The 140343-nt window shown below is 51.2% G+C and overlaps 4 protein-coding genes and 4 long non-coding RNA genes across 14 annotated transcripts; 5 read left to right on the forward strand and 3 right to left on the reverse strand.

Moving 5' to 3' along the window:
* Nucleotides 1-6280: 6280 nt before the first annotated feature.
* On the forward strand, nt 6281-7647 carry LOC309845507. The gene is made up of 2 exons (XR_014301315.1): nt 6281-7347; nt 7418-7647. It is a non-coding gene; the product is annotated as an uncharacterized lncRNA (long non-coding RNA).
* Nucleotides 7648-10562: 2915 nt separating this feature from the next.
* LOC309845494 (uncharacterized protein) lies at nt 10563-11830 on the reverse strand (the record flags this gene model as incomplete). The annotated part of the gene is made up of 2 exons (XM_082693565.1): nt 10563-10831; nt 11098-11830. 2 exons carry the CDS (start codon nt 11828-11830, stop codon nt 10644-10646), a joined length of 921 nt encoding a protein of 306 aa, XP_082549691.1. The 3' UTR covers nt 10563-10643.
* ZNF746 (zinc finger protein 746) lies at nt 11726-31252 on the forward strand. 4 transcript variants are annotated; one of them, XM_082693529.1, is made up of 7 exons: nt 11726-11852; nt 14771-15070; nt 15158-15284; nt 16302-16415; nt 28273-28464; nt 28959-29084; nt 30154-31252. In XM_082693529.1, exons 1-7 carry the CDS (start codon nt 11829-11831, stop codon nt 31227-31229), a joined length of 1959 nt encoding a protein of 652 aa, XP_082549655.1. In that variant the 5' UTR covers nt 11726-11828; the 3' UTR covers nt 31230-31252. The 4 variants fall into 4 exon arrangements, with proteins under 4 accessions (XP_082549655.1, XP_082549656.1, XP_082549657.1 ...); XM_082693530.1 differs by having other exon boundaries at nt 30157-31252; XM_082693531.1 differs by having other exon boundaries at nt 15203-15284.
* Nucleotides 31253-31714: 462 nt separating this feature from the next.
* Nucleotides 31715-73090, forward strand: ZNF777 (zinc finger protein 777; the record flags this gene model as incomplete). Its single annotated transcript, XM_082691649.1, has 9 exons — nt 31715-31983; nt 32463-32529; nt 44381-44570; nt 44627-45357; nt 49271-50122; nt 51059-51185; nt 53286-53399; nt 68095-68346; nt 71669-73090. 9 exons carry the CDS (start codon nt 31715-31717, stop codon nt 72823-72825), a joined length of 3759 nt encoding a protein of 1252 aa, XP_082547775.1. The 3' UTR covers nt 72826-73090.
* On the forward strand, nt 53424-58951 carry LOC309845508. The gene is made up of 2 exons (XR_014301316.1): nt 53424-54591; nt 56403-58951. It is a non-coding gene; the product is annotated as an uncharacterized lncRNA (long non-coding RNA).
* Nucleotides 73091-98093: 25003 nt separating the features above from the next.
* Nucleotides 98094-108752, forward strand: LOC309845504. The gene is made up of 4 exons (XR_014301311.1): nt 98094-98352; nt 103558-103697; nt 107654-107751; nt 108538-108752. It is a non-coding gene; the product is annotated as an uncharacterized lncRNA (long non-coding RNA).
* Nucleotides 108753-120968: 12216 nt separating this feature from the next.
* Nucleotides 120969-137921, reverse strand: ZNF783 (zinc finger protein 783). 4 transcript variants are annotated; one of them, XM_082693557.1, is made up of 7 exons: nt 137734-137921; nt 134980-135378; nt 134766-134892; nt 134478-134606; nt 127169-127297; nt 126006-126098; nt 120969-124129 (listed from the first exon to the last, which is right to left on the reverse strand). In XM_082693557.1, exons 1-7 carry the CDS (start codon nt 137755-137757, stop codon nt 123291-123293), a joined length of 1740 nt encoding a protein of 579 aa, XP_082549683.1. In that variant the 5' UTR covers nt 137758-137921; the 3' UTR covers nt 120969-123290. The 4 variants fall into 4 exon arrangements, with proteins under 4 accessions (XP_082549683.1, XP_082549682.1, XP_082549685.1 ...); XM_082693556.1 differs by having other exon boundaries at nt 127112-127297; nt 137734-137887; XM_082693559.1 differs by lacking the exon at nt 126006-126098 and having other exon boundaries at nt 137734-137887.
* Nucleotides 136496-137547, reverse strand: LOC309845506. Its single transcript, XR_014301314.1, has 2 exons — nt 137156-137547; nt 136496-136678 (listed from the first exon to the last, which is right to left on the reverse strand). It is a non-coding gene; the product is annotated as an uncharacterized lncRNA (long non-coding RNA).
* Nucleotides 137922-140343: the final 2422 nt, after the last annotated feature.

The following is a 140343-nucleotide window of genomic DNA, read 5'->3' on the forward strand; positions in this document are numbered from 1 at the left end:
AACCGTTCTGTTTCAGTAGTTAATGACATACAACTTTCCTGGATGGTTGTATCTACCAATTTATTGGCCATTTGGACAGTGTCTTTTGTGAAATGCCTGCTCCACTCCCATTTTTCTGTAGGGTTGTCTGTCTTTATTCTCACTGATTCTCACTGATTCGTAGGCATTACTTTTATATTTGGGTACAAGTCCTTTGTTAATTATATGCATCGCAAATATCTTCTCTTTGACCTTCAGCTTTCTTAAAGCTGTCTTTTGATGAACTGAATTCTTAACTGCGATGGTCTGATTTATCAGTAGCCCCCTTGATGTTTCATGCTTTCTGCATTCTCATGAGTAAATCATTACATTTTCATCGGATCACAAAGATATGCTTTTCAGGTTTCTTCCAGAAACATATTATTTTATTTATTTATTTATTTATTTACATGCAGAGCTACGGTCTACCGCGAATTGATTTTCATGTACGGGATGAGAGTGTAGACCTTCTTCTACATGGTTTATCCAACTAACCCAACAGCGCACGTCAGAAAAGCCAGTCTTTCCCTCAGTACTCTGTGCACCAAGTTTGTCATAAATCAGGTCCCCACATATTTTCTGGACTTTCTCTTTTGCCCCATAGATCCACATAATTTCTCGCCCATCATTACCACGCCATCTGATTACCGTATATGCCAACTCTAGTGGTACAGTTCACCCAGCTCTGTTCTTCACGAGTGCATTACTCTTCCTGGCCTTCTGCACGCCCATAAAAATTTTGGAATCAGTGTGTCAATATCCTCAAAAAAATTATGTGATTTTGGTTGAGATTATTCAAATCTATAAAGATGGGTGGGGAACTGTTTTTGTTGCTTTTCTCAGCCTTTCATTCTACTAACTTAGTATATCCCGCTACTTTTTAGGTCTTTAGTTTTTCTCAGTGGTGGTTTACAGGTTTCTGTAGAGATTATACATCTTTATTTTTATTCCTCAGTAGTTGGTTTTTTGTATGATATTGGAATAGCACTGTTCGTGGTTTTTCTACCTTTTAAATTTCTGTCATATGGAAATAGAATTGATTTTTGTCTTGTCATCTTGTATCCAGTGATCTGGAAAATTCACTTAATTCCAGTGGCTCTTCTATATATTCTTTTTTTAAGATTTTATTTATTTATTTGTCAGAGAGAGAGAAAAAGCTAGCACAAGGAGAGGGAGCAGCAGGCGCAGGGAGAAGCAGGGTCCCCGCTGAGCAAGGAGCCCAACGCGGGGCTTGATCCCTAAGATCATGACCCAAGCCGAAGGCAGACGTGTAACCCACTGAGCCACCCAGGCGTCCTCATCTGTATATTCTTGTGGATTTTCCGCACACACAATACTATCAACTGTAATTAATGGCAATCTTATTTTTTCCTTTCTTATTATCTGTGCTTTTTCTTTTTTTCTTTCTCCTTACTGTACTAGCCAGGACCTTGGAAACATAGTTGAATAAAAGTGGTGACCGTGGAGGTCCTTTCCTCTTTCCCAGTCTCAAAGGAAAACCTTGCAGTATCTCACTAAATGTGATGCTTACTATGAAAATCTTCTAACCCCCTTTATCAGGTTAATAACATTACCTTCCACGGAGGGCTGAGTAAAGGCCCCCAAAGATCACAAGTCCTAATCCTCGAAACCTATAAATGTTATGTTATATGGGGAAAAAAATGTCTTGGCAGAGGTGATTAAGTTAAGGTCTTGGAATGGGAGATTATGCTAGATAATCTGAGTGGCCCTGAATGCGATCACAAGTGTACTATAGGAGGGAGGCAGAAGAAGACAAAATAGGAGAAGGAAATATGACCTGGAGGCCAAGACTGGAGGGAGGCAGCCACCAGACGCCAGAAGGGGCGAGGGATGGATTCTTTCTCTGGGGCCTGGGGATACCTTCAGGTCAGCACAGTGAAACTGATTTTGGACTTGCAGCCTACAGAAGTATAAAATAATAAATGTGGGTTGTTTTAAGTCCCCAAGTCTGAGGCTCTTTGTTACAGCAGCCGTAAGAAACTACACTGCCCATGAGTAGTATGCTAAGTGTTTCTACATCATGAAGAGACGTTGAGTTTTTCAAATGCTGTTTCTGCGTCTATGAAAATGATTGTGTGATTCTCCTCCCTTATTCTCTTAACGTGATGCATTCTATTGATCAATGGTAAATCAACCTTGATTTGTTCCTGGACTAAATCTGATTGGTCACGATGTTTTATTCATTTAGATATTCTCAGCTGCATCTGGGTCATAAGAAAGATTGGCTTCTACTAGTCCATTCTGACCTTGTTGGGTTTAAATGTCAGCATTACATCGGCCTCATAAAATATGTTAGGGAGTGTTCCCCATTTTTCTAACTCTCTGGAAGACCGTATATGTGTTTGCTATTAGTTCTTCCTTGTATTTGGAAGAATTCTCCAGTGAAGCCATCTGAGCTTCAAGTTTTCCTTCTGGGAACATTTCTAGTTCAGGAGTCTATTTAATAGATATGAAAATATTCAAGTTTCTATTTCTTCTTGGTCAGTTTTAATAAATTGTGTTTTTCAGGGAATTCAACAATTCTTTGAAAATTCCATCTAATGTTTCAGAGGTCTTGGCATCGAGTTGTTCGTAATATTCCTCTTATACCACTTTGGTGTCTCCAGGACCTAAAGTATTCGCTCCTTTGTCATCCCCTCCCCCGCTTTTTTTAAGCAGGCTCCACGCCCGATGTGCAGCTTGAGCCCGCCCCTGAGGTCTACCGACTGAGCCTGCCAGGTAGCCCTCACTTGTCAGCCTTCATATTATCCATATGTACCTTCTCTCTTTTTCTCTTGATCACTCTTGCTAATGGCTTATCAATTTTGTTGGCTTATTCAATGACCAACTTTGGCTTTGCCAGGAACACTTGTTTTCTGTTCTTATCTTTATGATTTCATTCTTTCTGCATTTGGGGGGGTTAATTTGCTGTTCTTTTTTTAATTTCTTGAAATGGTCATTTAGATTACTGATTTCTCAGCCTTTCTTCTATTTCTTTCTTTTTTGTAAAGATTTTTATTTACTTATTTTACAGAGAGAGATCACAAGTAGGCAGAGAGGCAGGCAGAGAGAGGGGGGGAAGCAGGCTTGCCGCCGAGCTGAGAGCCCGATGTGCGGCTCGATCCCGGGACCCTGGGATCATGACCCAAGCAGAAGGCAGAGGCCCAACCTACTGAGCCACCCAGGTGCCCTCTTTTTCTTTTTTATTAAAGATTTTTTTTTTTTTTTGACAGGCAGAGAGGCAGGCAGAGAGAGAGGGAGAAGTAGGCTCCCCGCTGAGCAGAGAACCCGACGTGGGGCTCTATCCCAGGAACCCTGAGATCATGACCTGAGCTGAAGGCAGAGGCTTTAACCCACTGAGCCACCCAGGCGCCGCCTTTCTTCTTTTTCTAATATGTGCATTTAAGGATTTAAATTTCTATCTAAATGTGATTTGAGATGGAAAATGCAAACTTTGTATACATTCTATTTAATTATCATTCATTTCGAAGTATTTTCCAATTTCCATGAATTATTGAGAAGTGTGTTGTTTAATTTTCTGCCCCCTCGTGCTTCAGACATTCTGATTCCTGTCTGGAATGTTCTTTCCCCAGCCTCATCTGCTTTGCAAACTCCTGCTGGCCCTTCACTGTTGGGCTCAGGCAGTGGCTTCGAGAAGCCTTCTCTGCCCACCCCAACCCTCCAGGCAAGACGTAGCCCCCTTTCCCTCTCCCGGGTTTGTTTCCGGATTTATCCTCTTCTCATTGTCCGTGTCCACATCCGTCCCGCACCAAACAAGGCACTCCTTTTAGGTAGTGATGCACCTGTCATCATTGTGCTGAACCCCAAGTGGTTTTTGTTGAACAAATAAACTTGTGTGCTGGTTTTCCTTGGACAGTTTTTGAGTTTTTTAAAAAAAGACTTTATGTATTTACTTGTTAGAGAGAGGAGGGGAGCAGCTGGCAGAGGGAGAGGAAGAAGCAGGCTCGCCGTGGACCAGGGAGCTTGATGCGGAGCTCGATCCCAGGACCCCGGGATCATGACCTGAGCCAAAGGCAGAGACTTCACTGACTGAGCCACCTGGGTGTCCCCCTTGGACAGTTATATTTTCAGATATACTCTTTTACCACAGGAACCTATTCAATTGTTCCCAGATTTTCTAGAGCTGAGGTCCAAATTATACCTCCCAGACTATCTCTTAGCGCCAATAAGTGACATAAAAATCCTCTGTGATACTAAAACCCTGGGGGTTTTGTTTAGAAAATATGGTCACCTTGATTATATACTCCTCCTGCCCAGTACCGGGCTGAGAATCTGCTAGTAACTCAGTATGGACTTGTTGACTCGTTTCTACTGAGTGGCTTTTGTCCCTAGCCAAGCTAGAAATAACTCGGTGTCCCTATAAAATACTCCTAATTTGAGGTGACTAGTCTTTGAAGTGACAGGTTCCCCCCACCCCCAAAAACCATAAGGCAGTATTGTATTCATTACGAGGTCACCCAGAATGAATGACTCAAGGGTTAGCCTTATAAAACTTCAAAATCTCTCGTAAAAATGAGTCAGAATCTAGTAATAAGCTTGATTCTATTGTAATTAATAATGTCTTTCCCGGGGTGGGCCATGTTCTGCACAGTAAGTGTTCTTTAATGTACATGGTGAGAAATCTAATTCTCCTATTTTCAAAAGCTGTGGGGAACTATTCAATAACTTCAGTTACTGACTGTTTAAAATAAACTTAAAAACAAACTCTGATGCTTGTTTCATATAAGTCTGGATTTTTCCACATGTGGAGTTTGCTTAAAGGAAGGCCCACCTACCTTCTTTTGCTATGCTCCTCATTTTTACCAGCTCCGAGTGACCTCACTTCTGCCCCAGAGAACCCAGATCCAGAGCCTTTCCCTCTATTGAGGAAGCCTGGAATGCTCTAGGATTCAAGCCTTCATTCCTAAGGCTGAGAGCTCTGTCCCCGTGGAAGGTGCAGGGGCCCTGGGATGAGGGGTCACTCTCTCGGCTGTCATCAGTCACTGGCACCCGCAGTGTAGACAAGTTCTGACATCAGTGTATTAGAATAACTGAGGCTACAAAAGGTTCTAGAAAGTATGAAGGGCAATCACGGATGTCAGAGCCCTGAAACTTCCTCTACACATTTGCTACATACCCACCTTAACCCAGCTTGCTCGCACGCTCTCTCTCTCTTTTTAAGATCTTATTTAGTTATAAGAGAGAAAGCACAAGCATGGGGAGCAGCCTGCAGGTGGAGAAGCAGGCTCCCCACTGAGCAGGGACCCCAATGTGGGACTCGATCCCGGGATTGTTAAGCAGACGCCTAACCAACTGAGCCTCCCAGGTGTCCCTTACCCCAGCTCTCTTAAGCCACCTCAGGGGCTGACCTCCAGGTTGGCTGAGAATGGAAACCAGGGACGGCTGGGTGGCTCAGTCGGTTAGGCATCCAGCTCAGGTCCTGATCTCATGGCTCCTGAGACCGAGCCCCGTGTCGGGCTCTACACGCAGCAGGAGTCTGCTTGGACATTCTCTCCTCTGCCCCTGCTCTCTCTCCCTCGCTCACTCTCTCTCAAATATATAAGCAAATCTAAAGAAAAAAAGAACGGAAACTCAGCAGCACTTGAGACCCCAGAGCTAGCTCTCTCCGAAGCATGGCCCTCCCCACCACCACTACTGGGGGCCCCAAGTGAGGAGGGGGTGGGAACAAGAGAAAGGCCTTGAAGCTTTGAATCATCATATTTTTTTTTCCAGTAGTCACAACGCAGAGTACTAACCACTATACGATCACGGCTTTTTTCCAGTAGTCAATAAGTCCAAACAATCTTTTAAAATTCAAACAAGCATCGGGGTGTTATAAAGGAACTCCAAGGTTGTCACGGATTGTCCTGGTGTTAGGAGAGGCCCTGGCACGGCCCCTCGGAGGAAGTCCAGAGGCAACTGTGAATCCTCCAGCACTTTGCTGCTCGGACCTACAGGGCAGCATTTTCTGTACGAGCCCAGGAGTCCCTTCTTTTCCCTGCAGGGGTGAGAAGTCACCCTTGAGCAGACACCACCTGCAACCGAGGACACCTGCGCTCGTGCCTGGCCAACCTCCACCAGGTCCTGGTATCAGTCAGGATGGGCGAGGTTAAGCTGCGGTAGCTATCCACCCCCAAACTGTGGGACTTATTACAGCAAAGGGGCTTTGTTTGTTTGTTTGTTTGTTTGTTTATGTTCCTGTTGCTGGGTTGGCTGAGGGTCCTATCCAGTGTCTCCTCCCTCCAGGATGCAAGCTGAGAGAACAGCTCCCTTCTCAAATATTGCTGAGCACCATCATGGAGGGAAAGAAATCTCTGGAAGGCTCCAACTTACCAGGAAGTGCTCAGTGCAGAAACGACAACTCATTGTCCAGACCCAACCAGAAGAGGCCAGGAAACACAATCCAGCCATGTCCCTTGGGGGAGCCAGCCAGAAATATCTGGGGACCAGCAGTAAGGACTACCACAACCTTTCGGAAAGGTCTAACCCTGAACCTGGGGGCTGTGTGCTTAGTCCCAAGAGAGCAGCTGGAAAAATGGAGGTCCCTGCACACGGCTGTACCTGTCCCAGCATAGGCAGTACAGCAGGGGCTCCTGATTCAGCAGCCCCTACATCTGGGCAGTCTGAACCACAAGCTTCAGGTCTCTCCAGTCCCCTGGGATGACGGAGGATCTCGTGCTCCCCTGTTCCCCACCCCCTCCTGCTAGATGAGCTGCAGACGATCCATGACCACCCACCTTGGATTTTTCTAGAAGGGGAGAGTTGACAGGAGCAGCCATGGGAATGGACCAGCAGTGGGTGATGCGTTCATGAGACCCTCACTCATCACACCACAGAAAAAAATCAAGATTAATACATGGGATTGCAACGTGCTCTGTTAACCTACCCTAGCAAGCACGGCAGAGGAGACAAAAAGAAAAAACAGCCCATGCTGTCAGGAGCCTATAATCTGAGGCAAGTCAGGACACAGTGACCTTGTGTTATCATTTTTTGTGAAGTCCCAAATGAATGGTACCAATATGAAGCTGTGAGCTTGACCAAGGCAGAGTTCACGGCAGATTTGATGGAAATGGAAAGGCTTTGTAGGAGACTTGGGGGCATGAGCTGGTCTAGGACAGACTGGGGGCACTCCGTGTGGATAAAAGGGAGAGGAAAGAATATGAGGAAAGGCACAGGCATGGAAATCCTCACGCCGGCTTCAACGCATGTACAGACAGACCGCACCATCAAGTTGGAAATGGAGGGAGAAGGACAGAAGGTCTTGTGTATGAATCTAAGGGGCAGAGAGGTAAAATAAATAAGTAAGTAAAAAAGTTTTTAAAAAATGGAGTGCCAAAAAAAAAAAAAAAAAAAGATTCTGAACAGCAAAAAAAAAAAAAATAATAAAAAAAAAATGGAGTGCCTGCTTGGCTCAGTCGGCTGAGTGGCTGACTCTTGGTTTGGGCTCAGGTCCAGATCTCAGGGTCATGAGATCAAGCCCTGTGTCAGGCTCCATGGCCATGGCTGGTGCCGAGTCTGAGATTCTCAGACTCTCCCTCTCCCTCTGCCCTTCCCCCACCCCCGACTCATGCTTGCTCATGCTCTCTCTCCGTCTCTCTCAAATAAATTAATTAATTAAATAAAACTTAATCGAACGGGGGGAGAGGTTATCTTTACTCTTTCTTTAAACAGAGGCTGGAAAGAGCCAGCAAGGGAGGCTTCGCAAGGGATTCTTGTCTTAGGTGGCAGGTTGGGCTCATTCTTCCCCGCGGCAGGGCATCAGAGCCCCAGCCCGGCCCCTGCACCCACCCCCTGCTAGAAGCCTGTTAAAAATAGATTTTCTTTCTTAAAAAAGATTCCCCCACAACACTCAGGACCTATCCCCCTGGGGATTTTGCTTCTGTACATCTGGGAGGGACCCAGAAATCCGTCCCCTTCAGCAGCTTTCCCACACACAGAGCTGGTCTGAGAATCCACTAGGATGGGCAGTTTCTACCCAGAAATGGCACATTTCAAAAGTGGAATTTTAAAGTCACATTCCTGAAAACTAGCTCCTGTTCGCACTCACTGTTTCTACTGCAAGCATGCCCCCCCCCGTTCACACACACACACACACACACACACGCACATGCACAAGCACAGCCGCTCAACACTGGCTGCAATCCTTGCTCACAGCGTCTCCACTTAATTACTGCGTATCATTTACAGCTCGTTCTCTCTCTCTCTCTCTCTCTCTCTCGATTGTTCCTTCCTTCCTGTTCCGGCTCCCGCTGCATTTAGCCAGACGTTCTCTCCCTTCAGGACTCTGCAGGATCCTCCCCGCTAATCTCATCCCCCTCAACCCTCCCGGCACCGTCACGGCCGCAGGTCAGTGTCCCCGTCCGCCTCACAGATGGCTCATTCATGCTCAGCCCCAACTGAATCCAGCTCCTTGGCCTGAACCAAGTTTGTAGAAGCTTATCACAATATGGCCCAGCCTCTTCTCCCTTGTGGTTTCAAGTCCTAGCCAACCGGGACCATGACCGTGTTCCTTCTAAACATGCTTTGTACCTTCCGGCCCCCATTTTTTTTCTCTGCGGCTCCCCCAGCTAACATTTCTACTACCGGCCTCGGGTCCGAAATGCTCTCGGCTTATGAAAGTTCTGCCCATCCTTCAAGATCCAGTTCGAATTTTCATCTACTTTAAAAGGTCTGCCCTGTTTGGAAAACACAGAGGAAACTATACACACATAACACACACACGTGCACACCCACACTTTCTTCCTTGTTGTGTCCTAGGCAGTTTGCCAGCCTTGGAAAGTACAAAGCTGAATGGGTCCAACCACCGGCCGGTTCAGATGGGTGTGGCTTTAACTCTGCTGGGAAGGGGCACCCTTTGTTGGAGGTGGGAACCCACACGATCAGCTCCTCCGTCCTAGGAAGAATTCATTCCCGAGGCACGGGCTGTGCCCCGCCGCACGCTACTCACACCCCCTCGTTGAGGCGGTGACACATTGCATCAGGGAAGCCCAGGACCCTAAGGGGCCCTATCACCGTGCAGGTAACACCTCTGCTTCCTCGAAAAGGAGGAAACCCCCTTCTCCAAAGTAATCCAGGAACCAACGTGTGGTATCGTGACTATGAACAAGCTATCATGCAGGGTCCAGCATGAAGCCCACGGTGGGAACGGACACAGCGGTCTTCACTTGGGTCAAAGCAAATTGGTGGTGGTAGGAAGGCCAGGCCCAGGAAAGTCACAGAAGAGCCCCGTCCAATCTTTCACTGTACATATGCGAGGCCGGCGGTCTTGCCTGGAGATCTGCGCCAGCCAATGGCAGAACTTTCATTATTTCTCTTGACTCCCACTTCCTCCCGCAATAACCCCAGGGCACACGTCCCAACTTAGACAGGCTTGGGTATGTTCCCATGGCTGTTTTTGTTTCATGTAGTTTTTCAATCAAGGACCTTACCGTGAAGCTAATAAATCTTAAGATTCAGATCACCTGCCTGGCACCAGCTCTGCATCTACTTTTACATTTGCAATTTTGTGAAGTTTTTTTCTTAATAATATTCTCTAAATCGTATAAGATATAACCATTTCAAGCCCATAAAACGTGGGTCCACCCTGGCAGAGGAAATGTGTGATTTGGGAGGGGAAGGAATCCTGTGGAAACAAAGCTTTAAGAAGAAACACAAATAGGAAAAGGACCATGGGCAGTTCAGGAACACTCTCCCACAGGGAGTGCGTCTGGGATAGCCTTTCAGGGACTTATTCCAAAAGGCAAAAGGGAGCCATGCGCTCCAATGTGGCAATCCCCTATCCTTCGCCCACCCCATCCCTACATTTGAGGGGCAACCTTCAAGAGCTAGGGGCATCTGAAAACAGCCGGGCTTAGTTAGCATCAGTAAGAAAAAGAAAATCAGGCTCGGGGAGCAGAATCTGGAGTGACTCTCCCCCTAACCCTGGGGAGATTCTACCTTTTCACATAGAGAAAAATGCGTCGTGGGTGATTCCCATTGCATAGCTTCCGGCCAGGCTCATGGAGACAAAGCAAAGAGCATGAGAAGACCCCCACCTGCTAGACCCCAAAGCTAGACCCCAGTCGAGAGGTCTGGACCATGTGGGGCACAGGTTGCTTTTTAGGAAAGAGTCCCTCTTAGAGGAAACTCAGCAAGTTTGAAATGCGTCTTTGTGACCACATGGGGGCCCCATTCAAAGGCTCCTTCCATCCCGCTAGCCTGGGTTTGCCTCTTAAGGAGTTTTTCCAATTATTTATTTAATTTTTGCCTCCTTTTTGTTTAAAAAATTCTATTCTTATTGCTACAAAATAAAAACGGGAATTGGAAAAAAAATGCTAGAAGACGTATAAACAACAGCCCGTGGTCTCACTGTGCAAGAAAAAGCAAGCTAACTTGTGTTGCTCTGTAGGCTTCCAGACGCGCTGGTGTTTTTTCTTTTACACAAAACTGAGATCATTCTGGACAGACTTCTCTTAAAATACCACGAACGCCTTCCCACAGCAAGTTCTTCACCAAAACAATTATAAATATGGTATTGTGTTCATTCCACTTAGAAATATTTGTTATAAATAAGAAACACATTACGGAAAGTTCGAAGTGGCAGTCCACTGGGATTTACCGAACTACTTTCCTGTCGTTGGAAGAATTTATTGTCTTTCACACCAAAACAGACGTTGAGTTACAGCTGTCCCAATAAACAAATAAATACATGAAAAGCCCAAATTGCCTGGCAAAGACCTAAAGCCTCGGAGACGACGTGGCGGATGCCCTGTGGGGGAAGGCAAGGGTCTTCTGGGGCTGTCGCCGCGGTCACCCGGCCCGGCGAGGCTGGTCCCTGGAGCCGGGAGTTTCCTTTTAGTAAGCGAGTCCCTCGGGGGTGCGTAGGCTCCGGAGCGGGAGGCGGGCAGGAGGCGGCAGGTCGGCGTGGGGTCCAGGCGGTGCATCCGCGCACGCTGGGCCGGAGGCCAATGGGTCGGTGGGTCGGGGCGGAGGGGTCAGGGGGGTGGGGGGATCTGTAGGCGTGTGGGTCTGGGGCGGGGGGCAGGGGCCAGTGGGTGGGGCAGCGTTGCGGGGGGGCGGGGGGTCCGGGGGTCCAGAAACCCGTGGGCCGAACAGCATAGGTGGTGGTTCGGGGGTCGGGAGGCTGGTGGGCGGCTGGCCTGTGGGTCGGTGGACCTGTGGATCCAAGTGGGTCGGCGGGTAGGGAGGCCGGTGGACCTGTGGGTGAGTCAGGGTGTCGGAGGGGTCGGCGGGCTCGTGGACTGGTGGAGTCGGGGAGTCGGGGAGTCAGGGAGTCGGGGGGTCGGGGTGGAGTCAGAGGTCGGGAGGTCGGGAGTTCGGCGCTCGGGGGTCGGGAGGTCGGGGCGGAGGGAGTCTGTGGGTCCGGGGTCGGGCGGTCGCGGATTGGGGAGGCCGGTGGGTGGCCGGGCCGGGAGATCCACGGATCCGCGGGCCGGTGGACCGGCGGGTGGGTGGGTCGGCTGGCCGCGGGGCGGGGCGGGGCGGGGCGGGGCGGGCGCCGCGCCTGCCGTTCGCCTCTCCCGGCTGCAGGTGGGGCTGTGCGGCCGCGCTGCCTCCAGGAAGCCTCACGGGCCTGCGCCGGCTCCCAGGATGCAGTGTGGACCGGCCGGGCGCTGACGGCGGCGGCGCGTCTGCGGGCGGAGCGGCGCGGGCCGGCCAGCGAGGAGCGCGGCGACGCGGGCGGGGAAGGCAGGGCCGGGCGGGCGCCGCCTGCGGAGAGGCCGGGGGTCGGCCTGCGTGGAGCCGCGCGGCGGCGGCGGCGGCAGCGGCGGCGACGACTTCCTCCGGGCCGGGCCGGACAGCGCACGGCCATGGCCGAGGCGGCCGCGGCTCCGGTAAGGGCGGCCCGCGCGCACGGACGCGCGGACTCGGGACCCGGGCCCAGCACTCGGCGCCGCAGGCCCTGGGGAGGGGCTCCGTGGGCCGGGCCGGGCCGCCGGGCCTGGGCTCCGGCGGGCGGAGCGCGGGGTCCGCCGGGGCCTACGGCGCCCACCGGCCGGGCCCCCCATTCGCGGCCGAGCCGGAGCAGGGCGGACCCGGCCGACCCCGCAGCGGAGGCCGCCCCACGCCGAGTTCCTGCAGCCCTCCGCGGCTTCCTGCCCCCGCCCCATCCGCTGGCCCCTTCCTCTCCGCGCCTCCCACCCCGCGTCTCCTTTCTCTGCCCACCGCTCTGCCTCAGCGGTCCCTACCCCCCAGCTCCCCCAAGCGGCCTGGTGGCACCTGGGAGGTGTCCCAAGCGGCTTCGATTCCGCACACGCCGAGTGCCCGGCCCGATCGAGGATCGAGGTCGGGGCGGAAGACAGCTGCTCCTTCTCGTAGAAGCGGGCAGGCACCAGCCCTGTTAGGCATTATTTTGTCCTCACAACAAACCTGTGGGGTAGGTGCTCGTTCCGTCATACAAAGGAAAAACCCGAGGCCTGGAGAAGTTAACTTGCCTAGGATCGCCCAGCTAGAAAGTGTGTGAAAAGGCACAGCTGGTCTGTATTCAGGGACACATTGTGTGTTGGGGGAAGCAGACAGGTACACTGGTGAGCATGGTGCAAACAGTGAGTGAGTGGTTCTGGCACTGAGGCAGAAAGGTGCTGCGGGAGGGCAGGGGAAGGAGAGGGAGGCGCTGCCACCCCTTCGCGGCCTGTGCTGCTGTGATTTGAGCTGGGCTTTTAAGGAAGGCTAGGATTTCATCAGGCCGAGTGGACCGGTGCAGCTTTCCAGGTAGGGAGGACAGCTTGCGCTCAGAGAGAAGGCAGTGCCCAGCGGGTTCAAGGACCGGAATCCAGTCCCTGCTCCTTGGAAGATGGTTTTGGTGAGGAGGCAGTGGGAGAGAAGGCTGCAGGGAGACTTGGAAGGGCTTTTAATGCCTGGACTTCATACTGGGGGGGCGGGGGCGGTCCTGGATGGATTTTGAGTTCTCCTACCATGGGCTCCTCACAAGCATAGGGTTTCTGCTTCCCTGGCGGGAGTCCGAGGGCAGCCCCATATTACCCACCCACCATTTAGTATGGAGCTGGGCCTGCGCAGAAACGGTCACCACCTCGCACTAAATAGTGCAGAGGCCCTAGGCCTCCCTGCGCCTGTTGAAATGGTAGGCACACTGTGTGTGCCTGACGTCTTATAAAGGGGTTTATGGAGGTGTCTTTCCTGCAGCACAAAGGTTGCCGTCCTGTGGCAGGCAAGGGCACTCGGAGGCTGAATAGGATTTCAGTAGCTGGGGAGCTGGGTGACTTCTGGATCAGGCTCTTGGAGGCTGGAGTCAGGTGGCAGGGACTGATCAGAAAGGACAAGTGGGCAAGGGAAGAGTAGCGGCTGCCATGGAGGGTGGCCCAGGGAGCCAGTCCAGCGCCAGTCCCTGCAGCCTGGGGGCAGAAACACCTGCCTCCTGAGAGTGAGTCCCACCCACCACAGCCCTCTGCCCACCAGCTCCTCCCCAGCGAAACCCCTTCCTTCCTCAGGTCAGAGGTCACCTCGTGCGGTCTCGCTCCAAACAACCACGGAAGCTCTAACTGGGCTCGACAGCGTTTTGGACCACTGCTCACACTCTCCGCTTACTCTTTTCCACCCATGCTGTAGTTCTCCGAGCCTTTCTCCAGATGAGCCCACACTGCTCCCTACTAGTCACTTCTTCGTTTTACTATTGTTTGGGAATAGTTTCCAGAATGTTCTAAGGAGACAGGCGTCCTCAGGCACAGCCAGAAGAAAGTGCAGATATCTGGACCTCCTCTCTGACCCAGAGGGCCCACTGTCACATGTGGGTGGGTCGGCCGGTTTGGCCCCTCCTCAAGGGAAAATGTGCCCTTTCCTCGCCGTCTCCCAACTGCCACCTCGCAGGTCACTCAGGCTACGTGTGAAGTTTCCAGCAACAAGGAAGTCATACGCATTAAAGTCTGACCTTATGGCATATGTTTTACCTTCCTCACCCAGCCTGTAAGGTGTGTCCCTTTTCCCCGAGGAGCTACAGATGTCAGACTAGTTTTCCCCTTGGGAGTGGTGAGCACATCGAGAGAAACAGAGTCTCAGAGGGCCCAGCGGACCCGTGTTGATTTTGTCCCCTTGACTCATGCCTGCCACGTGGGTCAAAAAGTCTAACTCTTGGCTGGCGGAGATTTGCAGTAACGGTGATTGTTAGTTTAAGGAAAAGTAACAGGAGGGGGCAAAATCAGATGGCACTGGGGGAGGAAGGATTAGCTGTTTGATTTTTATGTTTATTAAAAAGAGACGCTTTTAAGAGATGCTTCAAAACAAAACAAAAAACAGTTGAGCAATGCTCATGTTTGTGCCGGTTCAGTGAACCAGCTGTTTTGTTTTGTTTTTTGGTTTTTGCGAGGTCATCGTCCGTACACGGTCCTGCGCCATTATGATGGGAGGTGCAGGCTGGGCGCTGGTGAATCTGCAGTTTACTATTTATCCCCTGAAACGCCCCAGCAGTGCAAAGGCGCTGTTTATTTAGCAGAAGTGCACGGAGCACCTTCCACGGGCCACGCACTCTGCTGCAAAAGCTGGGTTCAGGGAGTCAGCTCGGGGAGATGCGAGAGGTCCCCAGTCCGGGCGAGCTCAGCCTCCCTGGCAAGAAGGCACCTGCCCAGATGATGGCCGAATCTGAGTTACCCTGAGAAGCCCATCCTACGCTGAGATCGGGCTTGTGGCCCAGGGCATTCCCACTTTTAATCCGAGCTCTGTGCCCCCCCCAGCCGCCCAGCTCCCCAGCACCCAGGGGAGAGGGGCTGAATGAGGGTGCACTTCTCTTTGTTTCTGAAAGATTTCTCCATGGACGATGGCAGCCACAATTCAGGCCATGGAGAGGAAGATCGAATCGCAGGCTGCCCGCTTGCTTTCGCTAGAAGGTCGGACGGGGATGGCCGAGAAGAAGCTGGCGGACTGCGAGAAGACAGCCGTGGAGTTCGGGAACCAGCTGGAGGGCAAGTGGGCCGTGCTGGGGACCCTGCTGCAGGAGTACGGGCTGCTGCAGAGGCGGCTGGAGAACATGGAGAACCTGCTGAGGAACCGAAATTTCTGGATCCTGCGCCTGCCCCCCGGCAGCAAGGGGGAGGCCCCCAAGGTATCCCTCGGGCCCCTGGGGTGGGACAGCCCGAGGGACCGTGCCTGGAAGTGAGTGGGTGAGCATGCGTGACCCTTGTGGTTCCAGGTGCCCGTGACCTTTGATGACGTGGCCGTGTATTTCTCTGAGCAGGAGTGGGGCAAGCTGGACGAGTGGCAGAAGGAGCTCTACAAGCACGTGATGCGGGGCAACTACGAGACGCTGGTGTCCCTGGGTAAGGCATGACACTCATTCTCCTGTTACATGTGACTTTGGGAGTCCCCAGACCTACCTCTCCATGCTGGTGGTTTTCGTCGCAACAATGTGTAAATCACTAGAAAACTCTGACCATGCAAGGAGTTTTCTTCTCCTCCTACTAAAGATGAGCACCAGGTGACCGAGTTGAAAACTCCCTCTACCTGGTGACATTCGTGGGTGGCCACACAGAGAGGGGTGGTGGCGTTTCTCTAACCAGGCATGGAGCATGGACATCTCCGTCCTGCCACGACAGAGTCTAAAGCCTCGGGCTGCTCTCAGGTCCAGGATGGGGCTGCTCTCCTCATCAGTGGGCCTGCTCTGAAGCCTGGGGCTGCTCTCGGGCCCACATTCCTTTAGCCTTCTTTACAGGAGTATGTGGCCTTTCTGGTGAGTTAGTGGTTAGCGGAGAGACCATGCTTCCCGTGCCAGCGCTCTCTTCATGCCTCAAGGCTCTGCTCCCTCAGACCACTGGGGCCGTTGTCACGGTCTGTGTGCAGTGGCCCCAGGAGGTTGTTCCTCCCTGAGCTGCTTTCCTCTTGGGATGGTTTCTGTGTGACCCCAGATCTGGAGGCAGTAAGGCCTGCTCAGTGATGGTGGGAACAGGGGCAGGCGTGATGGTAGATTTCAGTTTAAAGAAACATACCACTTCTTAACGGGAGACCCTACCAGAGTGTCTTCACCTGGGCACGGACTTTGGGGCCAGATGATTGGTTGTCGTGGGGCTATTCTGTGCCGTGTGGGATGTTCCCCAACATCCTGGCCTAGACGCACCAATGCCAGGAGCACCTCACCCCCAACCCCCAGTCATGACCATCAAAAATGTCTCCAGACTGTGGAATGTCTCCCAGGAGACAAAATTGCCCATGGTTGAGAACCAGTGCTCTGTACTTATCTAGAAGTTTCGATTCTGGGCCACCCGTGGATTCCCAGGCTGCCTGTCACCAGCTCTGAATGGAACCACATGGCGAAAGCTAACCTTTATGTCCTTCCTCAGACTACGCCATCTCCAAGCCTGAGGTCCTCTCCCAGACTGAGCCGGGGAAGGAGCCGTGCAGCTGGCGTCGCCCTGGCCCCAAGGTTCCAGATGTTCCTGTGGACCCAAGTCCAGGTGAGGGGCTGAGAGAAGGCCAGGGAGACCAGGCAGGCCGCTGGAAACAGGAAAGTAGGGGGTCAGGGAGGGCATGACTCTTCAGGAAGAACTGAGGAGAAACCTCAGACTTGAAAGTTTTAAATCTAAGTTTTTTAATAGTTGAGTTATGACCTGTAACCTGTGCTCCTAACACTCTAGGAATACTTCCCAGCATGGAAGCAAGTGACAAACTTAGTCTTTTAGCAAAGAGCTAGAGCCAGTACACACAGTCAGGGAAGGAGGGGGCAGGACAATCACAGGGAAGGTAGGAGTGGGTCGGAGACAAAATGTAATTCCTTCCAGTTCTATGAAGAGCCAGCATCGCCCCTGACCAGGAGCCAGTCCCATTGGCTGGCCACATGTTTCAACACGATTAGGGCGACAGACTCATTTAAGGTGAATCTGGATACCTTGTACTACTGCTTCGGATTTTTCTGGAGCTAGCCAGCACCTCTGAAATCCAAGGGAGGGACAGAAGGATGCGTGAGAGAAGCCAGGAGGAGACCCCACCCCACGCCCACCCCTGCAGGCCCGAGCCTGCTTTCCGCACAAAACCGCGGTGTCTGTCCCACCTGCCTTGGGTTTTCTCCTGGCGTCCGAACACCTGTGTTGCTAAAGAGCCTCGCTGTGTTTCATTTGTGATTAATGACACGCGTCTCCCGGGTTCGCAGGGGACCGCAAGTCAGGGTCCCGCTGCCGAGCAGCGCATGCGCAGAGCTGGCCAGGCCGTCCACGCTCCGGAGCGCGCTTATCAAGGGCGCTCGCCTCCACGGACGTCCTTTGAGACTTTGCTAGGTGCCAGGGACAGAGCTGGAAGTGGAGGACGGAAGGATACTCAGCAGAGCGCTGCAGAGTCTGAATGGAGAAGAGGGCACTGACGCCGAGCCCGGCCTCCAGGCCTGGGAGGGAGGTCCACGGTGGGCTGGTTCACTTGACCCACACCATCTCCGGGAAGGCCTCTCCGGTTCGCACGCTGCCATCGAGAGGGTGGAGAGGGGCCCAGAAATACGGTGGCTACTGGCGAGACCCCCACACACCCTCCCCTCCGACACAGACTCCACTTTCTGCCTCAAGCCCCACAGCAAGAGCCGGTTACCCCTGCCCTAACCTCTGTGGGAGAAGTCGGACCCCAGCTCACTCCTCAACCCCACCCCCCCCCACACCCCCAGCTCGTGCATCCCCCCAGCAGACCTCCTCTCTGCTTCTTTTCGGTTCCTAAATTCTCCCTCCGTGCTTTGGGAAGCTCAGTCCCCAGCAAGACCTCAAATGTGCAGGCTCTTCCTGGAGCGTCCCCACCCATCCTTGTCCACAAGTCCTGGTTCTTTCCAGGGCCTGGCATCGGCTGCAGAGCACCCCTTTCCCATGTCCCTCTAGCCCCGGCCTTGGCAGCAGTGTCCCTGCTCCTCCATATGGCTTCCTGCTGGTCTCCCCTTCTCCCTGGAAACCCCCACCTTTCATTTAGATGCTTCTTGTCTTCCTGCCGCCTCCTGCAGACCGCATCCCTGCTCTTAACACTGTGGCTGGCAAGGGCACAGAAGGTGCTCTGTGCACTGGGAACACCCCAGCCTCCACTCCCTCTCCACGCCCCCACCCAGGTCATTCCCCTTTTGCTGAGAGTGATACACCCTCACCTCCCCTCACTTTGAGTTCAGCCGCCCAGTGCCCTGACCCCAGTATCCAGCAGGACCATAATGCTGGTGAAGTCCATCTCCCTGTCCTGCACCTGCTCCCACGCAGCTGCACATGGCTGAAGAGCCCTCCCCCACAGCTCGCTTTTTTTTTACCTGCAGTCCCAGGGTGTCTCCTTGGTCCAGTCAGCTGCGCAGAGGTTGGCAAACTGTGGCCCATGAGCTGAGAAAGGTTTTCATGTTGAACAAATACTGTTTAATTGGGAAAAAAAAAAGAAAGAAAGAAAGAAAGAAACGATATTCACAGCCCCCCTACCCCACCAGCTTGTCGGTTGCACCCGCGCACTATTCTGCGTGTTTGCCACCACGGTCAGACCTCCTGCCGAAGGCGCCCTCCACTGGGCACTAGATCCGGTCCAGGCCACCTTAGCAAGGACCCACACCCCCCATCCTTCCCATCATCTGCCCCTGCCATCGCTTGCTCGATTTGAACACCGACCCCTTGTGACGGCACAGCCCTGTAGCAGCCGCCCCTCTTCTGCCCTCCTGTGTCCCGCGCCCCAGGAGTGCTCTCCTTCAGTGCCTGCTTTCTCCCCTTCCTCTTCCACTCCAGAGGTCCTTCCATCAGCACCTCTGTCGGGCCACAGGGGCCCATCTAGCATTAAAGGTCTGGTCTTAAGCATTGGCGACATCATTTGCCACCGTTGATGGCTCTCTTCCCAGATTCGTTGCTTTGACAGGATGCCTCCCCCTCCTGGTGTCCTCCTGGCTTACTTAACACCTTCCCTTTGCTACTTCCCAATGCTCTTTCTGGTCTCTAAGCGTCGGGGTGCCCTCCATTCTCTCTGTGTGGTAGGCTCTGCATGCCAACAGCTTCTGCAGTGTGTCCCCCGCTGGGCTTCTCCCTGAAATCACACCTGGCTGCCTGGTCTGTCCCCAACCCAGGTGGGATAGACGTCTTATGCCAAGCACTCGACCAGCGGAGCTCCTCCTCCCCTCGTCCCCCACCCCCAGGTCTCCCCTGCTGTAGTAGACCACTGCCCACCCTCCAGCTGCAGGCGAGACCCAGGGGTCAGCCTCGACCCTTTCTCACACATACAGCCATTGGAGATCTAGTAGCGAGCACTCCGGAATGCTGTCCCACCCCGTCTCCTCTACCCTGCCACCTGAGCCCATCGTTTCCTGTGGTCACCTCCCGACCACCCTCCCCTCTCCTGCTCTAATCACTCAGAGAAAGCCCTACGCCCTTTCCTTCAAGACCCCTTCCTGGCTTCCCACTGACTCAGAGACTCTGTCTCATGCTTCCGTTTGTGTCTCGCTCCTCCTGTTCCAGCCGTACTGTCCTCCCTGCTGCTTCCCCCAGTGCTCCAGGCTGCTCTAGTCCCCGAGCCTTTGCACCTGCAGTGCCCTCTGCCAGTAACGCTCTTCAGGTACCCCGCCGACCCCGGCTCCATCCATTACCTCCTTCAGAGCTCTTATTTAACATTTAAACCATCACCTTATTTAAAATTGTGTCCCCCTGTTCCCACCCAGAATTTCCAGTCTCCTTTCCCTGCTTTGGTTGGTTCCACAGCAGAGAGCATCATCTATTGTGTGTATTTCTAGATTGTGACATATATTTCACATTTACAGAATCAATAGGGATACAGACAGTATGTATATTTCAGAGAGAAGAGATGATAGATTTCACATTTGCAGATGACTGTATGGCCAGCAGGCTCTCCCCAGGAGGGTGTAAATTTCAAGAGGACAAGCACTTTTATGTCTTTTGTTCATGTGATCATTCCAGGCACCTCGAACTGCCTAGCGCTGAGTAGAAATTCAACAGATACTTGTCAAATGTATGTAGTTACGTAATTTAAAATATTTTTGTGTAAAAATATGTGTGGTGAATTCCTTGTTAGATTTCCTAATCTCACTCCTCCCCAGGGTAACTCGTAGTCCTGAAGTGGATGTTTACCTTCTCCATCAGCCTTTTAAAACTTTCATTTAAAACTGTTAGGTCCACCTGTAGCCATAAGCAATATAATACGGTTTTGTGTGTTTTGAGAAATGGTATCAGTGTCAGTATATTGACCACTCGGTACCATGGATTTCAGATCTGTCTCTGTTGATGCAGATGGATCAAGTTCATTCATTTTAACAGATGCTTAGTATCCCCAAAGCAACTATGTTCCAGCTTGTTCTCCACTGGTCTGTTGATATGCACTTCAGCTGTTTCTGGTTTTTCACTCTCACCAGTGGTGCCGCAGTGGGCAGTCACCCCTGTCTGTCTGTGTCCGTGTGCTGCGGCCTCTCCAGGGAACAGGCCGGGGGACCCCCTGCACCGCCAGGCATGCTTGTCTGCACCTCCGCCATTGCCATGGTTACGCAGCCGGTGCTGCTCCCGTCAGCAGCCGGGAGTGCCCGTTGTCTCACATCCTTGCCCTCCTTCAGCAGTAGCTCCTGGCCGATCTGATGGAGGTTGGAACGGCATCGTGCATCGTGTTTTAATTCGCCTTTCCCTGACTCTCAGTGAAGCGAAGCACCCTTTTCACACGGATCTGGTTTCTTCAATGAATTGTCTTTTTCTGTTTTTCTACTGTTGCTTTTCACTCTCTTACTGATTCAGACTTCTGTCTGTAGGTTCTGGATCCAAACACTTTGTCTGTTATTTGCGTCACAAATATCTTCTCTCAGCCTGTGGCAGGTCTTTTAACTTTGTCATGCCTGTCTAGAAGTTGTCATTTTGGGTACAATCAAACTTACCAGTGTTTTCCTTTTTGATCTGCTTTTTCTATCTTAGGACAGCCTTCCCTACTGCACTGCGGGTCAGAAGGACATTCTTCTCCATTTTCTTTTTTTTTTTTAAAGATTATTTATTTATTTATTTATTTGACAGACAGAGATCACAAATAGGCAGAGAGAGAGAGAGAGGAGGAAGCAGGCTCCCCACTGAGCAGAGAGCCCGATGTGGGGCTCGATCCCAGAACCCTGGGATCATGACCTGAGCTGAAGGCAGAGGCTTTAACCCACTGAGCCACCTAGGCGCCCCTTCTTCTCCATTTTCTTACGAAACTTTTAAAGTTTTGCTTTGCACATTGAAGTCTTTAGTCTATCAAAAATTAGTGTTTGTGGGGTTCCTGGGTGGCTCAGTAGTCAGGCATCTGCCTTCGGCTCAGGTCATGATCTCAGGGTCCTGGGATCGAGCCTCGCATCGGGCTCCCTGCTCAGCGGGAAGCCTGCTTCTCCCTCTCCCACTCCCTCTGCTTGTGTTCCCTCTCGTACTGTGTCTCTCTCTGTCAAATAAATAAATAATGTTTTTAAAAAAATTAATACTTGTGTAGGTTATGAGGGAGAATTTAAATTTTTTTCCCCACAAGGACATCTGATTTCCCAACAAAATCTGCTGAATATTCTGTCTTTTCGCCAGTGATTTATAATAACGCCAGTTTGGTCATGAACCAGGTTCCCGTGCATGCACTTGGTTTCTGGGCTCTTTATTTGTTTTTTGGTTTTTTTTTTTTTTTTTTTTTTTGGTCTTTGTCTCTGTGCCAACACTCCCTGTTTTAGCTTCATAAGAAGCTCTCTTATCTAGAAGCCTAAGCCTTCCCTACTTGCCCTTCGAAACTTTCCTTGACTATTCTTAGACCTCTGTTCTCAATGAGTCTCAGAATCATGATGTCAAGTTCTCGGAAAATCCTGCTGGAATTTTGATGGGAACTGCATTGACTTTGTCATTTCATTTCTGGAGAACTCGCTTCCTCACAACGTGAGCATATGAGCCCCTCTCCCCATGGGCAGACTCACTGAGTGAAGGCTGAGTGGCCTGAAGCAACTGCACGGTTTTCTCCAATCGTGGTTTCTATTGTGGATGGCATTTTCACATTCACTGTATCTTAAATAGTTATTACAAGTCTATAGCTCTGCTGTTAACTTCCTTTAGTAAAAGACTCCTTTTGCTCAACCTCCTTATTATTTCTAGTAATGGACCTGTCACTTGACATTCTCATGGATTTTGTTCTGTAGACAGTTTTACCTTCCTCAAATAACACCAAACTTATCTCTTCTTTTAAAATTGTTATAACTTTATTCTTCTTCTTTGGCAATTTGTCCAGGATATTGTCACTTGGTCCCAGCGTCCTTCTCTGTGAGGTGCTTCAAAGGTCTGGGCGGTAAGGATGGTTTTTGCCATAGACTTTTTTAGATTTTATTTATTTATTTGACAGAGAGACAGAGATCACAAGTAGGCGGGGTGTGGGGGTGGTGGGAGCAGGCTCCCCGCTAAGCAGAGAGCCCAATGCGGGGCTCGATCCCAGGATCCTGAGATCATCACCAGAGCCAAAGACAGAGGCTTAACCCACTGAACGACCCAGGTGTCCCCTGCCATAGACTTTTAATGATATTCTTATTAACTGGGGCGCCTGGGTGGCTCAGTGGGTTAAGCTGCTGCCTTCGGCTCAGGTCATGATCCCAGGGTCCTGGGATCGAGTCCCGCATCGGGCTCTCTGCTCAGCAGGGAGCCTGCTTCCTCTTCTCTCTCTGCCTGCCTCTCTGCCTGCTTGTGATCTCTCTCTGTCAAATAAATAAATAAAATCTTAAAAAAAAAAAAAAGTTTATAGACATGGGACACCTAGGTGGCTCAGTCAGTAAAGTGTCTGCCATTGGCTCAGGTTATGATCCCAGGTCCTGGGCTAGAGGTCCGCATAGCAGGGAGCCTGCTTCTCCCTCTGCCTGCTGCTCCCCCTACTTATACTCCCTCTCTCTGACAAATAAACAAAAATCTTTAAAAAAAAAAAAATCTACGTACAGAACAAAATCCATGTAATCCTTAAAGAATAAGAGTCAACACCCACATTCTCAAAACCCCAGCATCAGAAATCGATTACATCCAGAACCTTCCATGGCCCCGTGGTCTGTCTCTGAGCCGGTTCCCCCCCTTCCCTTTTCCAGACAACCAGAAAATTCAGAAGGAGGTGTGATCAGTCCCTTGCTTTTCTTTACATTTTGATTCCTTACGTGTGTATGTAGATATTCCTAAATAACACTGCTTCTCTCACGGGCCCTTGTTTCTGGGAGTCGCTCTGTGTTGACACAGCACAGCTGCCCTCATTCCTTGTCACCGCTCTCCTGTTTTCTGCTTTACGATGGCGACACGGGGCATGCATCCTTCTGTCGGTGGGCGTCCGTGCTGTTTCTAACGTGTTTCCTTTTAGGAACGATGCTGTTGTGAAAATTGTGAAGCATGTGTAGAAGTTTCTCTAGGTGTAGGCTCGGGAGTGGAACTGCCGGCTCGTAGGAAAGACGCGTGTTCAGCTTCTCCAGGTCACGTCTGAGCGCTCTGTAAGGCGGCCTGCCCGCCGGCACCTGCCCACGGGGCGCCCGGCCGCCCACCGGCCCTCATCCTCGCCAGCCCTGGAAACGCCTCCCATCCTCATTTCTGCCCATCTGGTGGGAGCACACCATTTTAAAATTCCTATTTTAAAATGTGCATTTTCCCAATTAATGAGATTGAACGTTATATCCTCTGTGTATAGGCCACTTGTCTCTCTTCTCTGGAATAACCTGTGTATCCCTTTTGTCTGTTTTTCTTTTGTTTTCCCTCTACTTATTGACTAGTTGGAGCTCCTTTCTTGTTCTGAATATTAATCTCTTTCTCAGGTGTGTGTATTGCCAGTATCTTCCCCCTTTATGGTATATTTAAAAAAAAAAGGCTTTTGATTTTAATATACTTGGATTTTACCTTTATGGTTTGTCATTTTCATGTCGTAAACAATTAAGAAATTTCCCCTAGGGGTGCCTGAGTGGCTCAGTGGGTTAAAGCCTCTGCCTTTGGCTCAGGTCAGGATCCCAGGGTCTTGGGATCGAGCCCCGCATCGGGCTCTCTGCTCAGCAGGGAGTCTGCTTCCCCCTCTCTCTCTCTGCCTGCCTCTCTGCCTACTTGTGATCTCTGTCTGTCAAATAAATAAATAAAATCCTAAAAAAAAAAAAGAAAGAAACTTTCCCTACCTCAAGGCAGTAATCCACTATCTCACATTCAGCTCTCAAAGGTCTGCCTTTCACATTCAAGCTCTTAGTGGCAGGGGCAGCCGGGACCCTGGTTCTTTCTCAGTAGCACTTCGGGTCTTCTTTTCCTTTGCTCTTCGGGGTCACCTTCCTTATGACCCTGTAACAAGTTCTGTGAGACTTCCAGATGGCACAGTGCTCAGGCTTGCATTCACTCTACTAATCACATTGGAGAGAAAGGACCCCTTTGCTGTATTGAGGCACGTTTTGGGGGGAATGTCCTAAGCCCCCTCCATTTAGTATATCTGTCTCATGTGCCTCCATGAATTTGTAGAACTTTCTCCAAAGAAGATCTTGTACAGCTTTTTGTTGTTAGATGTATTCCTAGGTTCCTTGTATCATTTTTAGTTTTTATTTTTTTAGATTTTTTTTTTTTTGTATTTTTAACAAATTGCTATTGTCAGTGGTATTGTCTTTTTGTTTTGTTTTTGTTTTTGGTTCGGTTTGGTTTGGTTTGTTTTCAGAGAGAGTTTGAGAGCTGGGAGGGAAGGAGCAAAGGGAGAGAGAGAATCTTAAGTAGGCTCTGTGCCCAGCACAGAGCCTGACACAGGGCTTGATCTCATCTGACTGTCAAGAATTGGAAGCTTAACCGACTGAGGCACCCAGGCACCCCAGTGGTGCCTTTTTTTTAACATGGTTTTTGTTTGTTGCTGATGTCTGCAGGGAGCTGCGAGGCAGGGAATCCTTTTTCCCCCGGCCTTGTTCTCATCCACAATGGGCTCAGTTCTGTGACACGCCGCCCCCCGCCCTTGGGCATCTGTCCAGGAGGCCCACCAGGAACGTAGCTCATCATTAGAGAGTGCGGGAGCAGAGGTGGACAAGCACAAACATACATATTTTTAAGTTTTAGTACCAATGAGGAGTTTGGGATATTTGTTCTTGATTTCTGACTTAATATTATAGTTAGAAAATAAGTGCATAAAGTATAAATCTTTTAAAATTTACCAAAGTTCATTTTATGCTCTCGAACGTTCATTTTTCCTGACTTCTGTGTGGCTTGAAAAACGTGTGTGTTCCTTGTCTTTAGATTCTGCTACGTCTGTGTGATCAGGTTCACTAATAGTGTCACTCGAATTTCCTATAACCCAGAGTCAGCTAATTTATCAGTTACAGAAACAGGTGTGCTGAAACCAGCCGCTGAGAAGTTGGGAGCTGTTTATTTCTCCTGGAGTTTTGCTTTATTATTTTGAAGCCAAATTATTAGATAAAACGTTTAGAATTCTTTTCTCTTTCTGGTCAGTGTAATATTGCACAGTGACCCTTTTTGTATTTCTGTGATACTTCTCTTTTCAAAATCAATTTCCTCTGATACGGTTTAACTACATCTTTTTTATTTTTATTTATTTTTTAAGATTTTATTTATTTATTTGACAGATCAAAATGGGCAGAGAGGCAGGCAGAGAGAGAGGAAGGGAAGCAGGCTCCCTGCTGAGCAGAGATCCGGATGCGGGGCTCAATCCCAGGACCCTGGGATCATGACCTGAGCTGAAGGCAGAAGCTTTAATCCACTGAGCCACCCAGATGCCCCTGACTACATCTTTTTTAAAGAGGTCTTTATTCTGGCTTTTATTTTTTTTACTCTGCTCTTGCAAACTTCTGTTTTAGGTGCGTCTTTTGCAAACAGCATGCAGCTAGTTTTCTTGCCAGTTTTTAGTGTGGTCATCTTTACCTTTTAAATGTCCAGAACGGTGGCCACTAGCCACATGTGGCTTTTGGTCACTTAAAAAGTGCTGCAAAGGGGCACCTGCCTTCCGCTCAGGTCATGATCCTGGAGTCCCGGGATCGAGTCCCACACTGGGCTCCCTGCTTGGTGGGGAGTCTGCTTCTCCCTCTGACCCTCCCTGCTCTCATGCTCTTTCTCTCTCATTCTCTCTCTAATAAATAAAATCTTTGAGGCGCCTGGCTGGCTCAGTGGGTTAAAGCCACTGCCTTTGGCTCAGGTCATGATCCCAGGGTCCTGGGATCGAGCCTCGCACTGGGTTCTCTGCTCAGCAGGGAGCCTGCTTCCTCCTCACTCTCTGCCTGCCTCTCTGCTTACTTGTAATCTCTGCCTGTCAAATAAATAAAATCTTGCGCGCCTGGGTGGTTCAGTGGGTTGAGGCCTCTGCCTTCGGCTCAGGTCATGATCCCAGGGTCCTGGGATCGAGCCCCACATCAGGCCCTCTGTTCTATGGGAAGTCTGCTTCCTCGCTCTCTGCCTTGCCTCTCTGCCTACTTGTGATCTCTCTCTGTCAAATAAATAAATAAAATCTTTAAAAAAAAATAAATAAAATCTTAAAAAAAAAAAAAAAGCTACTGTAAAAGGGGTGCCTGGGTGGCTCAGTGGGGGAAGTGTCCGCTCAGCAGGGACTCTGCTTCTCCCTGCACCCCCATTTCCTGTTCTCTCTCTCCCAGATAAATAGATAAAACCTTTTTTTCAAGTGCTGTAAAGACAAAATATACAAATGGTGAACATTTTGGACATATCGGGTTAAGTAAAATATATTATTTAACATTAATTTTACCTGTTTTTATTTATTTATTTTAACATAACTACTAGAAAACCTAGAATGAGCGGTGTGGCCTGCACAGTTTCTCCAATGGACAGTGCCGGTCCAGCCTCCTTACACTGATTGGGAAATTTTGCAGCTTCTCTCTCTGAATATCGCCTCACCCGCCTTCTCCCTACTTGTGTATTTGGAATGTTTTCATACTACCCTTCGTAACAGCGCACGTGTCTTCGTATATTCGGCTCTGTCCATCATTTCTTATGTGTCTTCTAATTAGCTCACCATCCTTGGCTTGGTTGTTTTCTTTCTCGTTTCCCCTATAGATTGGATTTTTAAATTCCAGTGATTTTATTTTACAATTCCAAAGCTCGAGTTTCTTTTTTCAAACTCTGATTGGTCAGTTTGGGTAGTCTCTTATCTATCAGACTCTTCCCCCCTTTTTATTTTTCTAAATATATTAAACTTTATAGTCTGTGTGTGATAATTCCAGTATCCCACGTCTCTGCGGGCCAGGTCCTGTGGCGTAGGACCTCTCCAACCCCCAGAGGTGGCCGCTTTTCTTGTTGAGCTGGTGATCTGTAGTTGTGAGCCCTGCAGCGCCTGCAAGCGGTGGAAAATGCTTTCCTCCTAAGACACTCTGTCTGCCTCTGCTGGTCCTTGGGGCCACCACGGCCTCGGCCTGGAGGCTTTCAGCCACTCTGTGGTGTGACCCGGTGGGACAGCCTTGGGCACAGACTTTGGTGCATCAGCTCCCAGGCTGGGAGGCTTCCGCATGTCCTTTTTCCTGTAGTTCTTGGGAGTCAGTTCGGCCATGACATGTCATTTGGCTCCTCTTCTGGTTGTAAATTTAGTTTTTTTCATGGGGACCTGAGTTGCGGGGGTGTCCCTGGAGGGTAGGTTTGCATTTGCCTGCGCTGGGGGGTGGCCTCCCGGGTTGCTGGGGCGGTCAGCCAGTGTTGCTGTGCATTTTCTGGCGTCGGTTCTCTGCACCATGTGGGGGATATGGATTCAGTGTGGACACGGGGAAGTTCGCTTTCTCAGGGCGGCTGGCCCACCCATGGCCCTAGACAGGTGGCAGCTTCCTGGTAGCGCCCTCGGGTGGCTGGAGTTTTTCTAGTCCTCAGCTCACTAGGACCGGGGCTCCTGGGCTCAGGCAGGCAACTCAGCAGGGCTCCGAGCCTTGCTTGGGCATCAAAGCTCAGCCCCTAAGGCCCGCGTCCTGTTTCAGCAATTCGCTGGGTCGCTTGGCTTCTGTTTGAACTCTGGATTGACTTTGCATTTGCTCTTTGATTCTTATATCTGGGATCTTTCTTTTCTGCTCACTTATATACAGGTGGGGGGAGGTGAAGGGAGTATATTTGGGGTGACTACGTAGCATTTCTGTGTTAAAAGCGAGGGCAGGAGTTGCCAAGAGCAGCCCAGTCTTCTGCGTGGATGGTCCAGAGGTCCAGCCATGAGAATGCTTTCCCGCCCTACCCTGTGCTCAGTACCACATGACCTCAAGCTTCGCCCAGAAGGCCCTAGGTCCCTGCTGTTCTGGCCTTCCATTCCGACTGGGTTCTCTTGCTGCTTGACCCCTGTAAGCCCCTGTGTCCACATCTGTGGCTGGATGTGTGTCCACCCCATGCCCGAGGGGCCCTGATGCTGTATGTTCACACCCTTTCCCTTTTTTAGGCTCGGGGCCCCCAGTTCCTGCCCCTGACCTCTTAATGCAGATCAAGCAGGAGGGCGAGCTCCAGCTCCAGGAGCAGCAGGCGCTGGGGGTAGAGGCGTGGGCAGCCGGACAGCCGGATATCGGGGAGGAGCCATGGGGCCTCAGCCAGCTGGACTCGGGAGCAGGAGACGTCTCGACAGATGCTGCCTCTGGTGAGTGGCCGCACCCAGAGCAGACACCAGGAACGAGATGCCACAACAAAGGGCAGGGTGTGGGGAAGGAGCTTCTGGAAGCACTGCGGGCTCTCGCACATCTGGCCTGACTCACGGGGAAGTTTTCCCACCTGGAGGCAGAGGGCTGTACCAGATGATGTTCTGCAGGCCCCACCGTGGCTTTGATGATGCCCCTATCTTGGTATCTCTCGGCCTGACCTTCTCCAGCCGCACTCCTGCTCTTGCCTCCACCCGTGGGCTTTCACATCACCAGATGCCTCACATTCGAGAGGCGTGTATGAAATAAATAACATCTGAGCTTCCTGGGGCCTCAGAGAAGGGGCAAAAGAGAACTGGGTGCGGGAGAGGGCAGGGCCGTTATGCTTCCGCAGCAAAGGCCCCGCTGGGATCCGAGGGTCCAGCCTGCCCTTCCTTTCACAGGGGTTCCCCCTTCCTTCCCCTAACCCACAGGCTCTGATCTCTCTTCATTGCAGGCGTCCACTCCAACTTTTCAACCACTATCCCACCCACTTCCTGGCAGGCGGACCTCCCTCCCCACCATCCCTCTTCGGCATGCTCAGACGGGACACTGAAGCTCAACACCGCGGCCTCCACAGAAGGTACGGGGCCGAGAGAGGACGGGAAAGGGTCGCGTCTTCCTGGGAGGCTGCCTGGGGCCCTCACTGTTACTGGTGAACTGCCCTGACCTTTTGGCCAACAGGCTGTTAGGTGTCTGTGATGTTGGGACTCTGTCAGTCTGTCCTTGATCACCTTCTAAATTCTTAAGCTTGGACAGCCTTTCTTGAGAATGTTTCCAGCTGTCCCTTTTTCATGTGGTCTTAACCAGTCAGCCCTGGGAAGCTGATCCCTTAAGAGGACGTACCTTCTGCTCAGGCTCAGCAATCCTGGCTCCTCGCCGGCATCGCAAAACCAAAAGCAAACCAGAACCGCTTCTTAGGTACCAGCACGGCGACAGACAGGTGTCTGAAGGCCAGAATCGGGAGGAACAACAGCCAAATTTGTGTATTGGCTTTCTATTTACTTCTGTTTTGACAGCCGGTTGTCTGTTACTTAAACATTTCCATCATATTTTAGCCCCACCCCCAGAATGTGCTAGAAGCCTAGGTGCATGATCTAAAACTTCAGGATGTGAGATTCAAGTACATTTATATAAACTCAAACACATTGGTACTATTTCACTGACACCTTTTCCATGAGCAAGCTGGCCACGTTCACTGAATGCTTGCTGCCTTCCAAATAGCATGCTGAGTGTTTTCAGACAGGTCACCCGGTTTAATGCTCAGACAGACCTGTGAAATGGGTTCCTCACAGGTCGGAGAGCTGCCTGAAGCCCGCAGCTGCGGGGAGGGCACAGTACAATTGCACATCCCCCTGAGCCCACCACGGGGCTTCTGTGTCTTGGTTACTTGGCCACCTGTGGGCAGCCCCAGGAGAAAAGCATGATGAGCCTTAATAGCCAGAGAGAACCTGGGTGTGGTGAGCTGCTGTGCTTCTGGCTTTGCCTGTGCAGGTCCTTTCCCACCGACTGGGGCAGCCCCAGGCCCACCCGGAGGGGCTCAGAGGAGTAGGGCTTGAGTAGCTGCGGACTGGCCCCGTGAGAGTGCCGGGGCTTCCTTCTCTAAGCAGGTGTGGGGACAGAACGAGACGGGGTCTTTCTCTCTTTCTCAGCAGATGTAAAAATTGTGATCAAGACAGAAGTCCAGGAGGAGGAGGTGGTGGCCACACCCGTGCACCCCACTGACCTAGAGGCTCACGGGACCCTGTTCGGACCAGGCCAAGCCACGAGGTTTTTCCCTAGCCCCGTCCAGGAAGGAGCCTGGGAAAGCCAGGGCAGCTCCTTCCCCAGCCAGGACCCCGGGCTGGGCCTGAGAGAGCCCGCCCGGCCCGAGCGAGACATGGGCGAGCTCAGCCCCGCGGTGGCCCAGGAAGAGGCGCCCCCCGGGGACTGGCTCTTTGGGGGGGTCCGGTGGGGCTGGAATTTCCGGTGCAAACCGCCCGTGGGCCTGAACCCGAGGACTGGGCCCGAGGGGGTGCCCTACAGCTCCCCCGACAACGGGGAGGCCGTGCTGGACCCCGGCCAGGCCCCGAGGCCCTTCGGAGAGCCGTGTAAATACCCCGGCCGGACCAAAGGCTTCGGCCACAAGCCGGGCCTGAAGAAGCACCCGGCGGCGCCCCCTGGCGGGCGGCCCTTCACGTGCGCCACGTGCGGGAAGAGCTTCCAGCTGCAGGTCAGCCTGAGCGCGCACCAGCGCGGCTGCGGGCTGCCCGAGGGGGCGCCGGGGGCGGCGGCGGCGGCGGCAGCGGCGGGCGGCGGGGCGCGGGACGGCAGCGCGCTGCGGTGCGGGGAGTGCGGCCGCTGCTTCACGCGGCCCGCGCACCTCATCCGCCACCGCATGCTGCACACCGGCGAGCGGCCCTTCCCCTGCACCGAGTGCGAGAAGCGCTTCACCGAGCGCTCCAAGCTCATCGACCACTACCGGACGCACACGGGCGTGCGGCCCTTCACCTGCACCGTGTGCGGCAAGAGCTTCATCCGCAAGGACCACCTGCGCAAGCACCAGCGCAACCACGCGGCGGGGGCCAAGGCCCCGGCGCGCGGCCCGCCGCTCCCGCCGCTCCCGGCCGGGCCCCCGGACCCCTTCAAGAGCCCGGCTTCTAAAGGACCCTTGGCCTCCACAGACCTTGTGACCGACTGGACTTGTGGCCTGAGCGTCCTGGGACCCAGCGACGGCGCGGACCTGTGAGGCACATCCCCCCACACACACACAGGCCGGCGGGGGCGCCCGGGCCCCCCCTTCTCGCCCCCCCCCGCAGGCCGCGAGTGTCTCGGACGCCCCTGTTGCAGACTGCGGGGTGGTGGGGAAGGCTGAGGTGGGAACGGGGTCTGGGGGAAGCAGATTTCCACGTTGCTGAACTGATCACTGGAAAAAGAAAACGATCCGGCCTCCACCTCTAAACAAAGTAGAATTCTCTGATTGTGAAACTGAGCAGCATAGAATTTTAAGTAATTTAATTATGAAAACTTTTTTTTTTTTTTTAAATTCTTGACGAAAAAAGCTGGAAAATAGTCGTAGCACCAGTTTAGAGTGTACTTTTGGTTTCCGGAGCGCGTGTTTGTGTGGCCTGTGTCCTTACCAAGTCTGACAGTGAGTGTGCCCTGAGTTGGCCGACTGGGGACACAGGTGAGGAGGGTCCTTCCCTCGCACCACTGACTCCTAGGGATGGGCTGATGGTTGCACAGAGCTCAGTGGAGGTGAGACATCTCTGGCCCCCGCCAAGCTGTACTCCAGGCCGCTGGGGCTGCAACTCGTCCCATCAGCACCTGCTCTGCAGTGTGGAGACCTGCTCCCCACCTGCTGTCAGCTGGGAGAAGGACTTGCCCAGCAGCAGCCAGTCCTATTTCCCAGCTCTCCTCAATCTGAAAAGGCCCCCCAAAGTGCTGGCCTATTACGGGCCATCTGCCACCCCTATCGAAAGCGATCTGGGTGGTGTGACCCTGTTAGGTGACTCAGAGCCTTCTAACAGAGAGTCACTTGAAAACCTAGTGTGAGGGCTGCAGAGACGAGGCAGCTGAGGCCGGCAAGTGGAAGCCTTGGCCGTCACCGTCACCTACCAGTAGAGCCAGTAACAAAGCTGGCCTGCCCGCCCCTGAGCGGGGCTGCTTTCCACTCCAGAGAAATGCTTCTCTTTCCTTTTCTCTCTGTGTAGTGTTTCATTGTCAAAATGCTTTCACTTCGCATCTCATTTGATGACTGTGACCTTGTGAAGCACGCAGGACAAGTGTTCTTTCCTGTTAGAGACGAGGAAGTAAATTCCTCGAGGGGGACACACCCCGCCCGGCTCAGTCAAGTGCGCGGCGCCGTGCCCATGGGCAAGGAGGACTATGGACTAGACGCGGCTCATCTTCCCGGAGCATCAGTCTGGGGGAGGGAAGGGTTTCGTCTTTGCCCTCTTAAGATTTGTGCCACATCTGCCAGATCAGAGTCGGCGGGCGTCAAGACGTCGCTGAGCGCTGGCCTCTTTGGTGAGTGTGCTCGGTGGCAGGTCCGAGAGGCTGGGCAAGGGCCAAGGGCTTGCTCACTCCCCATCTGACATCTTCGAGGTCGAACTAGAAACAGCCCAGGTTTCTTGATTCTACCACAGTGCCGTCCCCACCACACAAGTATCCATTCCCGTTTTGTTGGAGCAGCCGCCGGTTCCCTCGCCCCAAATGGGTGACTTGTCTCCCCTGAGGAGCGAGAAACCATGGCTTCCGTTCCGTCAGCTCCCTCGTGCGTACTTTTATTAGGCAATAGACTAGTTAAGAAAATTGTTTCTATGTACTGTATATTTTGTACCTGTTTACACTTCTAATATTGATATAACTGATATTTTGAAAAAACAAATGAAGAGGAAACATCCTGTTAAAATAAAACCTAACCAGCACCAAGGCGCTTTGGTTGGTTGCATTTTTAGACCCATGTCTTCAGCTCTGATGCCTCCAGACCCTTCTCGCGGGTGAGCTGGGTGGCCAGCTCTCTCACACCCCGCCCCTGCACAGGTCACCTCAGGTCATGGAGGCCACCGTCCCTGAGAGCTAGGAGTGGAAGAATCCGGAGAAGTTTGACTCTGTGGAGGGGAAAACCGTGGCACAGCCGGTCACTGTGCTTCAGAATATAATAATGTCGGTGTAATTTGGCTTTATATAATTCGGTACAATGTACATGAAGAAAATAGGTCTGGGAGAGAAAAGCAGTATGTCAGAGAACACCAGATGCTGGATGTTCTCTCCTTGAGTCTTGTCTTGGCTGGCCAGGAGCAAAGAAAGGACCAGCGATGCCTGGGGTCATTGTATTCCTGGTCCGGGACTGAAGTCGGCCGGTGGCATCTGAGCCGGGCTCACACCCACGTTCCCATCAACCAGAGTTAATGATTGTTCATGTTTTCTCTCTTGTGGTCAGTCGTTGTCACATTTTGATCTTTGTCTTTTTAAGAAAATGAAAATGTAAAATAAAATCTGCGTAAAATTGCCCCAAGGGCATGGGAGTAGGACATGGAAAGAGAGTGGAAGTGGGTCTTACCCACGCCCATTGTGGTGATGGCATCCCTCCTGGGACCCACAGCCCCGATGTCGCCCACACGCTTCTTGTCGCCCCCCCCCGCCCCCCCGCAGGACATGTCTCCAGTCCTGGGAAAAGAACAAGGAACACTTCTGGTGCCTGCCCCGCTCACCAAGCCTCCAGCCCACCACCATGCTCGGCTGTTCACACACGCCCTCCCGCCACACGCCCGGGTGCTGCGGGAATCCCATGCCTCACGCCAAAGCCCTCAGCCATGTAGTGTTCCACTCAGTAGACAACTCCCAAGGCCCTGGCTCGGGCGCACTCTCAAAACAGGGAATTTGGGGAGGACAGGGTTTCGTGGGGGCAGAGGGTTGAGTTCAGTATCAATACCCCGAAGGGACACTCGGTGAACAGTTAAGGAGACCAGGTCAGCACCTTGGGCTGGGGGCCCCCCCGCTTAGGCCAGAGCACTGCGGTCTCTTCTGGTCTTAGTGTCCTCTTGCTGCTAGGGAAAAGGACCACAAACTTTGTGGCTTAAGTCAGGAGAGATCCGTTTCATACTTCTGGAGGTCAGAAGTCCAAACTGAGCCTCAGGGGGCTAAAATCAAGGTGTCAACAGGGCTGCGTTCCTCCTGGGTCCAGTGAAGAATCCACGGCCTCGCCTTCTCCCACTTGTAGAGGCCACGCTTGGTTCGTGGCCCTCGTCTCCTGAGGCAGTCACTCCAAGCTCTGCTTCTATCATCACATCGTTTTCTGACCTGGACTCACCTGCCTCACTCTCAGCATCTTGCAATGGACTCTGGGCCCACCAGGATAATCCAGAATAATCACTTCATTTAGAGATCCTAAATTAATCACACCTGCAAAGTCCCTTTTGCCATGTGAGGCACTATCATTTTTTTTTATTATTTTATTTCAGACAGAGAATGAGAGAGAGAGAGAGAAAGCACAGGCAGGGGTGGAGGGTCAGAGGGAGAAGCAGACTCCCCACCGAGCGGAGAGCTGGACGCGGGGCTCAATCCAGGACCCTAGGATCATGACCTGAGACATAGATGCTTAACCGACTGAGCCACCCAGACACCCCATGTAAGGCACCATACTCACAGGTTCTAGGGATCAGGATGTGGACTCTTTGGGGGGTCGTGTTCCGCTTACTACACATTCCAAATCCCAGGGCAATCCCCAACTCCTGTCCAAGGTCAGGCCATGTCCTCCGTGAAATGTCCTACGTTCTGGCATCAAAGTAATGTGCGTGAGTGAGAATGCTTGACGGTGGTCATGCCCTGCCCCTCCCTCATCTCAGCCGCCCTCGGCTGCCCATGGAAACGCACCCACCTGCGGCCGCCTCCTCCCGACAGCTTTCTTTGCTTTCATCTTTCTGTGACTTCATTCTTGTCCAAAGGTGGTCCCCATCCCTTTCGACTTTCCATTGTTCCGTAGCAGTCCTGTATCTTTGTCCTGTTCCCAGGTGGCCTTAAGACAAGAGGGGTCAACCGTGCCGGAACCATTGCAACAGCATCAGGACCAGTGAGGACTGGCCCCTTTAACTTTCACTCTGTTTTGTCTCCATTCCCGGGCAGACACCCCTCCCTCTCGGGGTTCCTGTCACCTTCTCTCTCTCCTCTCTGGCGTTCGTCAGTCTTTATTCCACATCACTGAAGGCTTGCCAGAATCCTCCTGGACCTCGCGGGTGGAACACGCAGCCCATCCTGCCCCCACTCCGTCCCTCATACAGAACCGGGGTGACCTTTCTAACTGGGAAATCCGAGCACTCTCACTCCCTGGCTTAAAGCCCTTCAAGGACCCCTATGACCTACTGCTTAAAATCCCAATTTTAGGCCTGCATAGCCGACCCCTCGTGAGGGCAGCTTCTCCATATATTCATCTTCTGCCTAAACTGAACTACCTCTTCCCTGAGCACTGTGCTGTTCCATGTCTCTGCACATGCTGTTCCCACTTCATGGCGTTGACCCCCGCCCCATTGGCTCCACAGTGCACCTGGTACACTCCTTACACCTCAGAAGATGGCTCAGCATCACCAGCTGTCGCCGGTCTCTGCAGGCGGCAGTGATGCCTCCCGTTTCTCATAGACCCGGTTTGCACTCCTTCAGTCTTCACATTAGACTCTCCCCTACTTTGTATATAATGTTTTCCTGGAAATGTGTATAAAGGTGTATGTATAAAGACGAGGCAGAACACTTACACAAATCCTAAGGCAGACTTTTTATTCCCTGACAGCTAGAAACAAAGTTCCTGATTTGATGTGATTGTCAAGCTCCTTTTAACCCCAAGTCTTGTGCAAATTATACATGATTACTTAAACACATTAGAAGCGCCGCTTAGGCATTAAACATATACACTTAAATAATCTGTCTTTAAAAATAGGGCAAAAAAGAATAAATGCAAATATTGTGGGTTGTAGAACCTGATAGAAACATCTGCAAATTCCAGATGGGATATAATAAACATAATTTTAAATACAGAGCTCAGAAAGGAATAAAGGGAAATCCTAGTGCACCAGAAATGAAGACAAAACTACATCCAGGTCGTAAGCAGGTGAACAGTGGCTGCGTCTAACAGGATGGGGTGAAGAGAAGGGTATAGAGGCCTTGGGACCGTGAAGATCAGAGTCTGAGCTGACACTTCATCCAGAGAACGTCCTCTAAAGACCTCGACTTCAGAAAATACATGGTTCAGAAAAAATACACCCAACTCCAAAACACGATGTGCTGGGTGGTCCTCAGGAAGCAGATGCTGAAACATAGTTTCAGACAACAGGACACTGGGCTCGCTTCAGTCACACACATACTGAAGTGCCCGACGTTTACTGCACAATGACGCTATAAATGGTAAAGGCAGAAGGAAGCAGGATTTCGCAGAAAAAGTCTCAGACCAGGACACAGACCTAACATCCATGGAAGGGAAGAGGAGTACAAGCAGGTTTGGGCAGCAGGAACAGAACACACTGTGGTTCTGACAGAGTTTGAGCCAACCAAAGGATTCTAGAGCAAATAATTCCTGTTAGGGGAGTCCTGTGTTGAGCAGAAACACCCAGACCCTTGCACTCTACCTGCTCCCACACTGGTTGGCGCTGCCCAAGGACAGCATGGACTTAGCTTGAAAGCCAAGGCATTTCTGGAAGGCATTAATGACCTGAGCTGTGGTCTAACTGCATTCCTTGTAGCTGGATGGTAAATTCTGAAAGATCTGTGTGGCAGAACACCATGGCCGTCACAAATGACAAAAAGCTTATGCCTCGGGCTGGGCTCTGGGTGATGGCAGTGGGCAGGGTAGCATCATCATTAAGAATCTAAAACCACAGCTTGTACACCATGGAGGCTGGGATCCAAATTTACATTACCCACAGGGCTGGCCAATTGACATAATACCTGGATAAGGGCCAATGAGAGTGCTTGTGGTTTCTGGCTGAGGAAATGCCAAAACAGGAGGAACTATCCCACAGTCCAGACCACAAGTCTGGCTCACTATAAGCTCACAATCACAAATTACAAAACCCACAAGGACACAGTCCACCATTAGTGAGACAACAAACACCGGGATCAAAATTTAAGAACCCGAATTCATGTACAGATTATTCAAGATTGAATGTAACATGGATAGTTTTATAATGCCCCCAAAACTAACAGAGAGCAGAAAGTAGAAGAAGCAGCATGGGAAAAACCTGGTAAATAGAAACAAATCAAACCTTAAGAAAAAGCAAGATAACATTTGAAAAAACAAAAAAATTTCTGGAAATAAAAGTCACCGAAACTTTTAAAACTCAGCGGACTGGTTAAACAGTTGACCAAGACACAGCCAAAAAGAATTAGTGAAATGAGCTACAGATGAGAAAAATACCCAGAAAATCATGAATGGAGATATATGACATGTTTAAAAGCATAGACAAAAACACCTTCCATACACTTATCTAAACAGATTTTCTCATCTAGAAAGAAGTAATTAAGAAATTAGGAGGAAATACATTTTTAAAAGAATGGCTGGCAATCTCCAAGACTTGGAAGACATAAATCCTCAAATTCAAGAGGCCCAAAAGGCAAAGCCACACATTAAAAAATCGTGGTGAAGGGCGCCTGGGTGACTCAGTGGGTTAAAGCATCCACCTTCTGCTCTGATCGTGATCCCAGGGTCCTGGGATCAAGCCCCGCATCAAGCTCTCTGCTTAGTGGGGAGCCTGCTTCCCCCCATCTCCTTGCCTGCCTCTCTGCCTACTTGTGATCTCTGTCTGTCAAATAAATAAATAAAATATTTAAAAAATAAAAAAATTAAAATAAATTAAAAATAAAAAAATCATGGTGAAACTAGAACCACCAAAAACAAAAGGAAAATCCTAAAAGCTGCCAGAGAAAAAGACAGATTGACATGAAAGGAAAAAGAGTCAACAAAGACTGTAGAATCTTCTAGGACAATAACAGAGGTCAGAAGACAATGAGCTAACACTTGCAAAGTGGCGAGGGGAAAACCGTCAACCTAGATTTTGTACCCTGCTCAATTATCGCACACAACCAACGCCAAATAAAGACGTTTGTTAGAAGGTAAAAACTGAGAAGGAAGCAGTCATAGATAACGATAAACGGCTGAGGACTGTCTTTGGGAAGAAGAAACTTAAACCCAGTACAGAGGAGGAACAATCATAAGGAGAATCATGAGAGGGGAAACATAGTAAATATGGGTGTATATTAACATACATGGACTTCATAAAACAATAATAAAGATAAATTTGGGAGATATAAAACAAAGTATCTACAACACCAGACCGCGTGCAAGACAGAGCAGGCGGCCAGTGAAAGCATCCTGTGGTCCTTGTGATTTCCAGAGAAGGGCAATCATACATATTTGTGAGTCAATCAGACCTACTTAAATGTTCCTAATAGTCCCTGAAAGAATAGGAGTAGAGTGGCTCCTAGCAGGGGGAGGGACGGTGAATTAGGAAAAACTTGATTCATCTAACAGACAGGGGAAAGGAGCAACGTTACGGTAAAGATCACAAAATAAGGTGACAGAAAAAACCCAAATAGGTCTCTCTATTCACTATGAATAGAAAAATAAGTTCATCAGTCGAAACACACATTATCAGATTGTAAAGCTGAACAAAGATCCATCTCTATGCGTTGCAGCTGTAGTGAGAAATATTCGTTGGGGCATAGATCTTCTATTCTCCAACGACTGCCCCATGATTGCACTATGTCAGCCCTCCTCTCGGTGGCTGTTTGGTACCATGATGACATGTTGTCAAAAGTCCAACATGTTTCATAACTTGCCCTCACCAGAAAAGTCTCATTCCAGCCTCAGTCTGAACCCTGTTTGAACGTCAGTGGCAATCTCAGGCAGAACGCGTGTCCCCTCCACCCATCGGGCTCCATCTGTCTGGGGCCCCAGCAGCTTGGGGTGCAGAGAGCACGAGGTCTAGTCCTCAAATCCTTCCTCCTTTCTCTCTCCGGTCTTCCCACACTTCACCTGGATTCCAACTTGGGTCTTCACAAAGCCTCACTTTTGGCCAATGCATGGAGAGTTCCAGAAGGACATGAGGGAGGACATGCTCGTGTGTGTTGCCATAGAAACTTCAGTTTGGTTCCGCCTGGGACTGTGGGGCTCAGCTGGTCCAGTGGTGTCCAGGAGGGGGGATGGGGTAGTACTCAGCTTTACCCCCAGTTCCTCTGACATGGAGAAGCATTTCTAGAGGGATATCAAGAAATGTCTGCCCCTGACTCTTCCCAGAAATGGCCCCCCATGATATGGTCTGTGGCATGTGGGCATCCCAAGGGTCCCCCGCCCCCCACCTGCTGTGCTTCCTCTACAAGAGGGCAAGGAAGTGGCTTGGGTCGTACATTGCTCCACTGGGGTTCCAGGGGAACTGGAGCAGGGTGGGACTAGCCCCTCCTTTTCCCTGTGATGTCTTTAAGCCTTCAACAATCTCTACATTAAAAGCCATCTGTGGGGTGCCTGGGTGTCTCAGTTGGTAAAGCGTCTACCTTCGGCTCAGGTCATGATCCTAGGGTCCTGGGATCGAGTCCCACATCGAGCTCTCTGCTCTGTGGAGAGCCTGCTTCTCCCTTTGCCTGCCTCTCCCCCTGTTTGTGTGCACTTGTTCTCTCTCTCTCTCTGTGTCAAATAAAATCTTAAAAAAAATAAAACTTTTAAAAAGCCGTCTGCCGGGCACCTGGGTGGCTCAGTCGGTTAAAGCCTCTGCCTTCGGCTCAGGTCGTGATCCCAGGGTCCTGGGATTGAGTCCCGCATGGGGCTCTCTGCTCAGCGGGGGGCCTGCTTTCTCCTCTCTCTCTGCCTGCCTCTCTGCCTACTTGTGATCTCTGTCAAATAAATAAATAAAATCTTTTAAAATAAAAAGCCATCTGCGTCCATGTGCCAGTGTGCTCGCAGACTTCAGGGACTTTGGGGGACACAGAGCAAGGGCTCCTCTTCTTCCCTATGAAGGAAGAGGGAGCCTAGAAAGAGCAATGAGCGAAGTCCTGGGCTCCACAGAGGACACTGACTGCTCAGGAAGGGGAGGATGGCCAACACGGCCTTCTCTCTAGTCCTCTGTGTGTGTGCACGTGCATGGAGAGGGCATATCAGCTCCAAGGGGTGCTTCCTGGTAAAGCTCCGCAGGAGAGTGACTGTCCCAGCTCCTTCGGGCCACAAGAAAGTGAACTGTGGGGGCCTTCGCCTCGATCCCCAGACGAGGACAAAATGGCACTTGCCATAGAAACTTCATGTCTTGTCACATGCTGTTTTCAAGAGACAAGAGTAAGACTTGAAAGTACAACACGGTGCAAAGTAAAGAGTTGGGGGAGAAAAGCTCTTGTAGCAAACACTCATCTAAAGGAAACAGACTAGTAAATACCTTTAGACAAAGCAGACTTTAACGCAAGAGGCATTACTAGGATAAAAAGGATCACTGTATTATTAAAAAAAAAAAAAAAAGCTCTAATGTACCTAACAGCATGGACTCAGGACATATAAAGCAAAAAATGACAGAATTATGATGAAAATTCTGGAAAAAAATCACAATGGGACATTTCTATATACCTCTATTTGATAAAACAAACAAAAATTAGTAAGAATCTAGACTATTTGAAAAACCTATCTAATTTTATCCAAACAATTAGAGATTCTATGTACAAGTATATATGAAATGTTTACAAAAACTGGCTGCAAAGCAAATCACAACACATTCCAAATAACCAATTCTATTCAGACCCGTTCTCATAATCACAGCGTAATAAATTAGAAATAATAAAATACACAAAGTGTTTGTGAAAGAGAAGAATGATTTAAGGGGAAAAAACCACCTTTTGCTCCCATTCGGTTTTTTATTTTTATTTTTATCTTTTTAAAGATTTTATTTATTTATCAGAGAGAGAGAGGGAGAGAGAGCGAGCACAGGCAGACAGAATGGCAGGCAGAGCAGAGGGAGAAGCAGGCTCCCCGCCGAGCAAGGAGCCCGATGTGGGACTCCATCCCAGGACACCGGGATCATGACCCGAGCCGAAGGCAGCTGCTTAACCAACTGAGCCACCCAGGCGTCCCTCCCATTCGGTTTTTTAAAAAGGTTTTATTTTTAAGTAATCTCTACACTGAACATGGGTTCGAGCTCACAACCCCAAGGTCAAGAGTCGCATGCTCTGGAACTCCTGGGTGACCCAGTCAGTTAAGTGGCGCACTCTTGGTTTCGGCTCACGATTCCCCGGCTGTGAGATCCAGCCCTGCATAGGACTCCACGCTGAGCACGGAGTCTGCTTCAGATCTTCTCTCCGCCCCCTCAACTGTGTGTGTGCAAGTGCCTGCTCTCTCTCTCTCTCTCTCTCTCTCTCTCAAATAAATAAATAAATCTTTTTAAAAAATTGCATGCTCTACAAACATGTAAGCAAGAGAGCTGCAAGCTTTCATCTTATCACTGCTTTCCATGTTTGGTTTTCGGGAGAGCCTGGGTGGCTCAGAGGGTTAAGCACCTGCCTTTGGCTCATGTCATGATCCTGGGATCGAGCCCCGCATCGAACCCCACACTGGGCTCTCTGCTTATCGGGGAGCCTGCTTCTCCCTCTCTCTGGGCCATTCTCCCCCCCCCCATTTGTGCTCTCTGGCTCTCTGTCAAATAAGTAAATAAAATCTTAAAAAAAAAAAATACATGTCTGGTTTTTGGAACAATTCCTACTGTAAAAAGTTTATAGCAAAAAAGTTCAGCTGATTACAGGATATTTATTTAATATCATCAAATATACAACTAGTAATCTTGAGGGGGGAATACTCTGAGAGGATATGCAGTTATAAAAGTAACTTCGTGTTAAACATGTCAAAAGGAAGGCATATTTTTATTTTTCCACTTTTCACATATGCTAGAAGACAAAGAAAAATAAATTCAAGCAGTTAATTAACTCTTGGGTGATTGAAGTCTTTCATTTTATTTTGGTAACAAGAAATCCAAAATTAGTACTGAACGTCTCATCTTACATTTGTCTGAAAAAAAATGATCATACGTTCATTCATCTAGGTGTTTCTCCGTGGGACAGGAGCTGATTAGTTGATTTCCGGGCCCCATCAAAATTCTAGCTGGCTTAGTTGCAGAAATGGACAAGCTGACCCTAAAATTCAAAGGGAAGTTCAAGGCATCCCAAATGATCCAAAACAATTTTGAAAAACAAGAACAAAGTTAGAGGACTCCCTTCCTGCTGGTAACATTTGGAAACATAAAATGTATGCTACCAATAACACAAGGATGGTGGGTAACCTGCTTTAAGATTAACGCACAGATTAACGCAGCATGGTGAGGGGGTAAAACTCACGGGAGGTAGGCTGTTAAAAATTAAAGCTGTATGTGTTAAAACTTAGGGCAACCATGAAAAATGAGGCATAACTAATAATAACTGTACAGTGAAAACAGAATTACTAAAAAAAGAAATACTCCATCCAAATGTAGGCAAAGAAAGAAGGAACAAAAGAAAGAGAAAGAAATTACCGAAGACCTGGAAAACAAAGTAAACAACTAGTAAGACAGTCGATGGAAATACAATCCTATCAGTAAGCATGTTGAGTCTGGTGACAGGGTTCATATCCCTAATACATTCTTTTAAAAGCACCTATAAACCAATAAAAGGGGCGCCTGAGTGGCTCAGTGGGTTAAAGCCTCTGCCTTCGGCTCAGGTCATGATCCCAGGGTCCTGAGATCGAGCCCCGCATCAGGCTCTCTGCTCAGTGGGGAGCCAGCTCTCCCTCCCCCCACTTGTGATCTCTGTCTGTCAAATAAATAAAATCTTAAAAAAACAACAACAACAATAAGAAAAGACTTCACAACAGAAACACTGGCAAAGGAAATGGAGAGAAAATTTGAAGAGACCAACTGTCTAGGAAATGTGAAAAGATGTTCCATTCTCTTAATAATCAGGGACATAGAAATATCAATATAGGGGCGCCTGGGTGGCTCTGTGGGTTAGGCCTCTGCCTCCATCTCGGGTCATGATCCCAGGGTCCTGGGATCGAGCCCTGCATCGGGCCTTGGCGGGGAGCCTGCTCCCCCCCGCCCCCGCCTGCCTGTCTGCCTACTTGTGATATCTCTCTCTGTCACATAAATGGATATAATCTTAAAAAAAAAAAAAAGAAAGAAATATCAATTTAAAGTAAAATAACTATCATTTCAATTCAAACTCATCGTGTTGGCAGGGTTCAAAGTCCATTATCAGTAAGTGTTGGCAAGGCTGTGGAAACAGGACCCCATGCCCCGCTGGTGGGAGTGTCACTGGGCACCATCTCACTGATGAGCAATTTGCTGAATTTAGGGAAGAGGCAGGCGCTCCTGTCCCCCCCCTCTTCTGTGTCTGGGGGTCGTGGAAGCTCAAACATAGGCAATGAGACATGAACACAATGTTGCTGCCAGCAGGTTTGTTTTCATCCCCAGCGGAGGGGGAAGTTAACTGGACTTTATTTATTCAATGAAATACTATATGGTGGTTAAAATGAATGAACCAGATATTCTTGTTTAAACAGGACTGTATCTCAAAAACAATGATGCTTTAAAAAAAAAAAAACTGCAACCTGATATGGAATGAATTACATCATTCACATAAACATTTAAAATACCCAAACCAGTGGTATGCCCTGTTTACTGATGCACCAAGACATAGGTGGGATCTCCAACCTCTGGGAAGGGAAGGAAATGGACAGGCCCTGCCCTTATCTGTATCCATAACTTTCCACTCTTAAAGAGACATCTATCTACACCGCCCGCGGACTGAGCCCTGCTCCTGCCGCCTTCTAAGGCAGCTCCACCCCTGGCCTCCCTGGGGTCCCATTAGGTGAACAAAAATATTCTACTTTTCTCCCCCCTCCCCCACTCAAGTTAGTTCCAGTTGGGTTTTCTCACGTGTATCCAGGAGGCCTGCCTGTACTTTCTCTCTTCCTCGCCCCCCACCCCCATTTCATTTCTAGTTTTTGCCTCTTGCTAGATGTTCCATAAATATGGGTGTGCGTGAACCTGTCCAGGAAAGGGAGCCTCCAACTCCAGGCTCTCTACCCTTTCTTTTGGGATATCTCTCAAGGTTATAAAGAGCATTCCTGCAAGGGGCTGGAAGGCAACTTGGGGTAAACATGTCCCTTCCCACTCGGCCTCAGTTTCCTCCCAAATGCCGGGTCCGGCCCCTTCCAGCCCCAGCACTCTATGATTCTCGGAATTGTGTCCTCTCCTGTCGAAAACAACACTCGGGCATTTCACAAAAGCACCCAACCCCCTTGTTACCCTTGGAACCACAGTCCGCTTCCCTGGAACCCGGACTGCACAGAGCTGGTCACATGAACCCGGGCTCGCTTTGGTGTGACGGGTTTCTTAGATCCCTTTGTGAGCGCAGGTTTTGAAAGGGAACGACCCGGGTTCTGGGTTTGAGAGGAGCAGGGGGATCCGGCGGGAGGAAGGCTGTCGGAGCCAATCAAGCCGCCTCCAGACCCCAGCACGTCGCCTCGGCCGCGCGCGGCGGTTTGTGCTCGGCTCTCCCGCCTCCGGGTCTCGCCCGAGGCTGCCCGGGGAGGCGAGGACCCCAGGTGAGAGGCCGGGCTGGGCGGGGGGGGCGGCTGGGGGCGGCCGGGGGGGGGGGCAGGCCGCGCGGTTCGGCCCGGGCTCCACGACGGGCTGGCCCGGGGCTCAGGGCGTGTCCGTCGCCGCCCGGCTGCTCGCTCGACACTGTTCGCTCCTACCGGCTGTAGATGGAGCTGTCTGGGTTCCTGCAGCCTCCGACGAGCCTCGGAGTGTTTCTCTTTAAACGGCCTGAGAGGGACATGCCTCCCAGGATGCAGTTTGTATCAACATGGCAGCTGCTGTGCAGCTCCCCTGCTGAAGAGGCGCCGGGACGGCAGCGCAGCTCGCAGCCGGGGCCGGGGCCGGAGCCGGGGTCGCAGCCGCGGCCGCAGAGGGGCCGCGCGCGGGCCGGGGGCCGGTGCTGAGGGCCGGGGCCCAGCTCGCGGCCGGGGCGCAGCCCGCCCGGCCGCCCGCACCGCCGCGCGCCCCGCTCCGACGCCGCCGCCGGGCTCGGCCGCTCCGTCCCCGCCCGCCCTGAGCAGGCCGGGCCCGACGGCCGCGCGAGCCCGGGCGGGGGAAGGCAGGGCCGGGCGGGCGCCGCCTGCGGAGAGGCCGGGGGGCCGGCCTGAGCGGGGCCGCGCGGCGGCGGCGGCGGCGGCGGCGGCGACTCCGGGCCGGGCCGGACAGCGCACGGCCATGGCCGAGGCGGCCCCGGCTCCGGTGAGGGCGGCCCGCGCGCGCACGGACGCGCGGACTCGGGGCCCGGGGGACGGCCTGCGCGTCCCGGGCTCGGCGGCCCGGCCTGGGGTCTCGGTAAGGGACAGAAACGCCGCGACGTGGGGGGTTGGGGGGGGCCCGGCGGGCTCGCGCGCCCCTTAATGGGGGCGGCGGGGGGGGGGCGGGCTGCGGGATGGGAGCGGGGCCGAGGATCCGGCCGCCGTCCGGGCGAGGCTGCGGGGACGCCGGGGCCTGGCACGCTCGCGGGCCCGGAGGTGGGCGCCCGGGGCGGCGCGCCTCGCTCCCTGCGGAGCCGGCGCTGCGTCCGTCGGGGTTGCCGCCGCACGTTTTCCGCAGAGCTCGCCCCCGCCGAGCCTCCCGCGGCCGGAGCGCGGCGCTGACGCGGCTCTCCCCATTTCGCAGAGCGGAGACACTGAGGCACAGACTCCTGGCGGCGACCTGCCCGGCCTGCCCCAAGGTCACGTAGCGAATCCTCCGTGGCCCGGTGCCCGCGTCCCCAGAAATGCCAGCCTTCTCGGGCCGCGGGCCTGGACGGGGAGGGGGCCGGCTCTGGTGGCGGCCTCGCCTGGGTTAGGGGCCTGGCCCCGGCGCGCGGTGGACGCGGCCCGTCGGGGGGGAGGTGACGGCGTGGTGAGAGGCTCGGCAGCGCCCAGCCGAGCGGTTGCGTCGTGGGGAGCAGGTGACCCTCGGGCTCGGCGCCTGGGCCTCCAGCTTCTGCGTCTGGAGCCCCCCCCCCCCGCCAGATTTTGGGTGTCCAGACGGATGGGGTCTGGGGAGCGAGCTCCTAAGGGTTTCGTGGCCGGTGGTCCTGCTTAGTGGGCCATTCTGAAAAACCAGCCCTGAAATCTCCCCGCAGACCTGCTCTTTGAGATGCGGTGGCCGTGCTGGAGAGCAGGATGGCTGCTGGGAGTCAGCGCCTGTGAGCCTCAGTTTACTGTTGTGTGGAGGGGGTCGGGATACATGCTTTCTAAAGAGCCTCCTGGTTCAATAAAAATAGTAATCATCTATTGGAAAAATACAGCAAAATGGAGATTTAAAAATGCCTACCTCTGGGCTTTGGTCTCCAGGGCCATTGAATGGTATATAATTCTGAGTTAACCACACTGGGTCATTCAAGAAAATGGCATGGCTTTTTTATAAATCGGTATGAATGGTGATGTATTTTTTTTCTGCTAATATGCATGAGTCCTGGGGACCCCATCCACTTGGGATGCACGAGGTAGGGAGGGTGGGTTAAATCCTATGATCTATAGTCTAGAATTCTCCCCCTGCCCACAACAGTTTGAGAATGCAAGCTTATTAATCTTAGATACTATATTTATAGCTCCATCCCTCTATGCTTAGGGTAAAATTGAGCCACAGGTTTACTGACATGGAGGACATTATAGCAAGGGGCTTTAATTTGGGGGTGGAGGACAGGTATGTTCCTGTGCCCCCCTCAACCCTCTACAGTCCTCCAAATCTGGAAGTGGAGAGAGCCAGTCTAGTAACAGCAAAGAAATGGTATTTTCCTTTGAGCTCTGATTAGACTAGTTGGTAACCGTATCTTACTCTGCTGACTTTAGGCTTTAGGTACTATACTGGAGCTTTTTATTATTATAATTAGTTTTTACATTGTTTTAGTTAAACCCATGTATTACTCAGGGAGACTAACTTGGCCTCCGGGGATTTTTCCTTCCCATTAGTTGTAGGCAAATACCCTAATCCCCCCTCGAAGGACAGGGCCATAATGTGCCTATTGTGTTCCGTTATGCTGGTCATTTTCCCCTGGCATCTGAGGCTCCTGTCCCAGAGGGCTGTCCTGTCTGCCCTTACCTGTGACAAGTTGAGACGTAGCTTGATGAATCTCCAGGTTTTGGGGTCTGTGAGCCCCTTGAAAGTGTTTGCAGAATTGTGTGTGTGTGCCCGCCTGTGGTTTGGTTTTGTTTTGTTTTGTTTTGTTAGTTTTTTGAGGGAGAGAATCCACAACTTTCATTAGTTTTCAATGGGGTCTATGAAATGTCTTTATGGGTAAGGCTTTGCCAACCATAGACCCTCCCACGGGTCTGTGTTTACTCTCCAGGCTTCTCTGAATTTTAGAGGCAGAAAGGATTCAGAACACTTAACCTGACCTGCTACCTGGGTTGACAGCTGAGGCCCAGAGGCAACCTATGGTGTCTTGCGGCCAGCCTGCGGTGTGACCTTGGGCGAGCGGGTTGGCCTCTCCAAACTTCCACGCCTCCCTGTGCTAAGTGTGGGTAACAGTTCTCAGAGTCCCAGTTTCATAGGGCTTCCTGAGGATGACGTGAGAGATAGCCCTTTGAAATGCTTAACACAGTTCAGGGCGCACAGTAAGTGCTGACTAACTGTTAGCTGTTATCTGACTAATAAGCTCTCACATCTGGTTAGCTGCAGAACTATTGGATCATACTACCTTGAGAACATTCCGCCTGCACAGGCCTTCGGTTTCCAATTCTTGGCTTAACGTGTGGTGCAGTCTCGGTGAAGGCCTCGTAAGTGAATGAGTGAGCAAATGAAAGAAGGAAAGTGGTAGGAGACACAAATTAGTTGAGACGGCTCTGACAGATGACCGAAGCAATGTCATGCTGTCTCCTAACATTGTTTTTTCACGTGACCCAATCATTTATATTGTTCATTCAGTCAGCAGACATTCATTGAGCATATACTCTGGGTCAGACTGGATATGCTCCCTTTCAAACGAAGAGAATGGGGCTTCCAGTTACATTAAAGATCACTTGTACATGGCCCAGCAGTGGGTCCTTCAGCAGATTGGTTGAAGGAAGATACGAGCAAATGGACAAACGTGTTATAGAAGAACTTCGGTTCGGTTCCGATAGCGCTGTTGATGGGCTCAGTAAACCCAGAGCTGGCCACTCAGAAGATCTTGGCTTCACCTCCCTGGTGACACAAGAATTCTCCCAACACGAGTGTGGCTAAGGTGGGGAACAGGGAGAGAGTGAAGAATGAAAATCCCCAAAGGAGTCAGGCTTTATGTCAGTTCTAGTCACCCCACCAGTCTTGACGAGGGTCACAGAATGGCTGACTTCCGCTCCATTTCCAGCCTCTCCAGGTCTCTGCTTCTCCTTCCCCACCTCACAGACCACAGGGAGGAACTCAGACCACCAGAGCGCGCCTCCTGCAGTGGGGACCATCGGCCCTGGGCGCTTTGGCTCCCGCATACAAGGGGCTGAACTGCTGTCCCCTGGCCTGGCTCGGGCAGGGTGTCTCTTCTGTCTGCCTGGGATACCCAGAAGCCCATTTGGCCTCTCTCCGTAGACATGCTTGGTGAAATGGTATTGATAAGTCCACAGTTCAGCTTTGATCAGAGTCGGGGAAACTTAAGGTTTCCCCTAAGTTTTCCCTTAAGACAGAGGGCACAGGGACTGCCTCCTGACACAAGCAGGAGCAGTGGGGCCACATGTCAAGTTCCTCGTCGAGGGACATCCTTTAGTAGCCCCGCTGGGGTCTCCTCCCACCTTGCTGGGAGTCTGGGGGTCATAACGGTGCCCGGCACTGACAGTTCTGCTCTTGTGGTTTACAAAGTCTTATTTTCTTTGATGCTCTGTGCTCAAACTCCGTGAGGTGGCAGGTGTGTCAGATACTGTCCTTGTGTTATGGGCAAGGACAGGGAGAACAGAGAGGCCGAGTGAGCCGGCAGCAGTCGGCGGGAACAGGACCGAGAGCAGAGGCCTGTATCTTGTCCTCTGGTCCCCTTCTAGTCCTGGGTGGTCCCCGTGAGATATGTGTTGTGAAGAAAGAGACAGCTCTACCAACACAGACGGTGGCCACCTTTTCTTTGTTGTTAATAATAGTTTCATAATTGATACCTAAATCAGCTCTAGGCTCTCAAGAAGAGACCCGTGTCCGCGCAATGTATCTCATTACCAGGAAACCCATGACCCTTTTCGGTGGGTGCCGATCTTTGGCATTTACTTTGCCATCTGGATTCTGTGGCCTTCAAACCTGTCCTTTCTCTCCTTGAACACAGGTCCAGCAGCTGGACATGGAGACCCAACGCTCGTCACCTCTGTCATTCCCCAGTGTTCTGCAAGAAGAAACCCCACGTCAGGCCCCTGCCGGAATCCCCCGAGAAACTCTGTTTCAGTCCCGCGTTCTTCCCCCCAAAGAGATTCCTTCTTCGTCTCCCCCCATTCCCCGACAAGGCTCCCTGCCCCAGACTCCCAAGCTAGAGACCTCTGGCCGAATGCCGCATGTTCTCCAGAAGGGACCCTCACTCCTGTATCCGGCCGCTTCTGAGCAAGAGACTCATCTCCAGGGTCCCCTGACTTCCCAAGAAGAGACCCAGTATCCACCCCCAGCTGCTGCTGAACAAGAAATATCACTTCTGTCCCACTCCACCCCCCACCAAGAAGCCCCACTCCACTCGCCTGAAGTTCCCGAGAAAGACCCCCTGTCCCTTTCCCCCACAGTGCCGGAGACTGACATGGACCCCCTGCTTCAGAGCCCCGTTTCCCAAAAAGATACTCCCTTCCAGATCTCTTCTGCAGCCCAGAAGGACACACCACTCCCTACGGCGGAGATCACCCGCTTGGCCGTGTGGGCTGCCGTCCAAGCGGTGGAGAGGAAACTGGAGGCCCAGGCCATGCGGCTCCTGACCCTGGAGGGGCGGACAGGGACGGCCGAGAAGAAGCTGGCGGACTGCGAGAAGACGGCCGTGGAGTTTGCAAACCACCTAGAGAGCAAGTGGGTTGTGCTGGGGACCCTGCTGCAGGAGTACGGGCTGCTGCAGAGGCGGCTGGAGAACATGGAGAACCTGCTGAAAAACCGAAATTTCTGGATCCTGCGCCTGCCCCCGGGCAGCAATGGAGAGGTCCCCAAGGTAAAGCCATCCCAACTGGGGCCTCCCAAGGAGGGATCCGAATTGCATGTGCTTTAGGAATTTCATATAAAAGAAGGAAAAAGAGGTGGTTAAGGAGACAGATATAATGATACCTAGTTGCTAGCATGACTTCACCAAGCACAAGACACGCCAACATCGCGTTTGTCCTGTTGGTTAAGCCCTGGGTAAACAGGTCAGAGGACCTCCTAGTGATCAGGGATGGTCAGTTCCAAAGGGCGTTCAGGTCACAGTGAGTGGGACTTGGTGTGAACGTTGGGAGTTCACTGTCAGAGGTGGACGGAGACCTTGGTGGAAGGTTCTGGGGCTCTGTCCTGCTCCACGTTTTTATCAGTTGACTTAGAAATTATGTTAATGCCAGTAAAAATGTGATTTCAAGAGATATCCTAAAAAACTAGAGAATAGTTAGGTTTTAATATTATTTTCCCAGAAGATCCTGAACTGGAATGTGGACTGGTTTTCTTTCTGTTCTTCGTGTATTGTCCCTGTACACAGCCTTATGTAGGGACGGAACTTGGACTGCATTCTCTATGCCAGCCCTTCTCAAATGTTAGTGTGGCGATCTTACTAAATGCAGAATCTGATTAGTGGGTCTAGATTGGGGCCTGGGGGTCTGCATTTCTAGCAAATTCCCCGGTGTCAATGCTGCTGGTCTGCAGACTATGCTTTGTAGCCGCAAGGATTATCCCATTAGACAGAAAAACAGACCAGAAAAAACAAGACCCTTACTCTGTGGGGCCAGGACAGTGGCTGAAGTCAGGCCAGATTTCTAGAGAGGCCTGCGGTGAAGACCCACCACCGGGAGAAGGACATTGAGCCAGGGCCTGGGGCTGAGAGCTATTTGTTACCTTGGGATTTGGCGGCTGAGGGCCCATGACTGCTGTCCAGGTGGTCCAAGCTGAGTTTGTGTGGTTCCAGGTTCCTGTCACCTTCGATGATGTCGCCGTCCACTTCTCCGAGCAGGAGTGGGGGAACCTGTCCGAGTGGCAGAAGGAGCTCTACAAGAACGTGATGCGGGGCAACTACGAGTCTCTGGTTTCTATGGGTAAGGAGAAGGTTCACCCACGCTGGGGGGCTTCCTGGACACGAGCCTGAGGTTCATTTGGAGACGTGGGGAGTTCTGAGTGCCAGTCCTCCCAATACTCAGAAACAAGAAAAACCGAATTTCAGTTTTTCTAACTGGTTCACAACGAGTTAGCACAAACAGCCCCAGGCACCAGGGTAGCAGAGATGAGGAGAGCGTGTAGACAGAGCCCCACTCCATTGAGAAGCCACGGGGACAGGTGGGAAGGAGACAGATGTCAGGGTCCCACCTCTACATTATTTCCTCCTGGCTCTGGACGTATATGTTTAATGAGTCTGTCCAGGAAATTGTTACAAAGCAGAGTGTGAAGGGCTTTATGAGAATCAAGTTACTTAATCCCCACTTCTCCCAAGAGGGCACTGGGACAGGCATGAGCCCATTCAGGTGACTGAACACTGTCACTGATGGAGAGCCCGCGTCCCCCGGGTTCTTACCTCCTCTGTGCAGAGAGGAGGCTGTGACCCGGGGGGTCGATGCTCATGCTGGGTTCCACCAGCAAGTCACAGTCTCACCAAGGACTCTCTTCCCCAGAAGTCTGTGCATTCTTGTTGTTTCCATTAATAAGAGTATTTCAGGAGGAAAACCTGGGAGAATATACTTCATTTTTATACATATTCTTCTGTCTGGTGTGGGGAACTCTTTGGGCACGCAATAAAAGGAAAACATTTACATGTGCAAGTCTACGCTTAGAAACTTGGATTCTTGCTAGAATTGTTCATTGAATATCCACATACCTCCCCATTAAGAGAACTTTCTTCTATTTGACTCGTTTTTTCTTTTCTTTTTAAAGTATATGCATAATTGAAATTTCAGTTTATTGAAATTGTTGAAAATTTAACCATTTAGATTTATAGAATAAAGAGCAACCCCCGTGCCCCCCCAGAGGTAACCAGCACAATCCCTTCGGCCTGCGTTGTTTCCCATCTTCAGTTATGCACGTGCAAACACAAGCTTGGGCACAGGCCGCCTGTGGCCTGCACGGATGGGGACCGGTGACTTACTCTATCGAAGGATGGGCCCTAGGCCGCTTTCCACAGTTGCACAGGTAGTCCTATTCAGAAGGATGTGTGGCCCTCCAGGGAGCCGCTGGGCGTCTGACCTTCTCGCTGTGGACAGAGAGTAGGCTGATTGCATCTCCTGCCTGCTGCCGAGTCCGGACTCCGCGCCCCCATGTGTCCGTGTGCTCCTGTCTGGGTACCGCCGGAGGACAGCTTCTGAGGAGGGCGTCTCCTGGGCGAAGAGGAGGCCCGCTCACAGTATTGTGGCTACTTCTCCCGAAGGCTGTGACCTTCATGCCCCTGAGCGTGGCAGTGCTGTCTCTGCATGCCGGGGCTCGAACTGATGGCCTTGTTTTAAATAGTTGTCCTTTCTGATGAGTGAAGAATGACACCTCATTATTTTCATATGGGTTTTTTGGGTTTTTTTTTGTTTTTTTTTTTGATGAGTAGTGAGCTAGTGCATCTTTTCTTGTCTTTACTGGCCATTTGCATTTCTTCTATGAATTACCTCTTTACAGTTGCTTTTTTATCTTGTACGAATCATGGTGGCTCTTTAGATAGAATAACGGATGTTAACCATTTACAAAGAAGCCATGTGTGGGCGCACACGCGTATGCGTCTCCTCCACGCGTCTCCTCCGCGTGTCTTCATCCGGTAACTTCATTTCCAGAGAGCTTTAAACTTTTTTAAATGTGAGGGACACTATCCGTGCTTAGAGTTTTAGCTTCTGGATTTTTGTCAGGATTCGTTTTTTCAACTCTCTTGTGTGCCTTTGTCATGAAAAGGCATGACATGTCGCCGCCCCGGCCACCAGCGACAGGGTCACTTCCTGCTGGTGTGCACGTGGCTGCTGCCCCCCGCCCCGCACGCGTGCAGGCCCCTCCCACATGCACGCACAGGCCTACACACACGCGGGGGCCTTCAGGAGGAGGGCTGGGGACCGGGCGCATCTCTTTTCCAGCGTTGCCACTGACCGCGGGGCTCCTCCTCGTGTCCCACGCACACAGGTGACACCTTTACAACCTCACCACATAGCATGTCTTCTTTCCTTCCTTCTGCCCAGACTATGCAATTTCCAAACCAGACCTCATGTCGCAGATGGAGCGTGGGGAGAGGCCGACCGTGCAGGAGCAGGAGGACTCCGAGGAAGGCGAGACGCCCGCAGATCCCAGTGCTGGTGAGTGGCTCTTGGGTGGCCCAGAGCTCTGCCTTCCAGGTCTTCCAGCCCTCAGGAGGCCCGGCGTGGGGTGTCGCCACCCGCAGCAGACCCCGGAGGGCTGTGTTAGCAGATGTGTGCAGGAAGGAGGCCTGCAGGTGCGAGACCTGCCTGACGCCTCCTTGACCCCCTGCCCCCCACCAGTGGCCCAAGTGGCTGGGAAATTAGGACACCGTTGGGTTCATCATCTTGGGGAGTTTCTGACATGACCAGGTGTCACCCCCACTCTTGGCAGGAAACAAAACCAGAATTGAAAGAAAAGCGGTCACTTGTCAGGGTGCTAGAGATGGTGCCTTGTGGAGCATTCCAGAGAAGGATGCCCACCCCCATCCTGCAGCCGGTCAGTGGAGGGATAGGGACAGACAGACTGGACGGGAGACGTTGTGCGATGTGCAGAACGGTGTGTGGATGGGCTGGTGTGACAGAGGCCGCGGAAAGGCGTGTGTCTCAAGTGTGGACCCCGGCGTCAGATACCTGCGTTTTTGAATCCCGGCTTCTATGCTCACCGGCGGTCTGATTAAGATAACTTGGCCTTTTGGGGAAGCTTATTTTCCCCATCCGTAAAATAGGACGGGTCCTAGTCTCTAGGGCCTGATGGGGTGACTGGGCTGTACTGGCAGCCCAGTAAACCCCAGGCGCGGTCATTCTGCGTAGGCGTCGGCCCTCGCCAGCCCCCGTGTCCATGGCCCACGTGCCTGCCCTGCTGGAGCTCTTGCGGAGCGTGGTCTCTTTGTGGAGCTCCTGCTTTGGAATTGCCTTTGGACTTGAATCATCTACCTTGAAGGTCTGCAGTGGAAGCCGATCCTTGTCCTTCACAGCCAGACATCATGGGTGATCCTGTCTTTGGAAAAAGGATAATCCAGCCGGAGAACTCACCAGAGCCAGAGGCCAGGTCTAGTTACGAAATCATGTCGTTGGTTCTGGGACCTGTCAGCTGGATCCTCGCAGGAGGTCCAGCAACATCTAGGGTGAAGTCAGCTCCGGTGACTGCGAGCTGTGACAGAAGAGACAGAAGCCTCTGGAAAAATAAGTGCTGGCATCCCTCAGAGCAATCCAGTACCCCCCCTTCCTGGAGATTTGCGAGAGATTTAAGTTGAGAGTAGAGGCCAGTCTCGGTTCATTCTGGCAGACAAAAATCATGATTTAAAAGCAGGTGAGGGGCGCCTGGGTGGCTCAGTGGGTTAAGCTCTGCCTTCGGCTCAGGTCATGATCTCAGGGTCCTGAGATCAAGCCTTGCATCAGGCTCTCTGCTTGGTGGGGAACCTGCTTCCCTTCCTCTCTCTCTGCCTGCCTCTATGCCTACTTGTGATCTCTCTGTCAGATAAATAAATAAATAAATAATCTTTTAAAAAAATAAAAAATAAAAGCAGGTGAGACTGGGGACTTGGGAACAAAGTATGGCGTGTGTTTAGAAAAAAATAAGCCTGTGTCCACAATTTTGAGTGGCCACAGACAAAAACAAGGATCACGTGGCAAAAAGAGAGAAATTCAAAGCAGAAGAAGTAAGAACCAGGCCTGGGAGGCAGAGAATGAGAATCTGGGCAAGTGGGTCAGGGTAGATCCCCTAAAATCTGATGTCCCGGTGGGGTTCTGTGGTCTAGGTACTGCTCCCCGCGCATTCTCTCACACGCGCTGGGACGACAGCCTCTGTCCCCTGCCCCTGTCTGCTTGTTCACACCCTCGTCACAGACGGGCCTCCCACAGAGCAGGGCCAGAATCGAAAGCAAAAAACCTCAGCCCACTGGGCCCCAGGCCGGGTTTGTTGTGGTACACGTGCGTCCACGGCCCGAGCATCACAGAGGCTGCCTTGTGTGGCTGGAATGTGCCATTTGTTCCACGGACCATCCCCAGACGCTTGGAGCCCAGACGGGAGGGAGCACAGGGGAGGGCATGGGAACCCCCGCCACACAGGGCCAGCTGGGGGCTCGCACCTCCGTGTGTGACCAGGGCCCTGGCTGCCCTTAGCAGAGCCTGTTTCCAGAGCTCCCACATCTCCCCCCTTAGAAGGGGGGCTGCAGAACTGGCTCTGGTGTGATACTGGTGGGGAAAAGCCTAGAAACCTGAGATTTTTCCAGAGTTCCAAGTACACTGAACATGACAATTTTATGAACTGGCTAAGTGAATGTATTCAATAAACCATTTTTTTATGGTTTGGATCCCTGAGGGCAAAAATGCTTCTGATATCGACCCTGCTCTCAAAACACTCAAGCAGGGGCTCCCATTCGTGGCCCTCGAAGCGGGGTAATGAAGGTCTGGGAAGCCAGCTTCCATTCTTACCTACCTAACAAATTACTGGAGAGTAAAATCAAACCAGAAGGCATGGCTGGAATCCAAGGTCTCAGTCTTTGTGAAAAGCAATTTGATATTTTTTTAGTCTTAAAATATGTTTTAAATATTAAAAATGTTCATATACTTGACCTAAGAATGTCCTTTGCTTTCTGAGAGTCTCTAGCACTAGGAAAATAATCCAAACTGTGGGGGCGCCTGGGTGGCTCAGTTGTTAAGCGGCTGCCTTTGGCTCGGGTCATGATCCCAGGGTCCTCGGATTGAGCCCCTCTTCGGGCTCCCTGCTCAGTGGGAAGCCTGATTCTCCTTCTCCCACACCCCCTGCTTGAGTTCCCTTTCTTGCTGTGTCTCTTTCTATCAAATAAATAAACAAAATCTTAAAAAAAAAAATCCAAACTGTGGATTAAGATGGACAGATACTATATTACATTATGCAGACTCTCGTATAGCCACTGAAATCATCAATGAAGTTTTTATACCACGTTTCATTTGCATGTTCATTCTTTAGTTCTTGTTTTTGCTTTTAAGATTTCATTTATTAGCAAGCACAAGCAGGGGGAGTGGCAGAGGAAGAAGCAGACTCTCCGCTGAGCTGGGAGCCCGACTCGGGGCTCGATCCCAGGACCCGGAGATCATGACCTAAGCTGAAGGCAGATGCTTATCAACAGAGCCACCCAGGCACCCCTTCAGGGGTTTTTCTGGACCAGGCAGGACGTCAGGAGACCGACAGGAATAACTAACCCCATCCCCCGCCAACCACACATTAAGGAAGGCAGTGGTGCTGTGAAGGCAAGCATCTGGGCCCTTGAGAAACACAGCATGGACGACTTTCTAGTGGGAACCTAAAGGGCGAGTAGGAGTCCCAGGTGCCTGGAGGAGAATTCACTGGAGGGAACAAAGTCTGGAAGCATTAAAAGCCGAGATCTGAGCTAGAGACAGCTCAGATTGGGCATTGGTAGCATAGACCCGGTCTGGAAAAGGAGACGGGAGAGAGCACAGGCCATCCCCTTGGGAGCCCTGACTTTTAGAGCAGATTTGGAATATACTGGTCTGGGTAGGGGCCCAGGCGTTAATGTTCTTTAAAAGGCTTCCAGGATGATTCTCACACGCAGCCAAGGCCGAGAACCGCTGTTGAAGGAGTTGGAGAAGGAAGGAGGAGGCAGAGGAACCGGAGGAAATGGAAGGACTGGTCAGAAAGGTGGCAAGACAGGAGGATAGTTGGGGCCCTGGCTGGCTCAGGCGGTAGAGCGCGCGAAGTTAGGGTAGTGCGTCGTGGGGTCTTTCAAGAGAAGAGGGTTTCCAGAAGGAGGGGCTGTGGTCAGCCGTGCTGAATTCCGCGGTGTGGCTTAGTAAGGCAAAGACTGACTCATCCGCGGGACGTGCAGGTGGGCAGCGACAGTGACCTGGTGGTGTGATGGGGCAGAAGCCCCTCAGAGCGGGCTGAGCGGCCGGGGAGGGGAGGAAGCCAGCACGCATCCTCGCTGTTTCAAGGGTAGCCGTGAGCGGGGGGCGCACATATGGGGCCTCAGCTGGGGGCCGACCTTGTTTGCTTCAGGTGGGCTTTGCTCACGTGACGCTGATGGCCAGGATCCGTCGATAGGGGAAGTGGGAGAAATGGAAATGCAACTTGAAGTCCGGGATGTAAACAAAAGATAGGGGGAAAAAATTGAATGGAAATGTAACAAAATCGTATTTCTTTATGCTTTGTAGAATGTTCTCGAGTATATATTACTTATTCAGTAAAAATAATTAAAAAAAAACACACACATGAAGAAAGACTTCGAGTTAAAGATGGCAGGTTGAACATGTGTTTACTCCTACCTCTCAGAATCCTTTTAAAGCAAGAGCGAAGGGCTTTTAGAAGGAGTGTGCAGGGAGACAACAGCAAGCACATTCTGGAAGCCCTACGAGCAGATGGCTGGGTGATCACTGATTTAGAAAGCTACATCCAAAATTGGGATTGGGGAATGCAGAAGAGAAACTCCGTGTGCACTGCACCCCCATTCCCTACTCCAGACTCGGGAAGGAGCAGTAGCAGAGACCAGAGGTACCTCTGGAAATGGGGCAAAGGTGGGCTTAAAAACAGAATATGGGGCAGACGCCTTTCACCTCCCCTCTACGGCCTCCCTCGGTCCCTCAGCCAGCATCTGCCTCTCCCAGCCCTGCTGGACAGCTGCACCTACTTCTCTGGAGAAGGTGAACAAGACCATGTCTGAAGGCGACACTGGGCCCCTGGAGGGCAGGACACCACGCTAGCTGCAAGGTAGGCAGTGAAGCGTGACATGCAGGTACTGAGATCTCCAGCCTTCCTCCCAACCTGGCTCACAAGTCGTAGCAGACATCCAGGATGAAACCCCCAGGCAGCATACTGGATGCGTTTTGCCTGGAGACTTCGGGGACCAGCCCATGGCATCTTCCCAGGAAATGACTCAGCCAAGCCATCCCAGTGGGAAGCCCGTCACCAGTAAGCCCTACTTAAAGGCACCAAACTTTTCAATCTCTTTTGAGTGTTCTACTTTTAAATATAAGTAGATAACCATTACTGCAGACATTTGGGGAAAGCCTTTAATATAGAAAGAGCAAAGGAAAAGAAAGCAGAAAAAATAAATTTCAAGGAAACAGAGACTATGCAGAGAGATTTTTAAAACTGGGTTTAAACACATATGTATATATTTGTTTATGTAATATATATAACATATGTATTTCCCATTCCATAAGGAGATAAAAGAAGTGTATACATCCATGACACGACAGTATAATGCTTATTGGGGCACCTTGGTGGCTCAGTGGGTTAAGCATCTGCTTTTGGCTCAGGTCATGATCCCAGGGTCCTGGGATTGAGTCAGTCCTGCATCGGGCTCCCTGCTCAGTGGGGAGCCTGCTTCTCCTTCTGTCCCCTGGTTCCCTGCTTTGCCCTCTCTCTCTGTTAAATAAATAAAGAAAATATTTTTTAAGTATGATGCTTATAAAAAAAAATAGAAAGGAACTCTGGGAATTTAAAAAGACTACAGATTAAAAACTCCCAGCTAGCAGTGTTAGAAGATAAAGTTGAGCACATGTCCCAGAAAATAGAGCACAAGACAAAAAAGAAAGTAGTGACAGAATTTTAAAAAGTAAAGGATGGAAGTCCAACATCCAGATAATAGGAATATCAACAACCACAAAAGGAAGAAGGGAGAAGAGAAAAGAAAAGAACAGGAAAGGAAAGGGAAAAAAAATAGCAAAAATAGAGAAGAAGGAATTAGCAATGCAGTAATTCAAGGAAAATTCTCAGCACTGAAAGACACGGTTTTCTAGATTGAAAGAGCCCAGCAAATATCCAGAACAGTGGATGAAAACAGACTCGTGCCTTCGATACATCAGCAAGAAATTTCCGGGCAGCTGAGGTCAAAATGATCCCACAAGTCTTCGGAGAGGAAAAAAAAAAGCTCATACAAAGGAACAAGAATTAAAATGGCTTTGGACTTTTCAGTGATATCAGGAAAGAACAGTAGAGCAATACCTTTAAAATTCTCTAAAATTTCAAAATTGGAAAATATTTTCCAACCATTCTAGAGTTTTATATCGGCCAGATGATTCGAATTAAATGTGAGAGATGAAATCAAGACATTTTCAAGGTCGTCTCCTGTGCACCCTTCCTCCAACTGGGGGAGGCAAGTTGCTTACACAAAGAAAGATGTGTTGGGAGTTCTAGCAGAAGTGAGGCGAGGGGGGTGGTCCCAAGGGGGATCCCAAGAAGACAGCTGTGCACCTGGAGGCAACCAGTCCACACTGGGGCACATCAGGAGGTTGTAGAAAATTGTTCTCCCAAGTCGATGAAACTGAGAAATACCCATTATGTCCGAATGCTTTGAGGAGAGACAGAAGAGATGGGGGAGTTTGAAGCTGACTTAAGGAAATTCGTAAGCTGAGCCAAGGAAAGAATTGTGAGCTCCAGCGAAAGCAAAAGACATAGAAAATAGCTATGGTATACTCCATGGTCCAATGTTTTATAACATTTATGTGATCTAATAATGTAAATGCCCGAAATTCCTCCAAGCGGACTTGCAAACTAAAATGGAACCCTCGGGGATTTGGAAGAGATTCGCCTGGACGGGGAGAGAGGGCCTCCTGTCCAGCTCTTGGAAGCCGACAGGTGATGTTTACCCTGAAAATTCGAGGGACTTCTCGAATACATCCACGACACAAAAGTATGATGCTTCCGGGGACACCTGGGTGGTTCAGTGGGTTAAGCATCTGCCTTGGGCTCAGGTCATGATTCTAGGTCCTGGGATCGAGCCCCACTTCAGGCTCCCTGCTCAGCGGAGAGCCTGCTTCTCCCTCTGCTCCTCCGCCTGTGCACAAGCACATGTTTGCTCTCGCGCGTACTCTGACAAATAAAATCTTTGAAAAAGGAAAGAAAGATAATTCAAGGAGTAGCAAGAGGAGTGTTCCTTAGAGTTATGAAGGGGATAACAGAAGAGTCAGCCGGAGGGATTGGAAGTGTTGCTCTGGGGAAGTGTGGCTGGGCGTGGAGCAGAACCTTCTAAAAACAAGTGCTGAAAATTGTTTAAGCTTTGGTAACGTTAAAAAAACTTCATGTGGGGCGTCTGGGTGGCTCAGTCGGTTAACCGTCTGCCTTCAGCTCAGGTCATGATCCCAGAGCCCCCTGTTGGGCTCCCTGCTCTGTGGGGAGTCTGCTTCTCCTTCTGTGAGCTCGCTCTCTCTCTCAAATAAATAAAATCTTAAAGAATTTTTTTTAAACTTCATGTAAAAACAGTATCGTGGATGTTAACGACAGAGTAAAGTTTCTGTGTCAAGGTTCGCTTTCACATTTATCCCTAAGAGGAGGATTAGCTTTGTGACCTAAACCTGAAAATGATAAAATAAATCCAAGGAGACCACAGCAGGCTTAAAGTGATGTCACAAAAGGAGTTCCTCCGTACTAATGTCACAGTTCTTCTGTAAATCTAGAAATATCTCAAAATAAATGTTTATTTTAAAAAATTTTTAAAAATAAAAAAACAAGTTTTGAGAAACTAACCCTCAACATGTGTGCATGTGTAACTTTTTAAAGAGTTTATTTGTTTATTTCAGAGAGAGGGAGAGAGAGAGATCACGAGCAGGGGGAGGGACAGAGCCAAAGTCTCAAGCCCATAATTGGAAGGAACTCAGTGAAGAGAATCATGCGACGCTTTCCCTCTCTGCATTGATTCCTTCTGAATTATGCTGATGAAACTTCAGAGACTTACTGGAAAGTAAAAACCGTGTTGCCACATTAACCTTCTTCACCAGCTCAAAACAGAGAAATGATGGTCGACATTGGCTTTCCAGCATCTTTACGGCTGCGCTTTGTTAGATTTTTAAAGTTTTTGGCATATCCTTAAAGTCTTTCTTAATGCATTTTTAAAATTTTTTTTTCTTTATTTTTTTAAAGTTCATTTATTTAAGTAATCTCTGCACCCAACCTGGGGCTCGAACTCAGGACCCAGAGATCAAGAGTCACACGCTCTTTGGACTGAGCCAACCCGGTGCCCCGATTTTTAAAATGTTTTTTAAAAAGGTATGTGGGGACGCCTGCATGGCTTGTTGGTTAAGCATCTGCTTTTGGCTCAGGTCATGATCCCAGAGTCCTGGGACTTGAGCCCCTAGTCAGGCTCCTGCTCACTGCGGAGTTTGCTTGAGACTCTCCATCTGTCTCTCCCCCTGCTCTCTCCGTCTCTCAAATAATAAATCAGATCTTCAAAACAAAACAAAACAAAAAACAAATAGACTTTCTGGGTCCAAGGATAGACCCATTTAAAAATTTGATATTTATTTAAAAATGTCCCTCAAAACATGGGCGCCTGGGTGGCTCAGTGAGTTAAGCGGCTGCCTTCATGCTCAGGTCATGATCCCAGTGTCCTGGGATCGAGTCCCACATTGGGCTCCTTACTCATCGTGGAGCCTGCTTCTCCCTCTGCCTCTCCCTACCACTTCGCCTGCTTGTACACTCTCTCTCTCTGACAAATAAATAAATAAAATCTTTTAAAAAAAAAAGATATTAAAAAAAAATGTCCCTCAAAGCAGTTGTGCTAATTACTACACCTCCGGTTTGTACACAGACGTGAGACTGCCTCTCTCCCCATACCTGGGCCCGTAGTGGGTTTTATTTATCTTGTTATTATTTGCCATGGTGATGGGTAGAAAAGATAGTATTTTGATGCTTTCACTCAACTTCTGTAATGATGTTGCGCCCATTTTCATACCTTTATTGATAAGAAGGATGTCTTATCTTAGGAATGATCTTCTGATCATGGTCCTTTTGGATTATCCATCATTTTATCATCGATCTGTAAAAGCTTTTTAAAAGTTAAGGATATTGGGCACATGCGTGGCTCAGTTGCTTAAGCGTCTGGCTTCATCTCAGATCCTGGGACATGAGTAGGTGTGCACTTGCTCGCTCTCTTGCAGAAATAAAATGTCTTAAAAATTTTTTTTTAGGGCGCCTGGGTGGCTCAGTGGGTTAAGCCGCTGCCTTCGGCTCAGGTCATGATCTCAGGGTCCCGGGATCGAGTTCCGCATCGGGCTCTTTGCTCAGCAGGGGCCTGCTTCCCTCTCTCTCTCTGCCTGCCTCTCCATCTACTTGTGATTTCGCTCTGTCAAATAAATAAAATCTTTAAAAAAAAAATTTTTTTTTAAGTTATCCCATGCATGCAGATATAGTTATTTATTAGTTTATTTGAGAAAGAGACTGCGCGAACAGGGTGGAGAGGGAGAAGCGGGCTCCCTGCTCTGATGCCGGCTCGATCCTCGGACCCTGGGATCATGACCCGAGCAAAAGGCAGACGCTTAACCAACTGAGCCACTCAGGTGCCCCTGTGTTTTGAATATATGGTTTACCTTTGTATTTAGTATTTGTGTGTGTGTGTGTGTGTGTGTGTGTGTTTGTGGAATGGATATTTTGAATTTTTGTATGTTCAGATTTTATCAGTTTTAAGTTTCTATGTATTCATATTTACCCATAACTAACTTTATGGTGTCTGGGTTTCATATTAAGTATAGAAATACTTAACTTAGCCCTTTTTATTCAGTGAACATGATTACAGGTCTTGGGCCTATGAGCTTTTTAAAAAGTCTAAAAATACTTGAAATCTGAAATAAAATATTTCTTGCTCCAGAAAACAAAAAGAAAATTCCAAAAGGCAAATAGTCAAGTATTTTCACTAAGTGTCTGGAAATAGAACATTATATCAGCTTCATTAACTATTAAATGTAGTGCTCACAAACACATGATACATTTGGAAATAATTCGTAGGGTTGATTTTTTTCTTTATTTCCCATCTTGCAAGAGTTCTCAGGAATAAATGTAGTTACAGAGATCACAAACCAAGCACAAATTAGATCAGTTCCTTATCACCAAACAACGTCAAGGCAAAGCTACAGAAATTCTTCCCAAAAAAATGTACACCTGAAAGTGAGAGTTGGTATGTGTTGGGCACCTGTGACGTCTGCTGTGACCAACCAGAAGCTTCCAGAAGGAGGATCTGGAGTCCCGGGGGCTGGGAATAGCCCGTTCCTCAGTTCATGGTCGTAAAGAAAGAGGAGAGAAACTGGTTTTTCCCTGACACTAGGATGAGTTTATTATTTGCGTCTAAAGTTTTGTTTCATCAGTGATTTACTTTGACGTGACGCCAGTTGTCGCCCCTCACTCCTTCATTCCCACCCCCTTTATTGAAAACTTTTCCCCAGTGGCTTGAAGTTCTTCCTTTGATCATAAACTGTAGTCCTGCAAGATATGTGTCTTTAATTTTTTTCTTAATGAGAGAACACATCGTTGCTTAGAAGTGCAGTCAGGGTGTCAGTACTCTTTCAAAAGTTGTGTGGGGTGGGGAAACCTTTTTGGTGGGAGACCACTGGCTTCCCTGCTGTCTAACAAATGGAGGAGAGGCTTGCAGATGAGTAAATGCAGCACCTTGCAAGGGGAGGGAAAAGTAAACACCATGGAGAGGGGCACCGTTCCGTGCAGCTGAGAGCATCGTTAAGAGGTTTGGCCGATAAGGTCTTGAAGTCGGGGCGGGTCCTGGAAGGCAGCGGCCTCGAGCTGGAGTACCAATGCCCCTAGAGGCGCACGGAGACTTCCCAAGCGGGACATGACATAGATGGCTTTGAGGGTTCAGTAAGTCCTTAGTTGATCTGTTCTCATTCATAAAACTCATCAGTGAGGGCACACAACACATGCAGCTCGTCCTCATCAGCCGCACCCCTCCCCGGTCCCCATCTTACGAGGGAGTAGTTCTCCGATCTATAATAAGCCCTCTGGGTTACGGAGACAGTCCAGACCGTAGGGGCACGTGACCACAAACGTAGCATCCTGGGGCCTGGATGGCAAGTTGTTTTTTTTTTTTTTTTTTTTCAAGATTTTATTTATTTGACAGAGAGTGATCACAAGTAGGCAGCGAGGGGGCAGTGGGAAGCAGGCTCCCCGCTGAGCAGAGAGCCTGATGTGGGACTCGATCCTAGGACCCTGAAACCATGACCTGAGCCGAAGGCAGAGGTTTAACCCACTGAGCAACCCAGGCGCCTCTGGATGGCGAATTCTTTTGCAAGTTAGATCCCTTGCAATACTTCGCTTTTAACAAAATTGAAAGAGAACCTAATTAAGTTGTCAGCTAATAGGTCATTAGAAACAATTTTTGATGCTGTGTTAACCATGTGCTTTCATAGCATTATAATTCAGAGCAAATTCAGAGAATCAAGTGACGATTTCACAACAGATCCCCTGCCAGCCCATCTATATGTCTATATAAATGAGCTTTGCCAATGCTTGTGTTCATGAAAATGAAAAATAGGAACAGATTGGATTCTGAACTCTTGTCTCAATCATGTGATAAGAATATTCATTCTCAGATAAGCAAACTAATTAGGGGACAAAAAATTCCTCTCCATCCTCATAAGAGCTGTTTCCAACAAGTTTTTACTTTTCTATCTTGAATATCTGTGTATCATTATATACTACTAATAACGAAGGATAACTTAAGACAGGAAAACAGTCAACACTTAGAGCCCCATGGTTATTAGAAATGAAAGCAAAATTAATCTTTCAATTTACATACACATTTTTGCAGCAGAGTGGTAGACCAGGAGACCAGTAAAAGGCTTCTCAGCATAAAAAGATGTTCTATTGGGATAAAATTCTGTGGGCAAAGTGGGAATGGAAATAGAAGTTCAAGGTGAAAAGGAATGATAGAAAAATTTCAACTATCAAAGAAGAACTTGTTCGTGTAGGTTTTAAGTGAATAATAGAGGGTCGAAAATTGCCGCTGTTCTCAGATCCCACTGGTGACATTCAAGAGTGATGGAAGAGTTTATATCAAACCCTCAATATTTATAGTACGCCAGAAATGACATCTTTTGCAGTTACTGAAGCGTTTTATATGTTTATTCAAAAAAGTGCAAAGGGGTGCTTCGTGTTTGAAAACCGCTTTAGAGGGGGGAGGCAAGCAAAATGTCTTCAGGAGTTTGTGAAGCAAGGGAAGGCATTTTTATGATGCTGGGGTCCCGGTTGTGCTGGTGGCTGTAGGGCTGTAGGGATTGCAGAGCGAGAAGCGGGCACTGCAGGGGGAGCGCGATGGCCCCAGGAACGGGGCGGGCTAAGGCAGTGAGCAGAGGCGTCCTGTCCCCGCCCCGTCACCATGGTGCCTCCCCAGGTGGGAGAGAAAAGGGGAGTCAGCGGGGTGACTTGGAGCTGGAGCAGGAGTGAACAAGGATGTGAGGGAGGGTGACCTCATCTTTTTGTGAGACCGAGAAGAGGAGGAAGAGGTTTCGGAAACTTGGTTGTAGGGGAAGGCAGGCAGGGTCCGGGTTTAAGGCTGTGGCCGAGGCGACGGGACCCTCCAGCTGCTTTATATTTTGCTGCTCCCCGTGGCCGGCAGGAGATTGGGTGGCAGGTCCGAGGAGAGTGAAAGGATTGCTGGGCACCAAGGAGAGCCCAGTTCGGGTCCTGTGGCATCAGCTGCCCGCCTGCTGGGTGGGTCTGGTTTCCCGGCTTCTAGCTTGGGGATCACGAGTGGGCATGGCTGAGAGTGGGCAGGCTTTCCGTGGGCACGGACGGTTGGGTTAGTTTCCGAGGTTTCTGGTGTCTTTCCTCTTTCCACAGTACTTACCACCTTCGGACACCCCCATACAATGTATGAATTCGGTTTATTGCCTTGGGTAAGGTGTATGAGGGTGGGGAGCTCTCTTATGTGCACCGGTGTCTTCCACGTCATTAGAATACCCCGTCGCACATAGTTGGTGCTCAGTAAGTAACCGGTGCTTCAGTGAATTCAGTGAAGGAATAAATGCGTCTGCTGATGGGCTACACGTTTATAATTTCCTTCATTAACAAAGTGATTTTTCAGGGCACCTGGGTGGCTCAGTGGGTTGGGCCTCTGCCTTGGTCTCGGGTCGTGATCTCAGGGTCCTGGGATCGAGCCCCACATCAGGCTCTCTTCTCAGCAGGGAGCCTGCTTCCTCCTCTCTCTCTGCCTGCCTCTCTGCCTACTTGTGATCTCTGTCTGTCAAATAAATAAATAAAATCTTTAAAAACAAAACAAAACAAAAAAGTGATTTTCAAGCTGTGAGGGAGTTTCTGCTGGCACAGCTCTCTCCACGGGGAAGAAAGTAAAGCTTAACCCCTACCTCACACTCCACACAAAACAAAAATAAATTTCAGATGGAGCAAAAGCCTTAATGTATATAATAAAGCAATAAAAAGCTTGAGACACACTCCAGGAGACCCTGTGAACCTTCCAGGAGCAGAGGAGACCCTCTTAACGAAGAAAACCCAGAAGCCATAAAAGACAGACAGACATGTGTGACCACGGGAAGACTTGAAGAAAGTAGTCTGATAAGAGATGGCTCAGAGTCAACAGACAGATGCTAGATTTGGGGACTATTTGAAATGCTGATAAGAGAAAAGGGGTTATCTTTAGCACAGGAACCAAAGAACTCTCACCAGTTGACGAGAACAGAACACAGTTGATACGGAATCGTCTTGAAAAGGCCAACAAGGAAAAGAAACAATATTCGATGACCCTCATCAGGAAAGTGGGATTAAAGTATCAGAAAATTACCAACGTACACCCATCTGACTGAGGAAAGTATGAAAGAGCAGTGGCGTCTGTCTCCAGCAGGGAGGCGGGGAGGAGGCTGGGCTCCCGCCGGGCTGGTGGAAACATGTATTGTCGCAGCCTTGTTCAAGAGCGGTTCGTGACATCTGTCAGATTAAAAATAACCACACCTTTGACTCTACGGCCCCACTCCCGGGACTCGCATGGAAATCTAAACCCCTATTTCATAGTGAGACATGTAAATCCACCTGTGATCGCGGGATAGTTCAGCATGCAAAGGGCCGGAACAAAACAGCGCCAGTTCCTCCGGAGCGGACGGCGGGACACGCTGCCGGCCTCACCGCGGGCTGCGGACAGCACTGGGGAGGAAGGCGGTGCCTCCAGAATTGCTTTGCAGCGATTTCTACAAGACAGCTAAGTGAGGAAGTGGAGGGAGAGAACTGTGTAGGTGCCCATTTTTTAAAAACTAATAATGGCCAGAAGAGAAAAACAGATAGACATAAATGTTTGCCATAAATCCCTAGAAAAGTGCAGAGGAAAATGCTAGGTTGCTGGCAGGGCTGGCCTGGGCAGGTCACAGCTGTGAAACGGGAAGGGAGGGGAAGAGGAGGCCAAGCGAAAGAGAAAACATGCCGCCCTCAAAGATTACATGCGAAGTCCCATTTATGTCAAATGATGCCCGTGTGTGTTGACATGAGAAGTTACCTGCAGACCTCTGGGCAAATTAAAAAAAAAAAAGTCAGGGCAACGTGTGTAATCAGAGGCTGTTTTAAAACAAAGCTGAGAGCTCCAAGTGCGTGCGTGTGTGTGCGTGCGTGTGTGTGTGCGTGCGCGTGCTTGTAACTGTGAGCTGGGAAGGCGTTCGGGGGTGTCGGGCCTGTCTGAATCGGACCCCAGGGGCCTGGGCTAGGAAGGTGGGCAGGGTGAGGAGGTGACTAGCCTTTTCATTATTCACCTTGACCGTGAGCGGGGGAAACTGCTGACTTTGACTGGCCTGACCCAGGAAACGGAATTAAGATCCCGTTTGTTCAAAAAAAACAAAAAAAAAAACCCTGATAATACTGTTGTTAAAGTTGTAGGGGTCATGGAATACAAACTCCACATCTATTTTCACTTTACTCCAGTTTGTACTGATGTACAAGAAACCTGTGTCTGCTCACTCGACCCCGCATTACAGTTCTCCTGGTCTCTAAAATGAGAATTTTTGAGATGTAAATCCTAGGCTGCAGAAACCTCGTGCAATGAACATGTTCTGGGTTTTTCTGCCCTCTCCCCCTCCCCACCCCCCGCCTTTGCAGCACACGACGGGATCGTGATCAAGATCGAGGTGCAGACCAACGACGAGGGCTCCGAGAGTCTGGAGACGCCGGAGCCCCTGATGGGGCAGGTGGAAGAGCATGGCTTCCAGGACTCGGAGCTGGGTGACCCGTGCGGAGAGCAGCCGGACCTGGACATGCAGGAACAGGAGAACGCGCTGGAGGAGTCCACGGAAGGCTCCAGTGAGTTCAGCGAGCTCAAACAGATGCTGGTGCAGCAGAGAAACTGCGCAGGTCAGTTGGCGGGGGTGCAGGCTGTGGGGGAAGCTGCTACCATGAGGCCTGCAGACAGGCCCTGCCTTGTGGGAAAACTGGGCTTCCCTTCAGACAGGGTCGTTTGACCTTGACGGATAGACAGGTATGACAGCCCCGGGCATGGCCTTGGGGGCGGGTTTCCTGCCTCCAGATTTATAAGAGTCTGTCTCCGGGCTTGGAAGAAGGTATTACAGCCAAAGACGAAGTCAGATGCAGACCCAAAGGGGTCTCCGAGATCACCTCTCCAGCTCCCCCCTTCTATAGGCAGAGAAGATCAGACAAATTGCCCAAGGTCATGCCGTCATGGTGAGGCTAGAACTTCCATTTTTGCTATGTTCTTTTTTTTTTTTTTTAAGATTTTTATTTATTTATTTGAGAGAGAGAGATCACAAGTAGGCAGAGAGGCAGGCACGGGGGTGGGGCAGGGGGAAGCAGGCTCCCTGCTGAGCAGAGAGCCTGATTCGGGGCTTGATCCTAGAACCCTGAGATCATGACCTGAGCCAAAGGCAGAGGCTTAACCCACTGAGCCACCCAGGCGCCCCTCTGCTATGTTCTTGATAGTTCTTAGGTCACATTAGAAGTCCCAGTAACCCAGAGAGCTCAGCCCTAGTCAGGAATGTGTTTTAAAATAACAGACTGTATGGTCTCTTCCTGGTACGATCTGGCCATCACTCATGTTTAATTATAAAATCTCTGGGTCACCCTCCTGCATACTTTCAGCCCTGTGTGTGTTCAAGAACAGTGAGGAAGTAGGCTCTCAGCGGCCTAACCTCAGGACATCTTTTGTGGCTGATTGACGCTGAACAGTCCTTTCCGTCCTGAGAAAAGCCCGATCTGGTCATCACAGCGTACTTTTCATACACAGCATGAAATTCAGTGAGCTGCCGTTCATTCAGGGGCTTTCGGGTATAGTCATACGTGAAATCAGCCTGACGCTTTCCTGACTCACCCCCATCTAGTTTTGGAAATAAGATTATACTCAACTTATATGAAGGTGAACTGGGAAGCTTTTTCTCTTTTTCTATATTCTAAAAATAATGTGTAAGATAGGAATTAAGTGAATTCTACCAAATTTTTAAGGAACACACTTCACTTAGGTTTTGGGTTTTTTTTTTTTTAGATGTTTTCTTTACGTGCCAAAAAGCCATTAATTATCATAGCAGTTTTGATACTATACTATTGATCATAGAAATGTATCCACACCCATTTTATTTAATAGGTTTTTAAAAGTATGGTGCTGATTATTGGTTGTTGGGGTTTTTTTGTTTGTTTGTTTTTGAGACTTTATTTAACACAGAGGAACACAAGCAGGGGGAAATGGGAGAGGGAGAAGCAGTCTTCCTGCTGAGCAGGGAGCCTGATACGGGGCTCGATCCCAGGATCCTGGGATCATGACCTGAGCCAAAGGCAGATGCTTAAGCGACTGAGCCACCCAGGTGCCCCAGTGCTGATGACTTTTTACATTTTTTCATTTTGCCTGTAGAGAATTCCTTTGCAGGTGGCCTTTCTGCACTTCATAAGATATCACAGACGTCTTGCTTGGTCAAGATGTGGATCTAACCCCTTGCTTCTGAATAACCTCATGATACCCCCAAAAGCATTTTAATCCACAGGCTGTCTCTGTAAAACAGAGGAAGGTGCAGGGCACATCGTGAGGCTGAGCTGCGGCGAGGCCTCAAGTAGAAATGTCAGCCTGCCCTCTGGGCCTTCATTCCAGTGGGACCTCAGGAAAGTTCGCACGGTACTTGGTGGGATTTTGCATCCTGGATTGCGTCCCTTGCTGAGAATCCTAACAGGGCCCAGGCAATGCTGGCCGTGACGAGAGGCCTGAGCTGGGACTGGCACATCTGTGTCCTAACTGTGACCCTACTGTTTCTTGGGTTCCGAGGAGCAAGAGGAAGTCCCAAGGCCCAGTGGTCACTACCGGCTACTTTGTAAGACCTGGGCCAGCACACCACCAGTTTGTTTCCCTGGCAATTGAGGGGACAGACTAGATGGTCCCTAAGTTAGAAGCTCTACAGAGGTCTGGCTTTACTTACTTCATTTGGAACAATCACTAGGTATCTCTGGGCTTGGAGGCCCCATGTCTGTGAAATGGGGCTAATCCTTGCTTGACTTATCCCATAAGAGATTGTGAATAAAACAACAAGCTCTCAGGCGAGACCTGGAAAAGTTCTCGTTCGTTTGCTGTTAAGAATTCTGCAAAAGCAGACTGTAACAGCAGCTTCCATCTGACAGGGGCTCAGAGAAGGGAGCGCCTTTCTCGTGTCACACAGTAGCTAACAACAGAGCTCTTGAAGTAGCCCTGTTTAGGGAGTGCAGAAGTACAAGGCATTTAAGAAAATGCAAACAGAAGTCAGAGGGCACTTCTTTTCTCTAGGGCTAACATTCTCAGGGAACACTCTAGAACACCATGTAGAACAGCTAACATCTTGGGCCCTGAAGGGCCAGCCCAGAGGACGGAGAGCGGGGGAGGAGGAGGACATCCTATAGTTGTGTTCAGGGAACCCTTCCTGGGTGGGAGGGACCACACACCGGAGGCTGGGGGAAAGGCAGGAGAAACCTTGGCCCTAGCCTCAGACTTGGTAGGGTCACAGCAGGTGACCACCTGTGTGGGTGTCGTGCTGCAGGTGAGGCCGAGGCCCTAAGCCCTGGGCAGGCACCCCAGTGAGTGCTGATGGCCCGACAGTCACGGGAGATTTAAGGGCAGAGCCGGAACTGGAGCTGGGTGGTATGTGGCCTGTGTGATTTGGAGGCAGGGAGAGGAGGGGGAGACCGCTGGAGGAGGGGGAGTACAGACACCAGGGGAGAAACCCGCAGGTGCCTTCTGGAAAGCCACAGACCCGTGAAGCTGCCGGATTTGGGGTAGAGGAGGCCTTAGAGCCTGAGGAGTCAGCCCTCCAGTAGCTCCAGTGGAAAAGGGAGGGTCCGTGTCAAGTGGTAACTGGTAGGCACCCTGGGCCCGAGTGCCCCCCCGGGGGGGGGGGGATGTGGGCAGCTGCTCACCCGCCACCCGCTCCGGAACGTGAGGACAGGCAGGGCCACCTGCCCCTTCTGAGCTGCACAGGGTTCCCCGAGAGGGTTCCTTCCTGAACCGAGCCCAAGGCCCGCGCGGTAACACCTCCAGCACCGGGGAAGTGGGGACCGCAGGCAGCGGGGAGCGGAGGGGAGGGTTTTCCCACAAGGGGCCGGGAATGTGCGGGGGCGCCAAGGCGAGGCCACCGCAACTGCCTCCATCCCGGGTGCAGGCCCCCGGGCCGCCGCTGACATGTGTCCTTCTCTCTCCCTGTCCCTGGAGCAGAGGGGATCGTGATCAAAACCGAGGAGCAGGAGGAGGAGGAGGAAGAGGAGGAGGAGGACGAGCTGCCGCAGCACCTGCAGGCCCTGGGGCCGCTGTCCGGGCGCTACGAGGCCGCCATGTACCAGACGCCCCTGCCCGGGGAGCTGTCCCCCGAGGGCGAGGAGAGCCCCCCACCGCTGCAGCTGGGCAAGCCAGCGGGGAAGCGGCTGGCGCCACCGGCGCACGGGGAGCGGCACCTGGGCGACAGCCGCGGCCCGTCCAGCCAGCAGCAGCGGAACCGGCGCGGCGAGCGGCCCTTCACGTGCATGGAGTGCGGCAAGAGCTTCCGCCTCAAGATCAACCTCATCATCCACCAGCGCAACCACATCAAGGAGGGGCCGTACGAGTGCGCCGAGTGCGAGATCAGCTTCCGCCACAAGCAGCAGCTCACGCTGCACCAGCGCATCCACCGCGTCCGCGGCGGCTACGCGTCCCCCGAGCGCGCGCCCGGCTTCGCCCCCAAGCACGCGCTCAAGCCGCGCCCCAAGTCGCCCAGCTCGGGCAGCGGCGGCGGCGGCCCCAAGCCCTACAAGTGCCCCGAGTGTGACAGCAGCTTCAGCCACAAGTCGAGCCTGACCAAGCACCAGATCACGCACACGGGCGAGCGGCCCTACACGTGCCCCGAGTGCAAGAAGAGCTTCCGCCTGCACATCAGCCTGGTGATCCACCAGCGCGTGCACGCGGGCAAGCACGAGGTCTCCTTCATCTGCAGCCTGTGCGGCAAGAGCTTCAGCCGCCCGTCGCACCTGCTGCGCCACCAGCGGACTCACACGGGCGAGCGGCCCTTCAAGTGCCCCGAGTGCGAGAAGAGCTTCAGCGAGAAGTCCAAGCTCACCAACCACTGCCGCGTGCACTCGCGGGAGCGCCCGCACGCCTGCCCCGAGTGCGGCAAGAGCTTCATCCGCAAGCACCACCTGCTCGAGCACCGGCGCATCCACACGGGCGAGCGGCCCTACCACTGCGCCGAGTGCGGCAAGCGCTTCACGCAGAAGCACCACCTGCTGGAGCACCAGCGCGCGCACACGGGCGAGCGGCCCTACCCCTGCACGCACTGCGCCAAGTGCTTCCGCTACAAGCAGTCGCTCAAGTACCACCTGCGGACCCACACGGGCGAGTGAGCGCGCCCGCAGCCCCCGCCGCCCGGCCCGCCCCGGACACCTGCCGGCCGCCGCGAGGCCCCAGCCGGGCGGGCGGGGCCGGGGCGCCCCCAGCCCCTTTGCTGTGAGCCCCCCTCCCCTCCTTTCGTCCCTCCTCCCAAGGACACCGGGGTAGTGAGACCAGGTCGCTTGCTGCCGTGTTTACCCGGGTGGGGGGAGTGCGCGGACCTGGGGAACCCCTTCGGGCTGTTAATTTCCTTGACAATAAAATGGATGAAACCAATCAGCACGGGGGGAGTGATTTGGCCGCCGGCCACTCGGAGGGGCGGTGCAGGGCCATTTAGTTGGGGACTAGAACTTTATAATTACCTTTTGGATACTGTGGTTCTATTTGATAATAATAGAGTAATTTTTAAAAGACGAGCGTTTCCTGTTTGCCGTTTTTGTTTGGTTTTGAAGGGGAGGGCTTAAGAAGGTGGCCGAGGGACCTGTGCCTAGTGTCGCTTGCCAGGTTCCCTTGAGCCCCTCTTGGCTCTTCCCCGTGTTGGGCGGCGGTGCGGGCGCAGATCCCACAGATTATAAAGTCAAGGAGGAGACGGGGCTGCCGAGCTTGAGGTAGTGAATGGGTGTATGGAAGGGCTGCCCCTGCTGGCTCCCGCAAGGACTGGGGGGGCGGGGGGTTAAGGGGGAGCAGGGTGCGCAGTTGATGATGGTCGATGGTCGGGGAGGTTTGGAATTCGCTGGGGAGACAGTTACACGGTTCAACTACAAAAGCTACGTGCCTCCCCCAGGGCCAGGCCAACTTCCCTGACAGCTCCGAATGCAGCTCAGGGCGCAGTGGCATGGCCCGTTGTGCAGGGGGGCACAAGCAGGGGTGGGGGGAGGGGTGCGGCGGCCCCTGGTGCCAGTCGTTGGGGAAACCACAAAAGGCTCCAGTGGGACCTTTTTTTATGTGTATGTTGTACCAAAGCTACCCTCTTTGGAGTTGTCAAATGCGCAGATGCACCCTGGGTCTAGGGACTGGTTCGTGTCCAGTGGCCCTCCAGTGAGGCCTAGAAAGAGAAACCGAGGGCACGTGACACTGGCTGCAGAGGGACTCACCCTCACCCTGCTTCTGGGCTCCGCTGTGACCTAGAGAGAATTCGGGCCATCGGGAGGGACAAATCCTGGAGGCCCACGGAGGGCCGGGCTCAGCCTCCTCGGCCTGGGGAGGCCAGACTTGGGCCGAAAACAAGGAGAAGAGCTGGAGAGACAGGGACACTGGAGGGAGGAAGATTAAGTCAGGAGTCAGAGGGCGGAGAGGAGTGGACAGCGTAATTACGGAGTTCAGAAAAGAATTCACGAGCGAAGGTGCCATATTTTTGACTCGGAAGAGACCAAGAGGTCACCAACCACCTCCTTCAGAGAGACGCACAGAGAGGTGACGTGATGCTCGAGGTGTCACATTTGAAAGGATGGGACTTCGCTGTTCCCTGAAAATTGTCTGCCAGGCTGGTAGGCAGAGCAAGCAGCGGGAGGAGGGGCGGGCCGGGGCCGGGACGAAGCGCTGGCAAGGCTGGTCTGGGTCCCGGGCTGCAGAACCTGGCCCAGGGCCAGGGTGGCACCGTGCGCAGTAAACCAGAGGTGCCAAGAGCGGGACGGGTGCTCTGCCCACCACCGGAGGAAGAGCCTGGAGACGTCAGAACCCCTTCTCGGGGGGTGTGGGGTGTCAGAGTGGATCTTGTGGGCTGGGGAGGATTCCAAAGATGGGGAAGATGGGCCAGGCCTTGTCCGTGCAGGGATTCTTAAAGGGGGAGGGGGCGTGTGGAAAGTGGGCTCCGTGGGCTCCTGTGTGAAGAAGCAGTAACTAATGACACCCGCAGAACTGGAGAAAGGGTTTATGTAGAAAACCAAGGTCAAGGAGGTTGGCTTGAGGCCGACTCGGCGTGCACAGAGGGTCTTGGATCTGGGATCTCCCGCGACTATAGAGTTTGGTTTGAGCGTGTGCGGGAAACCACTGTGGAGTAGGGAAGAGGCGTGAGGCAGTTGGGGCCCGGAGACTGAGGCCGACGGGCCAGAAACCGGCTGTGGTCTGCTGTCTGGGTGAGCCGGTGCGATGGGCAGGCCACAGAGCGTGGAGCCGGTGGCTGGAGGCTGCAGGGATGACAGAGGAAACGGTCCTTGGCCGCAGCGGCGCGTCGAAGGCCCGGAAGAGATGTCAGCAGAGGTATCTGGAGACACTCGGTGGATGGCCACTGCTTCCCAAACCTCTGCTAGTCCAGGAATTTGAGGACCAGAGGGTACTGGAGATGTTTAGACGAGAAGGAGACCACAGCGGTCTGGGGAGGTCACAGTGACTTTGTTATACATGTTTACCAGGACATCGTGGGCCATCGTGGCTCACGTAGGAATGGTGAGCCTTTCTTTTCCTAGGAAATCTGGTTGTAAAGGGTTAAATACAGTCAGAGACTGGTACTTCTTGTGCAGAACTGTGCTGCACGGGGTTCTCTGTGATTCTACCTTCTCTCCCTTGGCTCTAACCCCCTCTTCATGCCTCTGCCCCCGAGGGGCCCTGAACTCCAAGGTGTCCTCTGTCCCAACTCCCTGGCCCAACCGTGATTCTCACTTCCCATCCACCATCATCTCTGCGGCGCCAGAGGCCAACAGCTATCAGAGGACGGTCACTAGAGCGTAAAGCAACTCCAGACTCCGACAGATGTGTGTTCACACTTGACCATTGTATGGCCTTGAACCAGTTAATTAGCAGAACGTCCACCTTGTCATTTCAGTGGGGATAATAACCCTTCCATTGTTCTGAGGCGTCAGTAATGTGCAGAATAGATAGATAACAAAGACCTTGGTGCATAGTAAGTTCTCGATCAAAGTTTGCTAATTTCATTATTAGCTCATGGTTAAAGACAGCTTGGTTTAGTAAACACAGAAGTTCAGGTAGGAAGTGGGCTAGTGCTGGAACCCTAAAGAATGAGTCTCTGAAAAGGAAATGTCCCCCACAGGCAGAAGCAGAAAGGTATTTCTAAGCGAGGACGTTCAAAGCACACGGACAACTCCATCTTGGTCTCGAAGCCAGAGCAGACAGGGAGTTAAACTCATCTCTCAGCCACAAGCCAGAGCCTGCAGTGGGCAGCACCCCACCTTTCTGGCGATCGGGCCCCTTTCCCAGGGTTTTCTTAGGGGGCCCTTCATTGAACTAGAAAGTCAGACTTTCAAACTCCTGTTTTGTCAGTCGCCATTGGCCCCACGGAGTTGTGCACCAGAAAGAGTAATTGCCATGAAGCAAGTGCTTCTTTTGAAGACTTTACATCACATGCATTTTATAGGTGAAGAGCTTGAGGTTCCAAGAGGTTAAGTAGACCCAAAGTTGCACAGCAACCAAAAGGTACAGTCAGGATTCGAACTCCAGCCTTTCCACCCCCAAAACCCATGAGCCTGACTGCCACGTTCTTTCCCTGGGATCTGAACAGTCGTTGGAAAAGGACAGCCAGCCCTTCTTCCAGATTGTTTCATTCTATCCTCAGGACAAAAACTTTGAGGAAACGGTCGATCTACTGAGCCGGACAAGCTCTGAGCCATATATTTGCCAACATTACAACCAGAGCAAGAGACTAAAAAAGAATTTTAGAGGCAAAAAAGGCCTCGGGGTCAAGTCTGTGGCCTTGCAGCTGGAGAAATTACCGTCTGTGCTGCCTCCTTCCTCGGGTGTGTGTTGGGTGGAGGGGGCCAGAGGGGCAGCGGAGGGAGCACGGGCTGCGGCCAGGGCCCCGGGCAATGCTCGTTGTCCTACAGCTCCCAGTGCTGAGGAGACACCAGTAAGGGCAAAGCGGAGTCCTGGGCTCCAAGGCCAAACAGGGAGGGAAGAGGAAGCCATCTACCCCCTTGACAGCGCTGAAGACTGCGGCCTAGTCCTCTCCACCAAGCCTGTGGGGGTCTGGAAAGCTCGGACCATCACAGGCACATTGAGGCAGCTGTTTTCCCAGCAAGAACCCCACCTCCATCTCTGCTCTGTCCCTCCTGTCTGTCAGGGTAGCTTTAGACACCAGCCAGGTGTCTGTGGGAGACCTTTCCCGAGGCACAGTCATGGAGGCTCCTCGGATTAAGGGATCAGGGACGGAGGCCTCCAGGCCCTACTGTTGCCAGGGCAACGGTGAGTCAGGCCAAGGCCTCTCCTCCAGCTCTGGAAAGCCGTGTGGCTACTGAAGCCTCTTGCTGCTTCCCAGGCGTGGTGGGAACGTCTAGGTTTCAATTTTTTAAAAAAATCCATTCTGCCTTTACCACTTCTAGCTGGGTTCCTTGACGTGAGTACTGTTAGTTCAAATATAATAGAATCTGATGCTTTTAATTTTACTTCCTGCACGAGGACACTCCAGGCAAAAAGGATTTTCTTTTTTTCTTTTTTTAAGAAAGGGAGAGAAGAAAGGAAGGAAAAGGAAAGAAAGAGAAACATTAAATCTAGCACTAACGGTGGCCTTACACGAGAACTTCCGGTCAGCAATGAGCCCCAGCCTGGAGTTCATTAGGGACAGTAACAATAACCACGATTCACGGGGTCTTGCCATGTTCCAGGCACTATGCCAAGTCAATGCTTTCATTTCATCTCATCCTGTGACGACCTGTGAAATCGGTATTCGGTCCCACTTTTCCAGATGACGTTCAGAGAGGTTCAGCCACGAGCCCAAGATCACATGGCCAGAATTGAAACCTCAGTGTGTAGGACCAAAGTGGGTGATGTTATTAGGGGCTGTTATATACTGTCCCCCATTTTCATCCACATGGATCCTCAATGAAAATGGCAAAGAGTACTATTTCTCTCTGATTCGCAGCTCTGACTGTCCCGTGGACACTTGGGAAGTTCGGCAGGCAGCCACCCTGGGCAGGCCCGGCTCACCTGCGGGCTGGTCGGAGTCATGCAGAGAGGTTGCTCGGGGCTCCCATGGGGGCGCCGCCCAGCTAGTCCCTGTTTTTTTATTTCTTACAGATTTGTTTATTAACTTGAGAGAAGGAGAGCCAGGGGAGGGGAGAGAGATCCTCAGAGACTGATGCGGGGCCTGATCCTGTGACCCTGACATGTGACCTGAGCCAAAAATCAGGAGTTTGCTGCATAACCGACTGAGCCACCCTCATGCCCCGGCCCCTGTTTTTAAACACGAGCCTCCCTCCTGCTTCAGGCATTTGGGAAGAGAGCTACGTGTTAGGGTCAGGGCTCCCCTTCTGTTTGTTTCAGAAGTGGGGACCTAACAAGCCATTTGCTTAACAGAGAAGGAGCTGGGTGACGATTATTACAAAGAAAACACACCTGCTAATAAAATCACACTCTCGCCTTCCAGGCCTACACCACCTCTTGGTTCTCACCGTCCCTTCGAACGAAACTCCCTTTCTCTTTGTAAAATAATACCCAGGTTCTCAAAATAACTCGAGTATAAGACAGGAGCACCACTACTGTCTATCAGCTAGAGTCATGGAAAGTTGAATTTTAATGGCAAAATATACCAATGAAAATGTCTATGCTCATTAGTAATTTTTATTTAAATAATGAATATCAGGATAGCCATTTCCTTTGAGATTCAGTATCGTCTAAGTGTACAACATATTTAATCAGGGGTGCCTGGGTGGCTCAGTAGGTTAAGTGTCTGCCTTCGGCTCAGGTCATGACCCCAGGATCCTGGGATCAAGTCCTACATCAGGCTCCTTGCTTAGTGGGGAGCCTGCTGCTCCCTCTGCCTGCCGCTCCCCCTGCCTGTGCCTGTTTTCTCTCTCTGACAAATGAATAAATAAAAATCCTTTTTTGAAATGTGATTAAAAAAAGAACTATATTCAATCAGTTCTTTGTTTACAGGGTACACAAATACCAAGGCTGTGCCCTCAAAAAATTGAAATTGATTGGATTTAAGGTAAATTCAGCAGAAAATTAAGCAGATTATGAAACATGACTTTTATCATTCTCCCACTGAAGATATGACCCAAGAGCCACATGGTTCCACAGTCAGATTTTCTGCAGGCAAATTACTTATACAAATTCTAAAATCTAGGAGGAAATGATTTTGTGTGTATTATCCTGCTTAGATTAATGGTCATCCCTAAAAGTCACATTAATTTTGTCCAAAAGTAAAAGCAGTACATTGGTTTGTATAGTTTCCGCTTTGAACAATTTAATAACATATATCCAACCAAAATAACGATTATCCCTTCCCATTTAATGCGGTGGATTCCTTCACTTCTCTTGACTTCATTGATGATTTACTAGCCGAAGGTTTGTAATACATTTTGAAATAGGTTTGGGGAAAAAAAATGGAACTTCAAACATTTCAGAACATGCCAAAAAACCAAGTCAATATCCAGACCAAATTACACCAATCTCCAGTCTATTTAATTTAAACAGTAGACATACTGAGAAGAAAGAAACATTTTTCTTGCCCGAATCTGTGCCAGCTCCTTCAAGTCTTGGAATGAGCAGAAACTGCGTACAAACGTGCTGGGGTGTTCATTTACCAAAAAGACGAACTCACATTAGTATGTAATAATCGCATAATAGAATTTCAGAATTTAATTTAAAAATCCTTCTCTCCCAAAAGAAAATAGCATTGTTATTTGCTTTCTATGAGAGGAATTTCTGAGTCCCAAACAATAAAAGTTTATCTTTTTATTGAATGAGCCCTTTATTTCTTCAAGAGAAGGTATCAATTCTCCTCCGAAAATGTAACAGAAGAAATAATTTTATTTACCACCAGTATGAGGACGTTTAACCACCTCCACACCTGTGAAATGAAGCCGATTCCTTGGAAGAAATGAAATCGGTAGGAACGAAATCTACAATATTTTAGAATCTCAGCTTAAGGACACGACATTTTCATTAAATTTACAGTGATCAGCCAAAGGCTCCGCGCTTCATCTGGCCGTGTTTTCAGGCTTTTGTTTTTAGCCCTAGAATCCCGTTTAAACACCCCCGTCTTCGCAACGTGAACAAGTGAAGTGACGGGGTCGGTGCCACGTTGGCGCACCGCCACCTCGGGGGAGGGACTACGCCTACCTGCTCCGCCCTCTCCGACCCCCGGGGCTGCCCTGGGGGGTCTCTGACCACCCCCCGTCCCTTACTCCAGCTTCTCCCAGTTCAATCCACACAATCCCGTGTGTTGCTTGCACCCAGCGCCACATCGCAGGCTTACTTCGTTCCCTGATAGGACGGGGGGGGTCTTAAGTTTCTTTCTCCTTTGGGGGGGTATGTGCATTTCTACTCTGGGCAACCTCTCCATCACTGGGCAGATGTTCTCATCAGACAGTGGCGAGTCGCCGTGAAATCCAGCGAGGTGACACTCTCCAAGAATCCCTGGAAGGCGGGGGAAATAGCACAGATGGCCAGAAAAGCCCTGTCAGAAGCTGCAAGGATCCCCAACGTTATTTTTACAGCAGTCGCCTACACGGGGAAGGCGAGAGGAGATTCAGGTCCAAGCGGCGCCTGCGGGACCCTTGGCCACACAGCATGCTTGAGGGCAGCCTGGAGGGTCACCCGGCTCCTGCGGGCTCCCCTGGGCTCCCCCGAGCGCCCCAGGCTGACCCAAGCGAGGGGCTCCGTGCACGTTAAGCGATGGGGTGAAGGAGCCGCGGTGAGTGCGCGGGACGGAACCCAGGTAACGGCCCGTCCCTGCCCGTGGGGATGCGGACCGTTTTCATCATTCAAGCCAAGCCAAAGCCTTTCCGAGACACGTGCTTCATCATTCCCTCCGATATTTCAGCCCCAGTATTAGGTAGAGCCCCCGGGTCACTGCCAGATCCTCCTACGGCAGTCGCGGGCTGCCCAGGGCGACGACAGGACGCCTCCAGGCTGCCCCGCCTCGGGAGGAGGGTGACGCAAGGGCCCGCGGGCAGAAGGAGCCGGTGGCATCTCCCCGGCCGCCGGGGAGCCCTCCCTCCCCTCCGCGGCCTCCCCGAGCTGCGAGCCGTCGCCCTCGTCCGTCTGTTCGCACCGGCCCGCGGCGCCGCCGAGGCCGTCCGGCTCCCGGCCGTCGCACGCTCAACCCCCCGCACGGCCCGGGCGGCCCGGGCCGCGACCTCCCGCCGCGCGGCCCCCACCCCGACCCCGGGCCCCGCCGCGCCGCGCGCTCCCAGTCCCCGCGCCCAGGCCGCCGCGCCGGCCCTTCCCGCCCGAGCCCTCCACGCCCCGCCCGCCGGGCCCCGAGCGCGCCCCCGGGTAACGCGGACCCGCGCGGCCAGCCGTGCTGCGAGATCACGGGGGGGGGGGGGCAGGAGAGCCACAGTTTTTAATTTTAGAACGCTATTTCTATAGGTCTATTTTAAATACACGTATATATGCGTTTTGCACATTTAATTTTTAATGGCTTGAATATTTTAAATTCCTCGGTGCGAGCGGCCTCCCGCCCCGCCGCAGGAGGCGGCCCCGGGCCCTCGGCCTCGCTGCCCGCGCCCCCGCCACGTGGGGCGGCCGCGGCCGTGCTGCCCCCTGCCGGCCGGAGCCCGGAGCCCGGAGGCCGCCGCGCGCACCTGGCCGCCCGCGGCCGCTCTAGGAACGCGGGCCTCTCGGTGGTGGCGCGGGCGGCGGCCTCGCGCCCACCAGGGGGCCGTCCCGAGAAGCCGCGGGTCTCTCCCTCCGGGGCGCCCCGGGGCCGCCGCCTGCGCCGCCTGGGGCCACCGTTTCCGGCGTCCGCGGCTCCTCGCGCGCCCCGCCGGCCCGGCCGCTTCCCCCGAGCTTCGCGGGGCCCGTTCTTTGTGCAGATCCGGGCGCGAACACAAAGGCGAGGCCTCGGGGTTGGCCGCGCGCCGGTGGGGGTGGGGGGCGCAGAGACCGCCCCGGACTCCCGCAGCCGCCGGAGGGGAGAGCGGGAAGGGGGGCGCGGGGCGCCGCGGGCCGCACTTCCTTCGGCCGCTGCCCGCGGGCTCGGCTGGCCGGAGCAGGAGGCGGACGTCTCGGTCCCCCGCGGAGGTGGCCGGGACGAGCGCCCTGGCGACGGGCTGGGCTTGCTTGCGCCTGCACCCAAGTGCAGTACTGGTCTCGCTGTCGCCGAGAGGTGGCATTGCCCTGTCAAAGGGTATGGACTGCCCCCCACCCCAGGCTTCTGATGCACCCCGCCAGGCCTTTCCCCAGAGCGCCCGCCAGCTGCGGCTTGTCTGCGGCCGAAGGTCGCGTCCCCGCGGGCTGGGAGCCGGGCAGGGCGGCGTCTGCGGGGGAGGGCAGCCGGGTGCACAGTCGCCGGGCGTTTGAGGAACAGCGTGTGGGGTTCCGTGTGGCTCGGCGAGGCTTTGGAGCCGGGACTGGGTCCTTGTGGGGCCCGACCCTCGGCTCTCCGTGGATCTGAATGCTTGGAGACACGGAGCACGTGGACGGATCCTGTGAAATGCGGATTTGACCGTGATCTTCTTTAGCTTGTCACCCTCAGCGGGGCTCCCCATTGCTCTGAGGGCAAAATCCAGAATCCCAACGGGGCCCACCAGGCCCTACCTAGGTCTGCAGCCCTATCGTGGGCTGTGGATCAGTTTCCCAGAGTTACCATAACAAAGGACCACAGACTGGGTGGCTTTCCGCCACAGAAGTTGAGGGGAAATCTGTCCCTCGCTTCTAGCTCCTGGCTGTTGCCAGCAATCCTGGTGTCCCTTGCCTTATGAAGGCTGAAGTACAGCGCCTGCGTCTGTGATCACATGGCATCTTCCTTGCATGTATGTGTCCCTATCTGGGTGTCTCTCCTTTTATAAAGACAACAGCCGGATTAGATTAAGGACCCACCCTAATCCAGTATGACCCCATCTTAATTTAACTAATTATATCTTCAATGACCCCATTTCCAAACAATGCCTCATTCTGAGGTTCCTGGAAGCACATGAATTCGACCCCCAAGGCGCCGCCTCCTTGACTCCGGCGTCCTGCTCTTCTCTCTGCTCCTCAGCTCAGGCTTCCACCCGAGCTGCATGGCCCTCCTGGACCACTCGTCTCCACCCAACTTCCCTTTCTCCTGCAAGGTGTGATGGAGGTGACATCGCCTCAGAGAAGCCCTCCGGAGCCCCACAGTCTAGGGTCACCCCGCCCCATGTCCGGGGTCATGGCAATTATCACAGTCCCCGCTAAAGGAGGACCTGAGTGACAGTGTGTCTCCTGAGGGACAGGCGTGTCTCCTCCACTAGAAAGTTCACCTCCATGTGGACGGGCGCCAGGTCGACCGAATGAACAATAACAAACCTAAGTTCATGGCCAAAGGGATTTACAGACCGACACGTCAAGCCCTGGGTTGAGTCCACTGCAGAGAGCTCATGAGGGGGGTCTCAGAAGCGGTGACCCGGGGACACAGGCGAGACAATCTCCATGCAGCCTGGGCTCCGCGCTTCCCTCCATGGCACAGGAGATAAAACCCACTGGCTGACCCCGCCCCACCTCGCTGCCCTCCACATGGACCCCTGTCCTGCTCCGTCCCTTTGCTGTGGCCACACTGGTGCAGGTCACACTCCTCCGTCCTGCCAGGCTTGTCCCTGTCGGAGCCCCTGCAGAGCGGTGCCCCCAGCCGGGAAGGCTCTGCGTCCGCATCTGACCCACTGGCTCATCATCCAGACTTGCGCTCGAATTGTCACTTCCCTGAGTACCCCATTGCGCCCCCGTCACCCACCGTCCCATCGCCCTGCTCCGTGTTCCTATGGTGCTTTCCTTCTCTGCAATGATCTGCTTCCTTTGTGTTCCTGTCTTGTCGCCCCACACCCCTCAGAACACAAGTTCCTCGAGGGCAGTGTTCACTGCTGGGCCCTTGCTCAGGGCTAGGCCGGAACCTGGGACAGAGTGGGTTTTGTCACATGACTGAAAATTATTTAAAACCCTCTGGTTTCTGTTTCTTCATCTACAAAATGGGCGTCCTCTTAGCTACTTCCCAAGAGATAATCATTGTACTGCCTCCAAGGGTCCTTGGGAGGATTAAATGGGAAGAGGAACGACTAGGGCCTCCAACGTGCTGAACACTCAACATATCCGAGCCACCATCAATGTCTTAGGTTGACATGCGTCCTCACCTGGAGGGGACCAAGATGGCGGCTGGGGGTGGTAGGACTTCCCCCGGGGATTCCACCCTCCTGCTCCTCCCGGGACCCGCCCCCACGGCCAGCAGATGGAGGTGATAGCGTGGAAGCAGCCACACACCTGGACCTGGGAGGTCTTGAAACTGAGTCTCTTGGAGACTTTCGGAGCCTGTGTCCTCATCTTCAGGGTGGAAGAAACTATTCCTACAAAAGCTTAAATGAGTTATATGTAAATTATAATGTATATTTCCCAAATTAGTATTCCATGGATTCTTTTGATCTTAAAGCAATTACTTATTAATTATGTCAATAGGAAATGGTATTTCTTGCAATTAGTAGAAGGGAATAGTGTTTTGTTTTGAGAGAGAGAGCACGTGTGAGTGGAGGCGGGGCAGGGTTGGGGCCCTGAGGGAGAGAGAGAACCCTAAGCCAACTCCTCGCCCAGCACAGAGCCCAACATGGGGCTCCATCCCAGGACCCTGAGATCATGACCTGAGCCAAAACCAGGAGTTGGACACTTAACCCATTGAGCGACCGGGCGCCCCTAGAAGGGAATATTCCTAAATTTGTAATATTTATTGGTTTTTCTGATTCTGAAAATAATACATTTTATTGTAGAAAATTTTTTTTTCTTATTTGATAAACATAAAATATTATAATGTTTTAATTTGGATTTCTTAGGTGCCTCAGTGCAGTAGGTAGCATATCAGTCTCCTAATTTGGATTTCATTGGTTTTACTAAGATTGATTCTGATTTACTGAGATTGAACACATCCTCCATGGCCTTTGTCATCATATGTGGGCTCTTCAGTAATGAAAGGTATTAGTCCATAATATTTTGCCTATCATAAATGATGAGGGTATTTTCCAAGTTGCTATTAACCTTTTGATTTTCTCTACCTAACTAAACTTGTAATGCTTATTAGCCAAATCTATTGCTATTTTCTGTTGGGATTTCTTCTACTGGAATGCTTTCTTTGCTGTTCCTAAATCAGTTAGATACTCACTTTTACTTTTATTTATACATCATGCTTTAATTCACTTGGACTTCATTTGGGTACACAAAGAGAAGCTTAGGTGCTACTTTATTTTTTTTTAATATTTTATTTATTTATTTGACAGAGAGAGACATAGCCAGAGAGAGAACACAAGCAGGGGGAAAGAGAGAAGCAGGCTCCCCACTGAGCAGGCAGCCAGATGCAGGGCTTGATCCCAAGATCCTGGGATGGTGACCTGAGCTGAAGGCAGACGCTTAACAACTGAGCCACCCAGGCACCCCTAGTGGCTACTTTAATAATTTTTCCCAAAGGACCAACTGAATTCTCCCAACATCATTCACATAAACGGCCTTTCCTTTCCATGTGCATTTCGGACCACGGTGGCTCTCAGTCTACAGCCCGGGGGTGAGGCGTGTAGATGATCGAGACGGCTTGGATTTGCAACCCCACTTGCTAATTATCGCACGTCGGGATTACTTATGTAAGATCCGGGGACCTCAGTTTCCTCATCTGTAAAATGGAGGTAATAATCACAGCCCCTGTGGTCGGGGATTGTTGCGAACATAATGATGGCGAGATCAACCTTTGTGATTATTTTATTAGGCTGTGACTCTGCCATGGCCATTCCCAGGTCTGGGACTCAGGTGTGCCGTCTGGCCTTAGGCTGTTTGCAGTCGCCTGCTCTAGCAGACGGCCTCTTATTTTGCCAAGACAAGCCCTCCAGTTTTGCTCGTGTTCTTTTCAGTTCTGGCAACTTGGCTCACCTATTCTGTTTTATTGACTGGGCCTGGTCTCCCATTCACAGCGCAGGCCTGGAATTAGTTTGGGGAAGACGATACCTGATTTAGGAATGGGCCCATGAGGTCTCGGCGGCTTGGAGAGGGGAGCAGAGCGGAGCAAAGGGCCCTGGTGACACCAGGGAACGGGGGGGGGGGGGAGAGACACAGAAGGAGGACAAAGGGGAGAAAGGGCTGCCGGGGACAGACGCGAGATGTTAGACAGGAAAAAACCAGGTGGCCCCTGCTCTCAGCCCCTGTGCTGCGCATGGAGAGGGTCTCTGGAGGCCTGGGACTCTGCGTCTAGATAAGGAGAAGGTCCCCGATTTTCTGCTGCCTCCGGCTGTGGGTGCCTGACCCATTCATCCACCCAACCTGGGGAAGAGAGCGAGCTGGCGTTCAGAGCAGAAAGGCCAGTTCGGGAGGAAACTGGAGGCCGGGGAGGCCACAGAAGTCACGGATGCTGGCAGGACTGGTTGCAGCCGGGTGGGGTAGAAGAGTGTGTATGAGACAGACCATGTATACCTGGGGGTATAGCTCAGGGGTAGAGCATTTGACTGCAGATCAAGAGGTCCCCGGTTCAAATCCGGGTGCCCCCTGTGTGCACTGTTTTATCCCCCTTTCTGGCAGCTCAGGAGTCACAGGTGAGGTCAGCCTTGCCAGCCCAGACGTAGTGCGCAAGCTACTTACCTAAGTTTATATTTGCCAGTAGGCGCTTTAAATAAAGTTTAAAAAAATTTTAAAAAAGGGGTGAGTGAAGAGTGTCAAAAGGTACAAATTCTCAGTTAATTACAGTTAAGTCCTGGGAGGTAAGGTACAGCGTGCTGGCGACCTCTAACAATACTGGGTTGTGTGTTTGGAAGTTGCTAAGAAAGTAGAGTTTTTATAAAGATTTTATTTATTTAGAGAGAAAGCAGGGGATGAGGGAGAGGAAGAGAGGGAATCCCCAGCGGACTCGGCCCTGGAGCTTCACCACCCAAGACACGGCCCAGTGCGCCACCAGCTCAGCACCCCCGCGGCCTCTACCAGAGCCTCTTAAAAGTTCTCGTCACCAGGGGACAAACGTCTAACCCTATGAGGTGACGGATGTTCACTAGACTTCTTGTGGTGCTCATTTCACAGTATACACAGATACTGAGGTATTAGATCAGTACGTTAAACTAATACAATGTTAAGTGTCAATTATATATCAGCAAAGGTGGGACTTTTTTTTTTTAAGATTTTATTTATTTATTTGACAGAGGGGAGAGAGACAGCACACACACATGAGCAGGGGCAGAGGGAGAGGCGGAAGCGGGCTCCCCGCTGACCAAGGAGCCCGCAATGGGACTTGACCTGAGTGCATGGGATCATGACCTGAGCTGAAGGCAGCCGCTCACCCGACAGAGTCACCCTGATGCCCCAAAGGTGGGACACTCTTAAAAATATAAAGTAAAAAGAAATGGGTGAAACGGATTTCTGTATTTTGATGAAATAGATCTGAGACCTTATCATTTCAACATGTAATCAATATTAACATTTATAAATGAGATAGCTTAGGTTTTGTGGGATGTTTGGATTCTTTGAAATCCGATATGCACGTTCCTCCTAAAGCCCCTGTCCCTCTGGACCAGCCACCTGTAGATGGTGCGCACTCCTGAGCGGGGGGAGCCTCGTAGGTTCCTGGCAGTTTGCAGGGGAAAGGTGGGTGTGGCTGTGCTGGTCGGGGGGGGGGCTCCCCTTGTCCCCGCAGTGTGCTGGGCTGCTCCCCCAGTTACAGAAAAGAGACCGTGGGAGGAAGGTGGCTCTTGGGAAGATGTAGGAAACACATGGATTTCCAGGTCCCTAGAGAGCCACCTTCGATTTGCTCCGCAGAACATAGGATATTTCGTGAAAATGCTCTGATACAGGTGCTGAGGTGACTGCTAGTTCTGAGCCAAATTTGCTACTTAAAGAGAACTCTTAATGCTGACTTTTTGGTACTGCAATATATAATAAGTATTTTGGCCACAAGATTTTCATAGGCATTGTCTTTTTGCTTTCACTCAAAGGACATTTCTTCCACGCAATATTTATAAGACAAATATTTCCCCAAAAAGTCCTGTAAGACAAAGCTCTTCAGATGAGTATGACGTGTGAGGAAAGTGGTGGCTAAGTCTCATTCTGTCACTTATGCTATAAACTGGGATGAGCTGCTTTAATCCCGGGTATCGCTGTCATGCTCAATAAAGATGGTGATAGTGGTGGTACCACCGAAATGCTTTTTAAGTCATATAGAAATACACACACACATATATATAGATGCCTCTCTAAGATCAGTTTCTCTAGCCCATTAGAAGTGTTCAGTAAACATGAAGTCTAGTTCTCCCAGGTGTCTTGGGTGTAGCTACCAAAGTGAGAAGTCCCAAGCAGGTCTGTCTGCTCAAGCAGGGAGCATAGCTCAGGGGCAGAACACTGATCTGCAGATTGTAAAGTCCCTGGTTCAAGTCCAGAAGTCCCCTGTGATTACTGCAAAGCTCTCCCAGTCTTGCTCACAACCTGGCGTGCAAGGACTCTGAGCCTCTGATGCTGGGGTTGCCTTTCTCGAAGAACTAGGGCTGAGTTCTCCTCTTATTGAGAGAAAGGTTTGCAGGCAAATAATGTCATTATTTATATTAAATTATGTGAAAAAGCAAGTGCAGTACAGTGTGTACTCTCTGCTAACATTTGTGTTTATTAATAAAGTCCGAGAGAGCCTAGTGGAAATTTCTCCCATGCACGGACTGTGGAAGGTCGTAAAAGAAGCTGTTAATCTGGCTTTCCTCCAAGCACAACAAGACGGAGGCTTATACTGTGGAAAGAGCCAAGATGCCCTTCAACAGACAAATAGGTAAAGAAGATGTGGTCCGTATATGCAATGGAATATTATGCCTCCATCAGAAAGGATGAATACCCAACTTTTGTAGCAACATGGACGGGACTGGAGGAGATTGTGCTGAGTGAAATAAGTCAAGCAGAGAGAGTCAATTATCATAAGGTTTCACTTACTTGTGGAGCATAAGGAATAACACGGAGGACACGGGGAGATGGAGAGGAGAAGGGAGTTGGGGGAAATTGGAAGGGGAGATGAACCATGAGAGACTATGGACTCTGAGAAACAAACTGAGGGCTTTGGAGAGGAGGGGGCTGGGAGGGGGGTAAGGTGAGCCTGGCGGTGAGTACTGTGGAGGGCACGGATTGCATGGAGCACTGGGTGTGGTGCATAAACAATGAATCTTGGAATGCTGAAAAAATAAAATTAAAAAAAAAAATAAGACGGGATTTGAGTTGCTACAAACTCACGATAAAACTTTCAGTGGATGAGGCGTTATTTCTCACGGATGAGCAAAGAAAGGTTTCTTGAGATGGGATCTACTCCTGGTGAAGATACCGTGAAGGCTGTTGAGATGACAACAGAGCGAGTAAACACAGCTGATGACTCGGGGGTTAGGTTTGAGAGGATTGATTCTAATTGTGAAGGAAGTTCTCCGGTGTGTGAAATGCTATCAAACAGCATCCCCCCGGCTACAGCAAAATTGTTTGTGAAATGAAGACTCAGTTGATGCAGCAAACTTCACTGTTGTCTTCTTTTAAGAAATTGCCACAGTCGCCCTTTTAGCAGCCACCATTCTGTTCGGTCAGCGGCCACCGACACTGAAGCAAGAACCTCCACCAGCAGAAAGATTACAACTCACTGAAAACTCAGGTGATGGTTAGCAATAGGTGTTTTTAAATTCAGGTATGTATATATTTTTTTAGACAATACTATTGCACATTTAGTAGGCTGCATTACAGCGTAACATAACTTTTACATGCACAGGGAAATAAAAAAAATTCTTTTGACTATTAAAAAAAAAGAAGAGGGAGGCTTGGGAGAATTTTGACTGCATAACCTTTTTCACATTTTATTCTTTAAATCTATGTATTTATTCTTAACATTTTATTTTTTTAGGGGCACCTGGGTGGCTCACTTGGTTAAGCGTCTGCCTTCAGCTCGGGTCATGATCGCAGGGTCCTGGGATCCAGCCAAGCATCCAGCTCCTGGCTCCGCAGAGGGCCTGCTTCCCCCTCTGCTCCTCACTCCAATAGTGCTCACTCTCTAACAAATAAATAAAATCTGTTAAAATATATATTTTTAATATATTATATATATAAATATATAATTATATATTTTTAAATATATTATATATAATATTTCTATATTTTATATTATATATATATATATATATATATATATATATATATATATATATTTTTTTTTTTTTTTAACCTTTAGGTTAACTTCAAAATTGAGAGGAAGGTCTAGGAATTTCCCACAAGCCCCTGCGTTCCGCCCCATCCCCCTCCCCACACCCTTGGTGCTCAGCCTGTTAATGTCTCCTCACCCCCAAAACCCCTGGCGACCTCAGGACTTTTGACCGTCTCCACAGTTTTGCCTTTCTCGGGAAGCCACACAGGGCGCAGCCTTTCCAGATTGGCTGCGACCCTCAGTACCGGGCCCTGAAGCTCCCTCCACGGCCACCCGCTCGTAAGCTCCTTTCCTTCCGCGCAGAACACTGTGCCCTTGTCCGGACCCGGCGCGGTTTATTTCTCTCTACACCTCCTGACAGTTGCTTTCAACAGCATTTGGAGCCTTTTGAGCATTATATCATATGCATTCTATGAGTCTAGTATTTATCTTTTCAAAATAAAATATATGATTTTAAAATAAATTATTTAAGGTCTCACCCACCAAAACTGGTGGGGAATCCAGCCTGGGTCTATTTGAACGTCCTCACCCTTTCCACTGAGTTTTGCAAGAATGCCCAGTGTGTAGGGGGCATCTGGGTGGCTCAGTGGGTTAAAGCCTCTGCCTAGGGCTCAGGTCATGATCTCAGGGTTCTGGGATCGAGCTCTGCATCGGGTTCTCTGATCGGCAGGGAGCCTGCTTCCCTGCGCCCCCCTCTCTCTGCCTCTCTGTCTATTTTTGATCTCTCATCAGATAAATAAGAAAAAAAACAAAAAACCAGTGTGGATGATCTGCACCGAGGCCCACTCCTCAGCCAGGTCTGCTCTGGCCTCTTCCTTTCCGGCAAGCAGCTTCTGTGGGGTGCCCCCCCACCGGACAAGGCCTGAGGCCCGGCGCTCCCCAATTCTGCTGGAGTTCTCCCAAGACTCTGTGTTCTCTTGGGAGTCAGTCTCCTCCGCAACCGGATGTCCTTCCCACCTTGCCCCAGGGGCTGCAGCCGACACCCTCAGTGAGGCCACCTTCCTCCACCTTGCGGACGGGACGACAAGCCCGTCTGAGTGATGGGCTCATGCGCCGTTCCAGGCAGCCCACCCAGCCTGGCAGTCTCTTTTCGCTTGTGAAAACACACACCCTCACACTCACCCACACAGAAATTCTCAAAGACTAGTAGGAAGAAGCATGTTAAATGGACATAGGAGCCAAATTAAACAAGTGCCCAGTGGCCAAAGGTGGGATTATGTGAGAATCAAAAAAAAATTAGTGTGAGTGATTGAAACACATAAAAGAGGGGCGCCTGGATGGCTCAGTGGGTTAAAGCCTCTGCCTTCGGCTCAGGTCATGATCTCAGGGTCCTGGGATTGAGTCCTGCATCAGGCTCCCCTGCTCAGCAGGAAGCCTGCTTCTCCCTCTCTGCCTGCCTCTCTGCCTGCTTGTGATCTGTCAAATAAATAAATAAAATCTTAAATAAAAAGAAACACACAAAACATGCATTTAAAAATCCATTAATTCATTAGTGTGTGTATATATATACACACTAGTGTGTGTGTGTGTGTATATATATATATATATATATATATATATATATATATATATTAAAGCTCTCACTGGTCAAATCTGGAGGTTGCTAAGGCATTGATTCATTATTCTGGAAGTTCACAAATAAAAGGAAAGAATCAAGCATCTGTTCTATACCAGCAGAACCAAGCAGCTGGTAAAGGATATCTTTCCTTATAAAAGAATTTGAGCTAATGAGGGAGAGGACTGTAATAAAATCATTTGCAGCTCCTAACGACATAGAGATGTAAGCAAGTATCACCAAGGCCACAAAAGCCATGAGATAAAGGTTTGTTGGGGAAATTGACCAGGTTAATGACACCTCCACACACCATTTAATTAATCCCAGTCCCACCAACAGGAAGAGCCGCAGATATGAGCGTCCTGACACCGCTCTCCCAGCGATGTCATCTCACCAAAAGGCTGAACTCTGATCAAGGCTCCTTCTGTAACCAGCTTGACCGTGTGGAAAATTGTTAAAGCTGAGTATGATGGTTACTTTCACATGTCAACCTGACTGGGTCACGGGGTACACAGATATTTGGATAAACATTATTTTGGGGTTTGCCTGTGGGGCATTTCCAGATGAGATTAGCATTTGGATCAGTAAAACCTAAGTGAAGGCAGTTGCCCTCCCCGGGGCCACCAGGCATCATCCGAGCTGCTGAGGGCCTGAATGGAAGAAAAGGGCAGAGACTGGGCAGGTAGTTGTGTCCCTATCTGAGCTGGGACAGTGGCTTCTCCTGCCCCAGGCTACAACTTAGATCAGCAACTCTCGGGTTCTCAGACCAGCAGGCTCGGGCTAGAAACACATCACCAGCCTTCCTGGGTCTGTAGGCAGATGTGCGAACATGGGACATCTCAGCCTCCACAGTCACGGGAACCAATTCCTTACCATAAACCCCTCCCTCTCTCTCCCTCCACTCCCCCTCCCCCACTGCTTCTGCGTCTCTGGGTCTGTGGAGAACCCTGATCCGTACACCGCGTGATGGACACCACTACTCTTGTGTATATTTGAGATTTTCCATAATAAAAATTAAAAATCCCTTTCCCATCGATAAGTCTGTTTAAATATAACAGAAGGAAATTACGCTCCCCGATTAAAAAAAAAAAAAAAGGTGATTTTCGTTTTCGGGTTCTGATGAGGGTTTGTATCTTACATGAATCAGCCGCCGCGCATCGGTGTGTGAGGAGGACCACTTTCTTTATTCCTCTTAGCACCATGGAGATAGGTTGACTTCTCAAAGGGAACGACTCTGAAAAGCAAGGAGAAACAAAGAAGCAGGCTCACAGAACCAGTCACCATGGTTTCGGGCTCATTAGCGGCATCAGGGGTATCATTAGCAACACAGGGCAAGGTCACACTGGATGGGAGAGGTGCTGAGTGCTGGCTGCTCGGTGCTCCTCCAGCCAACCGGGCTCCGGCCGCAGGCATCGGTGAAAAGACTCACCTTGCCCAGAGATTGGGGGGGCGGGGGTGGAGGGGTACGGAGTGCTTCCCTCCAGCTCCTAGGACCTACCCACTTTGGTTTATACGTGAGCTGGTGATACCCCTAAAACGTGGAGATAATTCCCTGTGAATGTGAAACCAGAATCAGCACGCAACGGATGTGACTGGCCATCAGCAGAAGTGACAGCTCTGACCTCATTAACTGCATCACAGCCTAAGCAGCCTACAGTAACAGGTGATACGCCGTTATCTCCCTAATATTTCAGAAAAAGAAATCATCCAGTAAGGAACTGGCCGAGGTTTCGTCTCTGCAGACAGGGACCTGAATCACTCGTGCGTTGAAAAACATCCTGCAACGTGGTCCCCAAGCTTTAGTCCCAGAGTTAGACTGGCTGAACTCCTGAATTTCTCTAAGCCTTAGTTTCTTCATCTGCAACTTGGGGGTAATAATGTGCCCAGCTCAGGGTGGATGTGAAGACACAAAGTGACAATTCACAGAAAATATTCAATGCTGAGTCGCAGGAAGGCCCCGGCAGGAGCTGTGTCGTAAGGACGGAGGGTCCCGGGCTCAATGAGGGGAGACAGCGGCTGAATCTTCCTACAGCTCAGGTGCGGCTGGTCATGATGGAGATGGTCTCCAACATCTCCCGCCCCTCTGGCTCCTCCTACTCCACCCCCTACCCCGTGCACCACACCCCAGCTAGGCAGGGAGAGCTTGCGTCCTTCATACCAGAGGGAAGGGATAGGCCTGGAGATGCAAACTGCTCGTGCTCAGCTTTCCCATTCCTGCCATCCGGGCGCTGGGGGTTCAGAGCCAACAGACGGGCGCCTGCGGCCAACTCCGTCCCAGCGTGGAAGGGCCACGTGGGCGAGGTGGCCAGTACCAGGGGACCAAGCAGAAGACGCAGACGAGACCAGCGTGGGGTCAGAAAGTCCCGGTGCTCACAATGGGGTCAAGACCAGGTGTCAGACCAGATGCCCACCTGCCCCAAAGGTGGGGGTACTCTGAAAGCCCCTTCAGAACTTAGGCACAGCACCGGGGAAGTTGTGCGGGACCCCAGAGTCGAGTCATTCGATTTCTGTCCTTCAGTAGGTTTGGGACACAAAGGAGGAATCAAGCTTTTTTGTAGAGAAATGAGGTGGCATATCCTCCAGCCCTCCCTCTGGGGACCGAGATTAGTACACACTTAGCAGGTCAGAGAGTGGAGACACGAGACGGGGAAGGGGTATGTGCGTACAAGAGATGGGGTGACGGGACCCGGCCACCTAGTAGGGGCGGCCGAGGACACACTGAGATGCCCACTTTGGTGGGTGTGAGTATTCCGGCCTCTAGAGAAGGGACAGTACTTTGGGACGGGAATAATTCACTAAAATGTTCTGTGGCCTGAGGAGAAAACCTTCAGGAACATTCCATTCCATTTGCTCTGATGGCAGCCTCTCTGAGCAGCGTTCTGACAGCTAACTTGGTTTCCCGGGGAACCTGGAGGGCGTCTTGGCTTCCTATGGCTCTGTACTGTGAGGCCGACTAGGGAGGTATTGACAGCCGGGTCTGATCAGGTGGCACCTGCGAAGTTGAGGGTCTGCTGGGGGGTCTGGGAGCCCAGCTTCATACCCGGACGACCACGCCGAGGTTGTACTGATTCGGGATTAGCAGATGCTGCTCCAAAGCCGATTGCTGCACCATGCTGAGGGCCAGGGTCAGTGTGCAGACCTGGCAGGGGGTGGGGGGGATTGGGGGTGGAGGGGCGCAGGGGAGGGACGTGACCGGGGGGAGCAGCTGCTGGGGAGGACTCGATCCTGGGAAATCATGAGAAATGGGCCACACATGTGCTTATGTTCAACAAAGTGCTGCTCATAGTCCTGGAAAAAACCATCCACTTTGCAACACTCTCGACCCTTTTTTTTTTTTAAGAAAGGCAGACTGCCGTGTACAGCACCTCATTTGCATAGGTCCAGAGTAGGGAAGTATGACTAGCCTTGACTAGCCTCCATCGTCCCACAGCCGGACCCGAGAGTTTGTTGGAAGGTTCTAACACAGGGAGCAGCTGCTAGGAGACCCTCGAGCAAGGAACCAAGCTCCTCTACAGGGGAAGGCCTCACTTCAGGGTCCTCTCAGTACAAGAGCAGAAAATTCTGTCCAGTAGTGCAGGACAGCAGAACCAAGAAAGAGGCAGACAGACACGCAACATAGGCTCAATATTGGAAATGGATCACCATGAAGCAGGGGCTCTTTGAGATCCAGTACCCTGTGCCCAGCCGCCAGGTCCTCCCCGCCAGCGGACACCTGGGCTGGTCTTCGCTCACTCTCATCCCTGCAGAATCTGGGGCTGCAGCTTTCTCCCCGGCCACCCCGGTGCCTCCCCTGGGGGTACGCCCAGCCCTGAGAGCCTCTGATTAGTCCCAGGTCTTAGTCCCTGGGAAAGGAAAGCAAAACAGCAGCACATGCAGAAAAAGAAATAAAGCATCTTAGAGGTAGAGGAATGGGTAGGATCCCGTTGGTACCCGGTCATCACTACCGGCATCATCACCTGGGAAGAGGCGCGTTCACGCGGACACAGGTGCGCAGACGGGAGAGAGAGAGCAGCTTCTGACAGGTGGGGAGGCAGGTGCCCAGAGAAGGCGCTCCTGCAGCTCCCCGGGAGACCCACCATGGGAGCACAGCTGGGAAAGACTAGAATTAGGGACGTTTCTTAGGACAGAGGGAGCTGGAGGTGTAGCCCAGGAGTAGAGCATTTGACTGTACACCAGTAGGTCCCCGGTTCAAATCTGGCTATTTCTAGGTGGTGGGCCTTTCACTCCAGCGGAAGCACAGCTCCTGGCCACCCCTAGGCCTCCCTGCATCTATCTTTCTGACAAGTACTTAAGTGTGTCTTGTTTACCTCCTCAGCCACACTCATTTCCAGAAGGGATAGAGAAAATCTGCCCTAGGCTTTCTCAGTGTTTCCCCTGTGCCTAATTATTACCGTCCTGATTTTATTTGTTTATACCAAGCTTGCTTCAAAAACAAATGGAATCTGAGGCAGCTTGCAATAAAAGATACATAAAAGTCCAACCGCTCAAACAAGTATACACAGGACTGACTTATACGAGGTTGTCAGGAAGCAGAAGGGGGGGTGTCAGGGGCTGGGGGCTGGGGGCTGGGGGCTGGGGTCTGGGCAGTTACTGATGCACAGGGACAGGGTTTCAGTTCGGGAAGATGAAAAGGTCAGGAGGCGGACGGTGGGGATGGTTTGCACGACCATGTGAGTGTACTTAATGCCCCCGGACGGTACGCTAAACATGGTGAAGGCAGCGCATTTTATGTCATGTGTCTTTTACGACTATTTTTAAAATTGCAGGGGGGAGAAAAGGCAAGGACTGAACATTTAGGAGAGGAGGTGAATAATTATGCCCGAGAGCCCAGGTGAGGAGAAGCTACTTTTCCTGAATATAAATCCCATCTCTGAGCTTCCCGGTAACCAAACAGGAGTAGAAACATGCCCATTTAGCAACAGAGTGAAACAGACCATGAGCTCCGAAACAGAGCAGGCGCCCATACGCCAGGTCTTTATGGGTAGAACCCCGGTAGGGCATGATCCGCCTGCTGGCTGGAAAAGGGGGTTCTACAGAGGGCTTGCATGACTCTCTTAACAGCGTAGTAAAGTCATCCCTCGCTCAAGTGGAGTTCACGGTCAGCATGTCCTCGAGCCCGGGGCCCTTCAGCACCCGCTTCGCCGAAGCGAGCAGGAGCCTGGGGCCATTCGAAGTGTCGTCCAGGAGCTTTCTGGCAATGCTTAGAAATTCTACAACAATCTGACACCAGCCAGCTCGGGTGCTGGGGGGTGGGGGTCTCAAAGTCCGCAGGTCTGATGCGCCGCTATAGAGCCACGAGAGGTTTCAGGAAAATAAAGATAAAGCTGGTCCTTCACTGCAGAAAGTTGGAAAAGCTTTGCTCGACTTCATGCCCGCTCGGAGATGCGTCTGTCAGCAGCGTGGAGCATAAGGCCCGTCAGGGTGTAGCCCGCTGTGGCCGTCAGGGCCCTCGGGTCCAGCAACGGAAGCCAGATGGAGCCTCAGACGTGTATTGCAAATATCTGTCTCACCAGGGAAGAGGAGGGGGGAAGGCGTCTCCAGACTGCCCTTCTAGAACAACAGCCAGAGCCAAGCTGCAAACCCTGCGTGCTGAGGAGACACCCCCACCCCCCACCCCACCCCCATCACCCGGGGGCAAACTGTTTCCACCCGAAACCAGCACACGCTCCACATCTATCCCCAACACTCAAGGCACCATCCTGACACCAGGCTGACGCAGCTCCCCAATCAATTCTCTTCTATCAAAATGTAAATGTGCATAGGAAAACATTGAAAAGCTGGCAATGAACATTCTAGACATTGTTCAGTGAGCGGCGCCTTACCCCTGGGGTTCACTTTCTACCTTTGGAACGCAAGCCAGGTACAGACTTCGTGGTCTCAGATGGAAAGTTCAGGGATCTTGGAAAAGGAGTGTAGTTATGGCACGACAGGCTGTGGGTAGAGTTGCCCAGACCCAGCAGTTCTGTACGGAGCCTGAATAAGCAGCTTGTGTGTGGAAGTCTGAGTTTATTAATTACACACCACTTCTGACAGAAGGGGGTATAGCTCAGTGGTAGAGCATTTGACTGCAGATCAAGAGGTCCCTGGTTCAAGTCCAGGTGCCCCCTTTGAGAGCCTGATTTTTTCCTCCTTCACCTGAAATGACAAAATTGAGTGGTAATGACACCATCCCCTGGTTCCCCAAACAGGATGAGGCTGGGTTGAGTCTGTGTGGCCCAGCACCCCTAAGGTCATTCCAGAGACTCAGCACCACACTGAAGACTAAGGTCAAGACCAAATCCATCCTGAATGTCCTCGTCAAGAGTCTGCTTCCCCAGAGCCGCCGTGGTCCCAATTTCAGTATCATCCAGGGTCTAGTCTGGAGGCAAAAGTTACCTGTGTCATTTTGACGGAGAATTTAATATAAATAATTGTTAACGAGTGTATCAGTTTCCTAAAGCCGCTATAACAAAACTGGCTGCTTAAAACAACAGAAATTTCCCGGCCCACTGCTCGGGGGCCCAGGGTGGGAAATCAGGGTGCGGGCAGAGGGTCCTCCCTGCATCTCTCCAGCTTCTCGTGTCCGGTGGCCATTCCGTCTGCCCATGGTGGCTGTCACCCTCTGTGTCTCTCCTCTTCCTACAAGGACCCGGTCCTACTGTGCCCCGCCCCTCTCCACTGTGACCTCGTCAGAGCCAACTGTCTCTCCCATGACCCTGTCCAAGTAAGGTCGCATCCTGTGGTACCGAGGGAAAGATATCAGGAGATCTTTTTGGAGATCCAACCCCTAACAACCGGCACTAGAGAACGAAGGATGACAAGGAGAGACTGAGTGTCACGGAGTTAGTGCCTGGAAGAAACGTCTCCCGCTCTGGGGCCCAGGAAACAAACAGAGAAGGAGAACTTGGGAAATCTCACGGGCTTGGGGAGTTTCTCTGTGGATCCTGGCCTCAGATCCCTAAGGAGGCACTGGTGTCCCCGAAGAGTTTTGGCGAGGTGGGTCCTGTGAGCACCAGACCGCAGTCGGCAGTCACGGTTGCTCCTGGGACGGACTGCCGCTGCTAGGTGACGCCGGCAGGAGCCACAGCAGGCACAACAGGGGCTCCGGCTGGCTCCGACCCTCCTGCGTCCCTCCCAGAGCCCTGCTGGGGACCACCCAGGAAGCCACCCGGTAAAGGATAAGGGTGGTTTACAGAGTCCCAGCACGGCAGGGCTGAGCACAGAAAGGGGGACTTCGAGCCTAGGGACAGTCATTTCCTCAGGTGGCTTGTCTCAGCCAGCAGCGTAAGGGCTGACCACATGGAGATCTGAGGCCATGAGACAGGGCTCTGCCTGTATCCGAAGGAGTAGCATCGTGCGGGGAGCTCTGACCCAGCGCCAGCCCGTGTGTCTTCTACCTTTTAAGTGGTGCAGACTTAGCCAACCACTGGGCATTCTGAGTCTCTGTTTTCAGGTGCGCAGCACAGGAACCACAATACAGATGTTACGGTAGATCCTTCCAGCCGTCGGGGAAGGCTTCCCAAGTTGCTGCTTGCCGAGGATCTGCAGATGGAGAAGCTGCGGAGCTGGGGGAGAAAGCAACCTGCTGCTGCTGCTTCTAAGCAGGGACAGGAGTTGGCAGGACAGCACGTCCTGCAACTCAGCCGACTGAGCTGCAGGGGCATCTAGGGCTGGAGTTCTGGGCGTGGCTGTACAGGGAAAGGGTATTAACTGGATCTCCTGGTAGAGCAGGGGGTATAGCTCAGGGGTAGAGCATTTGACTGCAGATCAAGAGGTCCCCAGTTCAAATCTGGGTGCCCCCTAGTATTTTAGCAAATAGTGGTGCTAAAGAAGTTGCAGTTTCCTCTCCTCTTGCTGAATCTGGTTTCTGAGCTTTCCTGCGAAGAGTGAAGAAGCAGAGATCACACCCGAGCAGGCAGCTCTGCTCTGGTGACATGTTTGTCCCCTCACTGACCTCCCCTCACTTGGTCCTGCACACGCCAGCGTGTACTTGGTCCCCTGGCTGAGGGTGAGGACTCTGTGCTTGAAGGTAGCCAGAAGGAAATCCAAGATCATCTATAAAAGGACTGTGTTTTGGGCACCTGGGTGGCTCAGTTGGTTGGTGACTGCCTTCGGCTCGGTTCATGATCCCGGAGTCCCGGGATTGAGTCCTGCATCAGGCTCTCTGCTCAGCGGGGAATCTGCTTTTCACTCTGACCCTCCCCTTTTTGTGCTCTCTCTCTCTCAAATAAATAAATAAATTCTTTACAAAAAAAAAAAAAAAAAAAGGACAGTATTGCAACTGCTGTATGTCTTATCAGCCGTTGCAAAGGAAGCCAGAAAGTAGTGCTATAACACATTCCATATGTTGCGAGGAAATCACAGTCGGCTCTGAATTCTATTCCCAGCCAAACTATTCTTCAAGAACAGACAAAAGCTGAATGAGTTTACTTCTAACAGACTCTCACTAAAGCAAATTTTAAATATATACTTTATTTATTTATTTTTAAAAATTTTATTTATTTACTTGACAGACAGAGATCACAAGTAGGCAGAGAGGCGAGCTGGGGCAGGGGGAGCAGGCTCTCCGCTGAGCAGAGAGTCCCAGGACCCTGAGATCATGACCTGAGCCAAAGGCAGAGGCTTAACCCTAAATATATACTTTAGAGAAAAGAAAAGTGATCCCAGCATGGGAGGTTTGAGACACAAAAAGGAATGTTGAACAAAGAAATTATAAGATATGCTGGGTGACTCAGTGGGTTAAGCTGCTGCCTTCGGCTCAGGTCATGATCTCAGGGTCCTGGGATCAAGTCCCGCATTGGGCTCTCTGCTCAGCAGGGAGCCTGCTTCCCTCTCTCTCTCTCTCTGCCTGCCTCTCCATCTACTTGTGATTTCTCTCTGTCAAATAAATAAATAAATAAAATCTTTAAAAAAAAAATTAAGATATGTAAATAAATCTAAATAATCATTTACCATGTAACACAATATTAATGTCTAATTTATAAAGTTTTTTTTAAAAGATATAACTAAAGTAAAAATACTGGTTAACAATAACATCTAAGGAGCAGAGTGATAAGAGTGAAAATCCTTACGTAATTTGCGAGGAAGATAAAAATATTGATTACCATTAGAATTTTAAGATTTGAAAGCAGAAATTTCTAGTGTATCATTTCAAAAGTTGTGATTTTGCCAGGCAAAAGGGGATAAAAGAAGGCAGGGTATATGCTGACAGTCTCGCTAAACACTCATTAACTCTAATAATTTCTTTGTTGATTCGTTTTGATCTTCAATGTATACACTCACATCAGCTAAGTAGTTTGCAAGTTTTGTTTCCGACGTTCCAGACCTTACAGACTTTTTCCTTACCTTGTTGTACTGACTAGAACCTCCAGTGTAATGTTGAATAAGGGTATTGACAGTAGATATCTTGACTCATTCTGATTTCAAATGAAAGCTCTCAACATTTTGCCGTTAAGTACATCTCATGAACTATACTTTTTCTAAGCAGTCTTTATCAAATTAAAGAATTTTTCTTCAATTTCTAGTTTGCAAAAATAATTGTCATGGATTGGTGTGAGATTTTATCAAAACCCCCTTTTGCATCTGTTTAGATAATCATATGAGGGGCGCCTGGGTGGCTCAGTGGGTTAAGCCCCTGCCTTCAGCTCAGGTCATGATCCCGGGGTCCTGGGATCGAGCCCCACATCAGGTTCTCTGCTCAGTGGGGAGGCTGCTTCTCCCTCTCCCTCTGCCTGCTTCTCAGCCTACTTGTGATCTCTGTCTGTCAAATAAATAAAATCTTTTTTAAAAAAAGGATAATTGGGGCAATTATCTCTCTCTGTCAAATAAATAAATAAAATCTTTTTAAAAAGTATTTACTTTATTAAAAAATTTAAAAAGGATAATCATATGATTTCTCTCTTTTAGTCTATTTACATGGTGAATTGCACTCATTGCTTTTAAAAAAAAAATTATTTATTTGACACAGAGAGAGAGAGAGACCACAAGAAAGGGAACACAGACCAGGGGAGAGGAAGCGGGAGCATTTTAGCAAATAGTCGTGCTAAAGGCAGGCCTCCTGTCAATCAGGGACCCAATGTAGGGCTCGATCCCAGGACTGCGGGATCATGACCCAAGCTGAAGGCAGATGCTCAATGACTGAGCCACCCAGGCACCCAACACTCATTGTTTTTTTGTAAAATCAAATGTACTTTGCATTTCAGATATAAATCCAATTTAGTCATGAAGTCCTACTCTCTCTCTCTCTCTCTCTCTATATATATATATATTTGTGAATTCTGTTAGATAATAATTTAATTTCTGTACCTATGTTTATGAGTGAGATTAGCCTATGCATACTTTATTCTGTCCTTGTTGGGTTTTGGTATCAAGATTGCACTAGTCTTGGGGCACCTGGGTGGCTCAGTGGGTTAAGCCTCTGTCTTCGACTCAGGTCATGCTCTCAGGGTCCTGAGATCGAGCCCCACATCTGGCTTCTACTCAGCTGGAAGCCTGCTTCCCCACCTCTCTCTGCCTACTTGTGATCTCTCTCTGTCAAATAAATAAATAAAATCTTAAAAAAAAAAAAAAAAGATTGTGCTAGTCTCACAAAAGGAGTTATAGAATGTACATATCTTTCTATTCTTAGATTTTTATGTAAAAATAGTTATTGCTTATTTAAGTATAAGACAAAACTCACCAGTAAAACCGTCTTGTCTGAATTCTTTTGTGAAAAAGTTTCAAATGACAGTTTGACTAAAACAACTACTTAAAACTTAGAGGACGATTCAGCTTTTCTATTTTTTTCTTGTGTCAGCTTTAAGTTGTATTTTTTTAAGTTCTTGCTCAATTTCAGCATAGCGTAGTAGCAAAAGCTTTGGACTCCTAAGACATAATACATGGGTTCAAATTCTAGGTTCTGAGTGGACTTGGTGAAATTTATTAACTCCCTTAGCCTCAGTTTTGCCATATATAAAATGGGCATGATGATAGAAATGAGCACAGTGTTAGTCCTCATTTGTGGAGATGTTATGAAAATAGAATAAATTAATATGTTTAAAGTACATAAAATCATGCCTGCCACATAGTAAGTTCCTTCTTCATGTTAGATTTTTAAATTTTTTGTATATTTTTGTATATTTTTTGTATATTTTCATAATGTCAAGTATTCATTAAAGTCTAAAGAATTTGCAGTTTTTCTTTTTAATTTCTGATACAGGTTTATTTGTTTCTGCTTATTTTTCTTAGCAATTTCACCAGAGGTTAATCTATCTTTTCTTTTCAAAAACCAACTTTTGGCTTTGTTAATCCTGTCTATTTTGTGCTCTTTTTTTTAAAGTCATTATTTGTCTGCTTTCTAATTATTTTTTTTAAGGTTTTATTGATTTATTTGAGAGAGAGCATGAGAGAGAGAGAGAGAGAGCTGAGAAGGTCAGAGGGAGAAGCAGACTCCCCATGGAGCTGGAAGCCTGATGTGGGACTTGATCCCAGGACTCTGAGATCATGCCCCGAGCCGAAGGCAGCGGCTTAACCCACTGAGCCACCCAGGCACACTTGTGTTTGTTTTCTATTTCATTAATTTCTGCTCTTCCCTTTCCTTTCTTCTCTCATATGTTCTTTTATGCAGTTTTTCTAACTTCTTGAGATGGATTCTTAGTTTATGTCTATTCTTTTCCAGCATAGTGCTCAAAGCCACAGGTATTTCTCTAAATGCTGATTCAGTGTCCATCAACGGACGAATGGATAAAGAAAATGTTACACATAAACACACACACACACACAGTGGAATATTATTCAGCCATTAGAAAGAAAGAAATCCTGCCATCAGTAACTACATGGATAAAACTGGAGGGCATGGTATTAAGCAAAATAAGACAGAACCCCGCAAAAAATGTAAATACTGTATGGTATCACTTATATGTGGAATTTTTTAAAAAGTCAAACCCAGAAACAGAGAGTAGATTGATGATTGCCCAGGCGTGAGGGGTAGAAGAAATGGGGGGGGGGGTGTTGATCAAAGGGTAGAAACTCAGTTATAAGGTGAGTAAGTTCTAGAGAGCTCATGTACAGATAGGCATTACATTACAGTTAATAATACTGTATTGTAAACTTGGAAGTTGCTAAGAGGGGAGATCTTAAACTTTCACACACACACGCGCGCGCACATTCACACAGGTAATTATGTGGGGTTATGGGTGTGTTCAATAACGTTTTTTGTTTCAGTCCGTCACTACCATAAATTATGCAGCTGAGTTTCTCCCACATTTGGGGAAATTATGGGGCCAGCACATTCAGAGCGCAGTGAATGAGCCTCACCCCGGAAAAAGCACCTTCATGATCATTCATGGTCTCTCCCCTGCCTGGTAAGTGTGGGTGTGTTAATTGACTTGATTTTGGTAATCATTTCACAATGTATAGTAAATCCTATCATTACACTGTACAGTTTATATGACAATTCTATTTGTCAATGACACCTCAATAAAGCAAGGGGGAAAGAAACTGAATATTGTAAATTATTCATGACACTTTTCTGTTAATTAATGAGAAAGGTATGTAAAATTTTTCCACTCTAATTCTAGACATGTTTATTTCTCTTGGCTATTCTTTTCTTTTTTTTAAGATTTTATTTATTTATTTATTTGACAGAGAGAGATCACAAGTAGGCAGAGAGAGGAGGGGAAGCAGGCTCCCAGCTGAGTAGAAGCCAGATGTGGGGCTCGATCTCAGGACCCTGAGAGCATGACCTGAGTCGAAGACAGAGGCTTAACCCACTAAGCTACCCAGGCACCCTCTCTTGGTTATTCTGTCAAGTTTTTGCCTTACAAATTTTGAAGCTTTATTACTAGAAGCATAAAAATCGGGAATTCTTACATCTTCCTGTTAAATTCAGCCTTTGGTTATTAATAATTTATCTTTTATCTCTAGTAATATTTTATTATTTAAAGAATATTTTGTCTGGGGGCACCTAGGTGGCTCAGTCGTTAAAGTGTCTGCCTTCAACTCAGGGCATGATCCCAGGGTCCTAGGATCGATTCCCACATCGGGCTCTCTGCTCAGCGGGGAGCCTGCTTCTCCCTCTCTCACTCCCTCTGCGGGTGTTCCCTCTGCTGTGTCTCTCCCTGTCAAATAAATAAATTAATTAATTTAAAAAAAAAGACTATTTTGTCTGATAGTAAGATATACCTGCTTTCTTTTTGTTAGTGTTCTGTCAGTCAGATATTTTTTCATCCTTTTACTTTTCAATCTTTCTGTATCCCAAATTTTAGATGTCTTTTGTAAATAGAATACAGTTGGCGGGTTGTTTTAATCCCAGTATGATACTCTCTGTCTTTCAACCTGGGACACTTGCTTTATGTACTTCTGATGTAACTGCTGATGTATTTGCGTTCAAGTCCACCTCATTTTATGCTTTCAATTTACAGTGCTTGTGCTGCTTATAGTACTTATACTTTATGTTTTTCTCTCTTTCTTCATTTTTTTTGTTTGAGATTTTTCTAACACTATTATTTTCCCCTCCTGGTTTGAAAAATATAAATGCTATTTCTTCTTTTTTTAGTGATTATGCTAGAAATTCCATGTGCATAGTTACTTCTCAGAGTCTGTGCCTAACCAATGGCTTTACCCTAGGCACAGGTAATACAAGCATTTTAGAAAACTTAAAAAAATTTTTGTTGTTGTTGTTTACAATTTTTTTAAAGATTTTATTTGACACAGTGGTGGGTGAGGGGTGGAGAGCAAGCACAAGCAGGGGGAGTGGGGCAGGCAGAGGGAGACACAGATTCCCCACTGGGCAAGGAGCCCGACGTGGGGCTGGGTCTCAGGACCTTGCGATCATGACCTGAGCTGAAGGCAGCCGCTTAACTGACTGAGCCACCCAGGTGCCCCAGTATCTTAGAATACTTTTAACTGGACTTACTTTCCTCCCAACTTATATGCACTTTTTATCTTCTACATCATCCCATAAGTTGTGTTAACCTCATTATTGTTACTTTTTTACAGTCAATGTTCACTTAGATTTATTCATAATTTTACTATTTCTTTGCCTCTGTCTTCCTTACTACATCTGTCCTTCCATACAAATCATTTCCCTGCTGCTTAGAATATACTTTTTAGAATTTCTTTGCGTGCCTGCATGTGATGGATGAGTTATTTCCGTTTTTATTAGTCCGAAATTGTCTTTATTTTACCTTCACTCCTGAAGGATTTTTTACCTGAGTACAGAATTTTATGTTAACAGTATTTCAGTAGATGTAATTCCACTGCCTTCTGGTTTCCATTATCACTCTAGAGTACTCAGTTGTCAATCTCATTGGAACTCATTGAAAATAATGTGTTTTCTTTTTACTATGCTTTTGAGTTTCTTGTCTGTGATTTCCTGCAATTTTATTACAGTAACTCTGGGTATGGATTTAATTTTGTTTCCTATGTTTGAGATTCACTGGGGTTCTTGAATGTCAGCATTGGCGTCTTTCCTAAGTTGCAAAATAGTCTTAGCCTTTGTGTCCTCAAATATTGTCTCTACTTCATTCTCTCATTTTCTCTTCCAAGAGTCCATTTAAATGTACATTAGACCTCCTCATTGTAGCCTCTAAATTTGTTACTCTCTATTCTGTGTTTGCCATATTTTTCCTTGCATGCTTTATAATGGATGTGTTTCATCCCAATGTTCTAATTCACCAGTTTTCTCTTTGGCTGAAACCATTCACTGACTGTAACATGGACAGCTCATTGAAGTTTTAATTTTAGTTATTGATTTTTAGATACACATTTTTTATGTTGTTCTCATATCTTCTTAGTTACTTCTTATGTTTTCCAGCTTCCTACTGAAAATTTCAAGCTTGTCTCTTATCTTCTTGAAAGGAGCTAGCACTTTTTTTTTTTTTATACAGTGTGTTTCTGGCTGTTCTAATATTAAAAAGTCCCTTCCTTGTGTTTAGTTCTGTGGTCTGTTGTTTCTATTGATTTTCATTGATGATTTTTGCCTCCTTGTGTACATAGCTATTCTTGATTACATACTGAACACTGTATTCGAAAATGTATTTGTAGGACTAATTTGAAGCCAGGTGGAGATGATAGTATCCTTCATTTGTTTTTTCCAGAGATCTGTGGGGCTCTAGTAGTCAGGATACCTTAATATAATTTCAAGGCTTGAGTTTCTGGGTCATCCCGATGTCACAAAGACCAGCGACAAATTCTTGCAAGGACTGTTTTGGTTCAGTTTGCCTTTCCTCCTTAGGGTCCCAGCCCAAAGCCAGAGATGGTTTACCCTTGTCCCTACTCTTGGTGGGCCCAGAACTCTGACTTCTATCCTCCTGGCCCTGAGAGACTTCCAGAAATTCACTTAGCCTCTCTTGGACAGAAAACCAGGGCCAGGGTGAAAGCAGCCTCTCCTGCGGAGCTTTATCCTTCTGTTTCCCATTTGTTCTGAATCTCCATCTTGTACTTCATATTTAGCTAGTTAGCTCTTTGAGGCTTTTGTTGAGTTGTTTGTAATACTTTCCCAGCTTTTTTATTTGTCGTCATAGGAAAGATTGGTTCAAATTACCTCTTCATCAAGGAACATGGAAATTCCTCTGCGGGATTCTTGATACCATTATATGTGTTTTAAATATTTTGACTACATTTTTAATAATTATTATATAAATTAGGGCCTACTCCTTGGCATTCTCACCAAGGAAATATGGATGCAGGTTTAAAAAAAAAAAGTGGGGGGCACCTGGGTGGCTCAGTGGATTAAGCCGCTGCCTTTGGCTCAGATCATGAGCTCAGGGTCCTGGAATCAAGCCCCGAATTGGGCTCTCTGCTCAGCAGGGAGCCTGCTTCCCCCTCTCTCTCTGCCTGACTCTCTGCCTACTTGCAATCTCTCTCTCTGTCAAATAAATAAATAAAATGTTTTTTAAAAAAGAAAGGAAGGAAGGAAGAAAGAGTGGTAAGAGAGAAAAGAAGAACGGAAAATCAAGTGGTCTAAGTCTGCCCTCTGACAGATTCCCAGGGAGAAGACAGGGGCTCTGTTTTGATATGCTAACTCTTTTTTTTTTTTAAGGTTTTATTTATTTATTTGACAGAGAGAGATCACAAGTAGGCAGAGAGGCAGGCAGAGAGAGAGGAGGAAGCAGGCTCCCACCAAGCAGAGAACCTGATTCGGGGCTCATTCCCAGGACCCTGAGATCATGACCTGAGCCGAAGGTAGAGGCTTAACCCACTGAGCCCCCCAGGCGCCCCAGATATGCTCTCTAACTCTTACAGTCACTTCTGGGCAGTAGGAAGGTACATATCCACACTTCACAAGTGGCTTTCACTCTCTCTTTCTCTTCACAAGAGATAACTTTCTCCCTGGAGATTATAACAAGGTTGAGAAAATGAGACACCAAGCGAAAGGAAGTCTCCGCACACACCATGAAAGGCCAGAGTCTCCAGGTAGGTAAGAGTGGACTGAGCCAACTTCATCAGCCCCTTCACTGAAATGTGACCCCAGAGGTTATTGTCTGGATGATGCTCAAGGAAAGATTCTTGGAGCCGATCCTGGTGCAGAGCCTAAATTTTTATCCCAAGACAAAGAGCATTAATTTAATGGTTATACGTTGGGGGCAAGAGGCAGAAATGCCAGCACCTGCTTCAATCATTTAGGAAGTAAGAAAGGGGGCACCTGGATTTGAACCAGGGACCTCTTGATCTGCAGTCAAATGCTCTACCCCTGAGCTATACCCCCACCTGTTGATGGCGTCTCAGTATCACCTTTTCACCCGTGCACTGCACTCGGGATCTCTGTGCCCATATTTGGCTGGTTTTTTCCTGCATGTCCCAGGAGGTGGCAAGTCTCCTCCACTGTTGTCCACTTTCCTCTCTTCCCCTCTCAGCCTTAACTAGTTCTCCTCTCTCCTGCTCTCTTCCTCAGGCTGTAGCAATGCCATCAACCTTTACACTTACATTGAAGATCATTCAAGCCTATAGTAGTCTTTCTCCCTAGGCTGGCACATAGTTATCGGAAAAATATAAATCGGAAAAAATAAAATAAATCGCTTTCTGGGTCCTAAGGGAACCTCACGCTCCGTGCAGGGACAGCCTCCTCCATTCTCCAAGCCTCGGGAGGGGGTTTCATTCCCTCATTCACTCAGCAAACACTCTTGGAGGCCGACTGGTGCCAGGCTCCGTCATCCACGTTGAAGACACAGACTACTAAAGCATTATCCCTTTTCCTCAAAGAGTCTTAGTCCAAAGAGGAGACAAACCCACGAACCGAAGTATTTCCACAGAGTGCCGAAAGTCCAAGCAGAGAGCTGTGAGAACAGGGAGTGAGAGGCTCGGCAGCTTGGAAGTCGGGGCAGGGGGCCTTTCTGGAGGAGACGGACAAGGACGACCCTGCTAAATTGAAGGAGCTGGGAAGGCCGAAGAGGACTAAGACCATAGGAGGAATAAAAACAAACAAACAAAAATATGTTTTTAAAAAGTGCATCTTGAGGGGCTCCTGGGTGGCTCAGTGGGTTAAAGCTTCTGCCTTCGGCTCAGGTCATGATCCCAGGGTCCTGGGATCGAGCCCCGCATCGGGCTCTCTGCTGAGTAGGGAACCTGCTTCCCTTCCTTTCTCTCTCTGCCTGCCTCTCTGCCTACTTGTGATCTCTGTCAAATAAATAAATAAAATCTTTTTTTAAAAAAGTGTGTCTCGAGATCAGTGAGACTAATATCAAAAGGGAAGATCTGCTCGTCACGCCGGGAAACATCTCAGAAGTCTGGGTTCCTGCTAATGCAATGAGGGTGCTCCCAGACATTGCTCCTGGGAAAGCCTGTGACACGGCGTGACTAGCTGTGACCTCAAGGAACCCTCACAACACCCTCCCTGCTGTCCAGTCCTAGAGATGAGGACAGAAGAGAATCCAGGCACAGAGGCTTCAGAAGGACTTGCCTTCTTCTCGTGTGACCACTTCACAGCCAAAAGGGACTTTGGCAAGGGGGCACCTGGATTTGAACCAGGGACCTCTTGATCTGCAGTCAAATGCTCTACCCCTGAGCTATACCCCCAGGCCTGCCTTTGAACCTTAATTGCACCTCTTGAACTGTGCAGTTGCCTTGTTCCTGGGCTGCTATGAAGTTCCTGGAGGCAGGCGCCCGCCCCGTGACCGCCCGGCTCTCCCTGCCATCACTCACGCATCCGTCCACACAAAACGCCTACTAACCAGCTTCTCCGTGCCAGGCTCGTCCTTCCTTCTCCTCCCATTTCCTCTTCCTCCCTCTCTGGCTCACTTACCTCGCCCCCCTCCCCGTCTTTGCTGTGCTGGGCAGTCACGGGCTGGCCCATCCGGGCAGACCCTTGGTCCTCTCCTCGCTCCCTGCACTGCTCCGCACGGATGCAGGAGCAGCTCTGGGACAAGAACCCGGTCCTGACACCACACCCCGAGGCACAGAGGACCCGCTTTGTCCCTGCCCACCCTACGCTCGGCCACTGAAACTGCTAAGTACCGGGCGGGAATCAGGTGGGCCAGTTCCAGATTCCTGCTCCGGGAGAAGTCCATTGAGGAGGGGCGGGACCCTGGGACAGCTTGCTTGCGGTCCCGGGACACGGAGAATGGTGGCTTCCAGGATGCCACGCAGAGACAGGCAGCTCTGGTGAGACCTGTTTGAGCAAACAGGCCCGAGGGGTCGGCAGGGGAGAGAAGCATCTCGTTGGGCTTGGCCCTTGGGAGATGGCCACGAAGGGGAGACCCAGAGGCAAGACTGTAGGGGGACAGTGTGTGGGACAGGCAGAGCTGCTGGGCCCTGGCGCCGGGAAGGGACAGTTCTCCGACACCGTTCTCGCGACCTGTGGTCACTAAGAAGGAAACCATAAGTGAAAATAGCCAAAACGTTAAATTTCTCAGGAAAGCAAGAAATATGGGCTGTAGGCAGCACGGGGCTGTGCTGTTGTCACCGTGATAAAGTGAGTTCTGGCAGAACAGGTCACAGCAGCAGCAGGCACAGAGGACAGGATGCGAGGCTCTCTGACCCGCTTGTTACACACGATGTCCAAAGGCGCTGCTCCTGCTGCGTCATGGTGGGGGAAGAGCGGGCAACTTTGACGCTGTCATACTGAAAACCAGAAATATTGGGGCTTTTACATAGAAAATTTCATCAAGTTTTTACTGACACGTCATACTGTCAGCCATCAAAGAAAATCGGTTCCTTTCTGAGACGGAGAGCCGGTGGCGTGACTCGAGGGAGGCAAACATTTCTTAAATGTGACACCAAAAGCTCACTTGATAAACTGGACTTTAATTAAGAACCTGTGCTCTTTGAGTTAATTTTAATTAAATTAAAAACTCGTGCTCTTTGAAAGACACGGTTAAGACAATGAAAAGGCAAGTGACGGAGAGGAAGTATTTGCAAGCCGCATATCTGATACAGGACTGGCACCCACAGACAGAAAGAGCCTTCAAAACTCAATCATGGGGCGCCTGGGTGGCTCAGTGGGTTAAAGCCTCTGCCTTCAGCTCAGGTCATGTTCCCATGGTCCTGGGATTGAGCCCCACATCGGGGCTGCTCAGCAGGGAGCCTGCTTCCTCCTCTCTCTCCTCTGCCTGCCTCTCTGCCTGCTTGTGATCGCTCTCTGTCAAATAAAGAAGCAAAATCTTAAAAAAAAAAAAAACCCTCAATCATAAAAAAACAAACAAGCCAAAGGAAAAAATGGACGAAGGATCCAAGCAGATACTTGACAAAAGGAAACATATGATGTTGGGGTGCCTGGGTGGCTCAGTGGGTTAAAGCCTTCAGCTCAGGTCACAATCCCAGGGTCCTGGAATCAAGTCCTGCATCGGGCTCTCTGCTCAGTGGGGAGCCTGCTTCCTCCTCTCTCTCTGCCTGCCTCTCTACCTACTTGTGAGCTCTGCCTGTCAAATAAATAAATAAAATCTTTAATAAAAAAAAAGAAAACATATGATATTATTAAGCCCATAAAAATAACCTCAACATCAGTAGTGATGAGGGAAATAAACATTAAAACCACGATGAGAGATCACCTTGTGCTAGAATGTAAATCAGAAAGACTGCCCGTGACCAGTGTTGGCGAGGATGGGGGGCAGCTGGAACATGCATTCGCTGCAAGGCCGGCGTGAAACGGTGTGGCCACCCTGGAGAACGGTTCAGCAGGTCCTTAAAGGGTGAGGCACACCCCTTGCGTAGGACCCAGATACTACACTCCCAAGGATTTCCCTGAGCGGAATGAAGGCGCACAGCCAGGCATGGGTGCACAAGTGTCCGCAACAACTTTATTTCAAAAGCCAAAAGCTAAGGGCGCCTGGGTAGCTCAGTGGGTTAAGCCTCTGCCTTCAGCTCAGGTCATGATCTCAGGGTCATGGTATCGAGTCCCGCATCAAGGTCTCTGCTCAGCAGGGAACCTGCTTCCTCCTCTCTCTGTGCCTGCCTCTCTGCCTACTTATGATTTAAGCTTGGGGCGCCTGGGTGGCTCAGTGGGTTGAAGCCTCTGCCTTCGGCTCAGGTCGTGATCCTAGGGTCCTGGGATAGAGCCCCGCATCGGGCTGTCTGCTCCGCGGAGAGCCTGCTTCCTCCTCTCTCTCTCTCTCTGCCTGCCTCTCTGCCTACTTGTGATCTCTGTCTGTCAAATGAATAAATAAAATCTTTAAAAAAAAAAAAAAAAAGCCAAAAGCTGATAACAACTCAAACGCTTACCAACAGGTGAGAAGGCCCACGACAGGATAATTCTCATGGATAAAAATGAAGGGACTGTTAATACATGGAAACACAGGGATAGACCTCAAATAATTATCTCTAGTCAAAGAAGCCAGACCCAAACCGAACAAGCAAAGAAAGGAGGGGTGCAGTACATATGCTCTGATTCCACTTACAGAAAATTCTACAAAATGAAACCTGGATGTGAACACACAAAGCAGGTCCGAGGTTGCCTGGAGCTCTGGCAGGATTTTAAAGGTCTAGAGGCCGAGGGGTGGGCGATTCCGGCTCGGACACACAGTGTGTTTCATCCCTGTCCCACCAGCCGCTCCCTTCCCAAAGCTCTGCAGCCCCCCAGCCCCCCATGGGCGGCCCCACCCCCACCCCCGCTCTCTCCCAGTAGCACCAGCAGACATCATTTGCTTTCACATCTAGCAAGGATATTCGCTGCTCCTGGACCACTCGTCCTCTCGTCCATCGGCGAAACTGAAGAATGCATCACGGATTCCTCCAAGCACATGGAGTCAGAGGTGGTTCTGTGACCCAGCCCCCAGCCCCCCATCTCCTGGAGCCTCTTGGGAGTGCTCCAAGCGGCCTGTCAAGCTCCTTGTCAATCTGCCCAGGACATGAGCCCCACCTGGGGTTTCCCTTCCTGCCATCCCGCTGTCTGTTCACGGCTCCTCCTCTCTAAACAGGGAGCTCTGCTCTTGTGAGCCTGCCTCCTAGCCTCGGGCTGCAGCAGCGGCCTCCAGGATGCTTCCTCCACGCTCTGGTTGTGCCTGGTGATCTCTGCATCCATGTCCATGAGCCTCTCCCAACCCTGGTCCCTCAGCGCTTTGACCTTGGCTCCTCTTTGGCCAGAGGACACGGCTGGGACCTGGTTATCACTAGAAACTGCCCCACTCCAGAAGTTTGAACTCTGAAGTTCCCCATCCTCCTGGTAATCTCTACCCCTCCCTCTACCACATCCTTCTCTTTCCCTTGCCCCCGACTGTTCGACTGTTCGGCTCTTTCCTGCCTCCTCTCCCCGTCCTGCCCTGACGTCTGGTGTCCCTGACGCCATGCTCTGCTGCCGTGTTTGGCTTCCTTGGCTGTTCTTACCGGGTCCCAGAGGGCGAGGGCAGTGGGAACCAAGACCGCTAGAAGCTCCAGACTCTGCGAAAGCCTATATTCATCTTCATCTTTATTTTCTGTATAGGCACATCTCATTTTATTGCACTTTGCTTTATTGTGCTTCCCAGATTCTGTTTTTATACAAATTGAAAGTTCAGGACGTTCACAGAGGAAGTCCCTGCACTTGGGGTAGAAACCGCAGGAGACCAGAGCAGGAGCGGAGCCCGAGGAGGGACGCAGCTGGGGCAAGCTCAGGGTCAGGCGGGACCGCACGTGGGGGGCTTCCTCGGGAGGAGCAGAGCGAGGGGCTTCCTGAGCTGCCGCTGGGAGCGACAACAGACGGATCAGAACACGACGGAGCCGCGCGGATGAAGCAGCGGCAGGGCTCGAGGGGGCGGACTCCAGCTCTGAAGGCAGTTCTGTGGGAAAAACGCCATCGGGCGGCACCGCCTGCCACCGAGCAACCGTTCGGGACAGAAGAGCCATCGGTGCGACAAACCACAGGGCCAAGCAGGCCTCCAGCAACCAGCACCCTGACAGGTCAGCAGCCGGCAGTACCGCGGAGACCCGCCACCCACAGAAGGACCAACCCGCTGAGAGCTCAGACAGCGGGTTGCATGCTTTAGCAATAAAGTCTTTTTCGCTGAAGGCATGCACGTTGTTGTTTTAGACACGGTGCTGTTGCACAGCTCACAGACTGCAACAGCAGGTGCACGGAACGTCCGTGCCCTGGAAACCCAAACATTCGTGGACCCACTTTATGGCAATATCCGCTTCACTGCAGTGGTCTGGAACCCGGCCCGTGGTTACCTCCCAGGTGCACCTGTATTAGGAATTTCTGAGGACAGAGACAGATGTCTCGGTGGAAAGAGTCCTGGGCAGGTTGTCAGGAAAGCTGGGAGAGCTCGACCCACAGGTAACAGGCTCTGAGCTAGGACGGAGGCTGTCAGGCTGTCCCCAACACCACGGATCACCTTCAAGTCATAGAACATTTGGGGTGTTTTTTGCTGAGCACGTGGCCACCTAAATAGGACCATGTTTGCAGGCCTCCCCTGCAAGCAGGTGTAGTTGTGTGGCTGGTTCTCCTCCACAGGGTGTGAGAGGCTCCGCCTTCTACACTATGTGAAAGGGATCATTTATTCAGCCACTCTGTGCCTCGGTCTCTTGTCTAGAACATGAGTAAACAAAAGGTTGTAATGAGGCTTCCGTGGGCCAATACTGATAAAGTACATGATAGGCACTAAATATGTGTTAATTAAATAAGAAGTAAAGACACGTGCTGACCTTGAAAGAGCACTGTGCCCCTCCCTGCATCCCTCTGACAGACTCCGGATGGTAGGGAGCCATCGAGAACCACGGCCCCATGGCAACACGGCCCCATCCTGGGACCTGTAGAGCAACAAGCTGGAAGGGGCCTGGGTCTGTGACACCGAGAGCCTGACAGGGCAGAGCAAGCACTCACCACTATCTTGTTGGAGCTACTGGTTCATTGTTCGTTTTGTGTTTCTCCATCCCAGTTCTGGCGGCCAATCACATAACCGACATGACACGGAGAGTGTGAGTCAGTGTCCCTCAAGGGCTAAGTGACCTCCCCAAAGGCACCCATCTTTAAGCGCCCTGTTAAAAATGGGGAATGGTCACTGCTCCTCCTTCCCGCCTCAGCCATCAGGGTAGGCACAATTCTTGTTAAATCAAGAAACAAACAGAGAACATTCCAGGCTACCAGTATCTAATGACTACCCACACTGCGCAGCAGTGAGCCAAATTCTGTCCCTAGAATGACAAGGGCTCAGCGTGTCCCTTTCTGCGGTCTCTGGAGGCACCCGTAACACAGTCATGCTGGGGAGACGGCCAGCCACTCCCCTGTGCCCAGTTCCCACACACCAGACTGGCTCCACAGTGAATCCGGGTCCTGGACACCAAGTTCCTATCCTGCAGCCAGTCCAGCTCCCAGAGAGGGAAGTAGATCAAAATGTGCCAAACCTTTTCCTGAAGGTTCTTAAGGCATACTGCTAAGGAAAGACAACAAGTTGCAGGGTGATACGTTCATGACATTTTGTCTTTGCAAGCCTGTATTTTCCCAGCTCCCATGTGCATGAAAATGCATGAGAGGAGCCTGAAATGTCACACGCCACAGTGACAAGGCAGAGGCCCTCGGGAGGGGCTAGGGTCAGGAGGGCGGCCAGCAGAGAGAGCCCTTCCGCTTCGTCTGCACCTTTTACATTTCATGGTGGGAACATTTCATGGTGGGAATGTACCCTTGTAAGAATACATTTGCAGAGTCCAAACGCAAACACCTTCAGAGAAATCACCATCCTTGCTTCTCAAACGTGGACCTGCCCAGGGTCCCCTGAGGAACACCAGGGAGAAACCCAGACCTTACCCAGACCTACTGAAGGAGAACCCGGATCTACACTTTCCCTAGGAGCCCAGGACGAGAGGCCTGCCTTTGGAAGCAGCCGGTAAATAAAGCAGTCACTGGGGCCTCTGTGTTTGCAGCAGAGGGCGCAGAAACAGCACCGAGAGTCACGCCTGTCCTGCGGGGCAGGGAGGAACCAGCGCTCTCTTCTGCAGAGTCTGGAAAAGCTTACAGAGAGAGTGGAAGGCAAGAAAGTAACCGTGAACAAAGCAGGGATGTCTCAGGCCACAGGACAGACCCCACGTGCCCTGAGGACCTCACTCCCCTGCCTCCCACAGCTCTCCTGAGCCTGACTCAGGAGCAAACCCCAGCTCTGCAGCAGAGCTGAGCTGGGCCCGCAGTCCGGCCACCCCGGCCGCAGGGGCCCAGCCTGGGGACCACAGACACCCCGCAAAGGCTGCCGGGGCTCCTGCCTTTCGAGCACTCACAGCACCGGCCCTCCCGCTCGCTGCCTCAGCCTGCTGCCCGGGGCTCCTACACGAGGCCTGCCCTTGCTCGTCTTGCGTCCGTCACTCGGCGCCCGGGTCAGCACCCACCTCCTTTCAGCTCAGGTCAACGCGACTGTGTTCACGCGCTCAGAGAGCTTGCTTCAAAAGTAACCCTTTCTCCCCAAATAAAATGTCTGAGTCTAGAAAGCAAGGAAAAGTGTCTCGGCAGAACCTATGTTCTGAGAGAACCTGTCCCCTGCTCCAGAGTGGTCTTGCTCTGCCCTGGGCTATAGGTTTCCAGCTGTCATTCAAATAAAGGGTTCCTGGCCTTGAAAAAAAGGGGGGACGAGGCTTTGAAAACTGCATGTTGAAGACACTGCTACCATCTGAGAGAGAAAGACAACTAAGCTACCATTGTTCATCCTTCATCTAATTTCCCAAAGGGCCGGGCAGTGCGGGGGGGTAGCACAGGCATCCCCTGGGCGCCGGCATGCTGCGTCTGGACCTAACAGCCCCTCACTGCACCCCCTGTCTGTTTCTCCAAATGGGGGGGACTCCTGACACCAGAACACCCTCACCAGGTGAGGGGGGAAGGCGGGGCCTGCACTTTTCTCGAGGGGACAGGCTCTGGGAGCTGTCCCCCTGCTCTGCTGCCTGCTTGCCGCCCATCTGCCCATCTCCACTGGGGTCTGGCGCTCGGGCTCCGTGGTAGCATGGTCTGTGAGGGAGGGAAAGGGGCCTGGTGCCCTGAAGGCAGTGATGGGGCTTGGCTCTGCAGGCCTTGAAGGGAAAGGGTGCCTGCCAGACGTTAAGACGTGCGGAGGACAGCAGGAGCGTCGGGTGCAGCAGACCCCCCGTGCTCCCTTTGCAGGCAGGGCCAGTGACCAGGCCAGGAGGAAAGCCCCCCATCCTGCTGCCCCAGTGGGGGATAGAGTAGAATCCAAGAAAGGCAGGAAGAACCCAAAGTCACCCAGTCCAGCCACCTCATGCGACAGATGGGGTAGCTGAGGCCGGGGACAGGGAGTGAGTCCCACGTGGAGGTCGGCTGTCAGTCTGTGCATCCTGAGTGCAGGACGACTGCGGCCCTCCCTTCCCCCTTCTCCCCTGCTCCCTGGAGCCCAGCATCTTCCCTTATCCCGTGGCCACGCAGCACATGGGACCATCTTCTGGAAGGGGAACACTGGCGAAGGGAAGGAAGGCACCTTGCTCTGGACCTCAGCCTCCCAGCTGGGCCGAGTAGACAAACAGCCACCTGCTGGGCTGCTCGAAGCAGCGGGAGAACTCAGGTGTGCACGCTGAACTGGGACAGGAGTGTGGCAGCTACAAAGTCTGTTTCATCAGGTCTTACACAAACACGCACATGCACACGGACTCAACCTCCTTTTCTGGACCTGGGGCACCCTTACGAAGACGCCTCCAATACAGCCTTCATTCAGCCATTTCTGGAGAACTCACAGTGTGCAGAGTACAGCTCACTGAGTCCTAGAAGTGCAAATACCAGGGGAGGCCGCAGCTCCCCAGAGATAAACAGGCTGGCAGGTAAAAGATGTGTGTGTAAGAGCTGCCCTGGCACCACGGGAGGGGCAGTACAGTGAGGAGCGGCCGCGGAGTCCCAGTCTCCATGAGGCCTTGGACAAGTCATTTCACCTCCCTGCATTTCATGTCATGTCATTAAACCCAAACATGGGAATTAAGGATACCTTCTACCTGCTTGAAGACAGCTGATCCAAGGACCTCAAAGTGCTTTCTGTTCTCGAATCCAAGAGGCTCATTTGGTTCAATAAAGGAATAAAGCCAAAGACTCTGGGCCCAGAAGCCCCCAGGAGCCAGCCTCCTACCTGGGGAGACCAGAGTCTCCCGGTGCCCTTTCACATGCTGCGGAGCTTGTCCGCCGGGCTCCCAGGCTGCCCCACTCCTGATCAGAGTCACACGGCCGCATCTTCTGTGGTCGGGGACACGTGGACGTGGAAGTTCCCCACCAGCATGAGTCACGGCCATTTCAGAGAATGGTAAAACCAGCTCGTCTCCCCTCCCTGCCCCCAAACCAGAGGGCATTGCCGGCCAGACCACCAGGCAAACGCAACCTCGTCTCCAGCACACCTGCTTCAGAGGAGAGCAGGGAGCGGCGGCTAGAAGGATTCAGGATCGGCACTCCCGGGTCCTGGTCCCCTCTCCCAGGTTCCCAGGCAGTTTCTGTGATTTCCCCAACCCGAGCCAGGCCTCCCCCTCCGAGGTCACTCTGGAGCGGCAAACACGACCATAACCCTCTCGGCCAAGCCCATGCCCTCTGCCCCGCAACCCTCTCCACTGGGTCACACTTCTCTTCTAAGATTCGTTAAGCCCTTTGAAGTCAACTGGTGACTGTCATTAAGAGCCAAGAGGCCCAGGGGGCGCCTGGGTGGTGAGATCAGGTAAGTGTCTGACTCTCGGTTTCAGCTCAGGTCGTGATCTCGGGGTTGCGAATCAGGCTCCACATTCAGCGTGGAGTCGGCTCGGAATTCTCTCTCCCTCTCCCTCTGCCCCACCCACCCCCAAGCTCTTTCTCTCTAAAATAAATAAATAAATCTTAAAAAAAAAAAAAAAGAGTCAAGAGGTCAAATTTTAGCAGACATGGCGCTCCCTCCACTATGCGTCTGAAGATCTTGCTGAAGCCAAGCTAGTCCCCTCCGGCCCACCAAGCTCCTGTACCTTGGGGCTTCCCCCTTGCTGCCGCCATGAGAGAGGTACCAGAGCCATTCCCACTACAGGGTCCTTTAAAATGGGGGAAACTTGTTCTGGATGCCAGAAGATCTCTCTGGTCAGACCCCCAAAGAGACCCTGGCTGGCAGTGGATGCTGGACACCACAGAGCCCCCAAGGGAAGAATCCTGAACCAAGACGCAGGGGCAATGGAGGGTGAATAACAAAGCCTTCGCACCATGACTGGACAAAGTGTAATGGATTTGAATCACAGCCCTACCACATAATAGAGATACTGGCCTAGCCGATTACTGAGCCCAACTTTTTTCCTTCATCTGGGAACACAGCCCAGAAGTGAGGAAGTGAGTGGTCCAGAAAACTTCCCAGGGGACCAATGCACTCTGGGAATGCTATGTCCGCTGTGGAGCATTCTAGAGCAAACCCACCCCCATTATTCAGGACTCAGAGGTAAGGTTCTATTGTTCTGGCTTTGGTGTCTCTAAGGCCCTCCACCCCGACATTTACTGGCATGTGACCTCCTGACCAGCCTATTAGCGCCCTGTGACCCAGGTGCCTTGTTTACCAGCCCCAGAGTGCCCTCCACACTAGGCCAGTCCTAGCTGCCAGGAAATGGAGCCAGAGAAAGTTGAAAGCCAGCACCTAAGAGTAGTCAGAACAAGGGAATAGTTCAAAAAATATCCTGCCCCAGGGCATAGAAAATGTATCGCATATTACTAGAAGTAATAAAATAAGAAATTCAGGAGTGTCTCCCCGGAGACACCTGAGGTATATTGGAAACCTTCCTCGAAATGCAGCTTTACTAGAAGTTGACTCGATATCTCTCCTGCTATTTGAATCCTGCATGTTTGGGGGGTATTGTGAGGATGAAGTGAACTAAAGGTGTGGAAAAGCACTTGGCGTGTATTACTGGCTTTGGCACATGTTATTACTAAAACAAACATAAAGGCTGAGGGCCGACAATCAGACTGTGTTGTGAACCAAAGACTGATTAGCCCAATTCTGTGCAACTGAGGCTCCCCTGATACCTCCTCCAGAAAGCGCTTTGCAAAATGTTCAACACGTGCTAGGTACGAATCATCAGACACTTGTTCCTTCCTTGCGTCTCTCACTGTGCCATTGTTCCATCTCTGAGTCTGGCCTGGAGTGTAGCCTGGAGGACGAAGATCTGGTCTGCACAGATTAAGGATGAACAACTTCCAGTCCTGGAACGCGCTGTCACAGATCTGGCACTCAGGAATGGACCTAATGCCATTTCAGAGCATTTTCCCTCTCTACCTTCGGACAGGAGGGAAAATCTCGTCTTGACAGTTCTTGTCACTTAGGCTAGGGACGGACGAAGTCCAGTCTGAGCCTGAAGCACACATAACCGAAAGTCCTCTCTGACCCAGACCCCCTCCCAGCAGCAGCAGGAAGGACTTCTTGGCGAATTGCGGAAAAGAGCAAGCAGGCCCTCAAACGCATCCTGAAATCAGAGTTCGGGCCTAAAGAGTTTAGGGGATCCTTACAGTCGGGTCGAAGACAGCTCCACAGGAGGAAGGCAAGGGCCTAGGTTGGGGAGGAAAGTAATCTCCCAAGATGACAGCAACAGGTCTCGGCACGGAAAAGAGGGTGACATTGGGGAGATGGTCTCCCTAAGGGGTCAGTGCTGGGGACGGGGTGGATGGGCAGGTCCAAGAGAGGAAAGCCCGGGCGGGTCTCTGGAGTGAGGACGTCCGCCGTGCATGCTGCCCCCTCCGCACAGAGCGGGCTCCCCCAGACGTCGGCGCTGTCGGGAACCTCGGAAATCTGGCGGCTAAGTCCGCACGCCGGCAAACTGCGGCCAAGAGAGGAGAAGGTCCTTTATCGCTGACTCACACAGCGGCGGCCTCGAGCGTCGCGGTGGTCATCACCCCTCCACGCAGGCTGCGCCTCCCCAATTCTAGGACATCCTCCGAGACCACCGCGCTAACCCGAGCGCGGGCCGGGATCGAGGAGCGCGCGAGCGCTGCGTCGGTGTCGCGGTAGCCCCAGCAGGCGGAGCCCTGCCCCGAGTGGGACCCGCCCCGCGTCCCGGAGCCCGCTCCTCATTGGCCAGTCCTGGAAGCTCCGCCCCCAGCACCTGCGCCCCGGAGGCCGGGAGTCGGTCTCCCACTGGTCAGGGAGAGGTCCCGCCCCCGCAGGGGACTCCCAGGGTGGGCGGGGCTAGCGGCTGAAGGGGCGTGGCGCGGGGGTCGCTCCCGCGCCTGGTTGCTGCCTGAGGGCCCCGGGCCTGTGCTGCCCCGCACAGGCCCGCCGAAGGGCTGACTCCCGGAGCGCAAGCAACAGACCATGCGCACTCACTCAACTCAACATATTTATTGAGCACTGATGAAGGCAAAGGGCCGCCACCGTCACAGTTCCTAAGGGCCTGTTTCCAAACAAGGAAGCCAAGACACAGAGCTAGGAGCCAGTCGAAGGCCCAACGGGTTTCTAGCTGCCAGCTTCTGGAGCACCACTCTGCTCCCGCACCACGCTGCACGCGCGGCTCCTTTCGGTGTGAAGAATGTTCTCTGAAAACCTATCGAGTGCCAGGCAAGCTCATAAGGCCCAGCCAGGAACCAGCACCCTGAGTGATTTGGAAGAAATGAGAGGGCCTGTGTCCAGCGATCACCCCTGGTTTGTACTATTGCTAGAGTACCCGTGTTTACACAGTACATTTAGCCTTAGAAGGGTCTAGGACTTTCGAGCCTTGAGGCATCCCCAGGGAACACCCAAGTCTAACTCTTACAGGGAAGAGGAAGGCTCAGAGCAGCTCCATTTGCACCATATCCTGTATGAACACTTGGTGACAGCCCAGCCCTGACTTGGGGGGGGTGCCCTGGTGAGGGTTGGGGATGCCAGAGGAGACGAGCAGAATGCATAGCTGGGGAGGGTGGCAGCCCTTCCTCCCAAGCCCAGGGGAGCTTGGCTGGGCTCTCACCGACTTGCATACTCACTCTTGCCCCAGAGATGATGGCAATGTTCCCATCTGCCCCCAACTCTGTTCAGGACTTTGGGAGAGAGGAGAGGGTCAGAGGGACAAGAAGAAGTGGCACAGCCAGGGACCCAGACGCCTGGAAGCAGGTCTGAATGCTGGCCACTTCACGTAGTGCCAAGGCCAATAAGACAACAAACTAGCTGAGGACACAGTACTCCAGTTCCAAATCACCCAAACCAAGGGTTGCTCTCTAGGCAGCACCCAAAGTGGTGTGACCGAAGAGGCACAGATGCAAGCTGCCACCAAGACTTCTCCAGGACACCTAACGCTATTGCTTGAAATCCTACAGTCCGAACCTCATTGCTTTGGTAAGAATTTGTTCCACTGACCTACAAAGGGCTCCTTGCGGATATAGCCCAACGGGAAAGTCTCACCTCGCTCTGCACCCGAGACCTTCCACTCACTCTAGAAAATAAAGGTCCTTCCTGAGGGATTCTGACTTGGGCAAAGAGCTGGAGATGAACATGGAAGAGAAGGGGGGCCCTGAACTTGAAAAGAGGATACAACCAGGCTTCCTATCTGCCCCACTGCCTCTTAATCTTTTGCGACCCCGAAAACGCTAAGGTGAGGTAGAATGCACCGGGGTCATTACCCCCTCTGACAGGTGAGGAACATGACGCAGGAGATGGTTAAAGAAACCCACCCCTGTCTCTTGGACTATCTCTGCTACCAGCCCCAAGTTCTTGGAACATACCACTCCTTTAACATGACAGCTCAGGCCGCGGAAGCACAGGAATCCAGCCTGGCTTCCCAGCCTCACCCACATCAGAAGCTTCCTCTCCGGGAGGAGTTTCCTGGGCTGGGTCTGCATCTCCCCCACCCTCTAAGTCCTCAGGCCGTGCATACCCATAATACTGAGACCTTGGGGGAAGGGTCCACCACTCCAGGCCTCAGTTTCCCCTCTCAACTAATAACCAAAATCAATCATGGATGTTGGGATGTTGGGAAGCACTCTGGGTCAAAGAATGCACACCCAGGATCGCAGCCTGTGTCAGAGCAGCAGCCAAGCCCCCACCAATACCTGGGCTGATCTGGACAGCCCCTCCACCATCCCCACACACAAGGAGGTAGCAGAATAGTTCCTGCCCCTCAGGGCTCCTGGTCCCCTTTGCAACCACACGTAACCCTTAAAAAAACACTAGAAAAACTCCGTGAGGAAGGGAAAAAAAGGTTTCAAAATAACACAGTAGGAAAACTCAAATTTCCAGCGCCTATTCTTCAAACTGTCCACTCTGCTGTGACCTCTGTGTACATTAGGAACGGCAGGCCCTCCGTGTCTCCATCGCCCGCTACTGGAAGGGCCACTATCTCCAGTGCCGGTCTCAGATACCCGCCACAGTCTCTCACCAAAAGTCGGCATCCTGTATGCTTTAAGGGATCCTTTCTAAGTCAGGAATGCAGAAAAGGCAGCGAAGAGTGACAAACTCGGAAAACAGTAAGTTGAGGCATCTGGTCATACACACACAGTTACCAAAAAGGCCACTGCTTCCCATCTGAATGGAAAAAAGCTCTCTCCGAAGCTATTCCAGAACTAGTCCAGAACGAGGAACCAGCGCCAGACACCGGGGGAAAGGCCCGAAGGCGGACAGGAGTCCTGCTGGGGGTGCCCCGAGAGCCGGAGGGTGCCCCTACAGGCTCCTGGCCGCTCAGCCCTCCTCACTGTGGCTGGGCCGGGGTCGCGGGGGCGTCCGGGGGAGGGCCGGGGAAGTGGGGCAGGGCGGGCCCGCCTGGCCTCGGGTGTGAGTCTGCATGTGGACCGCCAGGTGGTGGTTCCGGTTGAAGGCGCGGCCGCACTGAGGGCACTGGTAGGGCCGCTCGCCCGTGTGGATGCGCTGGTGGCGGAAGAGGTCGGAGGGCCGGCGGAAGGCCTTGCCGCAGTAGGGACAGGCCGGCCAGCCCTGGCTGGTGCCCGTGTGCAGGCGCTGGTGCAGCAGCAGACTCTTCCGCTGCTGGAAGAAGCGCAGGCACTCGCTGCAGTGGTACACCTTGCCCGCCGCCGGCCGCCGCGCCAGGAGGGAGCGGCCCGCCAGGGAGCGGCGGCCTCCGGGCTCCTCGGGGAGCCAGCGGATGACTGGGCCCGGCACCACCACCTCGCCCGGCTCCAGAGTGGAGGGGGCCTCCCCCCAGCCAGGGGGCGAGCTCCCCGGAGTCTCCCTGGGCTCCTCCTCCGCGTGCGTCCGCTGGTGAATGGTCAGGTTAATCTTCAAGCGGAAACTCTGCCCACAGTCAGGGCAGGGGAAGGTCCGCTCTCGCCTGCGAGGGAGGATGCGGGGCGGCTCCCCCAGAGCTCCAGGGGCCCGCGGGTCCCCCACCCGCACCCGTGGCACCCCTGCCGCACGCAGCCGACAGGGGCCCTCGGTCCTGCTCCTGGGCCCCTTGGCCATCCTACACACGGGCTGGCTGTGGGACTCGCCCAGGAAGAGCTGCTCGGGTATCATCTCGTCCTCGGACTGGGCCTCTGTCTTGATGAGCACGCTGCCACCGCCTGGAGAAAGGAATCTCCATTAACTTCAAGCGGGCCACACTGGTGCCCACCGAGGCCACGCCACCCAGCCCGGGGCTCCAAGCACAGCCCTAGCCGGATCGGCAGCCCCCTGCTCCCGTCTTCACCGAGCCCTTTCTCCTGCAGGTTGCTCACAGCACACACACCAGCGACCCTGTTCCCTTGGCCCTACCCAGCGGCCACTGTCGCCTGAGCAGCCCCCCACTGGCTGTTTGCTGTCACACGGCCCATTCCTGGAGGCCAAGCAATGGACATCCGGAGAAAGGAGACAAAGCCGCAAAACCAGAAGCCAGGGCGCCAGGGGTCAGAGGGCAGACGGCGTTAAAGCAAACAGGTAGATGATGCGGGGGAGACCCTGCACGGAGATACGTTGGCTACATCGACCCCTAGGAGTTCTGACGATGTCAGTTCCCTTCGGTGAATGACAGTGAGCCCTGGGGCCGCTGAGGCAGGTGAGGAGCCTCAGGCCCAGAGGAGGCTGGCGTTTCAGCCACACTCGGAGCTGCTCATCCAAGTAACAAATCCACCTGAGCATCAGCTCCCTGTCTGGCACCTGCTCTCCGGGGACAGGCGGCAGGCGCAAGGACCTCGGCTTCCTGGCTGGACCTCAGTGTGAGTCAGCACTTGACCGGGAGACGGGACTGAGGCTGGGAACTGCCAGGACAGAGGAGAGGGCGGGGACTCGGAGGCAACACATGGCCCCGGTGCTGGGAAGGAAGATCCCGGCCACAGGCCCTGCCTGCAACACCGGCACTCTCGGAGATCCTTCACTGCTGTTCTCACTGCTGTTCCCCTCTGGGCTTTTCTGGAATCAGCCCCGACTGGCTTCTCTGACCTCCCCCCGAGCCCAGCATCTCAGACACTGCAACCCACGGTCTGTTTGAAGACTGACAGTGAACCTTACCCTCTGCCTATTAGAACGAAACCTTTAGCCCTTTACGAGCGATTTCCAAGGTCCAGAGCAAGAGGGAGTTCACTTCTTGCTGAAGCATGAATTTAAATCCCACCCCAGAGACTCTGCTAACTGCCGAACCTTCCAGACCAGCACCTGATGTCAAGACCTCGGGGTTCTTTGCTCAAGTCCAGCTTCCCAGCAACCCTCACAAGTAACTCCGGACAAAACTTTGGTTTCTATGTTGGACATGACCCTGCCATTTGTAATTTAGTCCCACAGCTACAGAATCAGTTAAGAGTCTCTAAGAAGCATCTGAACTTTGCATCTGAAGTGTTGCATTTAATGGGCTACCGTGGTATTCCTAAACTTGGGGATTAGTGTGGGTCTCCGGCCCGATTCCATGTGAAGGCCAAGGTTCCCAGACCTCTTCACCTGAAGCCCATCTCCAGCTTGGACGCCCACCATGCCACAACCCCAACGTGCCCACATCTCACCTCTGCCTCCCATCAAAGCAGAATGGAACCAGGTAAGAACTGGATCCCTTTCTCTCAGGGCAGAAAACCACCCCAAAGCTGGAATGGGCGATAATTGCTACATTTTTTCCTGTTCATCAGGGTGTAAGCCCGGTTTTGTGGCCTCTAGGCAGGGGACCTGAATTTAAATCATAGACCACCGCATACAAACTCTGAGACATCCGAGGCTGTGCGCCGGGACCATTCACAGGGTTGCCGTGAGGCCCTTCTGTCACCAGACCCCGAACCTGGTGCGCGCAGCCTGTGTTCGAGCAGCACCTTCCCACCAGGCCAGACACGATGGGGGACGACCAGGACCTAGGTCGGGGTCGCAAAGAGCCCCAGGGCAAAAGGACCTGGGAAAGAGGCAGGGACCCCTAGGAAGAGGCACCTTCCTGGGGCCCACTGCGCCGCCTCCCACCCCACAGCCAAGGGCCCCTCCGTCACTCACCTGGCCCCATGCCGGGCAGCCTCTCTCCGGGAGGGGATGTTGGAGACTCCCCACCTGAAAATTCTTGCTCCTGTTTAACCGCGGCTGGAGGCCCTGTGCGAGAGACACTGTGAGGGCCCTTCCCGACACCGGGCTCGTGCAGGACCGCACAGGCTCCAAGCAGACCCCGCATATGCTTGAACGCCTGCTCTGTCCAGAGGACTGCTCGCTCCATGGCCTCTGCTTCGGAGGCGAGAGGAAAGCTGTGAAGGCCATGCCCCCAGTTCCCATCTGGGCCAGCGCGAACAACTCCGTCACCCTCACGGACCGCCGAAGGACAGAGGGTTTGGGGAGGCCCCTGGGGCCCGGCGCCAGGTCTGCAGGGGAGCAGGGACAAAGAGAAGGTCCCCTCTGCTTACACACTGGCTGGGCAGGAGGGCACCGGGGAAAGAGGGACAGTCACCCCGCCCCCCACCCCCGCCCCAGGGAGCTCATAGTCACTGGAGGGAAAGCAACCGAGACTGAAAAGTCAGGCCCGTGGGAGCGAGGAGGAAGAGGAGGAAGAGGGCAGGAGAAGGCGGGCTAGCAAAGCCAAGCTGCAGGCAGACCACAGGGCTCTGGAGTAAATGCCACGGGTGAGGCCAAATGCCCTCCGAGCTGTGCTCTATTCTGTGAAAGGACGGACAGGAGCTTCCTTCACACACGAGCAGACAGAGAGCACTGGAAAGGCGGCCGGAAGCCAGAGGGTCCCCCACAGCCTCCAGAGAGAGGACGTTTGCTGAGGAACGAATGCACATGCCAGCACCGTGCTAGGCCCAGGACACAGACCGCCCGGTTAACGGGACCATCGCAGGAGGCCGGAGCAGGCCCAGAACCCGCCTTCGTGTGCCCTTCCCCTCGCTGCAGCCCGGCCGGAGGGCCTGGCCCCTAGCAGGCCTCAGGAACCCACACTTTGGCTCAGCCCATTTTCTCCTGCGAAAAACGCCCTTCGTTCCCAGCTAAAATCTACGCTTCCTCCTCTAAGGCCTGTCGCAGGGTCCCCTTCCCAGGAAGCCCGTCCAGCTCGGCCAAGCCTGGTGTCCGTCATCTGTCCCCCTGTCACGCTTCAGCACATTACTCAGCAGCACCTGTCTGGTCGTGTGTCAAGATGCTCTTCGCACGGCGGCCCGGTGGCCCTCGCTCACCCGTGCTTGCTCCAGGGATGGTCACTCTCGTCTCGGAGTCTTGCTGGCGCCTGGTGACCTGCTCTTCTTTTGGTTCTTCCCGGGCAGGGCTGACGGGGCCGAGGTTGTGCTCTGGACGTGGAGGGACGCCTGGAAAATGCAACTCAGTGATGCCAAGGACAACACAGAGATCCCTCCCGGTGGCAGGAGCCTGTGGCGCAGCCGCCTGCGGTCACCGGGACTGGGGGGCATCAGGTCAAACACTGGCTGGGACATTTAAGTGGACTTCACGGATCCCTCGTGGCTAAAAGAGAAGGAAAAGATACAGCACAGTAATGTCTGAGCGTACCAGACAAGTCGTGTGGCTTGTTAGGGCGTCCCGGCTCAGAACAATGCAACAGTGGCTTCCGGGCCCAAGTCCTGTGCCACCCTGATGTATAGAGATCCCCCTGGAAGCACCCCAAGATTCTCATCGGCGGTTCTGGGTAGGCCTAGGAATTATGCATTTCTTGAAAAAGATTTTATTGTATTTATTTTTAAAGATTTTACTTATTTGAGAGACGGAGACAGTGAATGTGTGCACGCACGAGCAAGGGGAGGGGCAGAGAGAGAGGAGAAGCAGGTTCCCCACTGAGCGGGGAGCCCGACATGCGCCTTGATCCTGAGGTCCTAGGATCATGACCCGAGCCAAAAGCAGACGCTTAACCAACTAAGTTACACAGGTGCCCCTGCAGTTTTGTTTTTTTTAAAGATGTAACATATCTGAGAGAGATATCATATCATGTGCGAACATGAGTGGGGAGAGGGAGAGACAGAGGGAGAGGGAGAGAGAGGGAGGGGGCAGAGAGAAGCAGGCTCCCTGCTGAGCACAGAGGCTGACACGGCACTCAATCCCAGGACCCTGAGATGATGACCCGAGCCAAAGTCAGATGCATAACCGAACGAGCCACCTGGGCGCCCATTAGCTGCATTTTAAAAAAGGTCCTAGGTCAAAAGAGATGAACACAGAGTTCACAGAGTTAGAAATTTAAATGGCCCATAAATAAAAGGATACTCACCCCCCCTCATGTAAGAGAGGTATCATGAAAAATACACTGCTAATGGGGCGCCTGGGTGGCTCAGTCGTTAAGCATGTGTCTTCGGCTCAGGTCATGATCCCAGGGTCCTGAGATGGAGCCCTGCATCGGGCTCCCTGTTCAGTAGGGAGCCTGCTTCTCCCTCCCCTGCTATGCTTGCACACTCTCTCTCTCTGTCAAATCAGTAAATAAAATCTTAAAAAAAACAAAACAAAACAAAAAACACTGTTGGGGCACCTGGATGGCTCAGTCAGTTGGGAGCCCCGGGATCAGGTCCCACATCAGGCTCCCCAATCAGCAGGGAGTCTGCTTTTCCCTCTGACCCTCCCCCATCTTGAGCTCTCTCTCTCTCTCAAATAATTAAAATCTAAAAAAAACCAACTAAACAAACAACTGCTGCCGGGGTGCCGAGGGTCTCAGTCATTTAAACATCTGCCTTCAGCTCAGGTCATGATCCCAGGGTCCTGAGATCAAACCCTGCATTGGGTGCCCTGCTCAATGGGGAGTCTGCTTCTCCCTCTCCCTCTGCCACCCCACCCCCTCATGCTCTCTCTCTCTCAAATAAATAAATGAAATCTTGGGGGGGAAAAAAAGGATTAAATACCATGACCAAGTAGAGTATATTCCTGGAATGCAATGTTAGTTCAGCATACGAAACAAAACCAACAGAACACACCACATTAACAGAATGAAGGGAAAACACCTCGGGAAAACATCTCAGTTAATGCAGAAAAAGCATCTGACAAAATTCAACACCCTTCCATGATAAAACCATTCAAAAGACCAGACACAGAAACTATCTCAACATAATAAAAGCCATATATGAAAAACCAACAGTGAACAGCACATTCAATGGTCAAAGAATGAAAGCTTTTCCCCTAAGATTAGGAACAAGGCAAAATGTCCACTTTTACCACCCATTCAACAAAGGACTGGAAGCCCTGGCCAGAGCAAGTTAACAAGAAACAAAAATAAATAACATCCAAATTGGAAAGGAGGAAATAAAATTATCTCTTCAAAGATGAAATATGCAGAAAAGCCTAAAGATTCCACAAAGAACTGTAGGGACTAGCAAATTAATTCAACAAAGTACCAGGACAAAAGTCAATATATAAAAATTAGTATTTCTATACACTAATAACAAGCAATTTGAAAAGAAAATTACAGAAACAATTCCACTTACAATAGTATCAAAAAGAATGAAAGCCTCAGGAATTATTTAACTGGGGCACCTGGGTGCCTCAGTGGGTTAAGCCTCTGCCTTTGGCTCAGGTCATGATCTCAGGGTCCTGGAATCAAGCCCCGCTTCAGGCTCTCTGTTCAGCAGGGAGCCTGCTTCCCCCCTCTCTCTGCCTGCCACTCTGCCTACTTGTGATCTCTGTCATTCTGCCAAATAAATAAATAAAATCTTTAAAAAAAAAAAAAAAGGAACTATTTAACCAAGGAGGTGAAAGACTTTTACAACGAAAACTACAAAACACTGCAGAAAGAAACTAAAGGCATAATAAGTAAATGGAAACATACCATGTTCATGGATTGGAAGGCTTAATATTGTTTATATTAACTACCAAAGTGACTTACAGATTCAATGCAATCTCTATCAAAGTCTCAATGGCATTTTTTACAGAAAGAGAAAAACCCCATCCTAAAATTCATATGGAATCTCAAGGGACCCCAAAGAGTGAAAACAATATTAAGGAGGAAGAACAAAGTGGAATGACTTCCTAACTTCAAAACTTACAAAGACACTGTAATCAAAACAGTGTGGTAGTACTAGCATCAATAGAATAAATAAACAGAACTAAGTCATAAACATTCACATAGCTAGTCAAGTGACATTTTAGAAGCATCTCAAGACCACTCAAAGGGGAATGGACAGTCTTTTCAACAAATGGTGCTGGGAAAACTGCATATCCACATACAAAAGAATAAAAGATCTTTATCTAACTCCATATATAAAAACTAACTCAAAGGAATCAAAGATCTAAATGTAAGAGCTAAAACATAAAACTCTTAGAAGAGGGGCGCCTGGGTGGCTCAATCAGTTGGGCATCTGTCTTTGGCTTAGGTCATGATCCTGGAGTCCTGGGATGGAGCCCCGCATAGGGCTCCTTGCTTATCAGGGAGCCTGTTTCTCCCTCTCCCCCTGCCTTGTCTCCCCCTGCATTGTGCTCTCTCATTCTCTGTCAAATAAATAAATAAATAAATAAAATCCTTTTTAAAAAATGATTATCTATAGGGACAAGGGAGTAAGAATGGAAATAAGACTTTCCTGAATGCATCCTTTTAAACCATTCTGACTTTGCAAACATAACATGCCTTATATATTCAAAACATTAAATGAAAAGGTAAAAAGAGCTATTTCTAAACACCTAAAAATAGGGCCACCTGTGTGGCTCAGTCAGTTAATCCTCTGCCTTCAGCTGGGGTCATGATCCCAAGGTCCTGGGATAAGCCGCACACTTCTCTCTGCTCAGCAGGAGGCCTGCTTCTCCCTCTCTCTCTCTCCCTCTGCTTGTGCTTCCTCCTTGCTATGTCTCTCTCTGTCAAATAAACAAAATCTTTAAAAAAATTTGTTTAAATCTTTTTAAAATAAATAAATAATCTAAAAATAAATAGAAACAAATGAACTTAACTGTATATCAAGTTGGTGATATAACCCCATAGAGAAAATAATTATTTCAAGTGCCTTTAAAAGGCATTACTTCGGGGGCCCTGGGTGGCTCAGTTAAGCGTCTGCCTCTGGCTCAGGTCACTGTCCCAGGGTCCTGGGATTGAGCCCCGCATCAGAGTCCCTGCTCAGCAGGGAGCCTGCTTCTCCTTCTCCCACGCCCTCTGTTTGTTTTCCTTCTCTCACTGTGTCTCTGTCAAATGAATAAATAAATCTTTAAAAAAAGTAGAAGAAAATAAAAATAAAAGGCATTACTTTGTCTGTAAGTCCTGAATGGAATATGTTCAGAGGACAAAAAGAGCTGCAAAAAAATTTCAGCCTTCAATCAAGAGTCTAATTGTTTAAGATTTCCATGTAAAAGAAAAGTAATATTCAAGTATAAGATCAAAGAACATTAAATTTGAATAAGAAATATCACTATGAACTCATGATATTTTCCCTTCCAAAAATACTTTTTTTTTAAAGATTTTATTTATCCACTTGACAGAGAAAGAGATCACAAGTAGGCAGAGCAGCAGGCAGAGAGAGAGGGAAGCAGGCTCCCTGCTGAGCAGAGAGCCCGACCCAGGGCTCCATCCCAGGACCCTGAGATCATGACCAGAGCCGAAGGCAGAGGCTTAACCCACTGAGCCACCCAGGCGCCCCCAAAATACATTATTTTCTAGGGCTCTCTGCTTGGTGGGAAACCTGCTTCCCATCCCCCTCTCTCTGCCTGCCTCTCTGCCTACTTGTGATCTCTGTCTGTCAAATAAATAAATAATATCTTTTTTTATTATATCTTTTTCTTTTTTTTTTTTTTTTTAGATTTTATTTATTTGTCAGAGAGAGAGAGGGGGAGAGAGCAAGCACAGGCAGACAGAATGGCAGGCAGAGGCAGACGGAGAAGCAGACTCCCTGCCAAGCAGGGAGCCCGATGTGGGACTCGATCCCAGGACGCTGGGATCATGACCTTTGCTGAAGGCAGCTGCTTAACCAACTGAGCCACCCAGGCATCCATAAATAAATAAAATCTTTTAAAAAAAACATATTTTCTAAAAAAAAAAAAAAAAAATTTCTTTTTTCTGAAAAGGCCTAGATGTAATGCTAAAATTTAGCAATCACTAGCACTCATATTGAGGTATCCAAATATCCTTTGCCACTGAACCAAAACTCCTTGGAGAAATTTGTATTCCAGGTCTGAGGCAGGAAATACACTAGATGATTCTAGAACATCTTATGGTATCCGAAAGCCACTGAAGTCACATCAAAATGACCTCAGGGACAACTTGAAAGGGCTCCCATGAGCTAAAGATGGGACAATTTAAGCACAAAAAATAATGGCTGCAAACGACTGGCATATATAAAATATTTAAAAGTCTCTGAAGTCATTTAAAAAAGACAGAAAATTAAAAAAAAAAAAAAAGCCCAAGTACTGGTCACCTTTAAAGGCTCCTAAGGGAGTAACTTCACTGTGATAACTGATAAAGAAAAAGAATTAAGCTTCTATCCTGCCTCTTCTGTACAGACTCTATTTCAGGGTAACTAAGAGTTGATTAGGGAAAGTACTGTTTGTAAAAGAATTTCACCGATGCAGTGCCCAAGTATGACAGACTCTCCCCATTTTGCAACCCTAAGGGAATAACAAATCTGGGGAACAACGTTCAATGACCGGTAAAATCAGCAGGGGAGAAGGTGATGGGGCGCTCGGCAACAGAAAACAGAGCCCAGGACCTCCAGACGGCACGAGGACGGAGCCTCGGTGCCTGGAGCCGAGGGCCCTGCTGGCAGGGAGTACACGCCACCACCTCTGAAGCCATGTGGCCCGTGAGGTTGAACCTGAACCCAAAGAAGCCTCCTGATTTACCAGTTTAGAGGAAATGCAAGAAAGAGAAGAACAATAAATGACACCAAACCCAGAATACGGGAAATGATGAAATAATGGCATTTGAAAAGATAAACGACTTTACGGCGAGCCTGGGTGGCTCAGCAGGTTAAGCCTCTGCCTTCAGCTCAGGTCATGATGTCGGGATCCTGGGATCGAGCCCCGCATCACGCTCTCTGCATGGTGGGGACTCTGCTTGGCCCTCTGCCTGCTGCTCCCCCTGCTTGTGTTCGCTCTCTCTCTCTGACAAATAAATAAAACATTAAAAAAAAAGATAAATGAGATTAGAATGTCAACAAATAAATAATATTCAAGAGGGGGAGGGGAGGGTGGGCATGAACAGAGGTGCGGAGCGACAGAAGGCAGCAACGTGTGTGCCCAGGAAGGCAGTGCCAGGCCACAAGGTGGGGAAGCCCGGAGCACGCGCCCAGTGACAGATGGCAGACTCGAAAGGTCGCACACAGTAGGACTCCATTCACGTGCAATGTCCAGAACAGGCGAATCTAAGACACAAGAGGGCAGATGAGTAGTTGCCTTGGACTGGGGAGCAGCGGGAGGGAAACAGGAAGTCAACACCACGGGGACGGGCTTCTCTTTGGCTGGCAAAGAAAGTTCCAGCTGTGGTGAGGGTACACAGCTGTGAGGAAGAGTGACACTGAGCTGTATACTCCAATCCGGGAACTGCCGGGGATGCTAACTTTATCTCAACAAGGCTGTTAAATTTGGGGCGGGAGGGGGGCTTTTTATAAATCGAATGCAACAGGTGGACTTCAGTGTCCCTGCATCAGGACCCGCCACCTACAGCCAACAGTTTTGAGACACTCGGGGAAAAGAGCACGCAGATGCGGGGCCGGTGTTCACCCGCTGCTTCCGACACTGGTAGCGGGATTAGACGGGGAAGCCAACGCCCGATCGCCGCCCCACACGGGTGACGCTCACACGGACGTCCGGCACTCCTCCCTACCTCCATTTATTTTTTAAAATTTAACCTTTTAGGGCCCCTGGGTGGCTCAGTGGGTTAAGCCGCTGCCTTCAGCTTGGGTCATGATCCCAGGCTCCTGGGATCGAGTCCCACATCCGGCTCTCTGCTCAGCGGGGAACCTGCTTCCTCCTCTCTCTCTGCCTGCCTCTCTGCCTGCTTGTGATTTCTCTCTCTGTCAAATAAATAAATAAAATCTTAAAAAAAAAAAAATTAACCTTTTAAAGTCTCCCAGAAGACTCTGATATCAGAGTCAACTTGGGAACCGCAGGTCCCTTACCACACCAGCTATGGGGACCAAGTCGGCCCTGGACTCCCCCCGGGAGGCCCGTGTCCACACAGGGAAGCCGTAGGTGACGGGCATTTACAGCCGCAGGCTCACATGGGGGAGCAGAGGAGGAGGGGGCGAGCTAGAGGGGCAGCAGGAGAGCTGCTGCTGCTCGCCGGGTCACTGGTGGCCCTACGTCCCCGCTTACACAGCACTCGGCAAGTGCTAGCCAGAGGGCTGCCGGGTCCCGGAGTCCTCACGACAACCACACAACGCCAGAACCGCTGGCCGCCCCGTTCAGAAGCCGAAACCCGACGGCTCTAAGCTCCGCCCCCGCCCCGACTAGGCTGGCCTAGGACAGAGTGGGCCCCACTTTGGGTTGAGGGCCTGTGCCCCCTCCCGGGCTCAGGGCTAGCCTGGAAAGCCCAGGAGAGCAGTGCGGCCCACTCACTCCCCTGTCCAGCCCCCCACTCACCAGGGCTTGGCCTCCTTGGCTGGGCTACCTCCCTCCTGCTTCCCTCCTCCTGGCCCCACGGGCCTCCAGGACAAGGCTCCTCTCCCCTCTCCATCCGGGTCAGGATGTCTGGTTTGGAGATGGCATAATCTACACACGGAACGGAAGGAGAGCTGGGTCAGGCCTGGACACGCGCCCCGCAGCTGCCCGCAGAGCTGGAGACACACTGAGAAGAACAGACGTCAATGCAAAGACACAGACCGCCGGAGGCCGATCTGCGGACACAGACCGGCACCTCCGCAGCCTTACCCAGGGACACCAGCATCTCGTAGTTGCCCCGCATCACGTGCTTGTAGAGCTCCTTCTGCCACTCGTCCAGCTTGCCCCACTCCGGCTCAGAGAAATACACAGCCACGTCATCAAAGGTCACGGGCACCTGGAACCACAAGGGTCACGCATGCTCACCCACTCACTTCCAGGCACGGTCCCTCGGGCTGTCCCACCCCAGGGGCCCGAGGGATACCTTGGGGGCCTCCCCCTTGCTGCCGGGGGGCAGGCGCAGGATCCAGAAATTTCGGTTCCTCAGCAGGTTCTCCATGTTCTCCAGCCGCCTCTGCAGCAGCCCGTACTCCTGCAGCAGGGTCCCCAGCACGGCCCACTTGCCCTCCAGCTGGTTCCCGAACTCCACGGCCGTCTTCTCGCAGTCCGCCAGCTTCTTCTCGGCCGTCCCCGCCCGCCCCTCCAGGGTCAGCAAGCGGGCCAGGCAGGAGTCCACCTTCTTCTCCAAGGCCTGGATGGCGGCCACCACCGTCCACAGTGTGATCTCCGTGGAGTACAGGTAAGAGTTCTCCGCGGCTGCTGGGGGTGACAGAGGAGGTGTCGAAGGGCTTTCGTCGTCTGTCTGCTTATCCCTCTCTGGAGCCTGGCCACAAGAAGAGAAAGGGGAGATGGTCTCTGAATGACCCCATCTACATGTGTACTTCAAAAAGCCTCACGATGACACCTGCCCAGGGAAGGCCCCCGCTGGGATCCTAAGGGCCAGGCAGGCAGGTGTCGAAGGGAGGCAGGGACATCAGTGAAGGTAGGAAACACTGGCTGGACCAAGGCATTAGCAAGTGGAAAACGGGTGGAAACACACGGCCAAAGACAAAAGCATCTGCGGCTCTCGGGGGGCTTCCATCTTGGACCTTAGTCTCCTCCTCCTCCTCCTCCTCTGCAGACCAAGGGACAGGCCTGGAAGCACAGAGAACATGAGCTCTGCTGCCAGAGAGCCCAGGTTCAAGCAGCAAGCCCGCCGCTCCCAAGCTGGCTGACTCTGGGCACCGTCTTCCCACACAGCTTTCAACTTCACTTCCACGTCTAGAAAACGGTCCTCACAGGAGATGATCGTGAGAATGACCCAGTCTTTGTTGAAAGCACTTAGCCCAGTGTCTAGCACGCAGTACATACTCAAGGCACGCAAGCCCCACGTGGATTCCGCTAGGACGGTAACAGTAAGGATGCAGACTATGCTGCTGTGGATGGTTTTGGCTCAGGGACGTGGCAAGAAACGGATCCCCCTGGGCTTTCTTCCTCCACCTTTTTCATTCCACTGTCCTTCGGCACCTTGGAAAGAGCTTCCAGAGTGCCTCAACTCAGCCCGGTGCTGATGCACGAGCCGGAGCGTGTGCAACAGCCCAGTCCCAGGACCTGGTGCTAAAAGCCTTTTGAGGGGGCCTGGGTGTCTCAGCTGGTTAAGCTTCAGCCTGCGGCTCAGGTCATGATCCCAGAGTCCAGGGATCAAGGCCCGTGTCCGACTCCCTACTCAGCTGGGAGTCTGCTTCTCCCTCTCCTTTCTGCTCGTGCTCTCTCTTGCTATTTCTGTCTTTCGCAAATAAATAAATAAAATATTAAAAAGAAAAGAAAAGAAGGCAGGTATGCATCTGCCTGGGTACTGGTTTGTTTCCCCCAGAAAGGACGTTCCAGAGGGTGTGTGTGATTCGCCACTGTATTCACAGCTCCTAAAAGAATGCTAGCTGCTGAATGAATGAATGAATGAATGACCCCACAATTAAACAACATTTATTCAGTAACAACTACTGGCCACCTGCCATTGTAAAGGGACCATGGGGGAATGCAGAAAAAATTATGTGGTTCTTCCTTCTCCAGGAGCAAAATTCTGTATAGAAGCAGAGTTGGGGGCAAATCATTCCTGTTGTAAAGTTTCTCGGCAATCTCAGGTACTGTAAGATGACAAAAGGAAAGGAGTAAACGGAAAGAAATGGTCAGAAAAAGTTCTGAGGGACTGGCCCCGGCTAGGTGGGAGCTGGTGATGTCACTAACGAAGTTCCAGAAATGCCCTGGGGGTGTATTCCTCAGGGGACAGGGCCACAAACCACAGTATTCCCACCCCCTTTCTCTCCCTGGCGCTCAGGGAATCCGAAGGGAAGCACACACCAAATTCATTAATTAAAGGAGGCGAAGTGGAAGTCCCTCGTTTCAAAGGAGCCACAAAAATCAAGGTTTCAAAAACTTCATTAAGAGGTATTAATCATGGTAGAAACCATTTACTGAGTTCTGTTTGCAAGGGATTTTCTGGTGTATCAAAAATAGCCAAAAGATTCTTTTCTCGGAATTGGGCATACTGCGCATTACCGGCCAACAGTCTAAAATAATCCAAATAACCTAATCCAACATGCCAGTCTGAGAAAAAAATCTACCGCTAGTCCCCCTCGAAAACAGCACTGGACACCTTTCTCTTCGGTAAATGTCGAACCCCGGGGCCCTCATGAGAGTGTAATCCCGAAGTTCTGGCCTAGACGTCGGGCTCGGCCTGACTCGGTGCGTGGCCTTGGGCCAGTCCCTTCCGGAGCCTCACACTCGCGCTGTCTGAAGCGCGTGGGGCTGCGCGACAGTCGTCCCTGCGTGCCTCCGGCCGGACAATGGACGGGGGTGGGGGGCAGGCGGGACACACGGCCGGCCCGCTTCAGGGCAAGGCCTGTCATCTGAAGTGCCGCTAGGAAGCAGGGCCTGTCCCCCCCACGTCGGGGCCGCCTCGCCGCGCCCCGCAGCCCAGCCTGCCGTTTGGGCCGCCCGCGCTGTCGACCCGAAAGCCCGGCCGGGACGCCAGACCCGGGGCGGCGGGGCGGACCGCGCCGGCGGGACGCGGCCGGCGCCAGCCTGGGCGGAGCAGGAGGCCGCGCGGCGGGGCCGCTCCACGGCTGCGGGGCGCCGACCCTCACGGCGGCGGCGGCGGCGGCCCCAGGCCGTCTGGGCGTCCGCGGGCCGGGGCGCTTACCCGGGCGGGCGCCGCTTCGGCCATGGCTGCTCGCGTCCCTCACTCGGCGGCTGCCCTCGGCCGGGCCTGGCGGGCCTGGCGCAGCGCGCAGGCGGCGACGGAGGCGGAGCGGAGCCGCCCAGCCTCGGAGCTGCTGCCGGGAGGCCGCGAGCTGCGTCCGAGCCACGTGCCCCGTCGGCCCTTTAAACAAGAGCTGCGCTCGCGGCCGGGCACGAGGGCGCGCACAGCGCCCCCTGCAGCCCGAAGGACCGCACGTCCGCGGCCCGCGGCCTTCTGCGCGCGCCCGCCGGCCCTCGTGGCCTCGGGGGTCCCGTACGGAGGCCGCCCGCCCGCCCTGGCCTGGGCCGCGGGAGTGGACGCCGGCGCGGCCTCCCGCAGGCCCCGGGCAGGGGCAGCTCGGGGGGCCCAGCCCTGGCCCCTAGCCCCCCTCCAGGACGCTTGGGCCCCAGCGTCCCACTTGGGAGGATCGAGTCAGGGAGCTAAGAAGCGGCCGTGCAGGACGCTGAGAAAACGTGGGAGTTCGCGTGTCGGGGCGGGGAAGGGCTGGCCTTGCCGGGGCATCAAGTGTCCGGAGCTTTCCCGCCGTAACGCCTCCGAAGGACCCAAGTGACTCGGTGTGGGTATACTCGTTGCGCCTGGCGGGGTGGGGGTCGGGTGGGGCAGAGTTTAGAACTACTGGTTGCGCGCCTGGGGGACTCAGTCGGTTCCGTGGCTGCCTTCGGCTCAGGCCGTGATCCCAGGGTCCTAGGATGGAGCCCCACATCCGGCTCCCTGCTCAACCGAGAGCCTGCGTGTGCTCTCCCTTGCCATCTCTCTCTCAAATAAATAAAATCACTAATTAATTTTTTTAAAAAAAAACCACTTGTTTGGTTTTCCAGAACAAATAGTCTCAAGAAAAATTTATTTCATTAAAAACAAACAAACAAAAATCTCTCTCTCCCTTCCCCAAATCCCCTTTTGGGAATCTTGCGTCTCCTCCTTCCCAGGGGACCTACTTGCCCAGCAGACACTCTGCTCAGGGATGCTTCGCAGCGTCCCCTGGAGCCTTCTAAGCCACACCCAGTCTTCACCTGGCCGTCAGCCACCAGGCGGGGATCTTCTGTAGCTTTGGCTCCAGGCGGAGCCAAATACAGCAACAATAATCCAACACTTAATTCGGACCTTCACACTTCTCTAATAAACCACTCAAGCTAGGACCCATCTTCCTGATCTGTAACCTAAGAGCCTTATTTTGGAAAACCAGAGTTAACCACTAAATATAAAGTAAAACGTGCTATATGCAGTTTAAGCTTTATCTTCTATCTTTCCCACATTTCCCGTTCATCTTAGTCTCAGAGCCTAGAGCCTATAAACTCTTCCCAGGGGAAATTATTCTGCAAGTCTTTTTAGTATTTTCTCTTTTTGGAGGAAGGGGAGAAAATTATTTGCCCATATTTTTGATCCAAGCAAAGGCACGGTCAGCTGACATATAAGAAAGAAACTGATACCTTCTCCAAGTAAGGTGTGCCCCTAGACTTTAGGGCAAGCTTAGGAAGTTTAAGTAATACAGTCAATATGTAGATCATTTATTGTGGGGATCTCTGTTGAAATAACCCAACCTAATAACTTACAAATGTGTGCTGAAAGCATCAAGAGTACCCTTAGGCTCTCAGGGGAGTTGATCAGACCAAAATATTAAGGATTATAAAATACTGGTAAGTTGGGGCGCCTGGGAGGCTCAGTGGGTTAAAGCCTCTGCCTTTGGCTCAGGTCATGATCTTGGGGTCCTGGGATCAAGCCCCACATCGGACTCTCTGCTCAGCGGGGAGCCTGCTTCCCCCCTCTCTCTGCCTGCCTCTCTGCCTACTTGTCATCTCTATCAAATAAATAAATAATCTTAAAAAAATACTGGTAAGTTGTGAGCTTATAAGATTCAATGCCCATTGCAGAGAGTCTGGAAAATGGATGGGAGAGAAAGAAAAAACACTAGTATTTAATAAGCTCTGTTCAGGGAAGAGTGCTCTAATTTTCGCCACCTGTCTTGAATTTTTAGAAAGTTTCTGTAAGTCAGTGGTACTCAGACTTGAGTGTGCGTCACGCTTCCTGGTGTGCTGGTTACAACACAGACTGCTGGGCACCTGTATCAGAGTGTCCAGGTCTGAGGCTGGAGGGGGTGGCGGTGGCCAGAACTTGGACTTCTGACTAGTTCCCAAGTGCTGCTGATTCTTCCGGCATGGTGATCGCGCTGTGAAAAACACTGTTTATCAGGTTCCTACAGCTGCCTCCCATTCCGATGCTCTCATTTTATAAATATTTTAAACAAAAAGTGCAAAATCTTTACCCCATAATGTGGCTTGCTGAGCAGACCAGCCGGTATAGCTCGAATATAAACTACGATTACCTCCATTCTTATTTACTAATGTTTCCTGTGTTTGCTCTGTTCCTGGATGAGGCCTCCCGAGCCTGAATACCTCCTGGGGAGCTGACATTGCATTTCCAAAGTGAAGGCGCAGACCCTGGAGGAACAAGGGTGGCTCCACCAAGGCACAGGCCACTGAAACAGCCCATCGCATGCCTCTCCTGCAGAAGGGGGTATCGTCATTAGTTGAGGGTCCATGAACCACTATCTAG

Source organism: Mustela nivalis (genome assembly GCF_964662115.1).
Source record: "Mustela nivalis genome assembly, chromosome: 12".
In the NCBI taxonomy this organism is placed as follows: Eukaryota; Metazoa; Chordata; class Mammalia; order Carnivora; family Mustelidae; genus Mustela; species Mustela nivalis.

Excerpts from the sequence above, each read along its gene's own strand:
- ZNF746 (XM_082693529.1), top strand. The coding sequence starts at position 11,829 with ATGGCCGAGGCGGCCGCGGCTCCG. Across the intron at positions 15,285-16,301 it reads CGAGACGCTGGTGTCCCTGG|ACTACGCCATCTCCAAGCCT; the intron begins GTAAGGCATGAC and ends GTCCTTCCTCAG. Across the intron at positions 28,465-28,958 it reads CTCGACAGATGCTGCCTCTG|GCGTCCACTCCAACTTTTCA; the intron begins GTGAGTGGCCGC and ends TCTTCATTGCAG.
- ZNF783 (XM_082693556.1), bottom strand. The coding sequence starts at position 137,757 with ATGGCCGAAGCGGCGCCCGCCCGG. Across the intron at positions 135,379-137,733 it reads CCGAAGCGGCGCCCGCCCGG|GCTCCAGAGAGGGATAAGCA; the intron begins GTAAGCGCCCCG and ends TCTTGTGGCCAG. Across the intron at positions 127,298-134,477 it reads GCCAAGGAGGCCAAGCCCTG|GCGTCCCTCCACGTCCAGAG; the intron begins GTGAGTGGGGGG and ends TGCATTTTCCAG.